This window comes from Dermacentor variabilis, chromosome 3 (genome assembly GCF_050947875.1).
Source record: "Dermacentor variabilis isolate Ectoservices chromosome 3, ASM5094787v1, whole genome shotgun sequence".
Taxonomy (NCBI): Eukaryota; Metazoa; Arthropoda; class Arachnida; order Ixodida; family Ixodidae; genus Dermacentor; species Dermacentor variabilis.
The window spans coordinates 131,943,906-132,062,281 of record NC_134570.1 but is presented as its reverse complement, the minus strand read 5'-3'; the positions used below and the strand labels follow the sequence as shown (position 1 = coordinate 132,062,281).

The 118,376-nt window shown below is 46.8% G+C and overlaps 1 protein-coding gene across 1 annotated transcript; it reads left to right on the top strand.

Annotated features, from left to right (window-relative positions):
• The first annotated feature begins 7,496 nt into the window (after positions 1-7,496).
• Positions 7,497-110,276, top strand: LOC142574760 (endothelin-converting enzyme 1-like). Its single transcript, XM_075683778.1, has 14 exons — positions 7,497-7,503; positions 8,327-8,394; positions 9,462-9,539; positions 11,705-11,872; positions 15,740-15,895; positions 18,318-18,455; positions 20,432-20,611; positions 27,143-27,311; positions 29,532-29,630; positions 49,824-50,117; positions 71,649-71,846; positions 74,120-74,352; positions 80,883-81,023; positions 109,932-110,276. The coding sequence occupies exons 1-14, from the start codon at positions 7,497-7,499 to the stop codon at positions 110,274-110,276; spliced, it is 2,274 nt and encodes a 757-aa protein (XP_075539893.1).
• Positions 110,277-118,376: the final 8,100 nt, after the last annotated feature.

Genomic DNA, 118,376 nt, shown 5'->3' with positions numbered 1-118,376 from the left:
TCATCTCAGTCTACAAATTATGGCTGGTGAGTTCGCAAGGCGTATCCAGTTGGAACAAATTCTCAGGACTGCACCAGTTTCGCGATAATTTTTGAAGTGTCCGACGAAATGTATTGGCGTTGTCAGCGTTGTCAGAGAAATTATTGCTCATTCATCTGACAGTATATAGCACGAAGTGACAAAGCAAACGCCACACGGGCTTTTTGAAAAAAAAAACAATTCGCTCATGTGGAACAATTCCTCTTGTGGAAACAATTCAATACTTCTCTTATAAAATTTATTCATTCCGCATTCCGCCCATGAACTTTCTACTCATTCTGGTCTGGTCTGGTTGCGCCTCCTCTCAGCGATTTCTTTGGTGAACGAGAGTGAGTGAGTGAATAAACTTTTATTTGGTCCAGCAAAGCGCGATAAAACGCGCACCCGGCTAATCCCACGACGGGACTGGCAGATCTAGTCTGCCGGCCCGATCGCGGGCGCGCTGGACGGCCAGGATTTGATCCTCAAAGACGGGACTTCGCAGGAGCGCGTCCCACTTTTCCTTGGTGAACTTCGGGCCCAGCGACCCGCACTCCCAGAGCATATGAGGCAACGTAGCTACCTCACCACAGGCCACGCAAGAACAATGTGGATAAATCTCGGGATATATGCTATTAAGGGACGCCGGATTTGGGTACGAGTTCGTTTGCAGAAGTTTTAGTGTGACCGCCTGCGGCCTGTTTAACTTGGAGTGAGGCGGGGGGGAAACCCTTCTCTCTAAGTAGAAGAATTTAGTGATTTCGTTGTGTGTGAGAGGAGCGTCTCTGTGTCCGGGAAGAGAGTCGCCCGATCTGAGGGCAGCGTGGTCGGTAAAGCCACGCGCAGCCTCGTGGGCAGACTCGTTGAGGTTCAGAGGAACCCCCTCAATCGCCCCGACGTGTGCAGGGAACCAAAGGATCGAGTGCATGGAGGTGTTGCCGTGTTTGGCGCCTTTCAGAATGTGAACTACCTGCCGGGCTACCCGGCTTTTCTGGTATGCCCTGATGGCGGCTTTCGAATCGCTATACACCCTGTCTCTCCGACCGTCTTGCATGGCGAGTGCAATGGCCACTTGCTCGGCCACCTCTGGGTTCGTCGTCCGGACGGAAGCACAGTTGATAACTTTGCCCTGCGTGTCAACGACGGAAACCGCAAAAGCCTTGCCGTCTCGGTATGCAGCTCCGTCCACGAAGCTTGCTGCGATTTTGTCCCTGTTTACTTGCTTTAGTATATTCAATGCTCTTGCCTTGCGACGACCTGCGTTGTGAACGGGATGAACGTGGCGGGGCAAAGGGGCGACCACGATCTTCTGCCCCATTCCTTTGGGGATTTGGGTGTCTTCAGCCAAGTTCTTGGTTGGTGCGAGTCCGATCTCCTCGAGGATACGCCTGCCGGCCGGCGTGGTGGACAGCCGAGTTAGCTGGGCCCGTTCCTGAGCCTCGGCTATCTCCTCCATGGTGTTGTGTATGCCGAGCCGAAGGAGGTCCTCTGTATGCGTTCTGACGGGCGGCCCGAGGGCTCTCTTGAAGAATTTTCTAATGAGGGCATTAAGCTTTTCCCGCTCGGCTCTGAGCCAGTTGTGCATGGCCACCGTGTAGGTGAAGTGACACAGCACAAAGGCGTTGATGAGCCGAAGCAGGTTGTCCTCCTTGAGGCCACGATGTCTGTTCGTGACCCTTCGGACAAGGCGAAAAGCATTGTCGCTTTTCGCAATTATCTTGCGTAACGCAGTGCCATTGCCGCCGCGTGATTCTATAAACATACCCAGGACTCTGATGGTGTCCACCTTGGGTATCGGGTCACCGCTCCGAGTGAGCAGGTGAATGTCACTTTCCGAGACCGGTTTCCAGCCCTTGGGTCTGCGGCCTTTTTCTTTTCTATAAAGGAGAAGCTCAGATTTGGTCGGGGAGCATCTGAGTCCGGTGGGTAGCAGGTACTGCTCCGTGACGTCTACCGCCTCTTGCATGGCGCTTTCCACTTGCCCTTCGCTACCGCCGGTGCACCAGATGGTGATGTCGTCTGCGTAGATGGTGTGTTTGATACCTTCAACTTGGGCCAGATTCCTCGAGAGGCCGATCATGCAGATGTTGGAGAGAGCAGGAGAAATGACCGAGCCTTGCGGCGTGCCCCGTGGGCCCAGGAGCACCTCGTCGGAGACAAAGTCGCCGATCCGCAGCTTCGCTTTCCTCCCCGTCAGGAACGAACGGGCGTAGTTATATAGTCTGGGGCCCAGCTCGAGGTCTGCCACGGAGGCCAGAATGTATTCGTGGAGAACGTTGTCAAACGCTTTCTCGAGGTCTAGTCCGAGCAGGGCCCTGGTGTCTCTGGTACTGCCGTCGATGATTTGATGTTTGATCATCTTCATGGCGTCCTGCGACGAGAGGCCGGCACGAAAGCCAATCATGTTGTGAGTGTAGATGTTGTTCTCTTCGAGATATCTGTTTAGTCTGTTGAGGAAGACATGCTCCGCCACTTTCCCAACGCAGGAGGTGAAAGAGATCGGTCGAAGGTTGTCCACGTTCGGAGCCTTGCCGGGTTTGGGGATCAGGACGACGTTGACGGTCTTCCATTGCTCTTGAACGCTGCCGTTTTTCCACGTCTCGTTGATCTTCTCGCTGAGGTATGCGATCGAACCGTCGTCAAGGTTCCGCAGCATCTTGGTGATTCTGTCGGCACCTGGCGCACACTTCCCCTTGAGCGCGAAAATGGCTTGCCTAATTTCCCCCACGGTAAAGTCTTCGTCCAATTCCGGACGGCTTGGGCCGAGGTAGTCGGGAAACCGGTCTTCCTTGTTTCCACGCTTTATGGGAAGGTATTTCTCCATAAGCTTGGTAACCAGCTCGTCCCCGGAACAGGATGTGGTAGCTTCGTGAAGGGCTCTGGCGAGCGTGTGTCTCTGACTGGATCTGGTGCTGCCCTCGTCGAGGAGATGTTTAAGCATGCCCAAGGACTTGCCGTTACGCATCTGCCCGTCGATCGAGTCACAGACTTCGTCCCATTGCTGCTTGCCGAGGGTCCGACAGTGATCGTCGATGGCCTTGTTAAGCTCGGAGATCTTTTCCCTCAATCTTCGGTTAAACTTTTGTCCCTTCCATCTTAGAAGCAGCGCCTGCTTGGCCTCGATCAGGTGGGCCAGCCTACTGTCCATCTTTTCTACCTCCAGGTCGCTGACGATCTTCTTAGTGGATGACTCGGCGTCACTCTTGATTCGCTCGCACCAATCTTTCAGGTCTTTGGGGACGGGTGCGCTGTCGTTGCCGCGGAGCTTGCGAAAAAGGTCCCAGTCCGTGACAGTGAATTCTCTGGATTTACTTCGGGTGACTTCGAAGCGGTTCTCGAGCACATAATAGTCGCTACCAAAATTTATTGCGGTGTTGCTTCACTCGGCTCCCTCGACGTTCTTCACGAACGCCAGATCGGGGGTGGTGTCCCAGCTCACCGAGTTGCCGATTCGGGTGGGGAACGCCTTGTCCGTGATGAGCGTGAGGTCCATTTCGTTGGCGTTCTGCCACCGACCCCGGCCCTTGCTCGTGTCGTAGACGTACCCCCACACGCCGTACGGTGCGTTGAAATCTCCGACGACGACCAAGGGATGGGTGCCGGCCAGGTCGACGGACTTCTTGAGTATCGTTTTGAACTGCTGTTGCGAGTGCCTAGGATTGCTGTAGATGTTGAGTATAAACACGCTGTTTCTTCGCTGGTTGCGTTGTCTCGTGTTGAGCAGAACCTCCGCCATGACGTATTCGACCTTGCAACTCGCCAGCTTCAGGTCGTGAGACAAGTGTGTAAGCCTCCTGTCAATTAACGTGCACACTCCCCGACCTTCGGCCTGCACGGAGACGGCACGATAACCAGAGAGGGATGCGGCAGAGACGAGGGTTTCCTGTAATGCTATTACTTGTGGTTTGTTAGGCAGCGATCTTAAATATTGCTGCAAAGGAGCCCTCTTATTGGAGTACCCCCTGCAGTTCCACTGCCAAATTCTGAAGTCCTCTTTGGAACTATCCATGATTAGATAAATTGTCCGGGGTACCCGCTGTAAGCACAGGTGCACGCAAGAAGTTCCCCCCACTCTGACGTGCCGATGTGCTCGTAGCCCTGATCTGAGTCCCCGACGCGTTCGGAACAACGACCTGAATCGGAGTTACGGACGTATTATTCGGTATCACCAGACGCTCGAGGGCGTCCATGCGATCGGCCAGCACGCCTAGGCCTCTCCTCGGGTCTCCAAGGGCGACTTGCACCTGTCCTAAGCCTTGTTGTAACTGCTGCACACTCTTAGTGAGCGTAACCAGCATGCCTTTGATCTCATAAGTTTGAGAATCTGAATCGTCCTTACTCGAAACTGCCCTACGCTTGGCGGCGCCGGCCGAGTCGCAGGCCGGAACTGGTGCTTCTGTGGCAGTCGGCGCCGACGCGTTGGATGTAGCACTCTGACTGATTACCAATTTCTTAATCTCTATCATTTCACTAGCCATCTTTCTGATCATTTCTTTTAAGTCCGCGTTTTCCTTCATAAGGCGCGCTACCTCGTCGTCCCTGGATTGCTCTGGAAGCGGGTCGCGTGGTCCCCGGTAGGATCTCGCGTGGGCGCCGCCAGCAACCATATCTGTCCACGATAGCGTCGACTTTCTCTTCCTCTGCTGACCGGCACTGGACCCATACCGGGCCCTCGAGACAGAGCGGCTCCTGGAGCGGCTTCCGGATCTGCCCCTGGACATAGATCTGCCCCTGGACATAGATCTGCCCCTGGACCGGGATCTTCCCCTGGACCTAGAACGGCGTCCCGAAGGCGGAGAGGGGCTCCTGGATCTAGAGCTCCCGCGAGCCGCGGAGCGACCGGCGGCGGCTGGGAGTTGTCGCTCGCCCATGGCGAGGGCCGGAGACTTGCTTCTATTGGCTCGAGATCGGTCCCCGCGCCATATTGAACATTTCTTTCTATATTACTGCGAATGTCCTTTAGAGAAAAGTTTTCGTCAGCTTCGACGTTTAATAAACTCGCCATTCGTTCTCTCCCTTGTGGTGTCTTTCTTGGACAGTACAGTAACAGGAACTGCTTGTGTCGCCATTTTAGCAAAAATAAGAAGAAGAGACGTGTCCGATTTTCGCTAGTCGAAGCCCCATGAAGCCCACAGGTAATGAAGTTAAGCAAAACATGTGTACAATTATTTGCAGTTTTAATTCAAGTGTAGATATGATGAGCTAAAGGCAAATGAACGTGAACAAAAAAAAAAAGAACTTGCTGCCTGTGGGAGCCAAACCCACAACCTCCGCATTACGCGTGCATTGCGCTGTCGTTCCCTACGTCCGCGTTCACGGGCATTTGTGTATACGTGTACAAGCCCTGACCCGGGAAGTGTTAGTGCGCGCCACTCTTGTTTACAGCGGTGGATGTGGAACATCCATTAGACTGTTTTATAACTTTATCCGCGCTACAATATAACTACCACGTTGAACTGCCGAAAGCTCCTGTCGGCTATTTTCTGAAGTTATAACTCATCAGAACTCTCCACTTACATCAGGATGCTTCTGACGTCTGCTACATTTTAATGTATCGCTTCACAGCAATCTGCCCTCATACTTTGGTGATAAAGTTTTAATTTTTTTGTTAAGACATTCAGTTTCAGATTATTTGACAGGTGAACGCTTCGAGGATAATGCCTTGCAGTGGGTAAGTGTCATTACTTAATTGGAACGAGAAGAAGACGGACACGCCTCTGAGTCTGGCTGCTGTTCTCGTTGGTTGTTCCTCACTCATTCAGGTCGCGTCATCGGCGTAATGGTAAGTACAGGCTTACGAGGATAAATCCCCATACTCGTAGTCCCCGCACGATAGCATAATTCGCACGATATGACGTTTGGTTTTCGTTTGAAGCTCCGCATTCAGGGTAGTCCTCCTACAGGCACGCCAAACGGCTAGGCCTTGATATTACAACCGGCTCGCAAGAGCGAGCTGGTTTTAGCAAATATTTCAAACTGCGTACGGTCCGAAACACAGGGCAATGAGGTAAATTAAGCTTTCTTATGATCACGCGCATGCCGGCGGGTACCAGTCGTTCTCGTCACAATTACTGCGAAATCGTGTACACGAGGTTACACGAGGATCACCCCGCGAGCGGCGATAGGGAAAGGGCGCGACATTTCGCTGCTCCAAATCGCACAGTGGGACGCCGCCACAAGTTTCACCAATCCTCCGACGCGACGCATACAGCACGGGGTCGTGATAAACAGGAGTGCCGTCCAGCCTAAAACGGGCCCGTATTCACAAAACAGCTGTCGCGTTAGGATCGATTATGCAAAACGGAATATGCCAGCCAATTCCGATTCTGGACATACTATTGGCTAAGGCAGCCAACAAATGGAAATACGCACTTAAGAACGAGAGACCTTGGAAACTCGGGCCCTGATACTCTACAGAGTGCCATATGAACGATCACAGGAAAACCTGTCAGGGCGGGTCCATGTGAAAAGTAATCGCACATGTAATCCGGGAAAGTAACTCCGGCGTGCTAGCCCTGTTCACCATGTTCCCACCGCGACGGGGATTCCCAGACTTTCAGATTGATAAATGACTGTCCGCACGTGCGAGCTGGGGAAGAGGTGTGGGAAGGCACCTCGGTCATAACAGCATTCGTAATAAACGCGTTTGTAAAGTTGTTATGCAGTATTTGTTTGTAATAACAGCAGATACTACGCTTCAACTCATGTACATCCTTGCAAGTTTCTTTTTTTTTAATAACAGTTTTAGCAGAGCGTTATGGTATGCCATGAGCGTTACTGTAAGCCGGCTGCCACGAATGCACATGGGCGGAGTTTAGTTGGCGCCGGTGTAAGTTTATCGGAACGCTCCTCTGTATACCGTGTTCGCGCAACGACACGGCAGCTAAGGCTGCCCGCACCGTTCCTAATTCGCCCGTGATACTCGCTCACCGCCGTAATAGCAAAAAATAGATGGCGAAATCGGCCGTCGCTTACTCTTATCTCACGCTGAGGACAAACTATAAGCGCAATTTTGTAGTTGTTAATCAGATTGGTTGTTTGTTTTGACGCTGCTATCCCTATAGAGGGACCTAGAATGGCGGCGCGCGCTGACGCGGCCCGATTTCGGAGGCCATAGCGGCAGAAGAGTGTGTCGACTTCCACCAGTAGGAATGCATTCTGCTGCGTTGTTCACGTCAGGGGTCCCCGTCGCCGTTACAAGACCGCTGACACGCCGTGCTCTCGTCGTCGCGCAATATTATCAAAAAACAAAAGGCGAGCGCGTTCGTCATGTGATTTCGATTAATGTGACTTAACGAAATCGTACGCATTATTTATACGCGTGGTCTAGCCGACATCACATAGTAACCATCAGAATGCGCTTATACAATACCTTAACTGGAAAGGATCTGTCCCAGTATGCCTAGGAATGTCCTCCCGTTTGAAATGTTCCTAAGTGCCGATGCCAGCCACTGGTGATGTCGGACATGTTAGCGAAGATGGTCGGTGAGTATAGCGAACAGCACTTGTCATAAGCTCTGTGAACTCGGCTCCTGAAGCACAGTTGACGCCTCTATGCGCTCAGATTTATTGCTCTCATCTCGGCGCAGACATATCACTGCTGGAAAGTACCTATACTGTGCAGTAAAGAAATATATTACGAGCTTAAGAAAAATTAGGGTAAATGCCTTCACACACCTTTATTTCAGCAGCGCTCTCAGATTGTATGAGCCCCATGTTCCAATATTCTCACTTTCAATGAGGTTATTTATGTAGTATAGCTACAGTGTGTATTTAGAATCGCAGTGCTTGCTTTTAAAACCGGAGGTATTCATAAGCAAACGGTTAAGGTTACGTGTGACCGGTTTGTGTTTAATATGCTGCTATTGCTGTGGCATCTCAGCTTGCTGGTCTTATGCATTCGCTCGATGGAAGCGATTATAATCGGTATGTCATTTTCTTGGGTGCTTCACCTCACACTCTCGAATTTGGTTTTCTGGTTTCGAAGCTGCACCGATGCATGTAAACAAAATACACGTAATTAGTTGGTTTTGAGTTATAAACCCGTACGGCTGTGATACGGACACTAGTCTCAACGAGCGTAGTGATTTCGTTTTTGTTTTATTTGTTAGTTCGCTTTTGCGTCTATATAGAACGAATGTGTTTGCGGGAAGTCTGAGGTTTTCGTATTTGGGACCAAGAGGCGTTCCAACCGAATCTATGGCCACATAAGTGAGAGTGGCAGGTGCGAGAGGGGTTTGGGGAAAGCGATCTGCGCCCTTTGAGTTCGCGGTGCGCACAGTGCTGTGCCCTTCCTTGTGTGCCTCAGTACATGTGGCCCGGAGGCTCAAGGACGTGCTACAGATGGAACCGAGCAACGAGACACTATATGCGGAAGTGAGAGATAACCGTGCGGACGAGTTGTGTGCCTTTGTCCGGCACACTGCAAGCACTCGTTTTGTAATTAAATAAAATTTGTGCTTGTATCAGCAATGAGCGCGCCCGTGCGTTAATTTCGCCATCGCTAACGTTGTACTACACCACAAATGCATAATGCAGCCCGCGCCAAAAAATAAAAAAAGTAAGAGAAAAACAAAGAGTGGCGTAGCCTTGCTTTTCTAGTTTAGCAAATGTTTCAACAGCTGACGCTAATGGTTGCATCATGAAGTATAGAGCCGTTTCTTCGTGATGTGAGCAGAAACTTCCAACTCAATAACCACATCAAGAGAGGGAGCTTTAGTTGATCACGTATTGGCCAAGAGGAGTAAAATAACTTTGAATGTGATGATGCATTACCTTAGCATAAGCTGTCTCCTGCTCGTCGTCACGGGCAGCGAATCCAGAATCGGCATAAGCGATCGTTAGATCGAGTCACAGTAAACATATACAGACTCGCGCATCGTGTTCTAACGCACCACGGCGATGAGATGCCAGCGCATTCGCATAGCCACCAGACATTGCTACTTCTGCAACAAGTTCAGAGCGAAAAAGCCGAAGGAATCTGTAGCAGCAAAACGGTACCTAAATTGCTATTGGTCTGCGACGCCGCGTCCCGAACTGTGCCTCGACGGAGCAGAGCGGGCGTCTCGGAACGCCTGCCGCCGCGATAGCGCTCCAGGTGCTGCATGAGGGGAGAGGGCGCCGCCGCGACGCCGCGTCACCACGCGCGCCTCGACGGCGCACGCAGATACGCGAGGCCACCTGCAGACGCTGTTCTCTGGTTGCCTAGGTCACCTGCGCGTTCCTTGATTGCGCAAGCTCTCGCCTACGTTCCAACAGCGCTTCGGTAAGACCAAATCAAAACGCGCCAAGCATCTCAACGCGCTTGCTTGCCCGCAAGGAGGTCATAACTCGAAGGGCCGCTCAGCGGCGTTCAAATGGACATTAATGCCTTCTCATTCACAACTCAAAAGGAAGTGCTTAGATGTCCTCGGATTTTTTTATCTCTTTCTATTGCATCTCAGGAGAACCCACCCAAAGAAACACAGCAAGACATTCCCAGCAAGTCGGCCATGCCCGCAACCTCGCTGTCTTCAGCAGTGGTAAGGGCGCGTCAATATATATATGCTCATGCGTGCATGCCCCACGTAGCACCAACCGTGACGTCTCCGCTCGTTCGTCTGGGAAGAGCGACATTTTCTTCTGTATCGTAAACAGTCGGGATACCATTCGCACTGGTTGATCCAACGCGACATAATCCCGAAAGATGACCTGAAGAGGGAAGTTTTCGGGGACATTATCAAAGATAAGCTTTCGTTTTTAGATGACAACTGTTACTGCCGAAATTATTGGCTGACCTTACCACTGTATCGAAGGTTTGATTCGAAGAAAGATCATTGGAGCTTCAACAGCTATGTACCAACTCGTTGATTACGAACGGGACCGTGGGAGGCTCGATTTAACAAATATGGCACTCATCCGAGTGAGGAGGTACATCGACGCCCACAGTCGCTAAGCCGAACGTCATTTTTATCCTATAAGCACACTTGAAATTGCCCTAAACACAGTTCAAAAACTGTAGGTATGATAATTAGGTGATTTTTCACGCTGTCATTGGCAGAGTACTTACCCGAAGCAGTCACGTGCTAACTTCTGCGGCACCGACACCGCGAATATCCCATGACGGATAAGTTTGGCTATAGGCCTCCCGAAGAAGGGGGGGGGGGGGGGGGCGTCGAGTTAAGGATATTCGGAATACGCGACAAAACTAAGCTACGCAACGTGCTACTCCACGTCCCAAACGTTTCTAGCTGGTGATTTCTGCATAGTATATGATCCTGCCGTCATCATGGCACCTCATTAGAATAAGTTTCGCAAAAGCGTTTGGTCACCTCGCGCCGTGCAATGCGCCGCGCGCTCACGCTGGTGCGAAATTTCGGCGAGGCGAGAATATCGCCCGTTAGGTATCACGCAAGTTTACGCCTACTGAAACCGCAACCTCGTCATTGAGAAACACCACAATGCGGAGGAGGAGGGGGGGGGGGGCTGTTGGCAAAACTAATTTTAACCCCCCTTGGAGGTGCTTAACGTGCGCGTAATGTTTGGTGCACTAGTGTTCTCGCATGCGGCATACTCCCCGATGAAGCTGTCACAGCAGGCAATCGAGCTTGCGACCCTCGCGCTCGACGCCGCAACGTAATATAGCCACAGAGCAGAGCACCCCGGCGGGAGCTTGCAGCTGCCCGATGGCGGCTTTTTTCGCCATGGCGTGCGCTGCGAGATCCGTCGCGTGTTTATACGACGTGAATTACGCACTATGGTGTAAGTGCCATAGTCGATGCTCAGCTGTGGCGATATATGCGCTGGTCGATGGAGATGCGGGTTGAGAGACGAGACACAAGAGCTGGCGCAGCTAAAAACTGCCGCTTGGTCGATGTGTATGGAAGGTTCACGAGAAGTGCAAGTGGGAAGCATGGAGTACTTGCCCGACAAGACACACTCTGTGGCACGTGCAGCCCGGTTCTCCGTCACCGCAATTTTCTCAGTACGATTAACTCGCTAGACTTGAATTTATTTGTTTTTTTAAATCGCGCACCTCATCTTCGCTACGCACCCTTCCGACGGCTGTATGTTCACGAACGACACGCACGTTCGAGAACTTGCCCGTGCGCGGAAACCTGGTGACTGACCAGAAACGCCAGGAGAGATATAGCAAGGAGGCAACCGGCATAACCTGTGAAGTTGTGAGACGGTATCCGGAATGCCTTCGAGAAAACTGTAAACCAGAAAGATGAAGTAAAAACTAATCTTTCGTGTGCAAGCTATACTGCGTAGAAAATTAGAAATGGTCGAGTCAAGCTATACGTTTTCATAAAGCCACGTTCCAGAGTATAAAACGGGGCGAATGCCAGCGTCTCGTGGAGCACAGCTTGTACAGATCGCGGACTTCCGTGCACTAAATGCATGCGCAGTGCGTGGCAGAAGTGTGCAACATCGATGATGCATCGACGCCCTGCTCGCCCACCATGAAGACAGAAATATTGCGGGGCACCCGAGATAAACAACTTCGCATTTCTACTTTTGGAGCTTCGTCTTACACCATTAATAATAATAATAATAATAACAACAACAACAACAACAACAACAACAACAATAATAATAATAATAATAATAATAATAATAATAATAATAATAATAATAATAATAATAATAATAATAATAATAATAATAATAATAATAATAATAATAATAATAAAATCCTGTGCAGGTGAGTGACTCCAACAGCCCCGCTCCCTCGGTGCGTCGTGCGCGCCGGCAGCGGCGTCCGCAAGTCATGTCGCTCACCGTGGCCGGCGTCCTGTTCGGAGTCCTCCTGAGCGCCGTGCTGGCCATGCTGTTCTTGAAGCCGGCAGAAAGAACGCAGAAGGAAGCGACGGTGAGCGGCGCCCTATATGTGCCGGCATCTATGTGGCGCTATGTTCCGTTACGACGTTATAACAGCGCCGGCGAATGGCTGGACAAACAGGAGGACACGCGAACGATGTAAGAAAATATGAAATCACACGTGCGCGTGTCTCTTCCTACATTTGACCCGCCCTTCTCGTTCTTGTAATTTCGACGTGTACCAACCATACCGCATCAACGGCATAGTGTTGGCTACTTCCGCATTAGAGGGACGAGAATGATGGCCTTCCAGCTTTTCTTGCTGTCATGATCATGCAATGCAAGCCATTTAGATTTGTTGGAACAGGGATTCAGACAGAGTCTTTAAAATTGAAATCAAACTCTAAGTCAATGTTGAGGCTAAAATAAAAAAAATGAACTGGATATTCTTATTGCGAACGGTGGCAAGGCAAAAGCTTTGTATCCCTTTTATTTGTTGCCGGGCATTCACACGTTCTTTAAGGTTTACGACCACATTAGCCCGCCTGTACCTCAGAACTCGTGGCAAGGCCGTCGCCGACGGCCTTGCCGCAGGGGGTAGCAAGCCACTGCGGCGGACGATAACCGCTCACGTGCTGTTGTGTGCCTCGATTAAACACAATGTTGGCGGACCGTTTTCTACGAAAGTACCAATATACGCTTCTCAATAAAAGAAAATGTCGTTTAAAAGCAAAGCAAGAAAGCACGCCCTGTGGCACTAGCCATTTTATTCGTGCCTGCATGCATAGCTTTTGCCTCCATGGGTCTAAATTTTCCACACTGCAAAATGTATTCGCTAGCATCACTGCGTATGCGCTGGGTAAGACACCTTACTTCGTAGCAATCCTGCATTTCAAGTGAGTCTCGTCGCATGCGCACAAACTTGCGCGTCAGCATAACGTTATACTGCTGACGCATGCTTGCGACAACCGATAAATGCACCCACCATTGCAAGTCGTGAGGGGACACTAAAGAGAATTCATTTTTGAGTTATTTTAGCAAGTGATTAGTAAATTGGTGATTAGCAATAACCATGCTTACCGCGTGACGACGCTGCTTTTAGGTTCTCGCACGAGCTTGCGGTCACGTCATTGATTTTGACGACGTCTGCACGGACCTATACTTAATTTTTATTCCGTAAAGATAGAACCACACTGTACCGCCAAAGAACCAACACTGGTCTCAGAAAGTTTCAGGGTCCTTACCGGCGCCAAACGCGGGCCAAACACGAGAAAACGTACTGCAGTCAGTGACGTCAAACAGGCGTACCGGTGTTTCTCTCCCGGCGCAAAATTCGACAAAAGGTTCTTTTCGTTTTCTCTTCTATTGTTCAACTTATTAACCCAAAATTGGTGAATGTTGAACTCATACTCTATCAGTCTAAACGAATTTAATGTTTCGGGCTTCAGGCAGCAGAAGCACCGTGACCGTTTGTAGTGATCCATACCGTCGGCGATTGTGCTAGCTGCTGGCCGTTATATAGACCTGGTAATATGCACGTAAATCCGTAGCCCGTGAAACGTTGCCAGGGATAGGTTCATAGCAGCGAAGGGAGTTGCTTTCTGGCGAAGACCGCATATGACGTGATGTGACAGCGATGCAAACCTAACTTTTGCACTGACTTGCTTTATCCGAGCTGGGATGAAACAAAAGAATGCGGAGATAATTAGGGAAGAAAAGAAGACGAAGAGGGCAGGATGTTGCCAGACTTCTGAGCTGAACAAGCGCATCACATCGTAACGGCCGACCCAATTCACCGTTGCTAGTGATCGTCGGTGGTGTCCATCCCCTTTCCGCATCCTGCAACTTATGCTCTTATATCTGTTATCCCATAAGAAATGGGACGCCAAAGAGTTGAAAAATTATAGACCGATCACCTTAGTGTCCGTCGCCTACAAAGTATTTTTAAGGTAATCGCAAATAGAATCAGGAACACCTTAGACTTCTGTCAACCAAAGGACCAGGCAGGATTCCGTAAAGGCTACTCAACAATAGACCATATTCACACTATCAATCAGGTGATAGAAAAATGTGCGGAACATAACGAACCCTTATCTAGCTTTCATTGATTACGAGAAAGCGTTTCATTCAGTCGAAAGCTCAGCAGTCATGGAGGCATTGCGGAATCAGGCTATAGACGCGCCGCATGTAAAAATACTGAAAGATATCTGTAGCGGCTCCACAGCAACAGTATAGTCTTCCATAAAGAAAGCAACAAAATCCCAATAAAGAAAGGCGTCAGGCAGGGAGATACGATCTCTCCAATGCTGTTGACAGCGTGTTTACAGGAGGTATTCAGAGACCTGGATTGGGGAGAATTGGGGATAAGAGTTAATGAAGAATGCCTTAGTAACTTGCGATTCGCTGACGATATTGCCTTGCATAGTAACTCAGGGAACCAACTGCAATGCATGCTCACTGACCTGGAGAGGCAAAGCCGAAGGGTGGGTCTAAAAATTAATCTGCAGAAAACTAAAGTATTGTTTAACAGTCTCGGAAGAGAACAGCAGTTTACGATAGGTAGCGAGGCACTGGAAGTGGTAAGAGAATACATCCACTTAGGGCAGGTAGTGACCGCGGATCCGTATATAATGAGACTGAAATAATCAGAAGAATAAGAATGGGCTGGAGTGCGTTTGGCAGGCATTCTCAGATCATGAACAGCAGGTTGCCATTATCCCTCAAGAGAAAAGTGTATAATAGCTGTGTCTTACCAGTACTCACGCACGGCGCAGAAACCTGGAGGATTACGAAAAGGGTTCTACTTAAATTGAGGACGACGCAACGAGCTATGGAAAGGAGAATGATGGGTGTAACGTTAAGGGATAAGAAAAGAGCAGAGTGGGTGAGGGAACAAACGCGAGTTAATGACATCTTAGTTGAAATCAAGAAAAAGAAATGGGGGGGGGGGCGTGGGCAGGACATGTAATGAGGAGGGAAGATAACCGATGCTCAATAAGGGTTACCGACTGGATTCCAAGGGAAAGGAAGCGTAGCAGGGGGCGGCAGAAAGGTGGACGGATGAGATTAAGAAGTTTGCCGGGACAACATGGCTACAATTAGTACATGACTGAGGTAGTTGGAAAAGTATGGGAGAGGTGTTTACCCTGCAGTATGCGTAACCAGGCTGCTGCTGCTGCTGTTGATGATGATGATGATCTGTTATTTTGAATTTAGCGAACTGAGCTGACTTGTTAAGCGAAAGTGTACATGGAATCCTTATTAATCCTGCGAAGCTGGTTTTATTAGTACGCGTGCTTTGTTTGCTAGAAGGGTTCGGTTTTTCTTGCGTGGAATTCTGGAAATTTTCTCACCATATTGCGAGACAATTTTCACTACTCCGTGAAAGTTTATTCGCGCTTACATCAAAAGTAGTAAAAAAGCACTAAAGGAGGACTATTACGTTGAGCTGAATTGCTAAATTACACACGCGAAATACCAATAAGGTCAGCTTTATCGTGAGTGCGCAGGCAAAAAAAAAAAAAAAAACAGAGAGGGATGGCGACTCCACCTTGAGGCTCCACCCTCGCCTCATATGACGTCATGGATTTTGAGAACGGGACTAAATGTTAACCAATAAACAATGATTGCACTCTGCACTCGAAGGGACCAAAGGCCGAGCCTAGTAAGTTTTCAAATGCTAAAAAAATGGCGCTAAAACGTCGCAAATCCTTAAGTCGCAAGTCCTTAAGGAAATCCGTGAAGAAAGAACAGACACTAACTATCAAATTTAATTAGCTTTCGTAAGTCAACAAAACAATGTAGATGTACTGCGTGGCATGCAAATGAGGAATCGGTGGATGGAACACTTCTCTGACAATATCTTTTAAGTTTTTTTGGGTTGTCAGTTACTTAAGCAAGCAATTTGCCTACCCTCAAGGTCACACAGCCGCCGGACGGATGCCTCACGGTCGACTGCCGCTTCGTCGCCGACGAGTTGCTTCAAGCGATGAACCAGAGTGCAGAACCATGCGACGACTTTTACGAGTACATGTGCGGCAATTACAACGGTCCCGAGGCGAACATGTTCGCGGCGGTAAGCCTAATGGTGTCCTAGCGCTGCGCTATTCAGAATCTAAGCTCACCTGCGCTCAGGAACAGATCGATTTTTCGTTAGCGCACTCCAAAGCTTCTCGATACACGTATGAGACAAGCATCTTGATGTCAGACGAGATACGTCGCGGTAATGCACGGGCATATGCTTCAACTGCGACATTTTCGCCTACTGGCGTATTCCTGTGAACGTATGCAGGCCGTCAGCACACTCGCATGAGCTCGTGCCAGCGACTTTGCGAATGCTTGCGTTGCAACGACCGAGGCAATGCGCGCCAAAGTGAGAGCACTCACTAGAGAGTGGAGGTAGTTGCGTTGGCCGCTGTGGACCTACCACTTTGACCAGAAGTTACATGACACGACGGTGGCTTTACGTCTTAGCTTTTACGGTTGTAAGCCGGTAAGTTGAGACATCAACAGTTTGATATGTTACGTCAGATTACACGCATACGTCCTTACAAACATGAAATCCGCTCACGTTAACGTTGATGTAATCTAGCCCTTGCTTCATTAAAGTCAGTGTCGTTTATTGTCTCAACGGATAGCTGCCCTTGTCTTTTATTTAGTCATCACCAGCCTAAACAGGCCAGCTGCTGGACAGAGGGTTCTTCCAAAAATATCATACTGCCGCTATCCTGCAGTGAATCAATCGTAGCTGGTCACATACCCGCAAACGCTCCTACTCCATTGCACCGAATGGGTGTTACCGTCGCCTCGCGGAAATGCGGCCGTAGAGCGTCAGGGTCAAAGATGGGATTGAGGAGGAGCATATGGTAAATGTAGTGGGTGCCATGAGGTCCACATTATGCAACGAGCTACCAAGCTGCGTCCTCTTGCGCTACCCCCTTCGTGCAGCGCACGCAGTCTATTTTCCTTGACTTCGTTGGTTAGCTGGTCGCGAAAGCGGATGATCGTTGTCGTTGCACAGTTTCAGAATAGGGAACGTAAGCAACCGTAAAGGCTTCGCAGGCGTGAAAAATATTTAATGCCAAAAGCGTTTGTCTAGAATTGCCCTTCTTTATACACCCACTTTCTGTTCACTGCGCATGCCTCGGGCGTTGTCAGGTCTCTTTGGTTTCCGTACGATATATGCTAACTAATTTGGCGAATAGAACAACAGATAGCTTTTGTTCGCATTAAGAAGCGTTGGCAAGTTTCATGGCTTCCACGGCTGCCACCTCGGCACGGAATTTTGTTATAGTGCTGTTCTCGCTGTCTTCGATCCGCAATAAATGACAAGCTAAGCTATACCTTTTTATCGGCTTATATGAATCGCGATTTACGAGTAGGTTATCAAACCACTTTCTGAGGTCGTTCCGTGACTGTGGCGCCCACAGCTAAAGGTCTGGCGAGACACGCCGCCGTGGAATGGGCCCGTTGGATTCAAATGAATTGCTTTGGCTTGGACAGCCTTAGCACCAGGCACCGTATGGCGTCAGATTGCTTACCTTTCGGTGAATTTACGTTCGCTTACGTTAAACCAGAGTCACACTTGCCCTAGCCAGAGTCTTTGGCAACGGCACATCGGGTACACCAGTCCTACCCACCAACGTCATTCGAAGAGCTATCCAACCCAGAAGAAGCATCAACAAAGCCATTTAATTACACTGATATGCTACAGCTTTAGAGAAAAAGCAGTAGACACTTCCTCCTGAACTGCAAAGAAGTCCCCCCCCCCCCCCTTCGGTTGGCGACAATTACAAAATAATCCTATAGCCTGTATATTCGCGCTTTCATCTCTTCTACCGTACCCAACATCCCTAACATGGCCCCTTCTGTGGAGCAAAGCCTACAGTATGTCACTGCACCTGGGAATGGCCATGCCCTCAGGGCTAACTTCCTATTCCTTCACCCTCGCCTTCCGGCTGGGAGACTGCGCTGACCGGCTGAGAGCCGCAGGACCAGCGACGGCTCGTACATCGGGCGCACTGAATGGCGTCAGCCATTGGGGCCTCGAAGTAGGGGCTCCACCCTACGAGGACGATATCCCACTTTAATAGCAGTAAATGTTTCTTTCTCTGTCTATTCATCACGCGCACATGACGATCTCGCAAAGTGCTTCAAGTTAACTTGCGTAGGGCCTCGCAGACCAGTCTATGGCCGTTCAACGGGGTTTTGCTTCGCCGCTACCACCCACATACTGAAATGCGCGTTCGCTTGCTAGCTGCCTCGCATTTATTAGGCGTCCGCTCAACGACACACCGCGTGTGTGAGCAAGAGTGAGAGAAAGAGAGAGAGAGAAATAAACTTTGCAAGAACCAAGTCACCATGCGGCGTGACGACATGCTTCGGGCTTGTGGATTGTTTACTTTCGTTACAGCGTGCCTCCACGATGGGTCGCGTTATTCGCAGTCGAAATATAGTGAGCGCTCGGCGAGTATTCGGTCGGGTTGCTTTATCCGCAGGTGGAGGAGACTATCCGAAGTTCTCTGAAGGCACTGCTCAAGTCCACGAACGTCCCCGAAACTGGCCAGGACGCCTGGGAAAAAGCAGCCGGCATGTTTCAGTCTTGCATGGATCTTGACGTCACTCGGAACACTCAGGTTTGCGCGCTGTTTACGACCGATGCTCTGCTCAGCTTCGCCTGTATAGTTGCAGATTTCCGGTAACTATTCGCAGACGAACGCCTCGAGACGAATGCCAAGAGAATTTCCTTGTGAAAGTACACGCATTCTGCAAAGAGCGCTCGGCCTTCTTGGAGAAAGCGTGGACCAGAGCTCCGCCAGGGATATCGGTTACAGTTCCTCAGGGAAAAAAAAATGCTTAAGCAATATGCCGGGCGTTCTTTGCTTTTTTTCTGCACATAATTGATTTTTTTTTGCCAAGGGCAGATAGGGCAATACTAATCCTTGAACTAGATTGTTCGGAGAGGTAAGCATTGCAGGATAGATTGAGATGCGCAATAGAATACTGAAGCAAGTGTCTCCTATTAGGTTTTATATTTTACCAATTATATTACGGCACAAATTGCAATTAACGAATTGCAGCCAGTGATATTTCAAGGCAAATAGACTTGAAACAGATTCTTGGAATAGCAGCACTGTCGTGATATGCGCCGCCGAACTTGTGGCAAAAATGCACACCAACTTTTTTTTTTCTTCAAACGCCGTTTTATGCGTTTGAAGCACAATTATACAGTAACTGGAACGCCGGTGTGCTTCGTTGCACATTTTGGAAATGAATATCTCCAAACTGGTGTCCCCCCGATAATTCGCTACACAGCAGAATACACCTCGCCAAGCCATCGGCTGCAATTTATAAATTGGAATATGTGCCGAAAGCAATTAATTGAAAATCTGTTTAGTAATATTCTTCTTATTTGTCGATTATGCATTTTCGGCTTATTGTGCAAGTAATTTCCGTCCGTTCAAGTAATCCAGTTCAGTGACTAGAATTGTGCTATCTGGTCACAGGCGATACTAACATATCTATATGCTCACAAAAAAGAAGAACGTGGTAGAACAGAAGAAGAGAACAAGGATTTTCTGAGACTCAACTGGTTCGTTTTCGGGGGGAAGAAACGCGCGAGAAAAAGAACAAGGTCTAATATCCTTACATGTTTTACAGAAGATCTGCAATACCCACGCGCACTAGCTTGCAGACTTGTAATTCTATAGTAGCCGTTAGGAGGCGAGATCGTTGCTAGTCCTCGCAAGACACTTTCCTTGTTATGATGTGCGCCCACTATAGGCCGCCTGGACTTTTTGCCAGCAACGTGAATTGGAGCTTCTTTCTGTTTTGCAAACTTTTTTCTCTCAGAACACGAATTTACGAATACGTGCAATGAGGTTGATTTTAAACCTTTTCTTTTTTGCGCTGTGCCCTGTGGAATCCGAGGAATGAAGTAATTATAGAAGCAAGGACAATGGCTGATTCATTTCTCTCAATCACGCATACAAAAAAAGAGCACTGCAACTTGCGCAGTGAGTTCATAATGTCTCTGCGGAAAAAAAAAATCTCTTAAGCGGCAAAGTTGAGTTTTCTTTGTGCCTTACCAATCATGTACCATTGTAAACTGGTTTTTCTTTCTCTTGGTTCTTGCGCCAGCGGAGAAAAGCGTGCGAAATTCGGCAGCAGTTAGAGATACGGTGAATGTTTGCGGCATTCGGATAGGCTTGTATGGCAGGGAACAATATAAGGGTCTGGGAAATAATCATCGCTATAACTGTACTCTACACTTTTAACTATATACTTTAAAGAAGGCGTCGCGGGTCAGGTGGCATTCTGCAACATACGTACTACAATTAGGGCGGAATGCGGAAATGCCAATTTGCCGAATTCCTAGTGCATGCCACACTCTACAGTTACCAATGCGGAGTTCTTTAATGTGGCGTCTGTCGTAGCCCCTGTGTACACTTTGGTACTTTAAACCCAATGGATCATTTATGAGTAATAGAAAGTGTTCAACGGTGCATGTTTTAAATTACACACCGCTGAATCCTATGCAGTCCCAAAACAGTCTGCAATGCTTTGAATACGCAAATAAGCCTTGTTACACACCTCCCCTGTCCTGCCGCAGATGGCTGATCTTCGGCAATGGCTGGCTTCTCAGAGGCTCGACTTCTTCAACATCACCCAGGACCATTCGTACGATGTCGTGGACGCGCTGGTGATGTTTTCTCTGCAGTATCACCTGCCAGCATTGTTGGCCTTGGAAGTAGACAGGATGCGCTTCTTGAACAAGAAGCGCGCTATATCGGTACGAATGGTCACAGCCTATTGTTTAAAGCGCGCGTTCTTACTTGCAGGAAGACTAACATCTGAAACTAAACTCACCAAGTATTTTTGCTTTAAGAAGAGAGGATATTGTCAAGCCGGGCAGTGTGCTGTAACGCTCGCTCCTAGTTTATTTCTTCCTCTACAGAGTTGATCCTCCAAGTTCTTGGAGACAATGAATCTTTGTAATCGGCATTAGTCAAACACAGGACATCAGTGGCGAGCGCAAGATGCCATTCAGTGTTCTTTTTGATGCGAAGGCATCCATCCAATGGATCAATGAGAGAAAAATCTGGCGTTTGTCCTCTGGGCAAGCGAAGAAGGGCACCTCAATTCCCACTGGCCGCGATGCCAAGTCACGAGCGCGCCTCGACGGAGGAGAGCGGCCAAAAGCTGCAGCGATAGCGCGCTAGGTGTTGCGTGAGGGGAGAGGGCATCGTCGCGACTCCCCGTCTCCCTCACTCTCTAAGGTCTGTGTCATCTGCGCATTCCTTCGGTCTGCGAAAGCTCTGGCCTGCGTTTTAACCGCACCTCGGTAAGGCCAAATCAAATCGCGCAAAGCAGCAGGCCTGTGACTCCGCTTTATGACGTCATGCTACATGGACGGAAACTTCCATCGCCAAGCTCGGCGTGACGAAACCGGTGACCTCAGTACCACCGCGGCTTACTCGGGAGCGGTCCCATTAAGTTCTATGGCATTCGGGCAAGGTAGCATTACGCCACGGATCGAAGAGCACCGGCCTTGTGCCATTTTGAACACGGTGGCCGAGCATCTCAACGCGCTCGCTTGCCTGCGAAGACCTCCAGACATTAATGCTTTCGCATTCACAACTCATAGGATGTGCTTAGGTGTCCTCAGATTTCTTTTTTAGCATCGAGTTGACTTGACGTCACGCTCAGGCCGTATGGCATATTGACTAACAATGATGACAGGTTAACCTGTGCGTATTCGCGAGAGTCTATAATCAACCGTGGTAATTATTTTATAGCGAAAGCTGCTTTAGGCTGACTCCCCTAGTGGTGTTGTGTCCGCTTGTAACCGGTGGTGCATGTCACACGAATTCCACGATGCTTTGCGAAAAGTTTACGGAGAAATGCAGAAAAAGAGAACGTCAAAAGTTCCAAATCAACAGCTATAGATTGCTAGTCCAGGGTTTCATTTCACAGCCTCTACACCGATGCTGTAACAGAGAAAAATGCACCTGGAGAGTGCGCTCGAGCTGCTATACGATACGCTGACGAGCACTGACCGGCGTGACACCAAGTTCGCTGGGTTACCTATGTAAAGGGGTCTTAAACCACCCCTCGGGCTTGGTGAACGCACACCCACCGTAGGGAATGAAATTGTGACCGCATTTATTGTCGGTGCAGGAGCCGTTGGGTCTCATTAATTTCGTTTAGTTTTGAGCAGCCAACTTGCCTAGAACCACGAGAAATTTTAAGCCCAGACAACACGTGTACTACGCCTACCGCGCCTCGCGACGGATGGCGTTTAGCAACTACAAGGGACGCGCTCACTCCCGGGCACGGCTCGCGACCAACGTAGGTTGCGGCCGTTGGCGGCTAGGCACATTGGCAGGCATTAGTTCGTATTGAGCTATGATTGATAATGCTTCAAAATGCGTAATTTCGATGTGTCTACTATCCCTGCAGGGCAAAGCCTGTCTGCACCACATAGCACTGCCACAGTGAAGTACGCGAGTGTGAGCGCGCACTCCAACCTTGCCGTGCGCATAGCAGGCGCGTTAACTTGCTTGTGACTCGCGGACAACTTTCTGTGGCAATGAAGGGAAAGCTACGGAGGCAAAGCGTGCATGACTAAGTGCACTACTGAAAAGAGTCCCGTGTTTTCACCCACGTTAGCTTAGGCTGGGGAAGACAAAACATAAACACCTTATTAGCCACAGCTAAATAAGATAAAACCCACGACTGAATGTAAAACTTTACTTATTTTGCGGCTTTTCCCTTCCGCGTCTGGGCAAACGCGAAACCACCGCACGTGAAGCTGCGTCGATTCAGCGCCAGACCTCTCCAGTCCTCCGCCAAAGGGGTGCAGCATATCCGCTAACAAAGAACATTCGATTATTTGAATACGTTTTCTTATCTTCCTTATCTCAACTGCTAAAGCGGGTGTGTGGCATGCCACTCCTGCCGCCTTCCTATCTAGCCTGCCACTCTTGCTTTGCGTGCATTATTTGGCCATGCCGCCAGCACAGCCGTTGCGGTAGCTTAGCGGCTATGGCGTTGTGCTGCTGAGCGCCAGTTCCCGGCCGCGATGACCGCATTTAGATAGGGCGAAACGCAAATACGCTCGTGTACTTACCTTACAGATGCACGTTAAAGATAACCAAGCAGCCAGAATTAATCCGGAGTTATTCACTATGGCATGCCTCATAATGAGATCGTGCTTTTGGCACGCAAAAGCCCACAGTAGCCGCACGGCCTGCGTTGGTAGCAAGAGCCTGTTACTGTGGTTGATGTCCAATCACAGTTTTACTTTTTATTCTAGAAAAAAAGGATTGATCGCGTGCATCTGTGAATGTTTACTGCGGCAAGGTTTCGACTGGTGTTGTATAAGTCGTGGGTCGCTTTTTTTGTTGTGACGATTGGATTTTTTACAGGTACTGCTCTGGGAGGGCACATGTAACGGCCAAACGGAGGCCTTATGAGAGCACCTGAGATTATAAAGGAGGCGGCTCAGGATCTCCAGGGCACCCAAGAGGTTGCGGGGGGATCAAAGGAGGGAGCAGGGCCTGTGGGTTGGGGCCGCGTAGCCCGAAACGTCTCAGGAGGTGTTCGCATAAAAAATTGGCAGCCCGCGATAGTGGACAGCCGATCTTGTACACCCCTGGCACGCGCAGGCCTCTGCGAACCCCAACCCACGGACTAGTCAGGGTTCTAGCTTTGATGTCCCCGATGCCGCTTTGGTGTCCTGGAAGCGCCGCCAATAATTCGAAATAATTACACGCTGTTACAACTAGTAAAAAACACGATTGAATGAATATAATTGCGTTCAGCCGCCAACTTGTGACGCGAAGTTCAGCAATACCGCGTCCCGCGACTTCTGCAACACCAGTTAGAACCTTGCCGTTTACTCCGACCTATGCTGCATGAAACAATGAAAGATTTATCATGAAAACTTACCGCGATTTACTACCGAATTAGTGATGTTCCCGCATCACCGCTTCGCATTATGTGCGAAACTGTAACTTTTTGCCGCAGGATGCCTGCCACCACCAGTTTCTCTTTTCATGCCTGCCACCAATAGCTCTTTTCGTGTGGTCACTTTGGTAGTGAGGTTTCATCCATGACTCTGAACATCTGCAGGAGCACTATGTGGTTATTTCTGCTTAGGCTGCGGCTATTGCAGGAATTTCTTTCCCTGCGATGTCCCGCTTGTGGCACCAAATTCGATGGCATTTTTTCGTTGCGTTGGTTACCTTTGCGGCAACAATTTCGGTTAATCCTTGAAACTACTTAGATTTTGCGGTGGCAGTTGCGTAGGAGAACGCTTTTATACACCCCCATTGACCCCTTACGTATCGTCCTACAGCAAAGGCAAGGAGTTACTTTTTGTTGGCAATGATTTTTCCGTCAAGCGATTTCGCTTTCGGTCACGTGGTGTCGTCTCGCATTTGCAGAGACAACGCACTCACGTAATATGGGCCGGCATAGTGTACCATACATGATTCCACTATTCTGTGCAAGCTTCTCGAGTAGCCCGAACAGTAGTCCACATACGTTACCAGCAGACTCGGCCTGTCATGAGCATTAGATTACACGAAATGAATAGAATGGTCGAAATAAATCGTTGCAACGTAGCTCACCATGTCGGTAACTTGACTTCGTTAACGACTTCAACATATGAGTTACAGGGTAAGCTGATGCGGGCATTGCTTGCCCACTCGACGCGTAGTTATAACTGTGTAGGCCCGGAAATAAATATATCGAAGAATATTCGCACCTTGGCACTTCATTTGTAGGTGGTAGATAGCATGTATTCTGACGTCATGGCCTAATGCTTGACAGACGTGCTGCACCATTCTCCGATAATAGGAAGGCCGAGAGCTGACTCATTTGCATAGCATCCGCTAGAGACCCTGCGAGCAGTGAGACTCTGTTCGACTGGTGGTTATCACGGGACCCCGACGTCCTGTGTGGTGACTGCTCGTAGCTTCTTGCCTATCACCTCTTTCATGCTGATTGGCTTATGTGGACGGATATGGACACTATAGGAGTGCGTTGGGAGAGGCATGCGGTACGCCTATTCCAGTGGCGAGCGTTCTTGCTCAGAAGCCCCGGTTACGCTCATTTTGCTGAGAGTATTTGTCGTTGGCGCCTAGCCAATGCCATATGTCACTTCGGTGCCATTCGCGGTGTCATCTGTGCTGGTGCTTCCCGCAGCATCGGTTTCTGTTGCTATAATGGCTACTGCGGTATGGCTAATACATCCGTGGCGAAGGTCCACAGATGAACCGGGGCGGTATTTCAAGAGTTGTGTAGGCTGCCACTACGCTTGGTTCTTTCAACCAGTACAGTCTGTGGAGGAGGACTTCGCCAAGATATGGGCCCGGACGTTGAGGTAGCCTGGAACTAAGGTAGCCCCGCACACACTTTCAGGCTGCGATAGTTTATGCCTTTTGCTGCGGTCGGTTTGCTACCCAGACTGTCAGCCCGATATCTGCATATCTTGGCAGTACTGGCGATCCCGTCATTTCCCACGCTGCACTTTCGCTCAGCACTTCCTGGGCGTCCCGGCACGCTACGATCTGTAACATTCGAAATTGTACTAGTGTTGCTGTTATCCACTGTCACATAGGGATGCGGTGATTCCCGTAACCCATCAGTTCTTATCAGACCATTTTGATATTGTGTAGCAGTTCATCACCATGTGTTTGCATGCATTGTGTTCAGCGGCGGCATTCATATGCTTTTTGAAACCGTTACGATGGGAATGCGTTTGTTTATAAATGAAGAGAGGGAGAAAAGCTGCACCGGCAGCGGGCTGCTTCGTACACAAGTGCACTCCGTCTAGTTCTCCTTTTCCGCTCTCGCTCTAGCGTAGCACTCCTGTTTTCGCAAATGAAGCCCGTTGGGCGAGTTTACTCGTACGTACATTCTCGAGTCGCGGGGCTGATAGTGCTTGAGGCGGGCCACGTGAACAAGTTTCGACTTGTTAGAACGATTGTCATGATATACGATACAAGCAATCGCATAGGCGACGTCCCATAGGGGCCGGTGACCTGAGCCAGAAACTTCTAGCTGAGACTGCGTTGGCGAAGGGGCGCCGAAAGGCATACTGGGTCAGCCTTGTTGTACCGCACATCCTTGTGCCGTCAATCGTACCTGACTTTGGAGCGGTCCTGGGAGGCCAACCTACGGAGCTCAGCCATACGTCGGGCTTCCATAGTACGGTGAAGATTCTGGGCGAGAGAGGAGTCCACGTTGGGAGTAAAAGGCAGAATAGCGCCCAGGAAGCGGGGAATTGCCGCGCATAAAGATTAAAGCGCTGTAACTAGTGGTTTCATGCTTTTGCGCTGTTATAGGCTTACGCTTGGCAAATGGCAAAATACCATTCCAATTCTTGCGCTTGGAATCGATATGTATAACACTTCTGTTGGTGCGCTCAACGAGGCCGCTCTTCTGCGGGTGACACGGCGTCGCGTAGCGAAATGGACAAGCGCGGAGACGCAAGAGCTCATCGACTACGTCGGCCACCAACCGGCGGCCATGATCGCGCCCATTATACGTGAGGTTCCGTGACGCGACATAACGGAGGATAGCACGAAGCACGAAACCTCGGTAGCCGTGGCCTTTGTCATTGTTCCGGTTTCAGTATTATGTCGCGTGTCTAATGCATGTTCTTGTTTGCGTCGCGTTGCAGTCGTGTGCTCTATCCTGCACGAATTATTCATAGTGAAGTGCATCCCTAAACTCACCTACTCATTTGCGAACCTGTTATCTACGCTTGTTAAACTGAAAATACTTGAGAAGCTTGTTTTGATGCGTATGTCAGATTATTGCGCCACCGTCTCCACTGCCAAGATAATAGTAAATTTTGTTTATGACTAAATTATCCTCATTATAGCAAGTGACGACTGTGAGAAGCACGTTGGGCATGTAGTGATAACAGCATTTGTTTATAATTGTTACTTCCCAAGTCTATAGTGACAGTCTCCTCCTTTATTTAATATTTTCTGGAGGAGTTCTATAGTGAAAATTTCATGTTTACGCGTACAAATTCTTGGGGCCCTTTCAAACCGTTGCCACTGTAGCTTTTTGTTCAAGAGGAAATAGCTGAGAGATAGACAATCTATGCTTCGTCCTTAAGGTTGAGTAAGTGTACGTGTGTACATCACGAGGGCCCAGCCTGTCTATTGCGGGATTTTGGTCCGCACTCCTTTGCACGGATCGCAATACCAAATATCACGACGCACATGAGCGCTCCGCTACGTTGATATATTGCGCAGACTATAATGCGGTAGGTTAACCTATGTCACGCTCGCATTTGCAGTTCACTATTTATGAGGACGACATCGAGTGGTACACGCATTACCACATAGCCAATGGAACCAACCATAGGGGGCGACGCAGCAGTTACGAAACTAATTTAAATCACTACGGCCTGCGTGGCGACGCGCTTAAAGCCATGTCCCGCTCACTCGAGGACTACGGCACCCAAGGTGAGTGCACGCTTCTCCTGTGCAAGAAGCCACATGCAGCAAGCTGCCGTATTCCTGATAATGCTACGATTGCGATGTTCACTAGAATTAATAACGTAGAGAAACCGTGTGGTGGCGTAACGATATTACAGATGAAGTTAGGGGGTGACAGAAATTTTAAACTGTGACCAGCAACTAACCAGCGCGGGCTAACATCTTTTCAAGTGAAAATTTTGACTTACCATACCTTCTGGACTACATCAGTCCACAGCTGGTTCGCAGGGGTGGATATTTACGAAAATCTCGTACTTACTATGAGAGGTCACATCAGCGGCCCTGTCCGCAGGGGCTAAACATGAAAAAAAAAACGCTCGGATCAACTATGTATTTGTGCAAATATGTTTCCTACAGTACGTAATTTTAACCCGACAATTATGATTGGTGATCGAGAAAAGCGTCCTACTGCACCAAATTATCACTGGCGCTGTAAATTTTTGGTCTCATAAATCGTCACAGCCAGCATCACCTAGTTAGCTTTGTGCTATATATACGTGCAGTCGGCGTTAAAAAGTTATTGACCACTGAATCGGGCAAAACGCTGAACATTACAGCAGCCTGCCCACGCGGACTGGTATTACGTTTTACAGATGCATTAATGCGAACAACATAACTTTTTACGATGTTCCAGGTTACGGTCGCAAACTTAAACGAAATTCAAAATTTTCTCGGGCCTCGTAGTCCATAAACTTTGGTGCCTACTACAAACGTTAGGAACGAACGAAAGGCGCACCTAGCTCCGTTGTGGTAGAGGGGATGACGAGTTCGAGAAGGATTCCGCACTGGCCCATTCAGACAAGGAGCAAACACATTCCAGCTGGCGCACGTGTGTTGTGTAAAAGTGTGCTTACTACGCACTTGCCTCTATGCCTAGGTTTACGACAGTTTTCTCGAAAATGATTGAAACGGTTTCTGCAACATTTGTGCACATGGTGCATTATGTAGCATATGAGCCTGAGTTTAGCAACTTATTACCTGAATTGCCGAGACCCGCTTTCCGAGTTTAAGTGAGGCACGTGGTGACAAGTTTACTTCACTTGTAACAAATGAAAAACTTCGAAAATCTTTTGTGGCAGCAAGTCACAAACGATGGGACTCGTCCTTTGAAGTGATGTAGAAAATATTTCCGCTTTATTTACGAGAGATTACGATTAGTTATACATTATGTTGGAGTATCCGCAGTGCGTGGAATGTCGTGATAGCACAGTGCACCGATTGTTTTTGGTATCAAGTAACTTCCTGAATATCAGGACTAAATTAAACTATAATCTACAGCAAAAGTGATGTGTCGCTCAATGAAAGCCATGAAAAGGCGGCCGTTTAAAAACTACGATGACGGAGGAACTAGCGTCAGGGGTCGTCAATCAGCTTTGACAGACGATTTCGCCATGTCATCAGGTATCTACGTATCCACGTCACTGCCCTGCCCGTGTCCTAGTGGTTTGCGCTTGTGAACATTAGTTTACTAAACATTTGCGAGCAATGTATTCGAACTGTTGTTGCTGCATTTTTTTTGTGCTGCTTGTGTAAAAAGTGCAATAATTTCCGAATGACTTTGCCGCAAGGATTGAAATATTTAGCACGATTTGTTACATCGGACGCATTCAAAAAGCCTTTCTACTCCGCTAATATGGTCAAACAGCAACGGCTTCTGCAGGCAACAGTATCTTCTCGCGCGGGAATTTGCACCTCGGTGTCACTTATCAGAGGCGCCGCTACTGGTATATTATAGCCTGCAGTGGAAACTGTTGTATCCCTCAGCGGGTAAAAGAACAAATTTCGTGTCAGTCCTTGATCGAATAGAATTTTAGGCACGGGCTTGAAGGGCGACATAGCGGGGGCCATCCTGCTGGCCACCCGTAGCGTTACAGCAGTCAAGAAAACGATATACAACGTCCCTACACATAGAAGTCCAATGCTAAGGGGTTCCTAATGAGGAAAAAGCAAGGTACCACTTGGTCGGTACCTAAAAGAAGCTCTGTGCCAAAGGAGGGTAGCTGTGGCGAGAATGCTGTCATTGCGCTGCGAAGGGAAATCGCGTCACGTGTGCAGGGTGACGTAGGGTTGAGTGATTATGCGCGTTCGATTTGTGCTTTGCAGCCGGTTTAAAAGCGAGCGCGCAGAAGTTAACTTTATTGCGCGAACGGTGCTGACAAAGATGTTCTTGTTCTCGCCGTCTTTAAGTCGCCGTCGCCCTGGACCGCTATGCGAAGCAGCCAGCCACGATCGCTGCAGTCACAATCGCTGGTCTTGGAAATCTGACGGAGGGCCACGTCGATTCAGGTAAGATGAGTGGAGAGGCGAATGCTTATATGCTCTCAGTAGATCTTGTTAACAGTGACATGATAACAAATACTGAATATGTTTTTCGTGTATAACAGAACAAAAATATACTTATTGCATGTAGAGTTTCAGTCCTGTGTAGCTCATCTTGACCATTCCTCTCTTTTTCGTCCGAGCACCACGCAAGAGTAGACCAATACCTTCCGAATGCTACAGGTTTCGGAAAAAACAATGTCGGGTAGGCTTTATCGGGCACGCAGCCACAGTTGGCGGTACGTGAGATGTCTTGAGCGTGCTGTGGAGTATTGCTGGGTACTGCCGACACAGAAATGACATAACCAAATACACCACATGTGACACTTATTCACACATTACAAAGCTTACTTGACTAAAGTGGAGCACGATAGAGGGGACGGAGGAAGGCGACACAGACGGGATATCTGCGCCGTATGTATCGCCTTCCTTTGTCCCGTCTATCCCGCTTCACCGTAGTGAAATATGCATCGCCAACTGGCCCAAAATTCCGCTCTTCTGAAATTGAAGCTTACTTTCAGAACTTGTAATGCGACTAGTCGAGGTTGTAAGACATATGATCTTGTAATCACGCTAGCTCCCTATTCGTAGTGGGCCTGCGGTGGTCAGATATGGTTGACTAGGATTGGAATTCTTTTGTAGCTTGCTGCCCGAGTCTCTTCACGCCATTTCCGCACTCTACGCGTCGAACGCGGGTGCCCCCATAACCAATCAACCGTCAAATTTTTGTAACAAATTGCACTTTTGTAAACCCTACAAGTTCGTCCTGACGAGCACAGGTTTCAATTTGATAGAGTGCACCTACTACGGCAAGAACGAACTATTTCAAACGCGATCACTGACACTAAGATCGACAAGCGTTCTGTGGAGCTGGGCCTCTCGGAACGCCGAGCGATAGACGATGTACGTTTAGCTCAGATTGCGTCATGCGTGGCGCGACAACGGTGCCGCATGCGCACGTGACACGCGCATGATGGAGAAATGGCATCTTTCTCTGACACAACGATCTCAAAGTTCGCATACTTGCGGCGGCGTCTAAAGTCACCGCATTAAGTCACGTGTTTTCACGTGAATCTCCCTTATTTTATGCTGGCGCTGATTTCCCGGCGTACATTTTCGGATGACCTTGCCTAAAAAAAAAAAAAATGAAATGCTGTTGTTTAGCGTGCCGAACCCACTATATGATTCTAAAGCGCATCGCAGTATTGGACTCCAAAATAATTTCGACTACCAGGGATTCTTTAACGTGCACCCAGTGCGCAGTATGCGTTTTTTTTTAGTGTCGTTTATTTCGTTTAATTTAATTTTAATTTAAGTCCCGGTTGTCGCGACCGTGACTTCATCCCGTGCCCTCGGGCTTAAGAGTGAAAGGCCAAAACCACTGCGCGCACAGCGTCGATCTTACTTTGGCTCTTCATCATTAGGAACTTTTCATCTAACCTATCCGTCATCAGTGGCTACGGCATTCTGCTGCGGAGCACGAGGCCGCGGGTTCGATACCCGGCCTTGTGCCGTTTGGATGGGGTGAAATGGAAAAACGCCCGTGTGCTTACGTGTAGGTGCAGGTACAAGAACCTCAACTGTTCGCAATTATTCATCACTACTGCTTTCTTGTAGTTGGAGTATGGGAACAAAACGCCATTTTTTTCCAGCCGCATTGTTCATTGAAACAGTTGACCTGCAGTAGATCCTATAGATGAGATGAATATTTAGAATTATTATTAGGGTTATAATTATTTTCGAGTGCTGATTGCCGTGTTATAGTTAGTTAACGAAACTTCCCCTCAAGTCTAAATATTGTAAGGCAGTTTGTCGTGTGCGTATCATGGACACGCATGCTTATATCGCCTTTCAGTTTCTCTGCCACTGTTACGCTTTAAAACCACGGCGCTGCAAGTTTGCTTTCCTTTCCTTCCCTCTTCTCCGCCCTTAAACTGACTCTCTTAACTACTACACGCAGAGACAAAGAAACAGCGCGCGCATGCGATCCCATAGATGAGATGAATACATATATATAGAAAAGCATCAGTCATAGCTCTCGAAGTATAGCCTTCTGAGCCGTTTCCTTTTTTCTTTTTCTGTTTTTTTTTCTTTGAAAGAAGTCCTATTAGGGTTATTATAGTTACACGAAGGTATTTCGCCCTCGCCAGCAGCAGTACTTGAGATAGCTATTCCGGCGGCTAGCTTCCCACGCTATGCGTACCGCCCTCGCACCTGTTAAAGCTTTTCCTAGACGCTAGAGCTATACTATTCCTGCGCAACCTTGAGCGATCGGAAAGCGCGTTTTCCACCCTTGGCCGGCGGTGAGGGGAGGCTTCGTTCCGGCCGCGAAGCTCTCCACATCCCCGTAAGGTGCCTGGTGGTTGTCTCGTGCTGACGATGCCCTCTCGGTGAGCGCATATTTCCCCCCTCATCTTTTAAGAGATTCAATACGTACAAGCATTTGTCTCGCAAACCAGATTTATTTCAAGGGAATTTTCCACGTCTCAATAATTTCTCTCGTCGTATTCGAGTGCTGATTGCCGTGTTATAGTTTGTTAACGAAGCTTCCCCTCAAGTCTAAATATTGTAAGGAAGTTTGTCGTGTACGTATCATGGCCACGCACGCTTATATCGCCTTCCGTTTCTCTACCACGGCTGCGCTTTAAGACCACGGCGCTGCAAGTTTGCTTTCCTTTCCTTCCCTCTTCTCCGCCCTTAAACTGGCTCTCTTAACTACTACACGCAGAGACAAGAAACAGCGCGCGCTTTAGATCCTATAGATGAGATGAATATTTACAATTATTATTAGGGTTATAATTATATTCGAGTGCTGATTGCCGTGTTATAGTTAGTTAACGAAGCTTCCCCTCAAGTCTAAATATTGTAAGGCAGTTTGTCGTGTGCGTATCATGGACACGCATGCTTATATCGCCTTCCCGTTTCTCTGCCACGGTTGCGCTTTAAAACCACGGCGCTGCAAGTTTGCTTTCCTTTCCTTCCCTCTTCTCCGCCCTTAAACTGACTCTCTTAACTACTACACGCAGAGACAAAGAAACAGCGCGCGCATGCGATCCCATAGATGAGATGAATACATATATATAGAAAAGCATCAGTCATAGCTCTCGAAGTATAGCCTTCTGAGCCGTTTCCTTTTTTCTTTTTCTGTTTTTTTTCTTTGAAAGAAGTCCTATTAGGGTTATTATAATTACACGAAGGTATTTTGCCCTCGCCAGCAGCAGTACTTGAGATAGCTATTCCGGCGGCTAGCTTCCAACGCTATGCGTGCCGCCCACGCACCTGTTAAAGCTTTTCCTAGACGCTAGAGCTATACTATTCCTGCGCAACATTGAGCGATCGGAAAGCGCGTTTTCCACGCTTGGCCGGCGGAGAGGGGAGGCTTCGTTCCGGCCGCGAAGCTCTCCACATCCCCGTAAGGTGCCTGGTGGTGGTCGCGTGCTGACGATGCCCTCTCGATGAGCGCATATTTCCCCCCTCATCTTTTAAGAGATTCAATACATACAAGCATTTGTCTCGCAAACCAGATTTATTTCAAGGGAATTTTCCACGTCTCAATAATTTCTCTCGTCGTATTCGAGTGCTGATTGCCGTGTTATAGTTTGTTAACGAAGCTTCACCTCAAGTCTAAATATTGTAAGGCAGTTTGTCGTGTACGTATCATGGCCACGCACGCTTATATCGCCTTCCGTTTCTCTACCACGGCTGCGCTTTAAAACCACGGCGCTGCAAGTTTGCTTTCCTTTCCTTCCCTCTTCTCCGCCCTTAAACTGGCTCTGTTAACTACTACAAGTAGAGACAAGAAACAGCGCGCGCTTTAGATCCTATAGATGAGATGAATATTTACAATTATTATTAGGGTTATAATTATATTCGAGTGCTGATTGCCGTGTATAGTTAGTTAACGAAGCTTCCCCTCAAGTCTAAATATTGTAAGGCAGTTTGTCGTGTGCGTATCATGGACACGCATGCTTATATCGCCTTCCGTTTCTCTACCACGGTTGCGCTTTAAAACCACGGCGCTGCAAGTTTGCTTTCCTTTCCTTCCCTCTTCTCCGCCCTTCAACTGGCTCTGTTAACTACTACACGTAGAGACAAGAAACAGCGCGCGCTTTAGATCCTATAGATGAGATGAATATTTACAATTATTATTAGGGTTATAATTGTATTCGAGTGCTGATTGCCGTGTTATAGTTAGTTAACGAAGCTTCCCCTCAAGTCTAAATATTGTAAGGCAGTTTGTCATGCGCGTATCATGGACACGTATGCTTATATCGCCTTTCCGTTTCTCTGCCACGGTTGCGCTTTAAAACCACGGCGCTGCAAGTTTGCTTTCCTTTCCTTCCCTCTTCTCCGCCCTTAAACTGACTCTCTTAACTACTACACGCAGAGACAAAGAAACAGCGTGCGCATGCGATCCCATAGATGAGATGAATACATATATATAGAAAAGCATCAGTCATAGCTATCGAAGTATAGCCTTCTGAGCCGTTTCCTTTTTCTTGTTCTGTTTATTTTTCTTTGAAAGAAGTCCTATTAGGGTTATTATAATTACACGAAGGTATTTCGCCCTCGCCAGCAGCAGTACTTGAGATAGCTATTCCGGCGGCTAGCTTCCCACGCTATGCGTGCCGCCCTCGCACCTGTTAAAGCTTTTCCTAGACGCTAGAGCTATACTATTCCTGCGCAACCTTGAGCGATCGGAAAACGCGTTTTCCACGCTTGGCCGGCGGAGAGGGGAGGCTTCGTTCCGGCCGCGAAGCTCTCCACATCCCCGTAAGGTGCCTGGTGGTAGTCTCGTGCTGACGATGCCCTCTCCGTGAGCGCATATTTCCCCCCTCATCTTTTAAGAGATTCAATACTTACAAGCATTTGTCTCGCAAACCAGATTTATTTCAAGGGAATTTTCCACGTCTCAATAATTTCTCTCGTCGTATTCGAGTGCCGATTGCCGTGTTATAGTTTGTTAACGAAGCTTCCCCTCAAGTCTAAATATTGTAAGGCAGTTTGTCGTGTACGTATCATGGCCACGCACGCTTATATCGCCTTCCGTTTCTCTACCACGGCTGCGCTTTAAAACCACGGCGCTGCAAGTTTGCTTTCCTTTCCTTCCCTCTTCTCCGCCCTTAAACTGGCTCTGTTAACTACTACACGTAGAGACAAGAAACAGCGCGCGCTTTAGATCCTATAGATGAGATGAATATTTACAATTATTATTAGGGTTACAATTATATTCGAGTGCTGATTGCCGTGTATAGTTAGTTAACGAAGCTTCCCCTCAAGTCTAAATATTGTAAGGCAGTTTGTCGTGTGCGTATCATGGACACGCATGCTTATATCGCCTTCCGTTTCTCTACCACGGTTGCGCTTTAAAACCACGGCGCTGCAAGTTTGCTTTCCTTTCCTTCCCTCTTCTCCGCCCTTCAACTGGCTCTGTTAACTACTACACGTAGAGACAAGAAACAGCATGCGCTTTAGATCCTATAGATGAGATGAATATTTACAATTATTATTAGGGTTATAATTATATTCGAGTGCTGATTGCCGTGTCATAGTTAGTTAACGAAGCTTCCCCTCAAGTCTAAATATTGTAAGGCAGTTTGTCGTGTGCGTATCATGGACACGCATGCTTATATCGCCTTTCCGTTTCTCTGCCACGGTTGCGCTTTAAAACCACGGCGCTGCAAGTTTGCTTTCCTTTCCTTCCCTCTTCTCCGCCCTTAAACTGACTCTCTTAACTACTACACGCAGAGACAAAGAAACAGCGCGCGCATGCGATCCCACAGATGAGATGAATACATATATATAGAAAAGCATCAGTCATAGCTCTCGAAGTATAGCCTTCTGAGCCGTTTCCTTTTTCTTTTTCTGTTTTTTTTCTTTGAAAGAAGTCCTATTAGGGTTATTATAATTACACGAAGGTATTTCGCCCTCGCCAGCAGCAGTACTTGAGATAGCTATTCCGGCGGCTAGCTTCCCACGCTATGCGTGCCGCCCTCGCACCTGTCAAAGCTTTTCCTAGACGCTAGAGCTATACTATTCCTGCGCAACCTTGAGCGATCGGAAAGCGCGTTTTCCACGCTTGGCCGGCGGAGAGGGGAGGCTTCGTTCCGGCCGCGAAGCTCTCCACATCCCCGTAAGGTGCCTGGTGGTGGTCTCGTGCTGACGATGCCCTCTCGGTGAGCGCATATTTCCCCCCTCATCTTTTAAGAGATTCAATACTTACAAGCATTTGTCTCGCAAACCAGATTTATTTCAAGGGAATTTTCCACGTCTCAATAATTTCTCTCGTCGTATTCGAGTGCTGATTGCCGTGTTATAGTTTGTTAACGAAGCTTCCCCTCAAGTCTAAATATTGTAAGGCAGTTTGTCGTGTACGTATCATGGCCACGCACGCTTATATCGCCTTCCGTTTCTCTACCACGGCTGCGCTTTAAAACCACGGCGCTGCAAGTTTGCTTTCCTTTCCTTCCCTCTTCTCCGCCCTTAAACTGGCTCTGTTAACTACTACACGTAGAGACAAGAAACAGCGCGCGCTTTAGATCCTATGGATGAGATGAATATTTACAATTATTATTAGGGTTATAATTATATTCGAGTGCTGATTGCCGTGTATAGTTAGTTAACGAAGCTTCCCCTCAAGTCTAAATATTGTAAGGCAGTTTGTCGTGTGCGTATCATGGACACGCATGCTTATATCGCCTTCCGTTTCTCTACCACGGTTGCGCTTTAAAACCACGGCGCTGCAAGTTTGCTTTCCTTTCCTTCCCTCTTCTCCGCCCTTCAACTGGCTCTGTTAACTACTACACGTAGAGACAAGAAACAGCGCGCGCTTTAGATCCTATAGATGAGATGAATATTTACAATTATTATTAGGGTTATAATTGTATTCGAGTGCTGATTGCCGTGTATAGTTAGTTAACGAAGCTTCCCCTCAAGTCTAAATATTGTAAGGCAGTTTGTCATGTGCGTATCATGGACACGCATGCTTATATCGCCTTCCGTTTCTCTACCACGGTTGCGCTTTAAAACCACGGCGCTGCAAGTTTGCTTTCCTTTCCTTCCCTCTTCTCCGCCCTTAAACTGACTCTCTTAACTACTACACGCAGAGACAAAGAAACAGCGCGCGCATGCGATCCCACAGATGAGATGAATACATATATATAGAAAAGCATCAGTCATAGCTCTCGAAGTATAGCCTTCTGAGCCGTTTCCTTTTTCTTTTTCTGTTTTTTTTTCTTTGAAAGAAGTCCTATTAGGGTTATTATAATTACACGAAGGTATTTCGCCCTCGCCAGCAGCAGTACTTGAGATAGCTATTCCGGCGGCTAGCTTCCCACGCTATGCGTGCCGCCCTCGCACCTGTCAAAGCTTTTCCTAGACGCTAGAGCTATACTATTCCTGCGCAACCTTGAGCGATCGGAAAGCGCGTTTTCCACGCTTGGCCGGCGGAGAGGGGAGGCTTCGTTCCGGCCGCGAAGCTCTCCACATCCCCGTAAGGTGCCTGGTGGTGGTCTCGTGCTGACGATGCCCTCTGCGTGAGCGCATATTTCCCCCCTCATCTTTTAAGAGATTCAATACTTACAAGCATTTGTCTCGCAAACCAGATTTATTTCAAGGGAATTTTCCACGTCTCAATAATTTCTCTCGTCGTATTCGAGCGCCGATTGCCGTGTTATAGTTTGTTAACGAAGCTTCCCCTCAAGTCTAAATATTGTAAGGCAGTTTGTCGTGTACGTATCATGGCCACGCACGCTTATATCGCCTTCCGTTTCTCTACCACGGCTGCGCTTTAAAACCACGGCGCTGCAAGTTTGCTTTCCTTTCCTTCCCTCTTCTCCGCCCTTAAACTGGCTCTGTTAACTACTACACGTAGAGACAAGAAACAGCGCGCGCTTTAGATCCTATAGATGAGATGAATATTTACAATTATTATTAGGGTTACAATTATATTCGAGTGCTGATTGCCGTGTATAGTTAGTTAACGAAGCTTCCCCTCAAGTCTAAATATTGTAAGGCAGTTTGTCGTGTGCGTATCATGGACACGCATGCTTATATCGCCTTCCGTTTCTCTACCACGGTTGCGCTTTAAAACCACGGCGCTGCAAGTTTGCTTTCCTTTCCTTCCCTCTTCTCCGCCCTTCAACTGGCTCTGTTAACTACTACACGTAGAGACAAGAAACAGCGTGCGCTTTAGATCCTATAGATGAGATGAATATTTACAATTATTATTAGGGTTATAATTATATTCGAGTGCTGATTGCCGTGTTATAGTTAGTTAACGAAGGTTCCCCTCAAGTCTAAATATTGTAAGGCAGTTTGTCGTGTGCGTATCATGGACACGCATGCTTATATCGCCTTTCCGTTTCTCTGCCACGGTTGCGCTTTAAAACCACGGCGCTGCAAGTTTGCTTTCCTTTCCTTCCCTCTTCTCCGCCCTTAAACTGACTCTCTTAACTACTACACGCAGAGACAAAGAAACAGCGCGCGCATGCGATCCCACAGATGAGATGAATACATATATATAGAAAAGCATCAGTCATAGCTCTCGAAGTATAGCCTTCTGAGCCGTTTCCCTTTTCTTTTTCTGTTTTTTTTTCTTTGAAAGAAGTCCTATTAGGGTTATTATAATTACACGAAGGTATTTCGCCCTCGCCAGCAGCAGTACTTGAGATAGCTATTGCGGCGGCTAGCTTCCCACGCTATGCGTGCCGCCCTCGCACCTGTCAAAGCTTTTCCTAGACGCTAGAGCTATACTATTCCTGCGCAACCTTGAGCGATCGGAAAGCGCGTTTTCCACGCTTGGCCGGCGGAGAGGGGAGGCTTCGTTCCGGCCGCGAAGTTCTCCACATCCCCGTAAGGTGCCTGGTGGTGGTCTCGTGCTGACGATGCCCTCTCGGTGAGCGCATATTTCCCCCCTCATCTTTTAAGAGATTCAATACTTACAAGCATTTGTCTCGCAAACCAGATTTATTTCAAGGGAATTTTCCACGTCTCAATAATTTCTCTCGTCGTATTCGAGTGCTGATTGCCGTGTTATAGTTTGTTAACGAAGCTTCCCCTCAAGTCTAAATATTGTAAGGCAGTTTGTCGTGTACGTATCATGGCCACGCACGCTTATATCGCCTTCCGTTTCTCTACCACGGCTGCGCTTTAAAACCACGGCGCTGCAAGTTTGCTTTCCTTTCCTTCCCTCTTCTCCGCCCTTAAACTGGCTCTGTTAACTACTACACGTAGAGACAAGAAACAGCGCGCGCTTTAGATCCTATGGATGAGATGAATATTTACAATTATTATTAGGGTTATAATTATATTCGAGTGCTGATTGCCGTGTATAGTTAGTTAACGAAGCTTCCCCTCAAGTCTAAATATTGTAAGGCAGTTTGTCGTGTGCGTATCATGGACACGCATGCTTATATCGCCTTCCGTTTCTCTACCACGGTTGCGCTTTAAAACCACGGCGCTGCAAGTTTGCTTTCCTTTCCTTCCCTCTTCTCCGCCCTTAAACTGGCTCTGTTAACTACTACACGTAGAGACAAGAAACAGCGCGCGCTTTAGATCCTATAGATGAGATGAATATTTACAATTATTATTAGGGTTACAATTATATTCGAGTGCTGATTGCCGTGTATAGTTAGTTAACGAAGCTTCCCCTCAAGTCTAAATATTGTAAGGCAGTTTGTCGTGTGCGTATCATGGACACGCATGCTTATATCGCCTTCCGTTTCTCTACCACGGTTGCGCTTTAAAACCACGGCGCTGCAAGTGTGCTTTCCTTTCCTTCCCTCTTCTCCGCCCTTAAACTGGCTCTCTTAACTACTACACGCAGAGACAAGAAACAGCGTGCGCTTTAGATCCTATAGATGAGATGAATATTTACAATTATTATTAGGGTTATAATTATATTCGAGTGCTGATTGCCGTGTTATAGTTAGTTAACGAAGCTTCCCCTCAAGTCTAAATATTGTAAGGCAGTTTGTCGTGTGCGTATCATGGACACGCATGCTTATATCGCCTTTCCGTTTCTCTGCCACGGTTGCGCTTTAAAACCACGGCGCTGCAAGTTTGCTTTCCTTTCCTTCCCTTTTCTCCGCCCTTAAACTGACTCTCTTAACTACTACACGCAGAGACAAAGAAACAGCGCGCGCATGCGATCCCACAGATGAGATGAATACATATATATAGAAAAGCATCAGTCATAGCTCTCGAAGTATAGCCTTCTGAGCCGTTTCCTTTTTCTTTTTCAGTTTTTTTTTCTTTGAAAGAAGTCCTATTAGGGTTATTATAATTACACGAAGGTATTTCGCCCTCGCCAGCAGCAGTACTTGAGATAGCTATTCCGGCGGCTAGCTTCCCACGCTATGCGTGCCGCCCTCGCACCTGTCAAAGCTTTTCCTAGACGCTAGAGCTATACTATTCCTGCGCAACCTTGAGCGATCGGAAAGCGCGTTTTCCACGCTTGGCCGGCGGAGAGGGGAGGCTTCGTTCCGGCCGCGAAGCTCTCCACATCCCCGTAAGGTGCCTGGTGGTGGTCTCGTGCTGACGATGCCCTCTCGGTGAGCGCATATTTCCCCCCTCATCTTTTAAGAGATTCAATACTTACAAGCATTTGTCTCGCAAACCAGATTTATTTCAAGGGAATTTTCCACGTCTCAATAATTTCTCTCGTCGTATTCGAGTGCTGATTGCCGTGTTATAGTTTGTTAACGAAGCTTCCCCTCAAGTCTAAATATTGTAAGGCAGTTTGTCGTGCACGTATCATGGCCACGCACGCTTATATCGCCTTCCGTTTCTCTACCACGGCTGCGCTTTAAAACCACGGCGCTGCAAGTTTGCTTTCCTTTCCTTCCCTCTTCTCCGCCCTTAAACTGGCTCTGTTAACTACTACACGTAGAGACAAGAAACAGCGCGCGCTTTAGATCCTATGGATGAGATGAATATTTACAATTATTATTAGGGTTATAATTATATTCGAGTGCTGATTTCCGTGTATAGTTAGTTAACGAAGCTTCCCCTCAAGTCTAAATATTGTAAGGCAGTTTGTCGTGTGCGTATCATGGACACGCATGCTTATATCGCCTTCCGTTTCTCTACAACGGTTGCGCTTTAAAACCACGGCGCTGCAAGTTTGCTTTCCTTTCCTTCCCTCTTCTCCGCCCTTAAACTGGCTCTCTTAACTACTACACGCAGAGACAAGAAACAGCGCGCGCTTTAGATCCTATAGATGAGATGAATATTTACAATTATTATTAGGGTTACAATTATATTCGAGTGCTGATTGCCGTGTATAGTTAGTTAACGAAGCTTCCCCTCAAGTCTAAATATTGTAAGGCAGTTTGTCGTGTGCGTATCATGGACACGCATGCTTATATCGCCTTCCGTTTCTCTACCACGGTTGCGCTTTAAAACCACGGCGCTGCAAGTTTGCTTTCCTTTCCTTCCCTCTTCTCCGCCCTTCAACTGGCTCTGTTAACTACTACACGTAGAGACAAGAAACAGCGTGCGCTTTAGATCCTATAGATGAGATGAATATTTACAATTATTATTAGGGTTATAATTATATTCGAGTGCTGATTGCCGTGTTATAGTTAGTTAACGAAGGTTCCCCTCAAGTCTAAATATTGTAAGGCAGTTTGTCGTGTGCGTATCATGGACACGCATGCTTATATCGCCTTTCCGTTTCTCTGCCACGGTTGCGCTTTAAAACCACGGCGCTGCAAGTTTGCTTTCCTTTCCTTCCCTCTTCTCCGCCCTTAAACTGACTCTCTTAACTACTACACGCAGAGACAAAGAAACAGCGCGCGCATGCGATCCCACAGATGAGATGAATACATATATATAGAAAAGCATCAGTCATAGCTCTCGAAGTATAGCCTTCTGAGCCGTTTCCCTTTTCTTTTTCTGTTTTTTTTTCTTTGAAAGAAGTCCTATTAGGGTTATTATAATTACACGAAGGTATTTCGCCCTCGCCAGCAGCAGTACTTGAGATAGCTATTGCGGCGGCTAGCTTCCCACGCTATGCGTGCCGCCCTCGCACCTGTCAAAGCTTTTCCTAGACGCTAGAGCTATACTATTCCTGCGCAACCTTGAGCGATCGGAAAGCGCGTTTTCCACGCTTGGCCGGCGGAGAGGGGAGGCTTCGTTCCGGCCGCGAAGTTCTCCACATCCCCGTAAGGTGCCTGGTGGTGGTCTCGTGCTGACGATGCCCTCTCGGTGAGCGCATATTTCCCCCCTCATCTTTTAAGAGATTCAATACTTACAAGCATTTGTCTCGCAAACCAGATTTATTTCAAGGGAATTTTCCACGTCTCAATAATTTCTCTCGTCGTATTCGAGTGCTGATTGCCGTGTTATAGTTTGTTAACGAAGCTTCCCCTCAAGTCTAAATATTGTAAGGCAGTTTGTCGTGTACGTATCATGGCCACGCACGCTTATATCGCCTTCCGTTTCTCTACCACGGCTGCGCTTTAAAACCACGGCGCTGCAAGTTTGCTTTCCTTTCCTTCCCTCTTCTCCGCCCTTAAACTGGCTCTGTTAACTACTACACGTAGAGACAAGAAACAGCGCGCGCTTTAGATCCTATGGATGAGATGAATATTTACAATTATTATTAGGGTTATAATTATATTCGAGTGCTGATTGCCGTGTATAGTTAGTTAACGAAGCTTCCCCTCAAGTCTAAATATTGTAAGGCAGTTTGTCGTGTGCGTATCATGGACACGCATGCTTATATCGCCTTCCGTTTCTCTACCACGGTTGCGCTTTAAAACCACGGCGCTGCAAGTTTGCTTTCCTTTCCTTCCCTCTTCTCCGCCCTTAAACTGGCTCTGTTAACTACTACACGTAGAGACAAGAAACAGCGCGCGCTTTAGATCCTATAGATGAGATGAATATTTACAATTATTATTAGGGTTACAATTATATTCGAGTGCTGATTGCCGTGTATAGTTAGTTAACGAAGCTTCCCCTCAAGTCTAAATATTGTAAGGCAGTTTGTCGTGTGCGTATCATGGACACGCATGCTTATATCGCCTTCCGTTTCTCTACCACGGTTGCGCTTTAAAACCACGGCGCTGCAAGTGTGCTTTCCTTTCCTTCCCTCTTCTCCGCCCTTAAACTGGCTCTCTTAACTCCTACACGCAGAGACAAGAAACAGCGTGCGCTTTAGATCCTATAGATGAGATGAATATTTACAATTATTATTAGGGTTATAATTATATTCGAGTGCTGATTGCCGTGTTATAGTTAGTTAACGAAGCTTCCCCTCAAGTCTAAATATTGTAAGGCAGTTTGTCGTGTGCGTATCATGGACACGCATGCTTATATCGCCTTTCCGTTTCTCTGCCACGGTTGCGCTTTAAAACCACGGCGCTGCAAGTTTGCTTTCCTTTCCTTCCCTTTTCTCCGCCCTTAAACTGACTCTCTTAACTACTACACGCAGAGACAAAGAAACAGCGCGCGCATGCGATCCCACAGATGAGATGAATACATATATATAGAAAAGCATCAGTCATAGCTCTCGAAGTATAGCCTTCTGAGCCGTTTCCTTTTTCTTTTTCAGTTTTTTTTTCTTTGAAAGAAGTCCTATTAGGGTTATTATAATTACACGAAGGTATTTCGCCCTCGCCAGCAGCAGTACTTGAGATAGCTATTCCGGCGGCTAGCTTCCCACGCTATGCGTGCCGCCCTCGCACCTGTCAAAGCTTTTCCTAGACGCTAGAGCTATACTATTCCTGCGCAACCTTGAGCGATCGGAAAGCGCGTTTTCCACGCTTGGCCGGCGGAGAGGGGAGGCTTCGTTCCGGCCGCGAAGCTCTCCACATCCCCGTAAGGTGCCTGGTGGTGGTCTCGTGCTGACGATGCCCTCTCGGTGAGCGCATATTTCCCCCCTCATCTTTTAAGAGATTCAATACTTACAAGCATTTGTCTCGCAAACCAGATTTATTTCAAGGGAATTTTCCACGTCTCAATAATTTCTCTCGTCGTATTCGAGTGCTGATTGCCGTGTTATAGTTTGTTAACGAAGCTTCCCCTCAAGTCTAAATATTGTAAGGCAGTTTGTCGTGCACGTATCATGGCCACGCACGCTTATATCGCCTTCCGTTTCTCTACCACGGCTGCGCTTTAAAACCACGGCGCTGCAAGTTTGCTTTCCTTTCCTTCCCTCTTCTCCGCCCTTAAACTGGCTCTGTTAACTACTACACGTAGAGACAAGAAACAGCGCGCGCTTTAGATCCTATGGATGAGATGAATATTTACAATTATTATTAGGGTTATAATTATATTCGAGTGCTGATTTCCGTGTATAGTTAGTTAACGAAGCTTCCCCTCAAGTCTAAATATTGTAAGGCAGTTTGTCGTGTGCGTATCATGGACACGCATGCTTATATCGCCTTCCGTTTCTCTACAACGGTTGCGCTTTAAAACCACGGCGCTGCAAGTTTGCTTTCCTTTCCTTCCCTCTTCTCCGCCCTTAAACTGGCTCTCTTAACTACTACACGCAGAGACAAGAAACAGCGCGCGCTTTAGATCCTATAGATGAGATGAATATTTACAATTATTATTAGGGTTATAATTATATTCGAGTGCTGATTGCCGTGTTATAGTTAGTTAACGAAGCTTCCCCTCAAGTCTAAATATTGTAAGGCAGTTTGTCGTGTGCGTATCATGGACACGCATGCTTATATCGCCTTTCCGTTTCTCTGCCACGGTTGCGCTTTAAAACCACGGCGCTGCAAGTTTGCTTTCCTTTCCTTCCCTCTTCTCCGCCCTTAAACTGGCTCTGTTAACTACTACACGTAGAGACAAGAAACAGCGCGCGCTTTAGATCCTATAGATGAGATGAATATTTACAATTATTATTAGGGTTATAATTATATTCGAGTGCTGATTGCCGTGTATAGTTAGTTAACGAAGCTTCCCCTGAAGTCTAAATATTGTAAGGCAGTTTGTCGTGTGCGTATCATGGACACGCATGCTTATATCGCCTTCCGTTTCTCTACCACGGTTGCGCTTTAAAACCACGGCGCTGCAAGTGTGCTTTCCTTTCCTTCCCTCTTCTCCGCCCTTAAACTGGCTCTCTTAACTACTACACGCAGAGACAAGAAACAGCGTGCGCTTTAGATCCTATAGATGAGATGAATATTTACAATTATTATTAGGGTTATAATTATATTCGAGTGCTGATTGCCGTGTTATAGTTAGTTAACGAAGCTTCCCCTCAAGTCTAAATATTGTAAGGCAGTTTGTCGTGTGCGTATCATGGACACGCATGCTTATATCGCCTTTCCGTTTCTCTGCCACGGTTGCGCTTTAAAACCACGGCGCTGCAAGTTTGCTTTCCTTTCCTTCCCTCTTCTCCGCCCTTAAACTGACTCTCCTAACTACTACACGCAAAGACAAAGAAACAGCGCGCGCATGCGATCCCACAGATGAGATGAATACATATATATAGAAAAGCATCAGTCATAGCTCTCGAAGTATAGCCTTCTGAGCCGTTTCCTTTTTTCTTTTTCTGTTTTTTTTTTCTTTGAAAGAAGTCCTATCAGGGTTATTATAATTACACGAAGGTATTTCGCCCTCGCCAGCAGCAGTACTTGAGATAGCTATTCCGGCGGCTAGCTTCCCACGCTATGCGTGCCGCCCTCGCACCTGTTAAAGCTTTTCCTAGACGCTAGAGCTATACTATTCCTGCGCAACCTTGAGCGATCGGAAAGCGCGTTTTCCACGCTTGGCCGGCGGAGAGGGGAGGCTTCGTTCCGGCCGCGAAGCTCTCCACATCCCCGTAAGGTGCCTGGTGGTTGTCTCGTGCTGACGATGCCCTCTCGGTGAGCGCATATTTCCCCCCTCATCTTTTAAGAGATTCAATACATACAAGCATTTGTCTCGCAAACCAGATTTATTTCAAGGGAATTTTCCACGTCTCAATAATTTCTCTCGTCGTATTCGAGAGCTGATTGCCGTGTTATGGTTTGTTAACGAAGCTTCCCCTCAATTCTAAATATTGTAAGGCAGTTTTCCTAGTCTCTAAAGCCGCTCGAGTTCACGCTGCTCCTCTGGCGGCCATTTTTCCAAGAAATTATGCCTTCCAACCACTCAGAATAGCAAAAATCGACTGTCGCGGACAACACCAGCCCCTTTCCACATTGGTATGAGGCTCGGAGCAGGAGCTATGGCGCTTGAAAGTAACCGCTGGCTTGACGAACCAACCGACTGAGCTACCTTTCCGGGCAACATTGAAGGATCACGAGTTCAAATCACAAGTTATGTTCCTTTTTTCCGCCCCCTTTTTTTTCTTTCTTTTTAATGTCTTTTCCTTCATTTTATCGCTGTACGGAAACCCTCCTAAAAAAAAAATTATATATCCTCAATTATGTGTGGCCACACATGTGCCGGTCATAAATACCAGGTTCTCTAGCCGAGTGCCATCCATGCGGTATAACCGAGCTCAGATTGGCCCACCTTGACTGATCAAATTGGGCACCACTGTAGGTTAAATGAGGCGTACAACTCCTGCGGGACCCGCCGTGGTTGCTCAGTAGTTATGGTGTTTGAATGCTGAGCACGAGGTCGCGGGATCGGACCCCGGCCACAGCGGCCGCATTTCGATGGGGGCGAAATGCGAAAACACCCGTGTACTTAGAATTTGGTGCACGTTAAAGAACCCCAGGTGGTCGAAATTTTCGGAGTCCTCCACTACGGCGTGCATAATCAGAAAGTGGTTTTGTCACGCAAAACCCCATAATCAAATTTTTCATTTAACTCCTACGGGGACGGTAGAGTATCCGTCTCCAGTGCAAAAGGACCGTGATTCAAATCCCGGTGCCGCGCAATTCTCCACCGGAAAATACAAAAAAAAACGTGTGTTGAGAAAATTGCACAAACAGGCCTGGAGTGCGGCCTGATCCCGGTGACCAGAACCGGTAACGCACTCTCTCACCAGAGCAGGATTGGCCGCCCTGGTGCAGTACTTGGCCACAACCTCCTATATGAATACAACAATCAAACCCCGGCCCTCAGTCCCCAGCAGCCGCGAAGCAACTGACCGCGGCGGCGGTCAGATCTGTGACGCTGCAGAGGGTGCTAAGAATACCTGGCTCCGGACAGGCCGCCATTGGAATCTGAACCTGGCAACGTTTAACGTTAGAACGCTATCTAGTGAGGCGAGTCTAGCAGTGTTATTGGAGGAATTAGAGGGTAGTAAATGGGATATAATAGGGCTCAGTGAGGTTAGGAGGACAAAAGAAGCATATACAGTGATAAAAAGCGGGCATGTACTGTGTTACCGGGGCTTAGCAGAGAGATGAGAACTAGGAGTCGGATTCCTGATTAATAAGGAAATAGCTGGTAACATACAGGAATTCTATAGCATTAAAGAGAGGGTGGCAGGTCTTGTTGTGAAGCTTAATAAGAGGTACAAATTGAAGGTGGTACAAGTCTATGCTCCTACATGCAGTCATGATGACCAGGAAGTCGAAAGCTTTTATGAAGACGTGGAATCGGCGATGGGTAAAGTCAAAACAAAATACACTATACTGATGGGCGACTTCAATGCCAGGGTAGGCAAGAAGCAGGCTGGAGACAAGTCAGTGGGGGAATATGGCATAGGCTCTAGGAATAGCAGAGGAGAATTATTAGTAGAGTTTGCAGAACAGAATAATATGCGGATAATGAACACCTTTTTCCGCAAGCGGGTTAGTCGAAAGTGGACGTGGAGGAGCCCGAATGGTGAGACTAGAAATGAAATCGACTTCATACTCTGTGCGAACCCTGGCATCATACAAGATGTAGACGTGCTCGGCAAGGTACGCTGCAGTGACCATAGAATGGTAAGAACTCGAATTAGCCTAGACTTGAGGAGGAAACGGAAGAAACTGGTACACAAGAAGCCAATCAATGAGTTAGCGGTAAGAGGGAAACTAGAGGAATTCCGAATCAAGCTACAGAACAGGTACTCGGCTTTAACTCAGGAAGAGGACCTTAGTGTTGCAGCAATGAACGACAATCTCATGGGCATCATTAAGGAGTGCGCAATAGAAGTCGGTGGTAACGCCGTTATACAGGAAACCAGTAAGCTATCGCAGGAGACGAAAGATCTGATCAAGAAACGCCAATGTATGAAAGCCTCTAACCCTACAGCTAGAATAGAACTGGCAGAACTTTCTAAGTTAATCAACAAGCGTACGACAGCGGACATCAGAAACTATAATATGGATAGAATTGAACACGCTCTCAGGAACGGAGGAAGCCTAAAAACAGTGAAGAAGAAACTAGGAATAGGCAAGAATCAGATGTGTGCGTTAAGAGACAAAGCCGGCAATATCGTTACTAATATGGATGAGATAGTTCAAGTGGCTGAGGAGTTCTATAGAGATTTATACAGTACCAGTGGTACCCACGACGATAGTGGAAGAGAGAATAGCCTAGAGGTATTCGAAATCCCACAGGTAACGCCAGAAGACGTAAAGAAAGCCTTAGGAGCTATGCAAAGGGGGAAGGCAGCTGGGGAGGATCAGGTAACAGCAGACTTGTTGAAGGATGGTGGTCAGATTGTTCTAGAGAAACTGGCCACCCTGTATACGCAATGCCTCATAACCTCGAGCGTACCGGAATCTTGGAAGAACGCTAACATAATCCTAATCCATAAGAAAGGGGACGCCAAAGACTTGAAAAATTATAGACCGATCAGCTTACTGTCCGTTGCTTACAAAGTATTTACTAAAGTAATCGCAAATAGAATCCGGAACACCTTAGACTTCTGTCAACCAAAGGACCAGGCAGGATTCCGTAAAGGCTACTCAACAATAGACTATATTCACACTGTCAATCAAGTGATAGAGAAATGTGCAGAATATAACCAACCCTTATATATAGCTTTCATTGATTACGAGAAAGCGTTTGATTCAGTCGAAACCACAGCAGTCATGGAGGCATTACGGAATCAGGGTGTAGATGAGCCATATTTAAAAATACTGGAAGATATCTATAGCGGCTCCACAGCCACCGTAGTCCTCCACAAAGAAAGTAACAAAATCCCTATAAAGAAAGGCGTCAGACAGGGAGATACGATATCTCCAATGCTATTCACAGCATGTTTACAGGAGGTATTCAGAGGCCTGGAGTGGGAAGAATTGGGGATAAAAGTTGATGGAGAATACCTTAGCAACTTGCGATTCGCTGATGATATTGCCTTGCTTAGTAACTCAGGAGACCAATTGCAATGCATGCTCACTGACCTGGAGAGGCAAAGCAGAAGGGTGGGTCTGAAAATTAATTTGCAGAAAACTAAAGTATTGTTTAACAGTCTCGGAAGAGAACAGCAGTTTACGATAGGTAGCGAAGCACTGGAAGTGGTAAGGGAATACATCTACTTAGGGCAGGTAGTGACCACGGATCCGGATCATGAGACTGAAATAACCAGAAGAATAAGAATGGGCTGGGGTGCGTTTGGCAGGCATTCTCAAATCATGAACAGCAGGTTGCCACTATCCCTCAAAAGGAAAGTGTATAACAGCTGTGTGTTACCAGTACTCACATATGGGGCAGAAACCTGGAGGCTTACGAAAAGGGTTCTGCTGAAATTGAGGACGACTCAACGAGCTATGTAAAGAAGAATGATGGGTGTAACGTTAAGGGATAAGAAAAGAGCAGATTGGGTGAGGCAACAAACGCGGGTAAACGACATCTTAGTTAAATCAAGAAAAAGAAATGGGTATGGGCAGGACATGTAATGAGGAGGGAAGATATCCGATGGTCATTAAGGGTTACGGACTGGATCCCAAGGGAAGGGTAGCGTAGTAGGGGGCGGCAGAAAGTTAGGTGGGCGGATGAAATTAAGACGTTTGCAGGGACAACATGGCCACAATTAGTACATGACCGGGGTAGTTGGAGAAGTATGGGAGAGGCCTTTGCCCTGCAGTGGGCGTAACTAGGCTGATGATGATGATGATGATGATAGAACCACGCAAATGAAGATTCTAAACAGTTAGATTTATTGAACGATACAAGCGAGAGAAACGTAAGCGCGAAGAAAATTGGGAGCGGTAACCAAGCGCGCGGTTGTGCAAAATCTGTTAAAGTTGTTCGAATGAATGTGCGGGTCGCTTTCAGCTTGTGCGGCGCTTGCCGACTGCATCGCTGACGTGTGTGCGCCATCCAATGCAGTGCGATGGGCGTCAATTTTCGGCCGGTACACGGGAGGCATCTACCATGGCGAAGACTATATCCAGGTTGTGCCGTCGGCACCGGCTCTCCTTGTGGCACTGCTATCGTCTCCGACCATAGGGCCGCATGGATTGCGCTGCCTGCTTGCCTGGAGTGTCCTGCGCTTTGTGGGAGACCTCGTGGAGACTGCTTCAGCAGATGCAGAGGCAAACAGCAGGCCATTCGATAATGTTTGTTACGACCACGTTCTCTTGGTCATGGAACCTGTGTTCATGAGGAAGTACGACGAAATCAGTGAGTACTGTGCGCCGGCTATGGCGTGTCCATTTACACACGATATCATAGACTGCTGCAGATGTTACGATCTATAGGGTAAAAAAAATGCAGCAAATCACGGAGGTGTATTCTTAAACTCCCGCGCTACGGAATCATCGTCATGTCAAGCTGCTGTAGGGAGTAACATCGCTACTGTAATAGTGACACAAGATGAGTCTTTCTTACCTATGCGGAAGAGTTTCTCCTATAGCAGACTGAACCAATCTTACCGGCTTGTGAATCAGTTTATTGACAGTGATATCATAGTGGTTTCACCGTGTCAAGACAACGACCCTAAGCGCAGAGTATCATCGCAGTACTGGGACGAAGCTTCCAGGCAAAGCTTTTTACAGATCCTTGGTGTCCTCTCCTATTACAGACATTGAAAGCTACGCTACAACTGCAGTCGCGTTGCTTGTGTATTCAAAGAGCATCGGGATCACAGTTGTGGAGTGCAGGCACGTACCCAGGATAGCTTTTCGGGGGGGGGGTCAACACAAGGTAACCTATGCAAATGAGGGGAGGGAGGTAGCTTTACTAATACAAATGTGAATAATGCCCACCATTTGCCATAAAGACGCGTGAATCCGCAAAAAGCTGAAATAAGGTCTACCTCACAGATACGCCTGTGAGATACACCACTCCTTTACTTAGCAAACAAGGAAGAACATCAAATGGACTTGCGCATGACAGAAGCGCAGGAAGAACGCTGCCAAGAAAGGGTAAACAAGCGAAAGTAAAAAAATGAAGAGTTATAGTAGCGTTTTTTGAATGAGCTCTGGAAGATTTATAGAGAAATGTATATGTTTGCGGAACAATCACAGTTCTTTTGGATCCATCGTTCACTGCTCTACCAATTTAAGTGCCAAAATCGACCCGTTTTGCTATTTGGGAAGTTGCGTAACAATGCATGGTCACCAGTCCCGTACAATCGCGTAATGTGCAGGACGCTGTGGTTCTAGACGTACTGCGCCCACTTCGGAAGGTTAGAAAAAGACTCAGCAGAGAAGGGATTATGTCAGGCGGCTCCATTGATAACTGTTGAAGCGTGATTCAAAACACATGGAATTATTCTCCACTTCCGGCGACCTTTTCTCTGCTTCCTTTTTAAACAAAGAGATCTTGATCCATAAATTTGTTCACAAACAACAGTTAAATTTGTTAATTTTCGCTTTTCCTTCCTCTTTGGCTCTGCCCTTGGCTCATTGCCTTAGTATATCGCTTAATTTCTCAACTCTTTGGGACACATCTTTCCAGTTGCCAATTTTGCACGAAAAGTGCTGTACAATTAGGGAAAAGCCAGAAGACGTAACGGGTGACAATGATATTGTTTATGGTTTTAACGGTTATTGCAGGGTCTGATGATGGACGCTGTTTGGCATTATCTTATTTTCCACCTTATCTAACCCATATCGCGGGCATATGGTTCCGAGGATCTGCCAGCGTCGCGGCAAGCCGTGACTCCAGGAAATAATGAAGCAAAAGGAAAAGTTTAACGCAAGTGGCATTTTCTCGGGCCGCAACTCGTTCCTCGAGCATTTAGACCAGCTCACTAAGAACCGAATCCTTTTCCTGGTCCCTAGATCAGTCTAAACAAAGAAAGTTGAGCTAACAAAGCAACAGCGATGCGCGTTATCATTGAATAGATGGTGACAACTGAACTCATCTCGAGTTAATCGCGTGGGCACCGAATCGATGAGAAAACTGGCCTTCACGCCCTAGGAGATGCCGATAACTACCGCCATCCAAAAGGAGTGAAAAAATTGACAACCATACTACTCTGTGAAGATGGAATGGCAGCGAGAGCTGACGACAGTCAAAGCTCTCAAACGAGAAGCGAAGTGCTTCACCCACGTATGGGGAGTGCTTAACGCCTGGTTTACCTCAGCCGCGGGTCGGCCCGACGGTAGTGCAATACTGGGCCCAACCGCGGCGGAGGTGAAGCAGGCGTCAAGTGCTCCCCATACGTGGCCGGGCCTATCCCGAAGATTTCGAAGGGCGCAGGTTCCCTAGCGCACAGGGGTATGTGCCACTGAGCTTGGACCCTTTTGGCACTATCACCAGGACCGGCCCACATGAGGATTTTTTCTCTTGACGGATGACGAAAAAACTATATATAATAATATGATGGGATTTAACGTGCCAAAACCACTTTCTGATTATGAGGCACGCCGTAGTGGAGGACTCCGGAAATTTCGACCACCTGGGTTCTTTAACGTGCACCTAAATCTAAGTACACGGGTGTTTTCGCATTTCGCCCCCATAGAAATGCGGCCGCCGTGGCCGGGATTCGATCCCGCGACCTCGTGCTCAGCAGCCCAACACCATAGCCACTGAGCAACCACGGCGGGTAGGAAAAAAACTATGTAAGGTTAGTCATACGCAACTCTCGCTGTAAAAGGCATCAAAATGTTGACCGCCGAAGAGATTGATTTGTCAGAGCTTTAGGAATGTGTGTGAGGAGTGGTGGTGTGGCCGGGGAGGGGCGGGGGGGATGCCGCTTAAATTGGGGGGGGGGCGCCCCCCACTCTCCTGGGTACGTGCCTCGTGGAGTGGCAACTCTGGAGTTGGAGTGATTGCGGTATCTTCGCACACTTAAACGCACGTAATGGAATGGAAATGGAATGATGGCTCCAGTCGTACAGATAGAATGAGAATGGAAAGGGAGCCCAAGATTCCGGAATGGAGTTGGAATGAAATGTGTACATAGTCCTGGAGTGCTAAATGTCGATTTTAAGCGAGACTACAAAATTAGAAAACTGGTAAATTTACCATGCATTCAGACTTTGCCAATATATTGAATTGGTCCTACCGGTCGTTTTAGTATCTACCTACATGTAACTACTTTTTCCTCCATAATTACAAACAACACGCCATTCTCAGCGCAACTTCTACACTTCTCAAGACCCGAAAACCTTTCTGTGTTAAAAGGGTAAAGTGCGTTTAAAGAGCGCAACTTGTAGTGGTCAAGAATAATTCGGTTAGGCTCAGCAAACATGACTTACGACCAGACTTGCACATGTCACAGAAAAGAAGTAACCAATTACAATTACAATTACTTCAATGTAGTTGATTACAGTTACCAATTACTGCCCCAAGAAAGTAACTGAAAAACTAGTCAAAAGTAATCATTATATTTACGTTACTTTTCTGCGAATTTTTATTAACATTGCGCAGATAAAGTAAATAGAACGAACTGGCCTAGCACCTTCAGCGAGTCCTCTGCGGCTCTTCGCACATTGCCTATCTTCACTAAAATTTCCTTTTCAGAAATTCAGTCCGTTACCTTCCCTCGTTTTTCTCGCGAATACATCAACAGCGACACTGAAAATTCGCTCGATGTAGTCGCTTGGGTGTAGAGCGGTGTTGTAACGTATACGCATTTTACTAACGCACAGGGTTGCTCAGGATCTTGGTCCTCTATAAAGCGCAGCGCTTCATTGTCGCGGATACTTGGACAATACGTTTCCGGTTGGGCAAATGAAAAGTTGAAAAAAAAAATGAAATCGCCGGTATTTGATTTCTTGGCATTAATACGCTAAGCGGCCTTCGCTAATCGAGACATATCAGCGCCGGTTCACTTCGTCGGCCTACATCTGATGGAGCGTTCACACGAAATAAATACTCAGATAGTGGCTTTGCCTGTCTCAATGTCCGCCAGGCTGCTGCGTGGCACGATGTGTCAGCTGTTCTACGGCACCTTCGGCCGAATTCAGGTTTTGAAAGCTGCGTCGCTCTCTTACAGCTTGTCTCGTCAATAAAGTGATTGGTTATAATTAATTCGGTATGGAAAAAGAAAGTAAGTGAAGTACACTGAGCAATAAATTATGGAGTTTCACATACCAAAGCCACTTTCTGATTATGAGGCACGCCGCAGGGGAGGGCTCCGGAAATTTTGACCACCTGGAATTCTTTAACATGTACCTAAATCTAAGTACACAGGTGTTTTCGCATTTCGCACCCATAGAAATGCGGCCGCCGTGGCCGGGATTCGATCCCGCGACCTCGTGCTCAGCAGCCCAACACCACAGCCACTGAGCAACCACGGTGGGTCACACTGAGCACTTCTGAGTATCCAAAGCAAGCGGTAAATTACAAATTTAACGAAATATGTAATGCTTTAGAAAGAATTATTTTAATGTAATTCGTTGCGTACAAGTCTGCCTACGTCACAAGGATAGAGGCCAGGAATGACGTCGCAAATGGTTACACCCTGCGCGAGTTCACGGCAAGCTGAAACGTTCGTCATGATTTTCGGCGCACGCGCATGCGCACACTATCGTGGTTATTATGCCAGTGGGTGTGAAAAAAAAAAGATGTCACCTTGCAAAACATATCAATGGGTTTCACTTTTTATGTTAATCGTAATACTGAAGCAATATCCGCACGCATGACATGCCCAAAGGTGTAAGAGTATTTTGTATCACCACAACAAGTTGAGAGAGTTATGTTAACGTTTTTGCGTTTATGTGCAGCGCGACACAGCCCTTTCAAAATTTTTTATAGAAAGTATCCACTGCGATTCTTTACAGAGCAGCGGCCAATTTGAATATCATTCATTCATAGAAAGTCTATAGAAAGTCTATAGACATTTGTCTATGAAGTCTATAGACTCTTTATAGACATTTCTTTAGACTAGTCTACAGAGAATCTGTAGACTTATGGTCATACAATTTTTATAGACTACTCTATAAAAAGTCTGAGTCTATAGATTTCCCTATAGACTGTCCATAGGCAGTCTATAGACTTATGGCTATAGACGTTTTATAGACTAGTCTATAAAAAGTCTGAATCTCTAGACTCTCTATATGCTGTCTATAGACTGTCTATAGAATAATGAGAATTCATGTTTGTAGACAATTGTCTGCAGAATGTCTATAGACAAGTGTACAGGCTTATATTTCTACATTTGTAGACTAAAGTCTATAGAATGTCTATAGACTAAAGTCTATAGAATGTCTATCGACAAATGTCTGTAGACTATCTATAGACTATTCCTATAGATAGTCTATAGACTTATGGCCGTACACTTTTTATAGACTATAAAAAGTCTGAGTCTATAGACTGTCTATAGAGTGTCTATAGATTAATGGAAATTCACGTTGGTAGACAAATGTCCCCAGAATGTTTATAGACAAAAGTGTTTAGGGTTATACTGTTCTATATTTGTGGACTGAAGTCTATAGCATGTCTATAGACAAATGTCTACAGACTATTTATAGACATTTTATAGACTTCAGTCTACAAACGTAGAACTATATATACAGTTCTACATTTGTAGAATAAATTCTATAAAATATCTATAGACAAATGTCTATAAATAGACTATAGACATTTGTCTATAGACATTCTATTGGCTTCAGTCTATAAAAGAGAACTATATACAGTTCCGCTTTTGTGGACTTAAGTCTATAAAATGTCTATAAGCAAATGTCTATAGACTACCTATAGACATTTGTCTATGGACATTTTATAGACTTCAGTCTACAATAATAGAACCATATATTCCTAAACACTTCTTTCTTTGACATCCTGCAGACATTTGCCAATTAACATGACTTTTCAATAATTTATAGACATTCTATAGACACAAACATTTTATAGACAAGTCTACAAAGAGAGTATAAGGCCAGAAGTCCATAACTATCTGCTATCCAGGAGTTAGTTTATATTTTTGTTTACATGTGGTAGCAAAACATTTTAAATGTATTTATGCATGTGCGCCTGTGGCTTTTCATCAGCATTTATGCATTAACGTTAGTAGATTAATAATGCTCATGAACCAGCTGTACTCTCATATATGTTGCATAAACAGGCAGAATTGAAGTGCTGAATCATGCAGTGGAATCAGTGCAGTGCAATCATGCAGTGCAACGTTCAGGCAGACTCCGCACACCGCTACAAGCGTTTACGTGCCTGGCGCACTCGTTGAGAATTCAAATTGACGCGGACAGATGGCGCTCATTGCGCACGCGCAGGAGCTCCGCGCGCCGGGGCGCGCGCGCTCCGAGAAGTCCGTGCGCCTTTTTTTATTATTGTCTCTTTCTCTCTCTGCGCCCCATGCGCGCCGGAACGGGTTGCCTTTGTTTTCCATTTTTCATCATTTTTTCATGAACGAAGGAAATGCGCTGGCAGGTTGTATTACAAATGCTGTGGGCTATCGTATGAGACTGGAACGCACACAAGGATGAATGCGCTGTTTGTAAAAGCCGTAACAGGGCCCTTCAGACGCTCGCCTTATTGCCAGCGACCATGAGTAACACAGTGCATTTGTAGCATATCTTCCAGCGTACCGCCAAATGTGATGCCCGCACGTCATAATCATCATCATCATCAGCCTGGTTACGCCCACGGCAGGGCAAAGGCCTCTCCCATACTTCTCCAACTACCCCGGTCATGTATTAATTGTGGCCATGTTATCCCTGCAAACCTCTTAATCTCTTCCGCCCACCTAACTTTCTGACGCTTCCCTTCCCTTGTAATCAGTTCCGTAACCCTTAATGACCATCGGTTATCTTCCCTCCTCATTACGTGTCCTGCCGATGCCCCCCATTTCTCTTTCTTGATTTCAACTATGATATCATCAACTCGCATTTGTTCCCTCACCCGATCTGCTCCTTTCTTATCCCTTAACGTTACACTTATCATTCTTCTTTCCATAGCTCGTTGCGTCGTCCTCAATTTAAGTAGAACCCTTTTCGTAAGCCTCCAGGTTTCTGCCCCGTACGTGAGTACTGGTAAGACACAGCTGTTATAAACTTTTCTCTTGAGGGATAATGGCAACCTGCTTGCTCTTCATGATCTGAGAATGCCTGCCAAACGCACCCCAGCCCATTCTTATTCTTCTGATTATTTCAGTCTCATGATCCGGATCCGCAGTCACTACCTGTCCTAAGTAGATGTATTCCCCTACCACTTCGAGTGCCTCACTACCTATCGTAAGGTGCTGTTCTCTTCCGAGACTGTTAAACATTACTTTAGTTTTCTGCAGATTAATTTTTAGACCCACCTTTCGACTTTGCCTCTCCAGGTCCGTGAGCATGCATTGCAGTTGATCCTCTGAGTTACTAAGCAAGGCAATATCATCAGCGAATTGCAGGTTACTAAGGTATTCTCCATTAACTATTATCCCCAATTCTCCCCAATCCAAGTCTCTGAATGCCTCCTGTAAACACGCTGTGAATAGCATTGGAGAGATCGTATCTCCCTGCCTGACGCCTTTCTTTATTGGGATTTTGTTGCTTTCTTTATGGAGCACTACGGTGGCTGTGGAGCCGCTATAGATATCTTTCAGTATTTTTACATACGGCTCGTCTACACCCTGATTCCGCAATGCCTCCATGACTGCTGAGGTTTCGACTGAATCAAACGCTTTCTCGTAATCAATGAAAGCTATATATAAAGTTTGTTTATATTGCGAACATTATTCTATCACCTGATTGATGGTGTGAATATGGTCTATTGTTGAGTAGCCTGTACGGAATCTTCCCTGGTCCTTTGGTTGACGGAAGTCTAAGGTGTTCCTGATTCTATTTGCAATTACCTTAGTAAATAGTTTGTAGGCAACGGACTGTAAGCTGATCGGTCTATAATTTTTCAGGTCTTTGGAGTCCCCTTTCTTATGGATTAGGATTATGTTAGCGTTTTTCCAAGATTCCGGTACGCTCGAAGTCATGAGGCATTGCGTATACAGGGTGGCCACTTTCTCTAGAACAATCTGCCCACCATACTTCAACAAATCTGCTGTTACCTGATCCTCCCCTGCTGCCCTCGCCCTTTGCATAGCTCCCAAAGCTTTCTTTACTTCTTGCGGCTTTACCAGTGGGATTTCGAATTCCTCTAGACTACTCTCTTCCATTATCATCGTGGGTGCCACTGGTACTAAAATTTTCCGTTCCGATGATAGGTCAAAGCAATCAGTACAGCAATGAGGTACTCATATGCGTGGCCGCGTAGGCATACCGCCTGCGAAATACTGGGTGGGCTCAGAGAATTTGGCACATATTTTAAGTGAATGAGACACTTTGATGAGTTTATAGTGCAGGATATCAGTCAACGAAAAACCGCCCGATATTAGTGATGCAGCCTAGATACAAAGACAATGTGAGAAGTATTTGAGAATCGGAGGAGACACAACGCGCACACCACATGCGCGACATCGGTTCATCGCACACTCACAAAGACCGCGTTGTCAGCTACAAACATTACGAGTCTCTGTGCTGTTAGCTTGCTGCCTGTTTGGAATCCACTTGTAGCTAAAGTTGGCGTTCATAACATCTATTATCCCAATTGGATCGGCGTTTTGCTTTCTTTATTATACTGCCGCAAAAGTCATGCTATGACAACTGTGAAGGCTGTCTTGGGATTGCCGAGAGCGACTACGTAGATCATATTATGTGGTCAACAAATGCGGAGGTGTACACTATGTGTATACTAACGTTTAAAAATAGGCTCTACAGCAATCTCAGCAGTATACAACTTCAGTGGCTTATATCAAACGCAGCTCCGTATTATCTACCGGTACCTGTGCTTGTTTACAGCGTACAGCGCAGATTAACAATTTTTGCCTATTGCCAATCTATAGACGGCATGTAAACCGGAAGCAATAACAATTTTACAGTATCGGCTGTTTTCTACTTCATCTCACGCCTTACCACGATCGGTATACGGGCTGTTCGCGCAAGTTAACATGACCTTTAGTGACGTTCCACTCTATGGCCTTCACCAGCGGTGATATAGGAAACCGTGGAAAATAATTCGAATTGCAAATAAGTATACGGGGTGTTTCACTTAATTTGAGCCAGCATATGGAAATGGTACGTAGCTGAAGAGAACGAAGGTAATATTTGTCATCGCTTGAAGATACTCAGATAATTTTTGTGCATTCCCATGATTAGATCATTAGTGTTAATTTATTTCTCAATCATTTTCATTAGATGAAAACTCTCAATGATAAAATTGTAGGGCAACGTTAGAAACTCCCGATACAGCTTTCTGTTGCTCAACACGTGCTCCATAGAAGTGTTTTTCTGAGCGTGAAGAAACCCGCGATTACATGCAATGTGGCTCGAGCGGCTGGTCGCGCAGCAATATATATATATATATATATATATATATATATATATATATATATATATATATATATATATATATATATATATATATATATATATATATATATATATATATATATGTGTGTGTGTGTGTGTGTGTGTGTGTGTGTGTGTGTGTGTGTGTGTGTGAATGTGTGCGTGTGCGTGTTTGTGAAGAACTACGTGGAGTGGGAATTGAGAAGAAATATGCACCTTATCGACTCTCGTCTATAGACAGTAGCCGAAGAACGAACAACAATAAATAGAGACTGTACCGACTTTTGTCTATAGTTAGTCTACAGAGCGGAAGTAGACAAAAACGAAACAAACACCTTATCGACTTTTTTCTACAGACCATCTATAGACTGCAAATAGACAAAATGAAATAGAAATCTTATCGTCTTTCGTCTATAAAAAGTCTATAGACAAACACTAGACAAAAATAAATACAGATTGTATCGACTTTTGTCTATAGGTGTCCATTGGGGGGAAGTAGACAAAAAAGAAATAAACGCCTTATCGTCATTTTTCTATAGACCATCTATATACTGCGAATCGACAAAAAGCAATAGAAACTTTATCGACTTTCGTCCATAGACCGTGTGTAGACAAATAATAGACAAAAATAAATAGAGACTGCATCGACTTTTGTCTATAGGTAGTCTATATAGGGGAAGTAGAAAAAAAAGAAAGGATCACCTTATCAACTTTCATCTATAGACCGTCTATAAACTGCGAGTAGACAAAAGGAATAGAAACTTTATCGACTTTAGTCTATAGACAGTCTCTAGACTTTGTATCAACAAAAGTCCAAATCTATAGAAAGGTAAGGTCGTCTATAAAAAGTCTATAGACTTTCTATAGAAAGTCTAAAGTCATTTTTGTAAGGGGTACGAGGGACAAGGAATGGATGACACGAGCGCTGACTGACAAGAGAAAGTTTATTGCTTGACAAATCATTATAAACACTTAGGTCGCGTGGTAGGTACTGTATAGGCAAGGGTGCCGGGAAACACGCCAATAAAAAATTCAGTTTTTTTATGCAGTGTGAAATGGACGTCTGGCTATCACGCGAGTCGGAGTGTATATGTGTGTGTATGCTTTCAATATATCTCGTTTTGTTATCTGGTACGCACCATGCGACCTAAGTATTTATTATGATTTGTCAAGCGATAAATTTTAAGTTGTCAGTCAGCAGTCGTGTCGTGCGTTCCTTGTCCCCAGTCTTTTTTCGGCCTGCACATATATGTAAAAAAGTATTTTACAAGTTCACTTTACACGCATCAAAGTAGTTCGGAAGAATTACAGGTTTTTGTAAATGGTGGATCATTTAGAAAACCGGTCCTGCTTGTATCACAGGCTGCGATATTGTCGTGGACTGCCTAACCCAGGTACGGCTAAAGTGAAGTTAACTTCAGCAGTCACGATCGAACGGGCAGGTGTGTACTAGTGCTTCAAACATCGATTGATCAGGTCCGAAATCAGCGTCATGTTTGGCTTAATGCTAAATTCAACAAAACCGACGTAAACATGGCGAAGTGGGAGTTAACTTTTGAAGATACAAATATAACAAATTTCAAATTATGATTTTGAAGAAGCCCAGAGAGTGACAGAGGTTTTGCTGTATTTCCTCACTATTTTTACGGAATAGTGAATGGCTTCAAAGCAAGGGACCACATGACAAGCTGTCGTGAAAACTGACATGCTTGGGAGATATTTTGATTGCAAGAGATGAATATATTTCACAATAACGTCATCTATACTTCTAACCCACACAGCTAAAATGTGTTTGTTAACTCTATTTGTCAAGTAAGAGAATAAAACTTATGTATGATATTTTTGTGTATTTCTTTGTCTAGTCTTATTACACACTGTGTAACTGTCTTCAGTACTCGTCTTGTGTATCTGTTTGTGCAATAAGGCCCCTTATGTATGGTTAGTCTATTGATAAGGCACGTGCGCTATTATCGGAGTATTCGCGCAATACTTCTTCAGAGGACTCATGATCATTTTCACAGCACATAGGCAGACAAATATTACCCAAACCAAAATTGAGGAGACTTCTTTCTAAACAGTAGTTATTTGAGAGCACAGGCAACAACGCGGTGCAAAGGTAACATGGATGATTCTTGCGTGAAAAAAAATCTACATAACATTGGTTGCGACGTTCATAAGACTTCAAAAAATATGTGTTTAGCTGTGTAAACAGAGAGTCAAACGGACGTAGTCAACAATTATGAAGAAAGCTTTCATTTACTGGAATCTGAAGAGTGGAATAGACAAGCACAACCATTGCGGCAGTGAAAATAGTCCGGCTCTCACCATTCCGAAGAGTTCAAAGAAGTATAACTAGGTGGATCTCCACTCATTGAAATAGAGTGGGACTGCAGGGCCCCACTCGGCAAGTCTGATGGGGAAAGATATTGCGGTATCTCAGGATGGCCTTGAGTACCAGCATATGGTTTTACGCATTCGTAATTTGATTTTAATTCATAAGGCGCGTAAATGAACAGTATCAGCTTGCTTAGCCAAAAAGAAAGGCATAACTTTGTTCCAAAGCTCACTTATTAACTTGGAGTTCCATGGTGATAGCTTTTTTTATACTGGTGCGTCGCACATATTGCCGAATACATCTTCGTAACAATTTTGATTTACATCTGCGTTCAGACTTATACTACAGTCATTGTAGACAACAGATCTGCAACCTATACTATGCAAATAAAGAACATGCCTTTTTTTAACTGGCATATTTGTCTGAAAGGCCTTAGAGCTGTGGGCCTACAGGAATGCACAGGAAATCTCGCTTCCGTTTGATTCATGTGATGCTATATTTGGAATGGTATTGCGGGCCGTCTGAATGATCCGCATGCGTGCGGTCGACGTCAAACGTTTATGTATCGTAGGATCTTGATTAGGAGATATTTTCCGCATGCTTAGCCCACAGCCTGTGCACAGCCCGCACAGTCGATTCGAACAATGTGCTATAGCATATGCGCACAACATACGGGTGTGTTTTAATGGCTATGGTCAGAGAGTACTAAAAACTTCGACATTTCCTCATGTATCCCGCAGTGCATAAGCCTTTGAAGCCCCGTGGTTGACAACGGTAAAGTGCAAACGCAGGCAAACTACGACCACAGCAAGGCGATTCCATCTGAACATGTGTACAAAATGCAGGTGATAAGAAGCACATGCTCAGAAGAGTTATCAAATTGTCCTTTTCTGCTTACTTGCTGAATATTTTCAACCACCTGGACAATTAAAACTTAATTAAAAAGCTTGGAAATGGAGGATATTTAAATAGATCTACTTAAGTTCAACTTAAAAAGTTAAAAACTGCTTAAGAACGAAATGCTTAAGACATTCTCGCAATACCGCCAACGTGTTGTCGTTATCATTGTTTTTTCCAGGCGCAATTTATTGTCGCAGGCTGTTTCAAACAGCCGCCTAGAGCCATTTCTGTAATTTTGGGTTATTATCATATATGTTCATACTGAGGAGAACGATGGATCCCTTATTTACGCTGATAACAGCAGCACATGTTTCAGTGCTGAAGAGTGCAACTGTCACAATCTGACTAGACATTATGGAGTAACGTGACCGTCTCCTTCTTAACGTCAGGCGAGAACAACGAGAGCGTTCTTATCAAGCCGCAATATCGCTTGCATCATTTTAGCGTAAATAGTTGCGTCACTCAAGGGCGTCTCCTAGGGCATGACAGTTATGCTCTTCCAGAGCTGTTTCAGTTTTCTTGGTGACACTGGCCGGAATTGGTTAGGCTATATAATCTAGAAGCATCAAGTTTTTTAATGTTTGGAAAGTGGTCTCGAAACTATCCGGTTGACGTGCTTCGAGCATCGCAGTAGTGTTAATGGGGTGCTGTACGGTACAGTTATTACATCCTGGCTTTATTACAATCTCCTCAGGTGAAAATCACGTAGCCGCCAGCGCTAGCACGGTGCTGACCCACTAGGTTGTTTCAGCGGTCTAATGAAGCACTCTCCTCGTTTATAGAAGGTAATTAGTTTCAAAGTAGATATCATTGGCTATAACGACATGATTTTCTTATCTAATCGGCTGACGACTCGCGAGGAGTGCGCAGAAGTGGGGAGGGACTCAGCGGAGCCGCCGTACCACCCTTGTGTAGTGAAAATAGATAACCGGCTGAGGAAAGAGGTGCCGGCGTCTCCGATTGATCCATTTCCCTTGCTAAGCCTGCGATGGCTCGTCGACGATTGTGATGACGCGCAACAGGGCGTTAAAGATACCACAAAAGGGATGCTGAGGGAATACTTGGCGGAGTTATTTCATATAAGTCCAAATGGTCTCGGTAAGCGACATTTTTGTTATACATAAATAAATCAGCTCTCGCCGGCACACAGTATCGGAGCGATCAGTGGACAGCCATTTTACATTTCTTTCGGAATGGGGCTACTTTCGTAAAGAAAGAGCTGTTTGTTTCCTAGCAGTACAAACGGGGTGTTTGCCGAGTGGCACCGCGCAACAGAACGTGCATGCTCAAGGAAGCTCGCCACGGCGCGCATTGGCCAGGGGATAGGCATTCCAAGCTTTGGATTAATGTGATACGCTTCCCGCATCGGCCAGGGTCCCATTCCCGCGCGGAGACCAGTCAGTGCCTCTTGGCACAGCTTAACGGTGCTTAATGATGGTTTGGTTCTTTTTCAACTCACAACTGCTTTAGTGGATATATATATATATATATATATATATATATATATATATATATATATATATATATATATATATATATATATATATATATATATATATATATATATATATATTTATATATATATATATACACATCGCCTCTCCTCCTTTAGGTCTAGAATGGGTGTCCATGATAACCCGGTGGCTTGATTTGGCGACCACTGAGTCCTGTGTGTGGTTGTGATGCCACGGTGTCACTTGCTGTTCCGGTTGCCTGTGCATGAGGTCTCGGTGCATCCCTTCGCGGCTCTCGTGCCTCCCCCCTCTCCAATGTCTGCGGCACCGGTGCATTATGTGCGCATGTTGTTCGCTAGGGCTTGGGAATCTCCAGATTGGATCCACCGTTTCTTCGTGATCTTGATCTGCAATGCTTGTGCACTGCCGGACGGGATCACGGTGACGCCTGCGTAGCCGTACTTCCAGTCGCCTTCACCAGGAACGAACCGCTCTTCTGCGTTATGATCACCGGTATCCAAGCAGGAGTTCCAAGGAAGTTCCGCATTTAACTGGTAGCCCCAGGTCAAGCTGCATGAGGTGATTATTTGAGGGTTAGTCCTCATGGCATGTCGCTGAAGAAGTCATGATGCTAAGTGGCATTGTAATTTTTCTGCCAATCATTAGTTCAGCTGGCGTATTTGTCAGTTGCCATTGAAGGCGTGGAATGTTGTCGATAGAGAAAGCGTGCAATACTACATTGCACAGAACCTTTAGTTAGCTTCAGCAAAGCTCGCTTTGTTTGTGCCACTATCCACTCAACTTGGACGTTAGTTTCCGGATGATATGGTGCACTCGTCTAGTGTTTGATGTCGTTTCTGGGCCAGAATTTCTCGATGTGTGTGGACATGAAGTTTGGTGTGGTGTCGGTCACTACGTAGCACACAGAAGGTTGCAAACACCAAACGCAAGGCATCCGCATCGCATGGGGATGGAGTCATTTTCATGGCCTTCACTTCCAACCATATTGTGAAGACATCCGCGATGATTAAGTATGATCATCCATCAAGTGCGCCAGCCAAATCCACGTGAATAGTCAGCCACGCAGAGGATCCAGTGACTTTTTAATGTCAGCATCCAAGCCTGGACACCAGAAATGACTGCATGCCGTGCCCTTCATTGACACAACGCCGGCATTGTTGGCGTGCATCATCTTAAGTGCTTGCTCTTGAGCGAATTTTGCCACGATGGCTCGCGAGCCCCTAAGTACGCACTCCTTGTGGATTGAATGTTCTTTTTCGCGTCGTTTGAACGCGGTGAATTCTCTTACAAGCCACTTTTTCTATTACCCTCCTGGAGTCCGTGGTGTACAGCAGCAAACACTTTTCCTTTGTGAGCTGTGCCAAACGCTGGCCTGTGAGCGGTGGTCGCACAATGGCTATGAGCAACAAAATATCTCCTCGGGGTGCAGGTTTGCCTTGTTCCCAGGAAGCGGGAGTCTGCTGAGAGCGTTGGAGTTTTGATGCGTTTTTCCTTGGCGATAACGGAGCTCATAATAGCAGAAGCCAAGCATCAAACACCAACGTGTCATTTGCGGAGACAGCATCACTGAGATGTTTCTTTTCGTGCTCATTATTCCCAGTAATGGCTTGTGGCGTGTGTTCACAGTTACGTGACGGTCTGGGACGTACTGGTGGGAAGGCTTCACTCCGAAGGTGATCCAAATCCCTCCTTGTCCACTTGTCAGTAATTTAATTTTCTAGTGTTCGATAGGTGAAAGCTATTGGCGCTTCCAGACCGTCATCATTCATTTGAGAGAGGACGGCTCCTTCGCCGTATAGGAAGCACTACATAACAAGATGAGGTCGTGTCGCACATCATAATGGCTCAGAACTGTGTCCGCACTCAGAATGGTTTTCAGATTTTGAAAGCCAGGGCTCTCTCGTTTTTTCCCAGTGCCATGCTACGTCTTTGTCGAGCAATCTGTGTAAGCTTTCGGCGACTGAAGTTCGGTCTTGGAGAAATCGTCTGTAAAAGCTGCGCATACCGAGGAAGGTTTGCAGCTCCGTCTTTTTCTTTGCGCTCAGGGCCTTCCGTGATAGCATTACGCTTTTCGGCTGTGGGCCAAACGTCCTGTACGTCAGCGTGATAGCCGAAATATTTCCCGGAGGATGCAACAGATGCGCATTTTCTTTCGAAACACGCGGACCTGCGCTTTGCAGTCGTTTGAGCACTGCGCCTACGCACTTTAGGTGTTAAGACTCCACCTCTTCCGTCGCAAGAATATATTCGAGGTGCACACCAGCTGCTGGAACAAGTCCTGAAACAACAGGGCGTCACGGTGATTCCGAAGGGAACTTTGTATAGTCCCTTTGTTGTCGTCACGACGAGGACTTCTACCAAGCTTTCGTCCACTCATAGTTGTTTGCATGCCTGGTGGAGGTCAATCTTCGAGAAAAACCGTGAACCTCTCGCTGAGTCAGTACCTGGATCGCTGTTGGAAGAGGGTAGGCTTGTGGGCTGAGTGCAGGATTCACTGTGTAAATGTAGTTACACAGTGAATTCCCTGTGTCTCTATGATTTCCTGTGTCTCTAGTCGTTTTAGCTCCTCGTGTACGGCTGTGCCAAGAGCTAGCGGTACTTGACGACATTTTACAAACCTTGGCGTAGCCTGCGGTCTATTATATATTTATTTTACCCTCAGAGTACACAGCACATTACAGAGGGGGGTAGCAATCGAACATGAATATAGCAGTCTGATAATAGGCAAGGAATAATTGAGCAAAAAACATGGGTTAGACGATATAGCAGCACTTCATAAGCACATAAGCCCAGAATTACAATAATATTGATACATGCATATTTCGTGTTTCTTGTGGCCGATGCACGCGGGCGCCCCGACGAAGACGACGAACGCTCTCTGGCTCTCGAGCTGTAGGCTGAACTGGCGAGCGCTGCAGTTACCCTTGTAAATATACTTTGTAAATAGTCTCCAGTCTCAATCCTTGGTTCGCGTAACATTTTGGTGGAGGGTGCCGTGCCCCATCCTCGCCACGGAGCTCCGCAGCGGCCGCACCATTCTGCTTTCCGGCTCCCGGTGACGACAGCTCATCTCCTTCTACTCCTGCGACCCCTACAACAACGTACGTTACGGTTAGCAATCCACGCAATCCTGGCATATTCTCCGGCCAAGATAATGTCGACGTTGAGGACTGGCTCAGCCTGTATGAGCGTGTTGGCCGAAACAGCTGGGACCCTACGATTATGCTAGCGAATGTCCTATTCTACTTAGGCGGCACTCCTCGTCTCTGGTTTCGGGCACACGAGGACGAGATCTCTAGCTGGGATGCTTTCAAGGAGAAGCTCAGCGACCTCACCGGTCGGCAGCTGGCTGCTAGAAGAGAGCTTGCTGCCCGAGTTCAGTCTTCTACTGAATCATATGTCTCGTACAAACAAGATGTGCTTGCTCTTTGCTGCAATGTCGACGAGAATATGGCCGACGTCGACAAAGTCAGCCACGTTACTCAAAGGGATCGCGGACGACGCGTTAAACTTGTTGGTTTTCAACAATGTGTCCACCATCGACGTTATTGTCAAGGAATGCCGCCGCTTTGAGGTCGCCAGAAGCTGCCGCGTCATTCCACAGTTCTCCCGGCTCCCTAAGACGGCTGCGACGTCGTCTTGCGCCGACCTTATGGCTTCACCACCAAATGAGTCACCCATACTGTTCGCCGCGAGCTCGAGGCTACAAGTCCTGCGCCGTTCCATCCACGCCCACCTGACCGCAACCCTGCCTAGTGGAGAACTCCGGATGACAAGCCCATTTGCTTCCGTTGCCGCCGCATTGGTCACGTCGCTCGCCACTGCCGGATCTCCTGGACGTCGCCGTATTCAAGCGCCTTTTCCCCGTCTCCTCGCCCATATACCGACCCGCGCCGTTACTCGCCTCGCTGTATGCCTCCTAACTCTGACGTATCCGTCGATGTCAGTCGTCCTGCTCGCTCGCCGTCACCTCAGCGCCGTCGGTCCCGATCGCCCCAGCCACGCCGCTATTCGTCGCCGACGAATTATGGACCCTGCCGGACAGAAAACTATATACAATAAATATATAAGAACACGCAGAAGTACAATAAAGAGAATGGAATTACACAGCGGTTAAAGACCAGCTAATTAACTGTTAAGGCGTTCTTAAAACGTAATGAATCGCGAATGCCCTTTATAGACCCAGGCAGCTGGTTCCAGTCTCTGGCAGTCTTAGCCAACAATGAAAATAAATGGGTAACTGTGTTGTTTTTGGGAACGTGAACCTTCTGACGGTGGTCGAGGCGCGCTGATAAGAAAGGTGCGGCATGTATCAACAATGAAAAGAGATGTGGGTGATGATAGTAAGTCTTATGAAAAAGACATGGGCTAGAATATTTCCAGCTGGCGGCAGGTGAAGGAAGTTGTGATGATACTTTCATGGAGGTCACGCTGGATGTTCCGTAGTATTTAGATCAGATAAAACCTGTGGCGTGGTTTTGTATTGCCTCGATGTTTTGGGTTAATCTAACATGGGGGGATACCACAGCGCTGACTCATTTTCCAGCTGTGGCCGACGTATCTAGTGTATCTAGCTTAGCGGAAGCTGGCAGAGTAAAATGTTTCTACGGAGGTAACCTAGAGTGCGGTTGGCTTTAGATTTGATATGTTGAGTATGTTTATCCCAAGATAATTTGTTGGTTATATGGACACTTAGGTATGACGTTACTGATTCTAATGGTTGGTTATTTATGAGATAGGCTGAATGCCCCGTGTTAGTATGAGAAATTCACATGGCCTTGCATTTACTGATATTTAATTTCATGTGCCAGGTACGGCGCCACTCGTGCACAGCGTTCACATTTCTTTGAAGAAGGGGGAAGTCAGTATTACTAGTTATTTTACGATAGATTACGCAATCATCTGCAAACAAACAAATTTGAGAGAGAATGTTAGTGGGCAAGCCATTTCTGTATATTAAAGATAGCAGTGGTCCGAGCACGGAGCCTTGAGGCTCGCCAGAGAAGACATGTGTCGCAGCTGACACTGCCTCATTTGCAAAAAAGAACTGAACTCGGTTAGTCAGGGAGGCTTCAATCCATTTAATTATAACAGAGTCGATATTAAGTAATTGTAATTTATGTAAGAGGAGACCGTGGTTTACTTTGTCAAAAGTTTTAGCAAAGTCATGAAATACGCAATCAGTAAGAATACCAGAATCAATATCGTTATGCAAAGCATTAGTGAACAAAAGAAGTTTAGTGTCACACGGAAATGTCTTACGAAGTCCGTGTTGAAATAGAGTAAAAAATTATTGTTCTCAAGAAAGCGTGCAAGACGTGAGTATATGCCATGTTCCATTATATTGCATGCTACTGATGTAAGTGATATTGGTCTGTATTTACGTGGGTTAGACGTATCGCCGGATTTATCAATCGGTATGACTTTCCCTGTTTTCCAATCTATTGGTAGTGATGCAGTATCAAGTGACTGGGTGAAAATGCATTCTAATATGATAGAAGAGTATCCCTTAGTGTTCTTGAGAAACTTGGATTTGATTTCGCTAGAGAGCGGTAATTTGCTGATTATAGCGCGAATAGCAGAAGAGTTAAGTGTAATAGGTTCCATCACAGAATACTTATATTGGCGGAGCAGTGGGCAATCATGAAGCGATGCTCATGAGCAATTAATTCCCGAATGAGTCATTTAGAATGGCTGCGCAGTCATGATCAGGTACCGCAGTACCAGATGATGTAGTAAGCAATATTTTGTTGCTATGTTTTCGCTTTGCAATACTCCGAAAACTTTTGGGTTTGGTTTATGCATATTAGGAAGAGTACTATTTAGAAAGGTGAATTTGGCTGTTCTTTGTATCGACAGGTATTCTGCAGCAATTTCTTTATGTGAAAACCAACAATCCAGCATCTTAATTTTTTTAGCGTTTAGGTATCGCCGCTTTTTCTTCTTATTTAGTCGATTAAGCTGACTATTGAACCAAGGAGCTGAGTTGCTCCTGTGCTCACGTCGTAGGGCAATATAACGATTGATAGTTTCTTGAATCTTGCTTTTAAATATGTACCAGTTCATTTCAACGGTGCGTTCGAGACAGACAAGACATTTTCAATGAAAGTAAGAAGTTCGGAATTTGTGGCTGAGAAGCTGGCTTTTTATAGCCCCTGATAATTTTACAGTGTTTACATTGTGTTTTGGCTGATGTGCATTGGCTGACCGATATCCCTGTCGAACCGCCCTTTGAACACGCCGCCCACCGCACCGTTCAAAAAGTTCATAGAGCTTTAATGTGGCCAAGGCGTCGATTCCGGTGATTCCAATGTCCAGAGTCCGGAACCAGTCTCGTCCGAGGACGCTATGCGTTGTACGTCCTTTGCGTTGTACGATGTACAGCTTTGCGGTTTTGGGATTCAGCTGCACTTCCACAGGACAGCATCCCGGCAGCCCGCAGTTGTGCAGAAGATGCAGGGCAGAGGTACTGAAAAGCCTCATTGTGGATCCCTGAATGAGATGCTCCGGAGTCTATCTTCGTTAGCAGTGACTGCCCGTTCACAGTCAGTTCGATTGTGATTGGTGTTGACGAACCCACATACTCACTGTTCCAGACGAAGAGATCGCCCACTGAATAGGTCTGGGACATGCATTGGCGAATCTTGGGTCACTGAGGTGCTGCGGATGCGTATCTTTGCTGGTGCGGAGCTGTGTAATTCAATACGTTCTTTCTGTGCAAGAAGGCTACTGCAATGTGGCCTTTTCTTCCCCCACCTCGTGCGCCGCATGGGGAGTTATTGTCCCACAACTTGACTCTTCCTGAAACTGAAGCTGGAGCCTGGCACAATTCCAGGTAACCTGGGTCCCGAGCAAAGCTGTTTTGCGGCTCTGAAAGGTCGCTCGAGCACAACGCACCTCGCCCCGTTGAGTTGCAAACCCGGAGGAAAAGACGCCTGTAAGTCACTGTGAAGCCCTCGAAACACCCATCCACCTATTGTGACGGTGCATGCAAACCCGCAGGGAACAACGGCTGTAATTCACCGTGAAGTCCTCGGAGCAACCCCCCCATCCGCTTATTGTGACGGCAGTTGCAGACAAGAAGGGCACTACCGGAGGCAAGTGATCCCTCGGACCGCAAAGTCCATGGAGCGACCCTGTGACCCGAATGTGACTACAGTCGCACGGGCGCCTACCATTGGCCGAAAATGACGACACCTGAGCGGGATCGACGATTGGCCGAACAGGATGTGTCCTCGAGACACCGAAGGGGTTAAAAGCCAGAGACCGGGAACACAGAGAGGGCGAGCATTCCTTCATGCATCTTTTTCAGGCTTCTTGCCACGGGCCGCAGCGTCCGAGTTGCTGCCGGCCAACAATGACTTTATGACTGTCAATTTCTTTGTATCTTTACTGTAAATTAATGTAAATAAACCTCCAGTTTTCATCTCAATGTCCTGCTCAACCTCGGCCAACCCCCGCACTCACGGCAAGGTGCGATATCTGGGGGGACAGAAATTTGGAGTGTCCTCCAGATCCAACAGTATTGTGCCTTCTCACTTGCCGACTTGTCGCTGCATCCGCTGCGTCACTGATTCGGCTGAGGAGCTCGGCTGTCATTAGCTCTACGTTTCAACTTACACCTACTCTTTGCACGTGTGTTTTTGCTCTGGTAACTACACTGCATACTCAGAAAGATAAGTTATTGTTTCTTCTGTACCTTTTTCACTAGATGCGAACACAGGAGCAGCTGGCCGAGCTCGTGACATGATTGGCAACATCAAGGTGGCGTTCAAGCGGTTTCTTTTCGCATTTAAGTGGATGGGAGACGAAGTTCAGAATCTGATGGAGCATAAGCTTGCCGACACGGCTGCGCTCGTCGGATACCCGGAGAGCGCTCCTGACGCACACGGACTGAACGACTACTACGGTACGAATTTTAGCGGAATCGAAACCTTAGGGTGTCTAGCCATTCAATTCTGCTGACGCTAATTCCCATGGTGCACAGATTTTCAGATTAACAAATAAGCTTTAGAAGAAGCTTAGGAGCGCGCAACGAGCGTTGGAACAAGAGACGATAGGCGAAGCGTTAAGGAACAGGAGTGCAGCTGCGTGAATTAGAGAACAATGGTATCCGATATCCTGTGGTTGATGTTAAGAGGAAGAAATGGGGTGGGGCAACCCATGTAAGGCATAGAAACGCATTACATAAACGGGTGTCAAGAGGAGGGAAGCGCAGTCGAAGACTACATAGAGCTATATCGGGTGCTTCAGCGAACACTTTCAGGGTTTTTTATAGGTTGCCTCTGGCAGATAGCGCAATTCTAGTCCATGAGAGCTGGCCTACTCAAGGGGGTGGACACTACTTGCAAGAAAACTTGAAATGCATAATCTAAAAATTAACAAACGTTCACTAATTCACTTTTTACCTAATTACCTTATGGCCCATATTGCAATTTACAAACTCTAGCCGTGGAGTTCCGAAGGCGGATACACTTGGAACGAATTCGCAGGATTACACCAGTTTCGAGATATGAATTCCCGAACTTTGAGGAGAAATCCACTGGCGTTCCAGTTACTCTCTTAAGAGAACGTCGTTTTATGCATTCAAGCACGAAGGTAGAACGCCAACGCATTTGTCCGCAGAGTTGGGGAACTCATATCTCGCAACTGGTGTCATCCTGATAATTCGTTCCAAGTGGATCCGCCTTGCGAACTCCACGGCTAGAATTCCTAAATTGCAATATGGGCCATAAGGTAATTAGTTAAACACTTAATTAGTGCATTTTTATTCATTAGTATATAGTGCATTTACATTTTTTTTCTGCAAGTAGTGTCCGCCGCTTCGAGTGGGCCGCCTCATGCACTAGAATTGTGCTATCTTTCACAGGCAACCTTGAAGAATTTTTGAAAGTGTTCGCGTAAACGCCCTGTATATAGGCGATAAGCAAAACGCGAACAAGGTGAATGCAGGAGCCAACGTTTCGACAAGTGGACTTGTCTTCTTCAAGGCCACTTGTCGAAACGTTGGCCGCTTCATTCACCTTGTTCACGTTTTGCTCATCGTCTTGAATTTCCATCTCCCGCATTCCCCGTGTTTTCCCCGTATATAGGTGGTGTGATGAAATTAAAAAAGTTACAGCACGCATAAATATGATTAAGAGGCAAATTCGGAGGCAGTCACGCTTCACTGCACCCCCATTTTTTAAGGATACTTTGAAAATTGCACCTATCTTGCGAAATGCATGATGGAATCTCAACGCTGCAGAATTCAAGTAATATCGAAACCGAGCCTGCTGGGAGTGTTGGAAAGGCAGCACAGCTGTCACGTAACACGGAAACACCCACTGACTAAAAGCGTCACGAAGTTTGAATTACTCCACGTTACGGCAGATTCTGATATGGCACGCTTCGCCTGGCAAACATACGTGCCGTGACATGCGATAATTCAAACAGCCTCTATGGCGATGGTTGACGCAACACTACGAGTCATTGTCTCAAAGTAGTTGAAAATCAGTCACAAGCATTTCGCGATTAAAACGAGCAACTGTCACAACAAAGCTCAAAGTTTGTTTTTATGTGCTGCATAGTGAACCATCACATATCACGAGTTAAACTGAGGAGGGGGCCAAATATACAATAGGTGAACAGCTGCGCTTAGGAGCACGGCTCACGCTACATTCGAAAGCGTTAAATCACTTCATTCTTTGACAAATACCTTGAGCAGTGTAGTAAGCAAAGGAAAAGAATGGAGAGCTGGGAGAACTGGTACATTTTTTTTAGAAAACTAGAGACAACGCTCAAAGGACGAAGGACAATAACAACATGTCACAGCGCCGGTGCTCTTTTCACTGTCCTTCAGCCTTTGTACGCTGATCTTAGTCTTCAAAAAAAAAAGGGGAAAGCATGGTAGTTAGTGGCCAGGCTATGTAGTTCATTAGAAGCCAGTAAGTACGTGTAACGAGGGTCACCATCCTGACAGCTGCTTCGACATTATGATGCAGCTGTTGTGTTCGGTCAGATGCCATAAGGTCACTTTCTGTAAGAAGCTCAAAACGTCGTGGCGTGCTTAATTTCAACATTACCTAAGTTTGTCCTGTGCCCGTTAAACAAGTCTGCAGCTAATTTTACTTTGGTACAGTGCTCGAATAGGCTCACTGCGTTTCATTACAATAGTGCCCTTGACTTCGGACTTCTCTGCAGACGAGCTGGACGACTCGACACCTCCACGATTTTTTCACGACTGGCGCAAGGCCCTCGAACTCTACGCAAGGCGCCTCGTCCGCGATCAGGTGCACATGCTGTTCCTGTCAGTGAAGGCAAACGTCTCCTACTCACCCGCCGCCAACGCCATTATCGTGCCTGCGGCGAGCTTGCAGCCTGGTCTCTTCTTCCAACAGGGTCCCGCCTCCGTAAACTATGGAGGACTCGGCACAGTGAGTTCAATCGCTAGGATATCCTTATGATTCGGTGGGATAAGTATATGTGCAAAAATATTTGCTTGAGGTAATCGCTATACAAGCGTTTCAGTTCGATTGTATTGTGTAATTCCTAGAAAATAATTTGCACCATGACCGACCAGCGGATTGCCGTGCATGGCTTAGTTAGAGAACGCCGTGTTTTGCAAGAAGTAGCAATAAGCATCGTCAAAAGTCACCAAGGGTCCCGAAAGCAAACGAGGGGTTTCATGTCCTTAGAACACACTAAATGGTAATATAACGTTCAGCGTTATAGAAAATAGCATTTCTACGTTTGGAAGATGACCACTGTTATCAGGGAAAGAAGGTTCATTAAAATGTCACAGGTAAGGCAAAGCATTGATTGCGATGGCAAATAATTAAAGAACCGTACGACGTAAGACTTCAAGTTTCATTGGCCGTATAAATTGCCGCAAACATTCGCTAGCCCATTTAACAAGCACGTTGTCACGCGCACAGAGGCAAACACGAACGAATCTCACTCGACGACCGCGGACACTCGCTGTCAAAACGCTTGCGGGACGAAGAGCAACAGCAGCGGCGATCAAAATACCCTTCATAACACATCTCGCGCGAGAACGCAGGTTTGCGAGAACACGGAGAGCACGAAGCCATCATCTGTCTCATTTCCGCTAGCCTGCGAACCCACAGCTGATTGCGTCAAAGATGGCACGTGGGAAACCGCGCTCAGCCGCCACAGTTGGCGTACAAGAGGAGACCGACACTGAGCTGCACCTCCGCTCCCCCCCTCCTAGCGCGCGCACATCTCCCCTCCACCTTGCGAGCGCGAGAACACACTGCCGCATCAAGCTACCCTCCTTCTCGGCTCACCCTCGCCAGCTTTCGCTCGCACCTGCATCGTGCGGCGCGCGGCCGCGATGTTATCGCACTTCGACCATATGCGGAACATGACGCCGACGGCGGAAAAATCACAATAAAAAAGAAACAAGAGAACGTGCAGATCCCATGCAGTGTGGAAATTGATGTTATGCGAAGCATTTGGCGGGCACTTGGCTATCCAAGGTTTGTGTGGGGTTCCACAAATGGTTACCGCGTGAACCGACGTACTTATGCAAAGTGAATAGCTGTGTGCGTGGACTCGACAGCGTACGCGTGTGCAAGGGCAGGAGCACGACGACGACCACGTCGAAGACGATCGTACGGCAGCAAGGGAATTTCTACGCCGAGAGCTCGAAGGGAGCGTGTACGATGTGACGATGGTTGGGTTCTATATGGGCAGCGGACGAGCGTAAGCGAGAGAAGCAAGGATCGTGACGTCATCAGTAACTACGTCTTATACATTCGTCCGCACCTTATGACTATGTCATGTGGCGTATGTTAAGACGACGATGGCTTTGTACTCCGGCTTATAAATGTTAAAATGTGATTAACTTGGCCGATCTTGAAGTTGGCACAGCGTCGGAGGGTTTCTACGTAGCGCAAACTGCCACGAAAAAAGTGCGCGGCAAAGTGGGTCGGCCTCGGAGATTTTGGCCTAACACGGCGCCTCATAGCACGAGCTGTCGCAGGTAAAAAAGCGACAAGATGGCACGTGACGCATGCGCCGATTGTTTCAATGACTTTGCTGCCTTTTGTACGACAGATGCAAGCGTTTGATCATGGCTTACTGGTTAGAGCACCGGGCTGATGTGCTCGGACGGCCAAGGTTTGATTCCACCGTAGATCACACATCGTTTTATGATAGTGAGGCGAGACAGAAACCAACCTACCTGCAGCGAAGCGATGAGAACGAGACAAAGAACGCTTCGCATCAAAAACGCAAGAAGAAACAATGCAGGATGCAGCGCCGTCATTAAGTTCACGTACCAGCTAGCCCTGACTTCATGGATATTGACAGTGTCACAGGTGAACTGTTTTACCAGTAAAATAGAGAGACGAAACACAGAGAAAGGAAAACCAGCGCACTTCCTGCGGTCTTTCTTTTGTCTGTGCTCCGTTTGTCGTTCTGTCATATGCCGGTGGAACACCTCCCAATCCGGGAAGTCGCAACAACAGACAGCTAAGCTAGTTGGTAAGGATTCATAATACAAAGAAGGGGCGCGTTCATGTGTTCGTTCATAATGCATTCGTGTTTCCCAGTTTTCTTCTCTTGTGTTCGTGTCTGCACGCCTTACTCCTTCTTTGCATTATAAACCGGGAAGTCACGCTGAAGTTCAATAATCATAATTGAAAGGTAGTAATTGAAAGTAAACAAATGATACCAGCTCAAGTTCGCTTGGAGTAGCTTTTCAGTGTCCCTCTAAGAAAGAGGGTTTCTTTCAATACCTGTATTGGAAATGGTACAGATCCTGCCACGGATATTGGTACTGGCTCGCTAAAGGTAGACGCCTCAATTACTCCGCGGCATAAGGGTGGCCCTCATCTCTCGAGTTCTCATGTGGTCTCACTCGCAAGAATTGACGACGCAAAGATGAGCGTATTCTTATTGAGCTAAGGGGAACCGGTGTACTCTGCTTGACTTGACAAATGACAGCCATCCTTAAACCTCTCAAAACGGAGCAAAGCTGTGTAAAGAACGTCCAGTCCGAGAACAAAGCAACTCTACCATGAACGTTCCTGGCATAGGAATTGACACACACTTTGTTACTGGCTCTTAAAGTGTTCGCATAATCGTCATCAGGTTAAAGCTGTAAGCATAGCAATGCGTCGAGTAACTAATGTGAAACAAAGAAATGATAAATACACGGACTGCGGTACACGCTTACAGAATAGAGATAACCGAACATTTGAAGCTTAAGTGAAAGCTGCGGCGAGGAGAAGACGCCGAGGTCGAAGGCCTTTTTCGAAAACATTGCAGCACTATGAATAAAGGACAAGCAAGCAAACACGTACGGTGTTTCTCCAATCCCTACAGAGAACACTGCTAAATTTTTACCGTAGCCTAAATGTTCTGTGCAAGTTTGTGGGCATTTATAGTTGAAGTCTCAGGAGCCAAATGTTATGAACCAGTGGGAGACCGCGTTGTTCAGCTGTGCACCGGAAGACCAACTCAAGGCAATCCAGCAGGCCGAAGATGCCACCAGGGCCCAAGGGCTCGAGGCCGTCATTTAGGTAGAGGCCTAGGTCTCAAATCTGCTGTGCACAAATAAAGTTTATTCCTCCTCCTCCCCCCAAAGAGAAAAATAGAGCACATTCAATGTACAGAGGTACATCAGTGACGTCCGTCTTTTCATGTATACCTAAACTGACCGAACGAACTCCAGCGACGTAAATGTATTAGGACGAGATGATGAATGAGTTTTCAAATAAATAAACTTTGGGATTTTAAGCGTCAAAACTGCGAACTGCGACCGTAGAGGGGGAAAACCGGAATTTTGACCACTTTGTGTTTTTTAACGCGCACCCACTGTACGGTACACGGCTATTTCTGCATTTCATCTCTATCAAAATGATGAAGCCGAGGCCAGAATTTGATCCCACGACCTCGTGCTTAGCTACACAATGCCCTGGCCACTAAACCGTCAGACGAGAGAAGTTTTCTTACCAGCATATGTTTCTTTGAGGAATATGACTGTAGTCCTGTTCAGGAATGGTTCCATTCCACCGATTAATTTTCTTGTGAGAGAACCGCCGCTTGAAGGACTCCTCGTAGAGAGAAAGTGCTCATTATCGTAATAATTGCCCGCATCTCCCATTTTATTGGGGCATTTAACTTTACACAGGACCAACGAGGGCAAACGCTGGTCATTGGGGAGGATAAAAAGCAACGGCCTTTGTTATCCTAGTTAACGACGACGGCGAAAGACTGCGCTTCCCAAACTTCTCAGCACATATAAGCCATAGCTATGGCGGGATATTACGCGCACTAAGACTATCAGTGTTTTGTGCGCTATCACTTATGGTAGATATTCCCGGCTACATCTATGGGGTGCTGAGTTGGCACCACCGCTGTATCTTTTCATTGGGCGAGCCATGCACATAATTCTACTTTATCTAGCCACGTCGACGCCGTGCAAGGCTTTTTAACGTGACGAACTGAGTGAATGTTTGTGTATGGAACCATGACCATGCTTCGCATTTAATGTTCTGCAGATTTCGGTAAACAAATAATCCAAGCGCTTTACATGCGAATAAAAGCAGGCCAATCGTAGCCTGAAGCGTGATCAGCGACGCAAACACATTGCCGAAATTCAGGGTGTCCCACATAAATTTAGCCAAGAATTCAAAAATGAAAGGCTCGTCGGAAGCGAATTGAACCGAACGCATACTATTCGCATTGACATATAGTAAGTCGTACAATTTTTTTTGTTTTCCCCGTAACTCACTAATTAAGTTTAATTATCCAACTTCTTTATTATTGGATGAGGGCCCAAGTATGATGCTCAGATTTGTAGAGAACCTTGAGAAGCCATCGATCGAGTCGTTTCTTGTACGATACCTCTCACGTAGTCCTTTTTTTGCGGGGTTGCAAAGAAGGCTCGCGAAATATGAAAAAAAGTCACGTGACCGAGCGTTTGCGCAGTGGTATTGTGGTGGTGTCAAAGGTGCGTTCGGTGAACAAGGTCGGCAGCACCGTGACTGGCGACGAGGAAGTGGCAGGGCGTTCTTTATCTCATCCGCAGCGCTCGGTCAGCAAGATGCGTTTTCGCCGTCATCCGACGGGAGCCGACCTTGTTCACCGAACGCACGCTTGATATAAGCACGTGCGATACCACTGCGCAAGCGCTCCGTCATGTTGCTTTCTTCATATTTCGCGGGCTTTCTATGATACCCGGAACAAAGTACTCCGTGAGACGTATTGTAAAGAAAACTCGATCGGTTGTCTCTGAAAGTGCTGTACAAATCTGCGTATCATACTTGGGGTCCTCACACAATAATTAAAAAATTGGGAAATTAAACATAATTGATTAGCGGGTTATGGGGAAGAAATTGTGTGGGTTACTATAGGCTATTGCGAAGATTATGCTTCGGTTCAATTCTCTTCCGACGCGCCTTTAATTTTTAAATTATTGGCTCAAGTTATGTGGGACACCCTGTATATTCGAAGCTCTTAAGTGGCTGCTGCAATGGTAATCAACATTATTCGAACGAGGAGTATCTTGGGCTGGAGTCGACGTCTCTGACCTCTGCGCAAGCTTTTTCTTCACTTGAGTCAATGTTGAGCTGTGTGATAAGCGGGGAAACTGTGGTTGGGGGACGGGCGCTTAGGTAATGGTTGTCTGAATGAAGATGAAAAGTGAGAGGTGACAAAGGGATTTCTGTTTGTCGGTTCCTCAACAACGTTTTTCCAGTGTTGAAAGCTCCATGTCTCCGTCGTCTTGTGGATCTCTTACAGTTTCAGTTACCAACCGCAGTTGTGTACATATTTGGCAGCTGAATGTCAAATGTTTCTGGAACTTTCTTTGTGAGTATGAAATTCTGTTAGCGCCTTTTTGTACGCCGTGCTCACAAGAAAAGGTTTAGTGAAGTTTATCGGCATTGTGCTGTTAATCAGCTATTCAGACATTCTCTCGACTAGGATATAGGCACTTCATCTGCTCGAGCACTGCTAACAATAGGCCTCTACCGCTATTAAAAGAACGTTTCTGCGCTATGCTGGTGCTGGCGTTCTGCACAGGCACTTGCCTCATAGGCCACTCATGGCGCAAGCATCTTTGCTTTCGTGGCTCTCTTACTTCTTCGTTTCCATCATATGGTTCAAATATGGCGGTAATGTTCTCTTCAATCTCTTTGCGCCATGAACCACGTTCCAAGTACAGTCCGCGGAACCAAATGAATATCCTTCGAATTGAAAACTGTGGGTAGATATATGCAGGACTAAATCTGGAAGAAAAGTGCTGCGGCTTGTATTACGACTTATAGTACGACATATTGCAGTCAGAAGATTGGAGAACGTCTATGAACCATCAAGCTTACGGTTTATCTTTTGTTAATATGTGTCCTAAATATAGAAAACAACAACTTGACGAACTATTTTGAAGTGAAAAAATGAGTATTCTGGGACTCCTCATGGAAGTGCATAGAGCGCCTTCAGTTGTCCTGGCAATATTGCAATGTGACCCTATAGGGGCGGGGATTGGTCAGTATATTTCAGGTCAATATAAAACCAAAATCTAAAAACACCCATGTGCTTAGATTTAGGCGCACGTTAAACAACCCCAAGTGGTCAAAATTAATCCGGAGTACCTCACTACGGCGTCCCTCATAGTCACATCGCAGGTTCGGTGCGTAAAACTCCATAATTAAATTATTTTTAAATTATCCCAGTTGGAAAAGAAACGCTAAGTGTTAAGTGTTAAGAAACGGAAAGTGTGTTAAGTTTTCATCACATGTTTATTTTCCTTCAATTTGTCCCCACCCCCCCTGCAATAATGCCTTTGTGGTGCTGCAGGTACTTGTATAAATAAAAATAAAATAAAGGGTCAAAGCGAACCATTCAGGTCATTCACCGAAGCGAATTCAAAAACACATATTTAGTAGGTGCTGATTGATGTGCTTTCTTAAACGGTGTTATTGGTTTTTCGCAGGTCGTCGCTCGTGAAATGACGCAAATTATGAACTTGCAAGCTTTGACACTTGACCAGCCGACGGCTGTCGAGTGGAACGGCAGCGACACGGCCAAGCACTATGCCTCCAGCGCTCGCTGCCTGTTGAAGTCTCAAAAAGAGGTCGGTGTCCTCAAGCCTATCATCACTTTTTCGCATGCGCCAAGTTGTCTCTTAATGCCGCTCTCACACCTCTACACTTCCAATTGTTCCTGATGGGAGTGAACATTTTGGTTACCGTCGCTCGGTTGCGACGATTTCGCCCGTCCTAGCGACGCTGCAGTGAGCCTCGTTACAGTTTCCACGCTAGGGAAAGGCGTCACTTTGTCTTTGAGACACAATGTTGAGAATGTAGACGCCCTGCTGGCATGTCTCTTTCTATAGGGCGCATTGGATGCTCAATCGGGGATTAAATTGACTACAGAAGCCGACAGATATAGGCCGGTTTCTTCGTAAGCATCGATGAAGGGTGAAACATTTGTGTGACTCCACGTAATACGGATTCCATTTGACGCTGTAGATCCAACAAGGCAACAGTTGTTCATCAATCGCGACTACGTAGTATCGAGTGACATTTATTTAAAAATGAAACTCCGGAGCTTTACACGCAAAAATCGCAATCTGATTATGAGACACACCTTAGTGAGATGCTACGGGTAAATTTTTTACCATTTGTTGTTCATTAACATTTATACGGTGTAAGGTAAACGAGTGCGTTTGAATTCCGCCCTCATCGCACTGCGGCTGCCATGGCGGGGATCGAACACACGACCTCGAGCTCAGCAGCGCAATGGCGCAGGCGCTGGGCTTTACTGAGGTGGCTGCGCGTTTTCTATTAAAAGCGGCACACTGTTATAATCTACGTGGTTGCTCCAAACGAGTCGTGCTGTCGTACTATGACTCGGATATAGCTGCTTAGGAGGGCAGCCATTTGGCATGGCGGTCAAGTGGTCTTACCACCTTAGAATCTGTAGAGGGGAACTGCCTCAGAGAACTCATACTATGTGGTGAAAAACGGCAGCTGGTTCTCTGAACAAAAAAAAATATGACCGTGGTGCGTTGTCGTACCCTGTCATCATCACAATTATTCGCAAAGCCACAAGAAGAAGCAAGTTTCATGAAATAGAAAAAAGATAACCATCCACGTGACGCTAATTTCAACTTCGCAAAACGCACTAAATCACAGAATGTGAAAGAAGTTACTTGCATCCGAGCGGGCAGAAAGCGAAGCTTTCTTCCTCTATACCCTGCTCAGCTTTTTTTGCTTCCTGGATGTACGGGTAACAAACCCGAGTGCCGACAGCTACTGTAGCCGCGCTTACACGAATGCGACCGTGGCCCACCGTATCGCATTTCAAGCGCATGGAATTCACGTATATGGTGGTAACGCGCTAGGAATCCAATTGCAACAGTGCGCCAGGAGAGAGTATAGATCGAAACCGTGTTACGTGTGGTGCATTCACCGAACGACGAAAGTCGGGGTCATTGTGGTCCCGACGTCAAACATTCCACCAAGTCAATATGGACACTGAGTTGCTGACAGTTACGGCAAATTAGACGTCGGCATAAGAACGAGATGACGGAAGTTTTCCCAGAACTTCACCGAGTGACTTCAGGACGTGGAGTAGTTTTACATTATGGCGTCGTCAGTGAAACACTGGGTCTGGTTTCCTTGCTCCCCCCTCCCAGGTTCTGCTTGGCGGCGCATGGGCTTTGTATCAACCTTCCCCTCCTTGGAGCTGGTGGGCTGTGCCGATACGAAACTACGAACTGGTTGATAGGAACATTGACCGTTTGCATAGTGAGTGATCTAGGGAAGATGAAGGGTTTTTTAAAAGACATCTTGATCATATTTTTGCGCGCGAAGGAGACCGTTTATAACCCTTACGGATGAAGGGGACCGTTTACTTTAGGTTGCGAAGGTGATCGCAAGAGCGGCAAGCTGGTTGATCAACTGAGCGTCGTCCTCTTCTTCCTTCCCCCACTCGGGACCGCAAGCACGTTCACTGGTCTTCGTTTTCTTCGTGCGTAGCATTCCTCTCGTCGCAGACGAAGCCCGCCGGGCGAGTAAATCCAATTGCCTTGACGTGAACAATTTCAAGCGGGCGACATGGACCACTTGTGTCTTGGCAGCTCTTCTACCACTCGCCGTGAGGCGAGCTGTGTTATACGTGACTTCCGTGAGTCTGTTAATAATAACAAACGGTCCATTGTAGGTGGCCAAAGCTTTTGGCATAACCCGCGTTTCCGTACTGGAGTCCACAGCCAGACTAAATCATCAGGGCGATAGGTTACCGGACAGTGGCGAATGTCGTAGCGTGCTTTTGATCTGTCCTGCGATGCCAAAGTGCGCAAACGAGCAATACGACGAGCTTCTTCGGCGAGGCAGAGAGTTTTGGCGACAGTAGGATTTTCGTGACTACAGAAGGGGAAAACAGTGTCGATTGTGTACCGGGGTGGCCGTGCGTACAGCAGGAAGAAAGGGCTATAGCCGGTAGTCTTGTGCTTGGTGGTGTTGAACGCGTACGTGATAAAAGGCAGTACGTCATCCCAGTTCTTGTGGTCGGATGAAACATACATAGATAGCATGTTTGCAATTGTTCGGTTGGTGCGCTCCGTAAGCCCATTCGTTTGTGGGTGGTATGGTGTCGAGTGACGCAAGTTGGATTCACACAAACGAAGCAGCTCCTCTACAACGTCGGCTGTGAATTGTCATCCATGGTCGCTGATGATCACGCGAGGCGGACCATGTCGCAGGATCACATATTGCAGCAGGAATGTTGAAACGTCAGTGGCAGTTGCGGAGGGCACGGCCGCCGTCTCACAGTAGCGTGTGAGGTAGTCGACGCAAACAACTATCCAACGGTTTCCTTTGGTTGATTTTGGAAATGGGCCTACGAAGTCAATGCCCACTTGTTGGAAAGGCGTGCTTGGAGGCGGGATCGGCTGCAGGAGACCAGCTGGAGCAGTAGATGGCCGCTTGTGGCGCTGACACTGCATGCAGCTGGCCACATACGTCTCAACAGACTGTCGCATTCCAGGCCAATAAAAATGTTCCTGAATCCGGTAGAGCATCCTCGCCGAACCTAAATGGCCAGACGTAGGGTCGTCGTGCATAGCACTCAGAATCGCTGTGCGAAGGCTCTCCGGTACCACTAGGAGAAAACGTGCGCCAGTGCCGGAAAAGTTCTTCCTATACAGGAGTCCATCACGTACACAGAAACGGTTTGCTGTCGTCGAGGCGGTAGTAGCGGTGAAGAGCGGTGTTAATTTATCGTCTTTTCGCTGTTCGGCTTTGAAGCAGTCGAAGTCTGGAAAACGCGGCGACACGGAAGCCACGAGGTGATCGAATTCGTCGGCTTCACAGTTCGTAGTGCTAAGTGGCATACGCGAGAGGCAGTCCGCATCAGCGTGTCGTCGACCGCTCTTATAAGAGACGGTGAAGCTTTATTCTTGCAGTCGGAGCACCCAGCGCGCAAGGCGGCCCCAAGGGTCACGAAGATTCACAAGCCAACACAATGAGTGGTGGTCGGTGACCACTGTAAAGGGGCGTCCATACAGGTAAGAACGAAACCGCTGAACCGCAAATATTAACGCGAGGCATTCTTGTTCCGTGACAGTGTAATTCTGCTCGGGCCTACTTAATGAGCGGCTTGCATATGCGATCACGTGTTCGCGGTCACCGTATCGTTGAACTAGGATGGCACCATTACCTATGCCACTGGCATCCGTATGGAGTTCCGTCGGAGCTGAAGGGCTGAAGTGTTGAAGAACCGGTCGTGACGTCAGCAGGAACTTCATCTGACGAAAAGAAGAGTCGCCCTCCGAAGTCCACTCAAAGGGGGTGTCCTTTCGTAGCAGGCATGTCAGCGGATACGCAACGTCGGCGAATTTAGGAATAAATCGGCGGAAATAGGAACAAAGCCCCAGTAAACTACGGAGCTCCTTGACAGAGCGCGGTGCGCTGAAGGCTTCAACGGCTGCTGTTTTCTGGGGATCAGGGCGGATGCCATCCTTGTCGACGAGGTGCCCAAGCACAAGGGTTTGGCGATCTCCGAAGTGGCATTTCTTAGAGTTTAAAACTAGACCAGCGTTTCTGATGCAGTTCCGGACAATATCCAGACGCGAGTTGTGTTCGCTGAAGGTGCGGCCAAAGATGACGACGTCGTCGAGGTAGCACATGCAGATGTTCTCCTTCAAGCCGTAGAGAACAGTGTCCATAAATCTCTCGAAAGTTGCCGGAGCGTTGCACAATCCAAATGACATCACATTAAATTCGAAGAGCCCGTCAGGGGTTACAGAGACAGTCTTGTCCTTGTCGTCAGGATGCATCGGAATTTGCCAATAGCCGGATCGTAAATCTACTGAGGAAAAGTAAGAGGCGGAATGAAGGCAGTCTATTGCGTCATCAATACGTGGGAGTGGGTACACGTCCTTTTTTGTTACAGCACTCAAACGGCGATAGTCGACGCAAAATCTCCAAGATCCATCTTTTTTTTTAACAAGAATCACTGGAGCTGCCCACGGACTCGCTGACTCTTGTACGACTCCCCTTTTCATCATTCCGTGCACTTGTTCGTTGATAATCTGGCGCTTTGTTGGTGAAACACGGTATGGCTTTTGTCTAATCGGATTTGCCGAACCTGTGTTGATGGTATGGCGCGTTGGAGACGCAGGGATTTCTGGTATTTTGTCCTTCTGCGCAAAGTCGAAAACCGAAATGTGCTTCGAAAGCACACCCGGCGTTCACTCGCGCTGAGCGATTTGTTTACCATCGACAAAAGGGCCGTGTCCGAACTGTGGCCATCAGGTGCTTCCGGCACATCTGTAAGTTCAGCCACTGATAAGGATGTGTGATTCCTGGCGAAGGCTAATTTCATGCCGTCTGGTAGTATAACAGACTCCTTAGAACAGTTTACGGTCCATAAGCTAGTGCGTCCGCCTTTGATCGACACCACACAATGTGGCACCAACACATTCTTCTTCATACAGGTAAAGTGCATAGGTTCCACGGTAGCTTCGAAGCTGTCGGAATTGGTGCCGCAACAGACAACGGGAACGCAAACGGTAGATGATGCAGGTATGACCGTATCACCACAAACAGACAGTGTAGCTTCGCAATCTACAGGGTTCTCCAGGAGTCCAGATGGAATCCTACCACTTATAATACCTTCCCTCTGCGGCAGTCGACAGTGGCACCACACTCCCGCAAGAAGTCCATGCCGAGAATGACATCATGGGTCGACCGAGGAATAGTATAAACTCTGTCGTAATAACATGGCCTCCCAAAAACACGTCAGCACTACACACACCAATAGGTCGCAACGGCTCGCCATTCACTCCTCAGAACTTTGAATCTTCGTCCCATTTAAACAAAACCTTTCGCCCTAACACGCGTTTAAAAGAGACACATGACCGAAATTGTTGCGCCTGTGTCCACCAGAGCCATGACAGGGACATTATCCACAAGAACGCGCACTTTGTTTTTCAGCATCAACACAGGAGGTATTCCTGTCAGTAGCACGTCTCCAGCGACCTCACCTCCATCGGCCGCGCTAGCTAGTTTTCCGGTGACGAAGGGGACGTGGTGCGACGCAGCGGTGAGGGAGAACGGGGAGCACGACGTTGCGGTGGGGGTTTCAAACTCCTGTCAGATGCCGGGGAACGATACCGGGAGCTTCTCGGCCAATACTCGTCGCCAGATGATACGTGTGTTGGCCACGGGGCACCGTGTGGCCGTTCGGAGGGCCAATAAAACTCTGAGGGCTGGCCATACCAGGTGGTGATACGCTGGTTACAAAACCGCGATATATGACCCGGGACACCGCAGGAATAACACATCGGGAAAGGTCGAAACCTTGGTCGTACGTCGATGAAGCGGATATTATCATTTTCCCGCGTGTAGTGGGTTGGGTCGCGGCGTGTGACACGACGATATATCGGGCGTCGAGAAGGCGTGCGCTGAGCGCGTTGGTCATGGCGCGGAGTCGTCGGGCGTGTTGTCATCCTCGACTGTGGGGCTGCGCTGTACTGTACGGCCGCTGCGGTAACCATCGCTTGCCAAGGGGCCGAATGTGGCGCCGTCATAGCCTCACGTGACGTGTACACACCATGGTGGTCAGCAGTTGAATGCAACAACTCTTCGCGGCGGGAAAGTTCCTCGCGGACAATCTGTCGGATCGTCGAAGGAAGGTCGAGGCAAGGACTAGTGTCCACACTGGCAACCGTCGTAACGTTTGCCAACCAACCAAACTTTAGCGCAATCCGACGCATCTTGAGCGTTTCAAAAGTTCTGCAGTGCCGGATGACGTCTGAAACAGAACTGAGGCTCTCTTTCCAATTAGAAAATTGTACGCATCCTCAGCCACTCCTTTCAGCAAATTTCCAACTTTATCTTCTTCCGACATGCGAGCACTGACCACCTTGCACAGCTTTAGCGCTTCTACGACATATATTGTGCATGTCTCACCTGGTAGCTGCACGCGTTGCAACAGCGTCTGCTCCGCACGCTTATTTTTGGCGACTGAGTCCCCAAAACACGCCTTTAACTCGTCAACAAAATGTTCCCACTTCGTAAGCGCGTCCTCGTGGTTCTCGTACTACACGAGGGTGGTATCGGCCAGGGAGAACACCACATTGGTGAGCTGAGTGGTTGCATCCAACCCGTTGGACTTGCTCACTCGTTTGTAGTGGACGAGCCACTCGTCGGCATCTTCCTCCGCTTTGCCTCCGAAGGTGGGTGGAACTCGGTAGTATGGCAGTGCACTGCTAGGCCTCGGAGCGGCTCCTTCTTCTGGCATCTCGAAGACGGTCACGGCTGATGGCGGGAGGCCGGCAAGTCGACGGCTTCGACGAAGCTGCGGCAGTGACGGTTCCGTTGTTGTGAGCGGTACCCCGCACCTCCACCACTTTGTTGCGCGCGAAGGAGACCGTTTATAACCCTTACGGATGAAGGGGACCGTTTACTTTAGGTCGCGAAGGTGATCGCGAGAGCGGCCAGCTGGTTGATCAACTGAGCGTCGTCCTCTTCTTCCTTCCCCCACTCGGGACCGCAAGCACGTTCACTGGTCTTCGTTTTTTTCATGCGTAACAATATGCACTTTCAGAACGATGTAGTCTGCTCTGACATGTAGCTTGTAGTTGCGTGCTACATGCACTGCCTTAGATGCTCCTACCAGTACGAGTGTCTTAAGCCGTTTCCAGTAAATAAGTTGGCCCTTTGTCCCCCTGTGAATGAACCCCCTGTTCAATTCCTCCAACCTGCTATAACTCGTACTCATCAAAAATTAGCAACTTTCGTCGTGAAAGTTCGGACAATGGCATGGGCCCTCTTAGCCTCCGTGTGACGCCTCGGTAGCGTGGGCCAACTGCCCGTTCAGAGACGCACCGGTGGAGTGGGCTAGAGAGCAACCCTCAGCGTGACGCCAAACTCCGAGACCACGACCCACAAATCCAATAACGGTTAAGTCGACTCGCGCTCTTCGTGTATAACCTAGAGCAAGGCATTGAGAGAGAGAAAGGGAGGAAAACTTAGACTAACTACTGCCGGCATGGCGCACTCCTCGATTCACCGACGTAACGCACTCGCTGGAAACAGGGTCCAGCTGATTTCGGACGAAGGCAGAGGCGTCACATGTAAACACTGTCGCATACTGTTACCGCGATGCGCTAAGAAATGCGATACACCATTGCCGCATTCACGCTAACTCGGCTTGTGACCAATCCATTTTTCTTTCTGTAGTCCTACGTTCTGACAGCCGCGCTCTCACGGTTATCGGGGCTGCGCACGGCTGACGTCCGTCAACCTGACGTTAGCTGAAAGAGGGATGTGTGGCGCCCGTCCTCCTTTTCTTGCAAAACGACGCTTTCGTTGCATTTAATTAACCTTCAGTTTAATTAAGAGCATCACTTAGGCTTCGCTTAACATCGCGTGGGTTTATGTATGTTAAACTGACTACAGAAGCCGACAGATTTAGGCGGGTTTCTTCGTATGCATCGATGACGGAGGGAAAGTTTTCGTCTGTCCATGTAATACAAATTCCACTTGGCGCTCAAGATCCCACAAGACAACAGTTCTTCATGAATCGCGACTATATAGTATCGAGTGACATTTAAAAAAAAAAACACTCTTGTGCTTTACGCGCAACAATTGCGATCTTATGATGAGCGCCGTAGTGAGAGGCTACGGGTTAATTTCTTTCCATATGTGGTTCATCAACGTGCATACAATGAAAGGTAAACGAGCGCGTTCGCAGTCCACCCCCATCGCACTGCGGCCGTCGTGGCCGGGTTCGAACACACGACCTCGTGCTCAGCAGCGCAATGGCGCAGCCACTGGGCTTGACCGAGGCGTATCCGCATTTGTTTTAACAGCGACACATTACTATTTTACACGCGGTTCCTCCAAACGTTATTCACAAAGCCACAAGACTGAGCAAGTTTATATATATATATATATATATATATATATATATATATATATATATCCAACAACCTTCGCATTGCGAAGGTTGTGGGATCGTTCCCCACCTGCAGCAAGTTGTTTCTTCATCCACTTTCATTTACATTAATTTATCGTTTCTTTATTTAATTTATTAAGCACAAGCAATTTCCGCTATGTTGTCCTCAGTGTCAGTGTTTGTTCGATTCTTAATATATATATATATATATATATATATATATATATATATATATATATATATATATATATATATATATATATATATATATATATATATATATAATATATTATTAATAATAATAATAATATATAATAATAATAATAATAATATATAATAATAATAATAATATATAATATAATATATATATATAAATACATATATATATATATATATATATATATATATATATATATATATAGAGAGAGAGAGAGAGAGAGAGAGAGAGAGAATTGTCCCAGCGAACTTGAACCGAGATTTTGAAAAAACCTATGCGTTCTTCAGAACAGAAATCGCGTGGTTGTTAGTGTTTATCTGAACTTAGAGTACCATTATTTTCTCGTCTTCTTTTTAAATAATTAGCCGAGACAAATGAATTAACTGTTTAAATATAGCCTGAAATGTTCAGGCGTGAATAGGAAAGTTGTGGAGCTCCCTAAATATTGCCCAACACAGGCACTTCCAACGAGATAGACTCAGCGTGGCCGTTTTTATTCGGGAAAAACGAAAGCCCGCCGACATTAAAAATGACCCCGGGACAGCGCGCTCTGTGCGCCCGAATGCGCCACGATTACAGCGCTATCGACAACGCTTTGTAAAAAACATCGCTGGCTTTGACCCTTTCGTGCTGCCCACGACAGAGCTTCGCGTTGTGCTTGGTTCCGAGATAAGCGCCAGTGGGTTCGGGCGGCAGTTGAAATACAGCGCGGCTCCCGTTTCTGCGGCGATAATTGGACTCTCACGCTAGCAGAATGCATGCGGAGGTAAAATGAAAAGCTCGCGAGTTCGAATTTGGGAGGAAGACCCCAACAAGCAAACACGCATTATAACAAGCTTGATAACGTCGTGTGAATTACGCTGGCTGTCACGAAAGGAAGAATTGTAAAATGACACGAAAGGTTGCTGTTTAGTTTCCTGCCCATTCTTTGTCGGCAGAGAATTTGTAATTTCACATTACTTACGTGCATTTTCCACGTCGTACAAAAGTTTCACACAGATGGCTCTTTTCATGGATAAAAGTTGTAGAGATTTATTCACTGTGATGTCTGTCTAAAGAATGTGTTCAAACAAGTCGCCTTCTGCCACAATGCAGTATTGGCACCTTTTCAGCAGGTCCGATGTAGCTTTTTTGATGACTCAAGACGGTGTCTCACCGCCTCTGCCTTGAGCGCTTCTGGTGTAGTTGTAGGTTCGCGGTAGACTCGGTCTTTCACATGTCCCCACAAGAAGTCTAGAGGTGTCAAGTCCGGGGACCTTGCAGGCCATGCCACTGGTCCATGCCGCCCGACCCACTGGCGTTTGAAGGCTTCCTCAAGCCAGTCTCGGGCAAGGCTGCTGCTGTGAGCTGGTGCACCGTCGTGCTGATATATATAGTTTATAAACCTCTGCAATCTCTCTCTCTCTGTTTTATCCGTGGCTCGCTTCAGGAATTTTCCTTTTATAGTACTGGATTACACCCGTGTTCTTTTAAAATAGTCACCCATGTGACCACCTATGTTGCTACGCACTGCCAGACTGATCGATGGAACATCGGCGTGTCTGCCCAATATTAGAAAGGCCGCAACTCAGTGGCATCTAGCAAACAACGTCACGTGGGCAGTCGGTGAAAAGTTTGACATGCGTCTTTAGAGCAGCCCACACGTGCGTCTTCCTTTAACAACAAAGGGCATAACTTTGCCAGCTTGCACGGGGCAGAAAAGAGCACGTTTACGTTATATCTCTCAGCAACCTTTTTTACATTACGGGAGATGCGACGAAGCTACGGGATCACGTGCGTTTTGTGACGTTCCAACTGGGCTCGCGGCAATTTCTTATTTCCTTTCACTTTCTGCAGAAGGCTGCCACAAATTTTCGTGCCAAAGGCCGAAGGGCAGCCAGCGTTATTTAGACACCTTGCAAACTCCATGGCTGGAATTGGTAAATTGCAATATGGGCCATATGGTAATTAGTTAGAAAGGTCTTTCGCGCTTGTTTGTTAATTAGTCGATTATGCATTTAATTTCTTTTTATCCAAGTAGTGTCAGCCGCTCCGAGTAGGCCACCTCATAAACAAGTATTGTGCTATCTGCCACAGCCAACCATTAAGAATTATTTAATCTGATCGCTGAAACACCCTGTACATGAACCAGTGATTTTGAATGATGTGTCGGTGTGAGTGTCGGATTTTGAGCACAGCAAAATTAAGGGATTTAGTGCTGGTCAGGGCGGTCGTAACAGAAGAGAAAGATTGCACAGCGGGGTCGTTAGCGGGCAGATGACTAATGGCGTAACAGCAGTACAACAAAGCAAATTGCACAACTGCATTGCAGTCGCACTTGGCAAATGCCGCGATTATGCTAAGGCAGCGACATGAGTAAACAAACATACGCAGCGTTGAGCTGCGAGGGTAGATATTTAGTGCGTTAGGAAGCAAGTGTAAGTTCCTTTGAAATAATGAAGGTGCGATATGTAGCAGGTTTGCTGGGCACTGCTTTTACCACAGAGCCATGCAATACAAAACAACTAAAGATAATATTTCGACAATCATGAAGGGGATTCCAGGTACAGGCCTTCGTCCTGCAGTGGGCATAAAATAGGCAGACGATGACAATGATGAGACAGTGGATTCTAACCCGACAATTGAAGCCAGTCCTTCCCGAAGCTCACAGCTGTTTTGACACATGCAAAACGTTGACGCTGTTAATTTCTGCAGCCTAATCAATTCCTGCCAGTTTCACCCAGAGCAGAAAGTGTACTGTCAAAGAGCGCAGCTGTCACGTCTTTAGCATACGCGCATGCTTGAAGTCCCCGTTTACTCCTGATCACCGGATAAACCTGAAGCGATCCTGAAGGAAGCAAGATTTACCCCTCTATTCTAAAAGCAATGCCCAAGAAATCGCGCAAATATTGCATCTTAACTATCTTTAAAAATAACGAAACGCATTTTCTCAAATATGCTGCGTATCTGCGAGCCAGCAGTATTAAATTTCCCGATGTACAAATTGGGATGTCGCGATAGGAATTAAGCCAAGCAGAAGACCAATCTAAGAAAAATTTTGTCGACCCTTTCTTCACCCAGAACCAATGCGATTATTGGACGGCTGCGTACTCTGACAGAGTTAAGAATTGCGCTTAGTGCGATGCTATAGCATCAGACCCGGCGTCGGCAGAGACATACAACAGATCACGCAACTCTTAGGATGCTGGCACTAAGCAACGCGTGAGTTAAGTTTTAGTTCTTTTCTTCTTGAAGTCGAGCAAAGTCTCTTCAAGTTGATTATCGACGTTGATGAAGCAGGAGGCAGGTTGGAGGTAACAAAACTTGAAGATATATTGCAACGGAAATATTTACACAGCCAAATACAGAGTTAGCAAAAGAACACTGATGCAAAACACACAAGTAAACAGCGGCTTACTCTTCTAGTTTTTCTTAAGTTAGAGCCTAGGACAACTGTCACTACATACGACCAACCGAGTCTCACTGTTCTACCACTAAGTGGTTACGGCCCAGACTAGCATTGCATCGTACGGAGTCTTACTGTTCTATCAGGTTTAATGATTAGAGCCTAGCCTGAGGACCAAGCACCTCGTCTCGATTGTTATAGTTGGAAGAGACAAAGAAAAGGGGCGGTAGGGTCGTCAGCCCATCCCACGGATGCAGTTGCCAATGAGAGTTGAAAGTCTGCTTAAGCCACAACCCAAGGGGATGGCCCTACTCTCAAAAGTAAATGCATTGGAAAACAACCCTGTTTTCCTTCTTCCCACAACTTCGTTTCCCTCTCTTATTTCCACGTGGTCAGTTACGGCCTCGGCAAACACGCCAGGCACACACAATTTATTGAGGCCATCTCGCACCTGAGCGGCGTTTCTAGCCAGCAGGGGGCTCGGGCGCTGGTGTCCCAACACCGCGTACCGCAGTCCCCCTCAAGGTCTTTCCTCGTAGAAAAATAATGACCGCTGGCGGCATCCGGACTCGGTGTTCTTAAACGACGTTCTCCGAACGCGGCCTCCGCAAGCGCACCGCGCCTTCTTTGCGGCGCGCACTGCAAGTTGTAACTCGACACCAAGCGGGCTCTCCTCAGCGCTCAAAACAAGATGCACGTGGCTGCCGCCTGGATGCGTAGGGGCGTGGACCCCCGCTCCGTACGTGCAACACGTGGTCAACATTGCTTAGTGCCCCTAAACCTCGGCTGCGTCTCTAACCAGCAGGGGACTCAGGAGCCGGCGCCACAACGTCGCGTATACCGCCGTCCCACTCGAGGTTTGTCTGCGTGGACCTATTATGACCATCGGCGGAATGTCAACACAGCGCGCGTAAGAGCACGTTCTCCGAATCCGTTTTCCGCATCCGCACCGCGCCCCCCCGGCGCGCGCCGCGGCTCGTTACCCGACACCACGCGAGCCGTCTTGACCCCTCAGAAACAGAAACGGTTGCTGCCCGACGCGCTGGGGGGAGGGGGGGGTGGACATCTCCCTATTCACAAAACACATGGGCAACTCGCGGCTCTGCAAAAGTATATACAAAACAATCATGCAGCCCTACACCGTCCATTCTGCATGCTCGAGAGATGAGCGGCCTAACAGCGTGTAAGAGTGCGTTGGTCAGAAGACCTTGCGTAAGAGAGGAGCAATATTTCACTGACAAGGACGGGAGTTATTTATTTGCGTGGTCTTCGAAGCCAACAGCCACAGCTTCTGCTGAGAGGGGAACCTGCAGCGAACCACGTCGACGTCTAGAAGCGGCAATTTTTTGCAGCCCCGTCTGTTGCACTCGATGGAATTCAGCTTCGACAGCATGGCGGCACTGTAGCATTAGCATACCCAGGAATTCTGGACAAGCGTTTGGTTTCCTTTTTCGCCACCACGTGGCGTATCCACCTTAATGATTTGAAATTCGCGCCGTGACGTATGCCATGACGCACAACAAAAGAAAACATAATAAAAAGAAGCGCACCCTGAGACTGTTGCTTCACCTCGGTACTTGAAAACGAGCGCGCTCAAGTATCGGCCGTATCTGCTACTTGCCCGACTGGCAATGAATCGACGATTTTGTTAGACACCTTGCCAGACAGCTCGTTGGCATTCCGTGTGAGATGTCTGGCCGAGATAATGGCTCCCGCAAAGCTTCCCTTTGGTTTCCTTCGTTGTATTTTCCTATTATTTGTACACCACTGCAGCCGTGGGCTTCCATATAGTCAGCTTTGTGTTTCGTGGGTTTCCGGTAGAACCGGAATGATTGAATAAGAGGAAGCTTTAGCTAGGGCCTATGTTCGATGCCGGCCGCTCAAATACATGTAAAAGGCATGATTTTGTGCGAAAACAGCTCAATGACCTGAATGAGAATTGTTGCATTTAAGAGAGAACGTGTAGCATTTAAGAGAGAACGTTAAATCAGTGATTGCAGCAGAAATAATTTTGATTTAGGCCATATAGAAGTATTGACAAGACGTCGGAAATCAGTAAATCTGAAAAAAGAATAGAAGTACGAAGTTTACAAATCCGCTTGTTAGCATCAAAAACTGGTATCACATCTCTATATTGGAGCAGCTCAATCGGGCAAGTTTGACGTATGAATTTATGATGTATGTGAGGTTGTTACAATGCTTGTCAAGGTTTTGCGAATGCCACATTCAGGAATTAGTGGTGTACTTAAGGGTGGCATATGTTATATCATTTTCGTCCGCAATAAATGAAATATTAGGTGCAGCTTAGAGAATTACGACATTATATATTGTTGGTGAGGTGCGGGGTTGTATACTTCAGGTAGCGTTTCTTTAAATTTCGCATATTTTCAGAATTTAAAAAAGTGGAAGTTAGATAAAAATTCGTGGTTTCTGCAATCTCATTTTAACGGTCTCTTGTGAGTTCAACATAACTAATTAATTTCGGTGCAGTGATTGTGAGAAGAAACCATTGTTCATTTCCCATGTAGGAGCTAAAGCTTCCGGTTAGGTTCGATTTAGAATATTATTGCTGAAAGAAGAAGCAAGACGGGTAGCGTATTTACAGTATGGGGGCCGCAATTCGATGGGGGTGAAAATGCGAAAACACCCTTGTACTTAGATTTTGGTGTACGTTGAAGAATCCCAGGTGGTCGAAATTTTCCTGAGTCCTCCACTATGGCGTGCCTCATAATCAGATGGTGGTTTTGGCAGGTAAAGCTCCATAATTTAATTTTTTGTAAGTTACAGAATCAGGAGTAATTTACAGTAATTGGCCAAGACAATTACTGCAGTCTAGTTTCTGAAGCATTGTCTTCTTCAGTCCCAAGCTCCTGCTCATCTTCCTCAGCGTTGTGCAGAACTGTGTAACGTATTTCCACCTGGCATGGAAGCGCCATTCCGCTGATTTTTATGCTGAAACGGACTAGTAGCGTTTTAGGCAGCCGAGAAGTACGGCGTCATGGGATGCCTGGATGGAGCGAGTAGTAGGTGCGGTCGGAGAGATCTCATAGGTTACGTCGCTTACCTGAGATCGCCGAAGGACAAGATCCCTGGGAACATAATCGGCGTCCCGGTGACTAATGTCACAAATGCTTTTCTGCGTTTTCTAAGAAGCACAAAGGCGACGGTGAGCAACTAGGCATGTTTCTTGGGCTCGAGCAATTACATGGCGGGTATACTGAAACACGGGCTCTTGAGTAGTAGGCAGTATTGTAAAAAGGCAATACTGGATCTCGGCCGTACAAGGAATAAAATGGCGAGTAACCTATAGTGTCGTAGCGTGATTAATTGTAGGCGAATGTGACAAAAGTGAGAGCAATATCTGAATCAAGATGGTTTTCAGAAACACACATGGAGAGCTTGTCCGTTATTGATCGAATAAACCGCCCCCTAAGATCGTTCGTCTGAGGGTGGGATGCTGTACGAAGTTTATGTTTGGTAGAACAGGAGCGGAGCAAGTAGACCACAACTGTAGAGAGGAAGGAGCGACCCCTGTCGGTAAGAAGTTGACGAGAAGCACCGTGGTGAACATGATGTTGTGCAAGAGGAAGTAGGCTACGTCTGTTGGAAGGGCTCTGGTGAACCCGAACCAAGTTGTAGAATCAGTTGCGACGGCAGTCCATTTGTTGCATCAGCAAGATGTGGGGAAAGGGGCCAACAGTCGTACACCAACGCGATAAAAGGGTTCGGTAGGATTGCCAAGAGGTACGAGTAAACCATCAGTGAGAACAGATGGCTTCTTCTGTAGTTGACGCAACTCACAAGAAGCGACGTAGCGGCGGGCCGATCGGTACAGACCAGGCCGTAAGAATCGTTGCCGGACACGGTCGTACGTACTGATTCCCCGAAGTGACGAAAAGTTGGTAGATCGTACAGCTTGGACAGAAGGATCAACAAGAGAAGGATCACATGATCTAGATGTGAGCTTGTACATGATGCCACGTATACCGGATCTCAGCACTCTTCGGTAGCGAGGTCAGCGAAGCACATAGCGAAAATGCAGAAGCAGAAGCATAGCACACAGGAACATCAGGAGCATCGTCTAGGTGGTAGTACTAGCAGTTGGCATGTTGGTGTAAACTCGCACAAGCAACCGTGTACGAGTATTCCTGTAGGCGTAGCGCCCAGTGACCTAGGTGACCGGTAGGGTCTTTGAGGGACGAAAGCCAGCAGAGCGCATGGTGGTCTTTCGTGAATGTAAAGGGCCGACCATACAGGTAAGGGCGAGATTTTGCCACTGCCTAGAGAAGTGCAAAGCACTCACGTTCAGTAATGAACTAATTGCACTCATCTGGAGAAAGCAGACAGCTGGCGCAGGCAATGACGTGGTCGTGGCGTCGTTGACGTTCGCAAAAACAGGCACCGATTCCATGACCACTGGCATCAGTGCGGACTCCTGTTGGAGCAGTCTGGTCGGAGTGCGCAAGAAGGAATGGAAATGTTAGGAGAGAGATAAACTCCGAGTAGGCAGTTGCTTGTTCAGGACCCCAAGAAAATGAAACGTCTGCCTTCACAAGAGCAGAGGGCGGGTGACCTCCGCAAAATTGTGCATGCGGCGGCGGAAGTACGAGCACAGGCCCACGAAGCTCCGGATATATTTAGCACATTTGGCAAGGGAAGCATCCGTACGGCACGAACTTTGCCCGGGTCTGGGCGCGCAACAGATGAATCAACAAGATAACCCAGGATAGTAATTTGACTGCGTCCGAAGTGGCATTTAGAAGAATGAATTTGAAGGCCAGCATTGAGAAAAGCAAAAAGAATGTGCGAGAGGCACCCCAGGTACGTGGCGAATGCAGGAGCAAAAATCAAGGCGTCATCTAAGTAACAAATACAGATGGACCACTTGAGGTCATGAAAGAGTGTGTCCATCATGCGTTAAAAAATAGCTGGAGCATCACATAAGCTGAAAGGCATGACTTTGAAATGATATAAGCCATCAGGTGTTATAAACGCGATGTTCTCTCAATCTATGTTGTCAACAGCAATCTGCCAGTATCCGGAACAAAGATGGATGGAAGAAAAGTACTTTGCACCGTGGAGGCAGTTGGAGGCGTCATCAACGGCTGGTAGAGGATAAACGCCTTTCTTGGTGATTTTGTTGAGGCGCTGGTAATCCACGCAGAAGCGCCAGCTGGCGTCCTTCCTTTTAACTAGAACGACATTGGACGCCCAAGGACTGAATGACAGTTCCACGACTTCTCGAGATCATGTTCCTGACCTCCGTTTGAATTGTTTGTCGTTTGTGCAAGGACCATGACATGGTCGCTTGTGAATAGGGTGTGCGTCACCGGTATCAATACAGTGGGTGGTGAGAGAGGTCTGTCCTAACGGGCGACCCAAGTAAAAAATGTCGCTGAACGAGGAGAGCAGGTGGCATAACTGGTCGGCGTGGTGAGGCGAAAGTTCGGGATCAACCATGTTTGTTAGGTGAGGAAAGACAGCCGGCAAAGAAGACGTCAACAGGAGATGGCGTAATATCAGAAGTCAAAGTTGAAAATTGCGAAACTTTAGTGAACCGTCTACGAAGCTGGTCGCTCATCGCAGAGATGCACGCGCCTGCATCTAGCAGAGCAGTGAAGGGACACCATCTACGTACACATCAAGTAAATCCGTATCCGTCGGCAAGGTCAGTAGAGCAATTGCAGTCGGGATCGTTCTAGCAGCGTCACTCCAAGGAGCTGCACCCTTCAGTTTCCCGTAGAGCGCCGGTACATGGGCGAAGGAGAACTGCAAACAGGGAGTGAGTGAGACAGAGGTCGTCGTGGTGAAGGTGAACGACTCTGCCGTGTAGATGAGGACGCCTTAGTAGAGTTCGATGGCTCTATGGAATCTTCCTGTACTATACGAGTACCTGGTGACCGGTGGTAAGGTTGGAACGCAGATTGATATTGGGATGACGTCCAGGTATTGCGGTAGTGAGGGGAAATGTGGCTGCAGCGCCTCGGCAGTTGCAACAAATCGGCCGATCTATGGAATCTATGGCTCTATGGTTCTCTATGGTATATATATCCATATATATATACCATATAGATGTTCGCTATTCCGCTGGATTGCGAAAAGGTCGAGAGGGGCACTGCCGTCACGAATGAGGGACCGTAGGAAAGGCATAGGTGTCCGATCGGTTGACGGAACAGACAGTTTGAATTCCAAGGTTACTCAACTGGTCGCGACGACAGACTGCACAAGGGAAATCGTCCGTCGAGAACATTACCGACTGTGACAATATTATCACTTTCTGAAAGCGAAACCGACGCAAAAAGGAAAAAAAATATTAGAAGCCATTCCACTCTGTGAAGATGGATGACCAGCTAAGCTCTAGCACATCACACAGGATTACACAAGCGGTCTTGTATTTATTTTCACCACTCTGGAAACGCTGCCAGTCGAAATTACAACACGAGAAGGGCACCCCATTCCGAGGGTGAACTCAATCAAAATTTTAGGACTTCTAATCAACGCCAAAGGCTGTAATGCAGAAACTCTAAACAAGCTGAGCGCGCAGGCGAAAAACATACCAAGACTCATAACTAGAATCGCAAGCAAAAGGGGGGGACTCAAGGAGGACAACCTACTCAGGGTCTTCCAAGCTTTCTTTATCAGTCACATTACTTACACGGCACCGTACCTCAAGTGGAGCAAAATTGAAAAGAACAAACTCGACACACTCATCAGGTCCGGCGTCAAAAGAATACTCGGTATTCCACAATCCGCTAGCACATTAAAACTACTTGAACTTGGAATTCACAATACCACAGACGAATTAATTGAAGCACAGTTTATTGCACAGATCTCCAGGCTTTCGTCAACTAAGCCGGGAATCAAAATTCTTGATGAAGCTGGTCAACTCCCTATGCAGGCTCCGCTCAACCGACACCCCCTGTCTAAATTAGCCCGTGAAGGTATAAAGGTCGAGCCCGTGCCGAGGAACATCCACCCAATATATAACGAAGGTCGCAGAAAAGCGCGGGCTAGAGCCATCCTTCGACGAATAGATTCTTACGGGGCAGATGCATTCTTCGTTGACGCCGCCAAATATGGCAGCGAAGACAGGTTTGCAATCACGGTCGCTGACGCGCGCGGAACGCTTATCAGCGCCGCATCAATCTACGCCAAACACGCGAACGAGGCGGAGGAAACCGCGATAGCCTTGACTCTTCAAGCCGCAAAAGGCCCGGCGTCCATTTTCTCTGACTCGCGCACGGCTGTCAGGGCTTTCTCGTCCGCTCTAGTTTGTAAACACGCAGCCAACATCGTTAACAGATGCTTTCGTATTAATACGCGAGAAGAAACTGCAGGTCATATCAACATAGCATGGTTCCCGGCACACATGGACGATGCAACTAACCGAGCGGGTTGCAACCCTAACGAGTGGGCCAACTGCCTGGCGCGTGAATTCACGAACCGCGCCAGAGCTAGCAGTCCGGCTCTCCCGCAGGATTGCCCCTTCAAAGATAAACTTACAACCTTTCACGAAATTACGTCACATTACAGACAAAGCAGGAGAAAATTCCCTCCCCCCAGTCCGAAAATGAACAGGGCTCAGGCTGTTACTTTCAGGCTTTTACAGACGAGATCGTACCTCACCCCGAGAGCGCTTAGTTGGATAGACCCGAACTTTCCGCAATCGTGCTCCAAATGCGGTCACGCGTGCTGCTCCTTCGACCACATGCTCTGGCTGTGCCCGTACAACGCGGGCTCCGACTTTCATAACGAGTCCAAGTGGGACGCCTTGCTGAAGAGCTCGGATTTCACAAGCCAACTACAGGCCGTCCAGAGGGCCCGCGACGTCGCGGAGAGTCACCATCTCCCTGTCCCGTAGTGGGTGGAGCCACCAACTTGATCGGGGAGCCTTCGGGTGCCCCCTAATCAAGTTCCTCAGGACACTCTAATAAAGTTCTTGTCACTGTCACCACTTGGTAATGGTAGTGACGATAGCCTTACTGTGATTACTGTGATATATACGGGTTGGTCCGGTTACAACCTCAGACAGATGTCTTGGCCAAAGTAGAATCTATGCACGACCATTGTTGGTTAATTGAGTTACTTCGAGTGGTGTAGCACTCCAAACCAAATTCTTCATGCACAAACTCAGTGAACCATTTATTTTCTGGTTTTCAAATGCCCACATTGAAGTCTTCAATGATGATCACAAAGGTAGTGTCATCGCAGCTAACCAATGCAAAGTGCGTGGTAATGAACTTCTCAGTACCACACTTAGGTGTGCCTGAATATACATATATAGACAGTGGATATCATAATTTCGTCTTTCGTTTGTACGGCAGACACTGCACTCCACAGTCGGTGCCTCTCTCCTCTTACGAGTCATGTTGTATGGTTGTACATACATTTCCGCCTATGCATATGCGGCAATGCCTTCTGCGCGTGAGACCATGTGCGGTTCACAAATGATTCCAGCATGCCCATCGACGGGAAACAATGCATCTTTATTATTATTATTATTATTATTATTATTATTATTATTATTATTAGTAGTAGTAGTAGTAGTAGTAGTAGTAGTAGTAGTAGTAGTAGTAGTAGTAGTAGTATTGGCGGAGCACTTGAAGCCTGCTTCACCTCCGCCGCGTGACAGCCCGATACTTCGCAACCTCCAGGATCGGCCAAAATTCTTGCTCCCTGACACGACAAATGCATTTCGGGGCAGAGGTACACAGCTTCGCTGTGAAAGCGCCTGTACAGTCAGTATTGCCACCCTGTATTTTGTCTCGATGGCACCATCACCATCGGCACGGTCCCGCTAGGAGCTACTAGCGGTTCGCGTTCGTTATCTTCCTTGCGTCTTGACGGCGATGACGCGCTAAATCTGCACTATCATTGCGTCGTGCACCCCTACTTCGCCAAAGCCAGCTTTCGGCGGCACACGTTCGCTTTTGTATTGACATCAGGCTCGGTTTCCTGGCGTCATTAAGAATAAGAACAGCTGCCTGGCGGAAATCAATGCAAAATTATTATGGTGCATTGTATCAAATACAGTAGCGCGCACGTGTGTGTTAGAACAAAAAGTACTGAAGTATTGGAATGAGTGCTTTGCGGAATATATCTTAACTGGCTATTGTTAACACATAAAGAAAAAAATACCACTATTTTTTTTCTAGAAATATTGCTGATATACGTATGCAGTCAATGGAAACATGAGTTCCGACCTAGTGCCCGTGGTGGAAGCAGCCCCAAACCGCACGGCTACATTGGCAGACGAAATATTGGTTGATTAGGGTGAAAGTCTAAAGTGGCTCGTTGCAATGGCTCATACCGGAAAGAAGAACGACACAATCAGGAATGGCTCATACCCTCGTAAGCAAGCAAATATGCAATGGCTGAATATGAATGAAGAAACAAGAGGAAAAAAGAACGAAGGAAAGAAAGAAGGAACAAAAGAACGAAAGAGAAAACAAACAAAGACAGAAAGAAAGAAAGAAGGAAAGAAAGGAAGAAACGAAGAAAGAAATAGAGAAATCTTATTTTGTTGTAGCGCGAGCTGAACAAGGTCAACAGAAAGGCACATCTGACACACACAACGCTAACTTTCAACAACAGATTTATTTCCCATTCTCGTCGCAATATATACACCCTCGAAACGTCATGCAGCCCGTGTGTTGTCCTTGTTCAGCTTGCGCTACAACAAAGTAAAATAAGCCGTACCAAGAAGCCGCTATAGCGATCCTCATCGACAGAGAGAAAGTAAAAAAAAAATCATGAGCCAATCCACTCCGTGAAGGTGGTTGACCAGCGAAGGTGTTTGGCACAGGAGACCGAGGTGACATAATTTTGAACAAAAGGAACAAACTCACTTATTGTCCTGATGGGTCGTCATTATTTCCCTCGCAACTGCAGTCACATTCTTTGATAATGTCAAATAGATGCACGTACGCCGCTGGGTTGTCGGTTGGGCCGGATCAGTGTGGCATCGCAAGGGATATATCTGCAACACGGAACGCGTAACCGCTCCCTTTTCGGTACCCACACATACGCAATGAAATCACCGATGACAACAGAGGCAGTGTCATCGCAGCTAATTCACGCAAAGTGAGTAGCCATGAACCTTACGGGACTATGAGTCGTTACATTTTTTATTGCTTACTGGGGTATGAACCATTGCTCACGGGGGTATGAGCCATTGATGATGGCATTTTTCGACATGCTGTTTTGTATGTCATATGCGTGATTAGAAAGAATTTAGGCACTGTTCGCTTCACTTTGCTGAGTGTATGTAGCCTCTGCCTTACGGGGCTATGAGGCATTGCATTTTTTGCTTGATCGGGAGTTTTCATATTGCTATACAATTTTGTCACTGACACTTTTCACCTAATTATAATATTTTAGAATTTGATTCATTAATTAAGGCTAATTATCTAATTATGCCGAAATAAAAATAAATATCTGAGTATCTTCAAGCGATGGCAAACATTACGTTGAGTCTGTACAGGTACGTTGCATTTGCATGTATTTAATGTTTGGCTCAAGTTACGTGGGACACCCTGTATATACGCATAGGTATATGCGAGAACATTGTGCGCGCTCCCGATTACATATATGAGCGTTGCTGACATCAGGCTGGGTTTCCTGGCGTCATTAAAAATAAAAACAGCTGCCTGGCGGAAGTCAATGCAAAATTATTATGGTACATTATATCTAATACAGTAGCGCGCACGTGTGTGTTAGAACAAAAAGTACTGAAGTATTGGGATGAGTGCTTTGCGGAATATATTTTACCTGGCTATTGTTAACACATAAAGAAAAAAATACCGCTTTTTTTCTAGAATTATTGCTGATATACGTATGCAGTCAATGGAAACATGAGTTCCGACCTAGTGCCCGTGGTGGAGGCAGCCCCAAACCGCACGGCTACATTGGCAAACGATATATTGGTTGATTAGGGCGAAAAAATCTAAAGTGGCTCGTTGCAATGGGGGCTCATACCCGAAACAAGAACGACATAATCAGGAATGGCCCATACCCTCGTTAGCAAGCAAATATGCAATGGCTGAATATGCATATACATTGTTTGACTATGCGTATGACTTGCTGTTGAATTGACACCATGTAATTATTCGTCTTTTCATTAAACATCATAATTCCCGATTTCTCTCTGCTAAACTTAAGGCCTAGGCTTTTCGCTGCGTAGCCACAAACATTCGCTCGTGTATAAATCACATTCATTCTCGATAGTGGCAGAATGTCGTCATCACACATCATTCCGGGAACCTTCTGTTGCGCGATTTGTCAATTACTCATGCAAGATAAATCAGTCCCTAATTCACTGTTCTGATTCCTGATGACGCCAGAAAACCAAGCCTGATGCCGCGAACGCTCAGAAATCTATTAGGGAGAGCAAATAATGCTACCACACACCTTTTGTGATGTACCGTGGCACTGAGGCATTTCTTGAACAATGTAAGAGAATACATTGTAAAGACAGAGGTGCATCCTTGGATGCGTGTGTTCTAAGTTCATCAACTTGAATTGCACCAAGAAAACCTGTCCGAGCATTCGCACCTGCTTTATTAGATGCCTACTGCACTATCATTATACAGGTGGTCTTTTTTAACGGCACCAAATTTTAAGAAATAGATCAATGTAAATCTTCCTGACATTATTATCATTAGAGTGTTCAGACGGTAACCTCCGGATACGGAGCAAGTTGAACAGTTGTGTGCGTAATTCACGAATGTATGTTGATTATCTTTTAAATAATTGATCTTGGGTGGCTAAAGCGAATGAGTAGTTTGGAGCCTGCCTTCGACATTGTATAGTTGAGCGAATATATGCTTATGAAACATGATCCTGTAAGAGTAAGAACAAATATCTTGCAATTAAGCGCTCTCTGAAAGCCTCGCTGACGCGGAAAGAGGTCGAGGGTAACGTCGACCTGACCGCTTCCAGCCTTTTGAGATCTTGTCATGAAAGACACGGCTCCGTGAGCATGTTTCTTGCGGCCAGACGACTGTCGATTTTTATTCACATTGTTTTTTCCGAACGCAAGCCGTTTAAAGTTGAAATGTCAATATAGCAACAAACGTGCGCTGCCGAAAGCTCGCTTGGTCACCGAAACGATACACGATCGAATGATAGTGCAGATTTTGCGCGTCATTGCCTTCAAGACATTGCGCTGCCACCGACGGAAGCAAGATAACGAAGTTGAACTGCTTGGCAGCCTCTTGCGGCATTACTGACATCGCAGGCGCTTTCTTTTTGCAGTGTCATTCGTAGTTGTCTCGTGCATTTAAACAAGGGCTTTAATGGTCTCCACATCGCGTTTGTTTCCAAGAGTAGGTGTAAGCAGGAAAATGTTCGCTCACACCCGCAAACATGCAAATACCCTCGCACACACACACACGCACTCTCTCTCCCTGGCACGAGCACACACTCTCTTCCTCAAACGCATTCACACGCCCTCTTCATCGTGCCCATCGTACGCACAGATATCCATGCGCACACAAACACGCACAGTTATGTCCGCAGGCATGCATGCTGAAACACGAACAAGCACGGTCGCACATGTGTACATTCACGCGCCGCCATGCATGCGCCGAAAGCACGCAAGCGCACACACACATGCACTAACACGCAGATTCAGGCATGCACACACGCCGCGAACGCTCACACACACATACGCGCACTCGCGTGCAAGCATATGTACATACGGAGGCACTAGCAGGCGCACACACTCTCCGCTGGCACGCACACTCACGCACACTATCTCTCTCCCTCGCGTATACACACGCTCTCTTTCCCTCGCGCGCACACACATGCTGGAAACAGTGATAGGTGAGCGCGACAGTGATTATACGCCGGCTGTGCGAGACTGATAACACAGAACTTAGTTTAAAGGAAAAAAAAACTTTAAAAGAACTTATATTCTGGTCATGCAGTACAGTTTAACAAAGGAAAACATCGCAGCGTAGTACGCAACGTCCGCTTTGTCTTGTCACTAAACAGCGTCTCTCTCTTTCTTCTCACACAAACACAAACACACACACACACACACACACACACACACACACACACACACACGCGCGCGCGCGCGCGCACACACACACACACTCTGTATCCCTCGCACGCAAAACGCACTCTCCCTCACACGCACGTACTCTCTCTCCATCCGTCATACGCATACACACACACACGCGCGCACACACACACACACAATACGCACGCACAGATATCCATGCGCACACAAACACGCACACATTTTTTCGCAATCCTGCATGCTGAAACTCGAAAAGCACACGTTGGCATGCGTACACGTACACACACGCCCACGCATGCACCGCAAGGGCGCGCACAAGCGCGCACACACGCAGGCACCCACATACGCTGTGAACGCTCACACACGTCGCGAACGCTGACACACGCATACACGCACTCGCGCGCATGCAAACGCAAATACGGAGGCACACGCCCGCACACTCATACACAGAGCGAACATGCGCATAGAACCATACCCAGGCACGCTCAAGACATGCACATGCATAACCACTCTGTACCATCTCGGCTGCTTCTCAAAAGCCTGTACGTGCAAACAGGCTGCATAACACTCCCTCTACCAATACCTTTTCAATGTCAGCTGTAATAAATCGCTTTAAGGTTTAAATTTGGCGCTTTTTTAAGCCAATGTGCCCTCTGGCGGGAGGGTGCAAAACGATTTTCTCCTGTCGTTGGACTTCACCGCCCCTGTATGACTTTCTTTAACTGCTTTAACGTACCACCAATGTTCCGACTAAGTGCCAAAATGCATATGTTGCTAGAAGGGACTACCCTCTTGTTGTCGTCGTTTGAAACTTTTTGACCCTCGCCCTATATTCTGAAATATAAATTAGAAAAAAAAAATTCCCATTGAGTCACACTTGTGCGTTGCTGTGAAGTTCCGAAGGAGAATGTCCAGAATTCCTGGACATGTGGGTGAGACAAAGGGCCATCTCGAGGCCCCGTCCCGGCAGTTCTTCCATACTATGACTTGACGAATGGTGATGCTGCTCTTAGGTGGCAGCTGGCACAATGAGGCTGCAAGCAGGGCGATTGTGTAGCGATGAGGTGTTGGATTGATGAGGTGTCTGATTGGGGGCGCATACTCCAAACTTTCAGAGTGTTTCTGAATCAAGCGCAAATCATGCTTAACCTTTCCCATATGCCATGTATTCAATCTAGCGTTTGCTTCCAGCTCGTATCCGGATATATTAAAAACAGCCAAATTCGTTCCCGTGTACAAGTCCTGATATTCGAACCAACCAGAGAAATATAGGCCACTTTCTGTTCTGAGTGTGCTAAACGCAGCTATTGAAAAACGAATTTCCAAGATATTGAAACGATTTCTAAACGAAAACAATGTAATTTGTCCGCAGCAGCATGGCTTTGTTCCGTCCAGATCGACATCAACTACGGTCCTAACACTTTGAAAATTAATAAATTCTGCATTTCATCATAGCAAACTAACTATAGGAATATGTTTGGATATAGAAAAGGCATTTGATGCCGTTTCTCAATCAATACTATTGCAATAACTTGAAAGTTATGGCGTTACAGATGACTCCGTAGAATATTTTTCCAACTATTTATCCGCACGGAAAGAAATGGTTGTAATGGGGGTGATTATTATTCTACATGCAGCACAGTCACGAGCGGAGTTCCACAAGGTTCTGTGCTCGGTCCCATTTTATTCTCGTTGTACATTAATGACCTGCCTAATACTTTTCAAAACTCAAACGTTCTAAAGTTTGCAGATGACGCAGCTTTATTATTTACAGGAGACACACTCTCTGCACTACAAACAGATGTGGTGTGTGTGTGTGAAAACTTTTATTGCAATGAGGTCCGGAGGCTCGACTTCTCAAGCCAAGGCGGGCCGCTCCCACTTTGGCACTGTCAGGCCAAGCCTTTCAGCGACATCGTGGGCCCTCTGGACGGCCCTTAGTTGATCCTGAAACAATGGGCTTTGAATCCTTTTCTCCCACTGTGTCCATTCTTCATCGAGGTTGGGGAGAGTCGCGGGACACCCCGCCAGGCCGAGTTATCAAGAATTTCGTCGTGGTGTTTAGAAAACAAATTAACATTAAATAGCAATAAGACAAAATATGTAGTTTTTCGATCGAGGAGAAACAATGTTGACACCAGTCAAGTAAATATTACGTTAAAGAATAGCCCCCATCCAAGAAGTTGATTCGTTTGAATATCTGGGCGTCATATTGGACCAGCATATACATTGGAAAGCACATATCAATAATGTTTGCAAGAAGGTCGCATACGATTGTTACTCCCTACTTAAAGCAAAGCAAATCCCTTTACTATGCGTTTTCCCATAGCCCTATTAGGCATTGTTTAGAATCACGGGGCGTCACTTGCGTGACATACAACCTTCACAAAAACTATAGAAAAGCGCCTTGAAAATAATTAGCGCTTAAAATTATACCAGTGATACGCTTAATCATATTTTCCAAACACAACATGTGTTATCGGTTAAAGCACTATGTAATCACAAGATCTCAATTTCAATGAATAATATTTTGTGCACTAACTTTCGTATTTCACGAAACGCGTTTTATTTGCCAACTCGCAGTACTAGACATGCTTTAAAAGGTAACCTCAACTTACCATAGTGTTACAATGTATACGGCTAAAGGTTAATTGAATTCAGTGGCACAAGAATATGGAACATTTTATCCCTAGATGTTAAAAGCGCACGTAATTTGAAGCGGTTTAGCAAAATCCTTTTTCTTTATAATCAGAATCTTCTAATTACTTGTATTGATTATAAGGAGTATTTTCAGAATGGTTCTTGTCTGTTATAGATCACGGCGTGTTCCGGAATAGTATGCTGTGAAAATCTGCACCTGACCTGTCTGTTATAATTTGACACTGAACCGGAAATTAGCCTTCCCTGGCTATCGGCCCAGCTATCTGTATAATCACGCTTATGTGAAGAAAAATAAAGCACTTGCACTTGCAAAAAAAAAAAAGAAAACGACACAATCGAACCAGTGCACCTCCGGTACACGAACGAGTAAGCTCCAGAATGCAAGGTCAGCGCTATCACGGCAGGAGAGATAATAAATTGTATATTGTTTGAGTACAACATAACCCCATAACGTCGTGCAAGAACTGCTGTTACTGGGCCCTGTGACCAAGTTCCTAGATTGCCCCCGATGTTCGAGAGCTTTAGAATGAGTCAGAAACTACTCTACCCGCTTTCTATATAGATGTGTTCATTTTGATTTCTTTTCCGATCTAGGGATTTCACTGCGACATCAATGTTACCCTATTACACCCCGGTTCGAAGACAGCCCTGAGGTATCCATATCTTCTTGCATCGCGATTACTCCAGAAAATAATCAAAGGTGAATCGGACGCCGACCAAAAGCATTAAAAGAACAGAAACCAAGGCGTTTCGGCTCTCATAGGGAGGCCTTGTTCACAATGAAAGTAAAAGAAAAAGGGGGGGGGGGCGGGTGGAGATTTTCTAGAGCGACTTTGATATTTTCTAGAGAGACTCTACAAAATGCACGAATTGCCCTTTTGGCTCATAACAGCTCCGTCGAAGAATTTCACTGTTCCCACGTACGCTTCAATGTTTCTCGTGAGTGCAATTTTTCTCGGTGCTGTAAGGCTGTGTTACGGAAGGTCCAGCGGCCATGCAAGCGCAAAGCAGGGCACGGATTATTTAATCTAACGATTCTATCGCAATGGCATTTATGTTCGCACTTAATCAGCTGTCAGAGCGGTGCTCCACCCGCGTTATCAACATGATCAGCCGGCCGTGAACGGCCGATGATAAGAGTGGCATAGATTGGAGTAACGCTACAGTTTGCCGACCAATTTTATCGGTATAAAGAGCATACGGAGCAAAAATGTATGGGGAGGGCGGGAGGCGGGGGAAGGGACTTCCTTGGTACTGAAGCGCAGACCTTCTTCCCCCATAGGCGCTGCATCGCTTCCACGCCGAGTCGCCGATCGAGTCGCCCGATTCCGCGATCCTGGCAGATTTCATGGGGCTGCTGGCGGCGCACGCGGCCTTCACGGATCTGCCCAAGGAGGAGCGCGCTGTGAGGCTGCACAGGAGCCCACTGAGCTCCGATCAGACCTTTTACGCTTTCCACTGCGCCAAGCTGTGCGAGCTGAACGGCAACGCGAGCAGTCAGTCACGACAGGCGACTGCGCGGCTGCGATGTGTGGTACCGCTGATGAACTCGGAAGCGTTCGCTGAAGCGTTCGATTGCCCAGCCTCGTCACCCATGAACCCTTCAAAAAAGTGCTCTGTTTGGTGAATAAATTTAGCGTCTTTTCTCAGGGTTTCTCGTTTTCTAATCAAGACAAGGACGACGAGCGTATATGGCGTTATCAAAGAGAGGCTTTATTGCCTTTTAATACGTGAAAATCAGAAGCTATATATATATATATATATATATATATATATATATATATATATATAACGTGTGCAACTGACGGTGGTGTTTAACCGTCGGTTGCACTTCGCACCTCGAAGAGGCAGGACGTATGTCGAGTGATCACCTGAACAAGTTGCAATGCGGTGGAGCGCGTTTTAATCATGGCGGGTCTTGATGCTCGCGCATTTCTCTCACCTTTAAGACTAAATGGTCACTGATATTGTTTTACCGCGCTTTTGCGCGTTTGCCCCGTCGGTTTCATAGCCTAGTAATGTGGGGCGGTCGTGGAGAGAGTGTAATGGTGTACTGGTCTGATTCCGAAGCTGGCCTGAAGAAAAGTGGGGTGATCCCGGACACTGTCTAATTCATGTTCGCGTGGGTCGCGCGGGTCGCGTCGTGGGGTTTTCCGCGTCGTCATGATTTGCCGGGCAGGCACGCAATCGCTGTTCAGAAAAACACGTTGCAGAATTCAGTTAGCGGCTTCACGAAAGCTTGGCTTCACATGGATACAAAAATGGGCGTTGGACCTGCATAATTTTTTATTAAGAAATGAACACCGTAGCGGCTGAAGCGTCAGAAGGAACAGAGTCGGTGACAATCTAAGAATGCTGTGGAATATGTACGTACCGCTGTCGCACTCAAAGATAATTTGTATGGATGCGCCAGCCAATTACGTTCGTTTATTTCTGTGACATGGAACGCTTTCGGTTTTTCTACGGGTATTAAGGCGACTGATATCAGCGTACAGATGTATCTCTGTGTCACTGGGTTTTGGATGAAATCTAAACGCCGTGGCAAGATTTATGTTAGATAATGTGCCAGTGCTCAGCCAATATTTTAGCTAGAAATAATGAGCTTAAAGTTGACAATTAGCCTAGCATTTACATTAGCAGAGCAATAGCACTTAATCTGTCACTTTAAGAAGGCTTAGCAGAGTCAATGGCATCCTTCTCGACAAAAAGCAAGATCACTGACATGTATATATATGTAAATGGTTCTATTGTTTACTCTCTCCTCTCTGCTATCATCTCTTCCTGTCCATTTCCTGTGGTAAAATTTTGCGCGTGTGTTGTCTCGAGGTAGATGTAAGTACGACAGGATCCGGATTCTAGTGTGGTTATTATAAATCGTATATAAAGCCTCTAGGCGAAGATATTAACGGTGTTAGCCGGGAGGAGCCCAGCCTGGCTCCTTTACGAAGCGAATCGATCCGTTTGGCGACCATACAAGGTTGGAAGCTAGCCAGATATCTTGCCGGAAGGAAAGGACAAGTGCTATCGTGTGAGAGCCACCCAATAGAGTTGTGGTGATTGTTCGTTGCCGAACGCGTGCTGTCGGGCAAAAAGCTTTGTGGCGTCTGATGGTTTAGGGACTGTGGTCGGTGACTGCGGCTGTGTCGCGTTTCTCCGGTGCCTGTGCTGACAGTTGCGGGTAGCCTTCGTCGCCCAGTTCCGCCTCGCGTGTCTTCTCGAGATGCACCATTTCATCTTGCCGGCTTCGCTTAGCAAGCTCCCACACAGCGGGGGATCCGACAGTGCGGGGAGCAAATGGTCGGAGGTGTATCTGGCCCCCGCGAGGAGGAAGAAGATCAAATATTTATTAAAAGAAATTAAAAGCAGAAGTTATCCTGCTTCTCCATGCTTCCATGTCGCTCCAGCGAGGGGACTTCTCAGTCCAGGAGCCTTACGACTGCCTTCGCACTCCCTACCTCCACCGGCCCGCCACGCACGCTACTGGTGATCACGCTAGTTTGAGCTGGACAGAACGGCCTCCCACTGTTCGGGGGCGGAGTCTGCGGTTAGGGGCAGGTTGGGAGTGTTGCGGCAAGCCCAAGTGGCGTGATACAGAGGGGCATACCTTCCACAGTGCACACACTTGTGAGAGTATAGGATGGGCTAGAAGGCGTGATGAAGGCACATGGGATGATAGGCGTTTATTTGCAGTTTTCGCCACGCAACTACCTCCATCCGAGAGAGGGTTTTATCAGTAGGGGGATATAGACGATGGGACAGTAGGTAGTATTGGAGCAGGATAAATGGCCCCAGTGAAGTAAATGAGCAGAGAAGAACGCGCAGGCAGGCAGCAGCTTTTACGCAGTCACCGTCATGCTACTGTAAATACGCTATCGTCACGCCACCGTCGCCGCGCAGAGGTTCTACAGGCCGGTGTGATTCCGCTATCGTCACGCTTTCTTGGTCATGGGGCCATCGTCCTTGCGCCATCATCATCTTCATTCGTTGCCACACCGTTGTCACGCGGTCATGCCGTCTACCAAAGAATGTCAACAATTATTTGTTCCGCTATTATGAAATACCGTTGCTGACGCCAGCCGTAGGCTATAGTAGAACTGCGACTTTGGAGAGTTGGTAATGCTTCATCTTGAAATAAAACAGCGCGCATTAAACGAAGACGGATAGAGCAAGAGACACGCACCACAAGAACTGCCTTGCAACTGAAGTGTTTATTGGATCATTAACACAAATATACCCGCAAACAAGCACACGTGACAGGAGACAATTTGCATGAGAAGGAATTTGCCTTTTTGCAGCAGATATTTTCCTAACTTCGGCTGATTTAGAAGGCGGCGGCAACGCATGTCACGTGTGCTTCTTTAAATGTTTGTGAAGGATTCAGTAAATCTTCAGTTGCGAGCCATTGCTCGTAGTGTGTGTCGTTTGCTCTATCCGGCATTTGTCCGCGCTGTTTTATTTCAAAATGAAGTGGCTAAAAGGAAGTATTTGTAGTGCGTACGTTTCATTTCTGCGTTCAATCATATCCGATTGTTTCTGCAACAATTTTTATATTTGTTGCGCTATGAAAGCGGCTTTACCACCCGAGAGACTATCTTGCGGTGTTGCATTGTGTTGGCTCTAATGCCTTTATGCACACAACATGGGGCGGGTCCGCACAATGCGTTGGCGGGCTAGTTCGTGCGAATCCATGAATACTTTGTTAAGCGCAAAAAGACAGACACAAGAAAGACGACAGGACAAGGCGCTACTCTCAACTGATTTTACTGCGTCACTCCTTTATAGACCGCTCAAACCAGACGAACATGCGCAGTGAGCACCATGCGGTGGAGCCACCAACTTCCGATCCCAAGAGCGCACTCATGCGACAGAATCCAAAAAACCAAATTCAGCGCTGTACAAGGTTAAGGAAGGCACACTAATGCACAGTGACCCCAATGACTGAATGAAAAATGCTTCTGATAACTCTCGGGCGGTGGTGTCACGACTCTTCTTCAAAATTGTGGTATCATGAAACATGGGTTTGCGCTTGCATGTTTTACAATGCTGACCCAAATGCGAACCTGTGCCTGTTGGTATGGATCGCTCATGTTCTCTCAGGCGCTCGTTAACACAGCGGCCTGACTGCCCTACATACACTTTGCCACATGACAAGGGAATTTTATAAACCACACCGACGCTGCAATCTACAAACTTCACGTGGTTCTTTTCACAATCAGGTTTTTTACTTGTTTGAGAAATACGGCTGCACAACATCGACAGTTTCTGAGGAGCGGAAAACACTACCGGAATTTTGTATCTGGTGGCGACATTCTTCAGATTGTGAGCCACTCTGTGGCAATACGGCACAACTTCAGGCCTTTTCTTTTGTGTGCTGCAGTTACTTTTATGCCGCTTGCCTTTCCGTTTTTGAAGCAATACCTCCGAGACTGACGTAACCACCACACTTGGGTAACCAGCAGCCTGCAGCCTATTTAACTGTGCAAGGAAACTCATGTTCGCAGAGTGATGACAAGACTTCTTTAAGGAAGATTCTAAACACATCAAAGCAATGGCGCGTTTCACAGTCTTTGAATGCGCAGACGCGTAAGGTAAAAGTTCTTTACGTGCACGTGGCGAGTACATCCAACAGGCGTGGCCTGTTTGTAAGGATAGCTGCAAATCTAAAAACTGGAGTTTACCGTCCCTAGATAGCTCATGTGTGAAAGTTAGACCTTTGCCACTGTCATTGAACAGAGTTAAAATATCAGCTACCGTCACGGAGCATTCGTTGTTAGTCTGTTTTATCACAACAAGAAAATCGTCAACATATCTAAAAATTTGAACCGAGTCATTGTTTAAGGCACTCTTAAGGGCGCGATCGACAAACGATAAAAAAATATTACAAAGAGCAGGCGCCACACATGAACCAATACACACACCATTTTTCTGGATAAAAAGGTTATTTTCGAACTGGACAAAAGTTGCACTTAAATAAAATTCAAGAAGGGACATGAAACTTTCCGAAGATTACCCGGTCGCATTGCAAAAATCTACCTCGCCACTTTCTTCGATGCACGTCATCACACTGCGAAATAGCTCATCATGCGGTATCGAATAGTAAAGATCTTCGACGTCAATAGAAAAAATGTCGGCTACTGAATGGTTGTCTTCCAGAAAAGAAACAACCTCGAAAGAATTCTTTATGCCATAAGGATCGTCAATAGTTAAATGCTTCAACACTTTTTTTTTTTTGCAAAAAGCGGCTAACCAAAACCTGCCAACAGTTGTTTTCACTGACTATTGTACGGAAAGGCACATCCGGTTTGTGCGTTTTTGCAGTGAAAAAAACCTCTAGAGCAAGTACCTTACATTGTTTTACATTTTTCACAATCTTGGTGAGGCCTATATTTTCCAACAAAGAAATGGCTTTGCGTTTTACCTTTTGAGCTTTCTCATTTGCCAGAATGAAGTTCTTGTTGACAGCCTCAATGGCTTTTTTGTTGAAGACCACAGACGGGGCTATTACAAAACCGCCCTCTTTGTCACTCAGTAACAGCCGAAGTTCATTGTCTCTAAAGAAAGATACTGTCCTTTTGATCACAGCTGTCGAAGGTGGCGCGCTCCCGGTGACGGTCCTACGAAGGCAGTCCACCCCATCGAGGAGGCACCGCTCCTGGTCCTCAGGTTCTGCTTTTCTTGCAATGCGCCTGTTCAAAGCCAGTTGCGCCTGTTCAAACGAGCCATTGCTTTGCTGTGTTTAGAATCTTCCTTAAAGAAGTCTTGTCATCACTCTGCGAACATGAGTTTCCTTGCACAGTTAAATAGGCTGCAGGCTGCTGGTTACCCAAGTGTGGTGGTTACGTCAGTCTCGGAGGTATTGCTTCAAAAACGGAAAGGCAAGTGGCATAAAAGTAACTGCAGCACACAAAAGAAAAGGCCTGAAGTTGTGCCGTATTGCCACAGAGTGGCTCACAATCTGAAGAATGTCGCCACCAGATACAAAAGTCCGGTAGTGTTTTCCGCTCCTCAGAAACTGTCGATGTTGTGCAGCCGTATTTCTCAAACAAGTAAAAAACCTGATTGTGAAAAGAACCACGTGAAGTTTGTAGATTGCAGCGTCGGTGTGGTTTATAAAATTTCCTTGTCATGTGGCAAAGTGTTTGTAGGGCAGTCAGGCCGCTGTGTTAACGAGCGCCTGAGAGAACATGAGCGATCCATACCAACAGGCACAGGTTCGCATTTGGGTCAGCATTGTAAAACATGCAAGCGCAAACCCATGTTTCATGATACCACAATTTTGAAGAAGAGTCGTGACACGACCGCCCGAGAGTTATCAGAAGCATTTTTCATTCAGTCACTGGGGTCACTGTGCATTAGTGTGCCTTCCTTAACCTTGTACAGCGCTGAATTTGGTTTTTTGGATTCTGTCGCATGAGTGCGCTCTTGGGATCGGATGTTGGTGGCTCCACCGCATGGTGCTCACTGCGCATGTTGCTCTGGTTTGAGCGGTCTATAAAGGAGTGACGCAATAAAATCAGTTGAGAGTAGCGCCTTGTCCTGTCGTCTTTCTTGTGTCTGTCTTTTTGCGCTTAACAAAGTATTCATGGGACGGGTCCCACAGAGGGCAGGCATACGGAAGGAACCCAAGCGAAGCACTGGCTTTACGAGCGACGCTACCTCACAATCTGTCCTGACAACACAACCACACAAGATACTTCACTGTCGATAGCTGTCGAACAAGTGGGCCATTTAAGGTATAGGGATCTGTAGCTATATTTGTAAAACTTGCTTCAACGCATTTCTCAGTGGCTAAAGCCATTCCGTTCAAACCAAATCAAACTTGAACATGATAGAGATTTTCCTGCAACTCGGCATGCACAACCCGTACCACTGGCCACTTTTCTGTAGCAAGCACGAGCATTAGCGATTAGCCTTAACGTCCTTAATGAAGTATAGAAAGCGAATAGGAGTCAGGTTCAAGCGGCTTTCTTATTATTTGTGTTTTTGGTGTGGAACGCCTTAGGTTTATATTCTGTCGGAATATATTGTGTACTTAGCCGCTTTCATTGCCGCATGCGCACGGGAGATTCCGAAGCCACGATGTTACAACCATTGAGAAAAACTAGCGTGTTTTCAGGCATGTAGGATCCCCTGGGCTGGAACTCTCCGACATAAGGTGGCCTCACAGCCCGCAGGGTTATCTGACTGAGCTAGCTTGGATGCTTGGTAGCCATAGTCGGAAGTTCGAATCCTCCCGCTTTTCATTGTTTTTCTATATATATTTTTTATCTGAAGGGGGGAAGCGCGAAATCACGTCCTGTAGTACGCTACATCTCCAGGCTTGGAGTGGCGCCGTGCACCGGCGGAAATGGTGACCCCTGATTCGTGCTGTGTTTGTTATTACTCGTTGTATGTATTTAATTTTCAAACGGTCACAATTCCGACGGTGTTGAAGTTGATTTGTGCAGAAAAATGTTTTGGCGTTATATACAGTGTACACACCCACTCCTGCGATAGCCAAGTTGGGCTGCAGTATGTATAAATTAATTAGTTAATAAAAATAAACATATCACTGTCGTCATGCCGTCGTCGTTATACCGCCCTTTGTCTTTCCATCGATTTAATTTCATTGTCATTCCATCGCCACTGCGTGGGCGTCATACAGTCGTCGTCATGCCGCTATGCCCATGGCCGACGTGAGCAACCGGCATATATCTGAAACAAGGAATGCGACATAAATATAACTATTCACGTGTTGCTTAAGCGCAACTTCAAAGAATACAGCCTGTCCTCTTCATTGCTGGAGTGCTATTCGCATTATCATCGTAAACCATCGTGAGATGAGTTCAGCCGTAATTGTTGTAGTACGATTAGCACTTTTACGTACTTCAGGTATTCATTTTCAGGTATCTATTAGCATTTTTCCTACGTCTGCCTATCCATCCACCCACCCTCCCACCCACCCACTCACTTATTCATCCATCCATCCCATCCATCCATTCATCCATCCATCCATCCATCCATCCATCCATCCATCCATCCATCCATCCATCCATCCATCCATCCATCCATCCTCTTACTTGACTTGAATGCCAGCTTGGGCGACTATGCCGTGACGCCGCCGAGGTCGTGCCACCATCGTCATTTCAGATTTGTGATCTGACTCTCGCCTTGCCATCGTCGTCATGTCCTCTCGAATTTAACACTCTTAATGCTAACGCATTAAAAGGAATAACACATCCAACAGACACGATACTGCACACTCTAAAAAACGTTTACACCCTTTGAGTCGTATCTTGACACACAACGATAAACGTCATCTCTCTTGTCCGCATTTCCATCCTTTAACGCAGCGAGCCCTGTACTTTCTAATCGCTAACGGCTTGCGCGTTATCAGCTTGACACGGCATTCCATACAGGAAAGTAGCGAGCGCCGAGTTTTCTAGAGAGGAAACGCAAGCAAGGCAGGTGACGATTATTATTTTGGGACAAGATAAGCCCCAAGGGATGTAAACGGTTTTTATAGTGCAGCCGTGTGACCCGAAAAGTGGATGTGACCCGAAAGTGGAATAAGTACCCAAGAAAAGTGGATGTGGAAACAGCGCCGCGGTAGCTCAATTGGAAGAGCACCGCACGCGAAATGCGAAGGTTGTGGGTTCGGTTCCCACCTGCGGCAAGTTGTTTTTTCATCCACTTTAATTTCCAATAATGTATCGTTTCGTTACTTCATTTATTAAGCACAAGTAAT

What these genes read in the sequence shown, in the direction of transcription:
- LOC142574760 (XM_075683778.1), top strand. An exon ending in AGGCGAACATGTTCGCGGCG is followed by an intron (nt 15,896 to 18,317) that starts GTAAGCCTAATG and finishes CTTTATCCGCAG; the next exon opens with GTGGAGGAGACTATCCGAAG. An exon ending in CGAGGACTACGGCACCCAAG is followed by an intron (nt 27,312 to 29,531) that starts GTGAGTGCACGC and finishes GCCGTCTTTAAG; the next exon opens with TCGCCGTCGCCCTGGACCGC.